Source organism: Dermacentor andersoni, chromosome 3 (assembly GCF_023375885.2).
Source record: "Dermacentor andersoni chromosome 3, qqDerAnde1_hic_scaffold, whole genome shotgun sequence".
NCBI lineage: Eukaryota > Metazoa > Arthropoda > Arachnida > Ixodida > Ixodidae > Dermacentor > Dermacentor andersoni.
This window is the reverse complement of record NC_092816.1, coordinates 125,676,808-125,820,986: the sequence shown is the minus strand read 5'-3', so window position 1 is coordinate 125,820,986 and position 144,179 is coordinate 125,676,808. Positions and strand designations below refer to the sequence as shown.

General features: G+C 46.2%; 1 protein-coding gene across 1 annotated transcript; it reads right to left on the bottom strand.

The window, feature by feature from the left end:
• Window positions 1-27,368: 27,368 nt before the first annotated feature.
• On the bottom strand, window positions 27,369-133,154 carry LOC129386479 (evasin P467-like). The gene is made up of 6 exons (XM_055074500.1): window positions 133,016-133,154; window positions 106,887-106,955; window positions 102,554-102,580; window positions 81,315-81,379; window positions 71,747-71,815; window positions 27,369-27,759 (listed from the first exon to the last, which is right to left on the bottom strand). Exons 2-6 carry the CDS (start codon window positions 106,939-106,941, stop codon window positions 27,625-27,627), a joined length of 351 nt encoding a protein of 116 aa, XP_054930475.1. The 5' UTR covers window positions 106,942-106,955; window positions 133,016-133,154; the 3' UTR covers window positions 27,369-27,624.
• Window positions 133,155-144,179: the final 11,025 nt, after the last annotated feature.

Here is a 144,179-nt window from a genome sequence, read left to right as displayed (position 1 = left end):
TAGTGAGTGAGGACGCGGACGCTACTTTGGAAACGTGCGTTGTGTACAATGGTTCGTTCGTTGTATATGTTATCGTCCTGGTGGAATTGTGCCGTCACTGTGACTGAGTATTCGCATCGTCTCTAGTTGAAATAACCTTTTCCTAAAGAAAGTACAGCTTGAAAAGGGGCTTTGTCTTTCAGTTTCCACGTAACAGATTTATGTTTCTCGTGTATTCGAATAACATTTCGAAGCTGCCATGTCTGCTGCTTGTGTGTAGGTCATACTTCGCGCATTTTCTGCCGGCGTTTACTATTAAGCATTGATGAATTTTGTAATGAACTTGCGCTTGGACTAGGGCCTCGAAGAATGAGGATGTGTGCTGCACATGGGAACAATTCGCTGGGCGCGTGACATGCGTCGCTTATGGTGGTGGTGCTTATGTAACGTCGTCATACTTCGGTTGCGCTTGCCTAACATCGGCAAGAGCCTCGCTGTACATCCGCTTTTACAGGATGGAATGGAGCCGGATTACTTATTGGCTCACGCAATGTATCTAATCATCAAAACGGGGAAAGTATTACATTAATAACAACCATAACTTATTTATGAATGACTCGGCGAAAAATCGTAAAGATACTAAGGAATGGAATATAGTGAGATATACAGTTGAACATAAAAAATTGCTTCTTCCGAGTCTTTAGGAATTGTTCAGTGCGCATTTCAGAAACAAAATAAACGAACGGCTGCTATGACACTGCATTTAATACACCTCACAGACGCCCATCAACCTCTCAATTCTTGGGAGGAGTCGCTCAAAAGTTTTATCTCCTAAAAAGCAGACGGAAACCGTAATTTCCTTCGATGACAACCTATCTCACAAGATCACAAAGGTGGCACCAGATTGAACGTTAATGTGTTTTTCACAGGTTCTAACAACGTTGGAGGCATTGCAGGCTTGTAAACCAGGAAAACCTCCCGCCGTTGCGGTATAGTGGCAGTAGCAGTGCGCTGCTATGCCTAGGTCACGGTATGGAGCCTTATTCACGGCGGCTGCCTTTCGATCGGGTCGAAACGCACAAACGCGCGAGTGCCGTTACAAAACTCCAACTCGTCAAAATTATTATGGACTCCCCCACTACCGCGTACCATAAAATCAGATGGAGTTCTTGTACCTAACACGGCTGAATTTATTTGTTAAAAATTGATCTTAACCAGGAAAACTCCAGCACTGTTTAGTCTAAAAGTCATACCCACATTAGTGTGAACGTCATATACAACGCTCCCTTTTCTTGTGGTCGCTTCATCATAGGACAGACCGGTAGATGTCTCCACAAAAGGCTGGGGGAGCATGCGTACAACGCACGGAACAGATATAGGGCAACGATGGCAATTCAGTGCATTCCCTGTGGGTGCATACATGATTCAAATAAAAGTGCACAATCCCAAACCCTTTTACTGTCCCGTACGCGCGTTTCGGGTTTGAAGCACACGATATGTCTGTAAAATACAGTAATCGTGTTCGCCGGCAAATAAGTGGTGCATAATTACGCCGCCTTTTGAGCAAAATACAGCCCTTAGTGCACCGGAAATAGAACCAGTAGAGACAGCGTCACCAAATAGCCAGGTAAACTGGATTACAGGCCCTAGGCACTAGCGCCTGTGCGAGCAACAATGACGCCTGAAAGCAGACACGGAGACTCCTTCGATGGCGGGGAAACCATTTTGACCAAGGCAACGAACACAAATCCATAGAGAGCGATTCGCATTACCGTCGAGGGCCGTCATCGCTCCGGGAGGCTGTGCGTTTCCACCTTGTAGGCACTCACAACATAAACGCGAAGAACAAAGATTTTTCGGGAGAGCTTGCGCGCAGCGCTAACGGCGGAAAACCGCTAGTGCCTTTGCGCACACATAGAGTGACCGTGACTCTGAGAGCTTATGATGACTCGCAAAATCATGCACCACAAGAAGTGCTAGAAACAATGCATTCTGAAAGATAAAATATTCATGCAAACTCAACTCAGTTGACAATTATTTGTGTAACTGTCATTTTGTGGATGCTTGTAGCAATAATTTCAGGTAGTTATTTATCAGTGTCACTAACGTTTTCCTACCAGCTTGGTTAACTGAGCAGTCTATTGTTTAATGGGCGGAGTAATGGGCTGGTGCGCTGATGAAACAGCGTTTCACACCAACCATCTGGCCAACCTTGGACAGTGGCTATGTGCGACTCGTGGAAGATCTCGTTGGCACAAATTTGGGCGACTGAGTATGTGCTAGTTTTCAATTAGAAAAAAGGTTGATCTTTTGCTGGGCTTCAGAATTTCGTGGCACTTCTATATAGCATTGCCTCCGTGCATACCAGCTTGCCAGCCCTTTGTGCGCCATCGGTCTAGCAGCGCTGAAGTGTCAAGAATCTGTCCGTCGTTATTTTCTCACAAGTGAACCCTGTCGTGTTGCGTGTAATTAATTCTGCCAGGCAAGGTTAGCTTAACATCTATATCTATAAAGTTTCCCGTGGCGGGTGAATTTCGTGGCGGTGCTAATTGACAGCGCAGTAAGTCTAAAGAAAATTGCGATAGAGGAGCGTGGGCTGCATAGGTACCGTGAACATGGGGAGTTTTTGTGTTGACAGTGTGGTGTATCACTACATGAAGGCTAAGCGCAATAACGTCGGTATTCGTCTTGAGGCCGGTTCATCCGGATTGTTTGTTTTGGACCCTTAGCTGAAAGTGTTAACGTCTGGTAGAGTTGAACTTCACGGAAAAATTATTCCTTTTTTTGTAATTCTCGGGATTTTATCTCGCGTGGCGGCAGAAATGTGGAGGTAAGCAAGCAGGCAGGTTTAACAGACATAAAGAATAAACGATAAACCGATAATCTGGTGAACTTTTGCTCTATAGATGGAGAGATAAAAATAACAATAAAGAGGTTATCGGGAAAACTTTCGCACTCCAAACTGAAATTCATCTCAAGGAGCCATTAACGCCTCCACTACTAATCATAGCTTTACGTAATCATGTGTGTTGATTGAGACCTCCAATATATATAACTACTTAAAGAAGCAAGCCAGTAGCAGCTACACCTTTCTATGCCCGGAAGTCGTTATTTTCACACAGCATATGCCGTATTCCAAGAAACTTCGCCATGACCGCACGCTGCTACCTAGTGGTGCCGAAAGCAGCTCTTGGAAATGCAAAATAAAGTAGGCACTACAAACGATACCAGAGTGGCTCACAATTCCTCAGTAGAGTAAGCGCTACGTATAGAACTTTGGCAAGCTCAAGTTTGCAAAGCAACGCCCTTGTGATCTCGACCACCAACATGTTTGGACGGTAACACAAGTGAAATATTTCGATGAAAACTTGGTAAAGGGAGGTGGCCCGTAGTGTGAGAATGTTCATAACTTACGCGTTCCCACCACAGAGCTACTTATGCAACCGAGATGGCTATTTCCTGCACTTTCCAAAAATGAGGAACCCGAATGTCAATTGTAAGAAAAAGTGCAATAGCAGGTGTCTAAAGAGGGCAAAATCAGGACGACATGGTTCTGAGCTGCGTACCTTCGAGTAGCTCTGGGTGCACAAATTGTAGTTTAGCTGGGAAAGGTAACAATAGCGTCCGCATCATGGTAGGGCTTACGCGTGAACAGTTATTCATTGATATGCTTGCACCGGAATCATGGATTGTTTTCCGATTGTGAGACATTTTACCATCGAGATATGGTTTCACGCAATATTCTTTCGTGGTACATAGTTGCAAGAGGTGGCGAGTGGGTAGCTCGCCAACTGAAGAGCCTGTTGATGAATGAGGAGTTCTAAGTCTACCAGCTGCAGGTCAGTCCTTGTTGCCACATGTAAAACTTAAAAGAAAGAATATCCTAGCAGTCTCTCCACCCAGCAGTAAAGATCAGAGCAGTGTGCTTTCAAGGTATAAATTTTTGAATCAGCATATCAGCCTTTGTACTTCGACATTCGGTGGACTTAGGATGAAACCAGAAAACTTAGGACAATCAACTCCACTGTAGTGTCAATTTTAATAGGGTTTTATAGTAGATAAGCCAAATGCATTAGTCAAATAAAAATTGGTTATGGAATATTGATATGTAGTTTCAATATATTACATATTGATATGTAATTATGCGTATTTAGTTTGAGCGCTACATCGGTACAGTGGTCGGTACATCGAGCTTGTCACCATGCCTCCCGGTGACGAGCCCGCCTCTGCAACGGCTTCGGTTGGCTCGACTGCTCCAATCGTCACGGTTGCCAAACATCGCAACCCTGGTGTGTTCTCTGGCCTGGAGGGACAGGACGTTGACGAATGGCTCAAGCTATATGAAAATATCAGCGCTAATAACAGGTGGAACCAAACCATTACGCTCGCCAATGTCATCTTTTATCTTGGCGGCACCCCATGCGTGTGGTACCAGACGCATGACAACGAGATAAGCAGTTGGGACTCTTTCAAAGAAAAGCTACGGGAACTGTTCAGCGACCCCGTTGGCCGCAAGGTTGCCGCGAGAAACGCTGTTGCGTCTCGTGTTCAGACATCTGCAGAGCCATACGTTTCATACATCTTCGACGTCTTGGCTCTATGCCGCAAAGCTGACGATGTTATGTCTGAATCAGACAAAGTGTCACATGTCCTAAAAGGCATCGCCGACGACGCTTTCAATTTCCTTGTTTTCGGAATGTCTCAACAATCGACGCCATCATTAAAGAATGCCGTCGCCTTGAACAAGCCAAGAGCCGCCGTATCACACACCACATCACGCGGCTACCCAACACTGCTGCTACATCGACATGTGAGGGTGGACCGCGTCAGACCACCACCTGTGACGACGCCACCCGTATTGTTCGCCGAGAACTCGAGGCCGCCTGTTCGCCAGCCTTCTCCACGACGCCTATCGAGCCGCCAGCAACCCCCATTGCGATGATTCAGGCTGTCGTCAGACAGGAATTTGAAAACATGGGTCTGAACACCGTGTGTTCCACGTCTCGGCCCAGCGTTCCCCAGTTATCTAGCGGCCCTCCTCGTCCCCGGCAGTCCTTTTCTGCCACATCTCGCCGCAACACGTCCGAATGGCGTACCCCTGATGACAGGCCGATCTGCTTCCGCTGCTATCGCATCGGCCACGTCGCTCGTCACTGCCGCAACCAATGGCCTCCGCCTCCTCGGACATACGCCGCCACTTATTCCCGCACCTTTGGACCTTCTGTTCCCTATGCCACCCGCCGTGAACCCACTGCCGCTGATGCTCCTGCTCCGAACCTTCGCTACAGCCGCTCGCCCTCACCTCGACGCCGTCAGTCTCGTTCGCCCAAACCCCGCCGCTTCTCTTCGCCGCCTATCGCCTCATCGGGCCCAGCCGGAAAACTAGGCACTGCAGCTTCTGGAGGTGAAGCTGCGTTGCCGACACTGCCCTAAAATCCTCTGCTCACTTTAAACACGAACCAAAACCTTCTTGACGTTGACGTTGATGGATATCCTGTCACGGCGCTCATTGATACAGGGGCACATCTTTCTATTATGAGTGCTGCCTTCCGACGACGACTAAATAAGCTCCTCACGCCAGCGTCGGCACGCGTCGTTCGCGTTGCGGATGGCGGTACTGTGCCTATCATCGGCATGTGTACGGCACGTGTTAGCATCGCCGGCCGCCACACTCCTGTCCTGTTCACCGTGATTGCTCATTGCCCCCACGACCTCATTATCGGCTTCGATTTTCTCTCCGCGCATTCTGCTCTTATTGACTGCTCGGCCAGCACCCTTCGCCTTGAGTTGCCGATTCTCGCAGAACCTTCTGACGCACCCCAGTGCCGCCTACGCCCCACCGGCTTTATTCGCCTGCCGCCAAACTCAATAGCCTATATTGAACTCTTGTCTTCCCCACCAGTCCCTGATGGCGAGTACCTCATCACTCCTGTGCCCGACATTCCACTACAGTATGACGTTACCGTGCCTCACAGTATACTTACTATTACTGCGAACCGCACTTTCATGCCTATCTTTAGCTTTGGATTGGCAAAGCAAATTCTACCGCAAGGTATTTGCCTTGCCAACGTTGATTGTCTCGGCGACCATCAGGTGGCAACTTTATCGACCGATCCTTCTTGCGAGCTTAGCAGGGCCCTTGTGCCAGCCTCGGCCGCCGATACCAAGATACAGAAAATGGTTGTGCGAGACCTGTCTTCTGCGCAGGCTGAAGACCTTTGTCAAGTATTATCGTCCTACAGAGATATTTTCGACTTCGAGGATCACCCTTTAGGCCAGACGCTCGCGGTCAAGCATCGGATTCTTACTGGCGATGCTACTCCTATTCACCGACGACCGTACCGAGTTTCTGCGTCCGAACGCCAAGTAATTCAAAGCGAAGTGAACAAAATGCTAGACAAAAACATCATTGAGCCTTCTTCGGGTCCCTGGGCGTCACCTGTAGTGTTAGTTAAGAAGAAGACTGGCACGCGACGCTTCTGTGTAGACTACCGTCATGTGAACAACATTACTAAGAAGGACGTCTACCCGCTCCCACGTATAGACGACGCCCTTGACTGCCTCCATGGTTCCACCTATTTCTCTTCCATTGATCTTCGTTCTGGATACTGGCAGATTGCTGTTGACGATATGGACAGAGAAAAAACCGCGTTCATCACACCTGATGGCCTATACCAATTTAAAGTAATGCCGTTTGGATTATGCAACGCCCCTGCCACCTTTGAGCCCATGATGGACACCTTGCTCCGAGGTTTCAAATGGTCCACATGCCTCTGCTACCTCGACGACGTCATCGTCTTCTCGGCCACGTTCGACATTCACCTTGAGCGTCTCACAGCTATACTTGATGTATTTCGAAAGGCGAAGCTGCAACTTAACTCGTCCAAATGCCGTTTCGGCCGGCGCCAAATTACTGTTCTGGGCCACCTCGTTGACGCTTCCGGAGTACAGCCTGATCCCGACAAAATTCGCGCTGTCCGAGACTTTCCGGTTCCGAAGACAGCCGCAGACGTTCGAAGTTTTGTAGGGTTATGCTCGTACATTCGTCGTTTTATTCAAGATTTTGCGGCAATTGCTAGACCCCTCACTAACCTTTTGAAGAAAGGCGTACAATTCTCGTGGGGTACTGCAGAAGTCGCCGCCTTCTCTCGTCTCGTTACTCTTCTCTCCTCACCACCCATTCTCGCCCACTTCGACCCTGATGCCCCTACAGAATTGCGTACAGATGCCAGCGGTCATGGCGTAGGTGCCGTCTTAGCCCAGCGTCAGCGTGGCCAGGATCGCGTTATTGCTTATGCGAGCCGCCTCCTCACACCATCGAAGAGCAACTGTTCCATTACGGAACGAGAATGCCTTGCTGTTGTCTGGGCGGTAGCGAAGTTCCGTCCTTACCTTTACGGTCGCCCTTTTTCCGTAGTCACTGACCATCATGCTCTCTGCTGGCTCTCATCGCTAAGAGATCCTACAGGCCGGCTTGGTCGATGGGCTTTGAGGCTACAAGAATTTTCATATTCCGTGGTGTACAAGTCTGGCCGCCTGCACCAAGACGCTGACAGCTTGTCGCGTTACCCTGTTGACGACCCTGACTCCTCCAATATTACTAGTGGTGCTTGCGTATTCTCTGTGTCGCAGGTGCTTCATTTCGCCGACGACCAATGTCGTGACGCCTACATCAGAGCACTCATCGACTGTTTTGAACACTCTCCGGCCGACGCCACACTACGCCTCTTCGTCCTCGGCGACGGTACTCTGTACCATCGTAACTTTCATCCGGACGGCTCTGAGCTCCTACTTGTCATACCTAAACACCTCCGCTCAACCGTTTTAGAAGAACTTCACGACGCGCCAACGGCAGGACACCTCGGCGTATCTCAAACCTATGACCGTGTAAGTCGCCGTTTTTTCTGGCCGGGCCTTGCCCGTTCCGTAGGACGTTACGTCGCCGCTTGTGAACTTTGCCAACGACGCAAGAAGCCTTCCCAGCTCCCCGCTGATTACCTGCAGCCGCTCGACATCCCTGCCGAGCCCATCCATCGTGTCGGCTTAGACCTTCTCGGCCCATTTCCGGAATCTACATTAGGAAACAAGTGGGTTGCAGTCGCGGCGGACTACACGACCCGCTATGCCTTAACCCGCGCTCTTCCGACCAGTTGCGCAACTGATGTTGCGAACTTCCTCCTGCATGATATCATTTTGATTCATGGTGCTCCACGTCAATTGTTAACGGACCGTGGCCGTACGTTCTTAGCCAAAGTCATTGACGACATCATGCGTGCCTGCTCAAATTTAATTTACCACCTCCTACCACCCTCAAACGAACGACCTCACTGAGCGTTTGAACTGCACCCTTACAGACATGCTATCCAAATACGTTTCAGACGACCACCGTGACTGGGACCAGGCTCTACCTTTCATCACCTTTGCGTATAACTCTTCTCGTCTCGACACTGCTGGCTTTTCTCCTTTTTACCTCTTGTATGGCCGGGAACCGACGCTACCGCTGGACACTGTGCTTTCGTCCACCACAGCATCAACTAGCGCTTTTGCCCGTGATGCTATCGCCCATGCTGACCATGCTCGCCAACTTGCGCGCACTCGTCTACAAGTCTCTCAAGACGAACAAAAGCAGCGTTACGACCTCCGTCAACGTGATGTCAATTTTGTGCCCGGCACCCTCGTGTTGCTTTGGTCACCATCGCGTAAAGTTGGCCTTTGTGAAAAACTGCTTTCCTGCTACACGGGCCCATATCGCGTGCTTCGCCAAGTGACAGATGTCACCTACGAAATCGTTCTAGCCAGCTACGTACGTCCTGTGCTGTGACAACCAGTCACGTCGCCCGACTCAAGCCCTACAACTCTCCACGTGCCTTGGATATTTAACAGCACCGTGACGGCTCTTTTGCCGCCGGGGGGTAGTATTACGATATTCTCGGCAGATACCCCAGAGACGAGCCGCCGTGAGAATGACGACGAAGTGGCTCGGTGCCCTTGCCGCGAGTGAATGTCGGCCTGGTGCTCTGGCTCCAGCCTAGTGTAAATAGTCTGCTTCGTTTGTGTCTTTCTACACGTAACAATATTGATCAATAAAATGTGCTACGAAGTGCATTACTGCTCCAAACAGCTCTCCAAATCCAGGCCCCAAGCAGTAAGACGTGATACTAACTTGAATGTCATCCCATCCTTTAACGTAATATGTTTAATCATACCTAACTAGTCGTGCTACTCTCAAAATTTATGCAGAAGAGACAGTACTTCACAAGCTCTTAGTTTCAATTTTGCAATGAAATTGTCTGTTAAATTAAATATAATGGAAAGATCATTAGCAGTTGTTGGTTATCTGCACAAGCACGTTGCGATTCCTGATGGAACTATGCTCCGCATTTTTTAACATCTACCTAATCAGGCCGAATTGAACTTTCTCGAATGTTATCTGTGGTTATATTACGCGGTCTGTTGCCACCAAACCTTGTGTAGCTGATTCTATGCGCGACGCGAATTATTTTGTACTTTCTGCACTTTCACATCCGATGACACATGTATAAAAGCCGACGCGATGGACCTGCTGAAGAGATTTCGACGATCGCCGACCGTTTTCGAAGTTATGACGGTGCGTTTAGTGTACCTTGCTTTTGTGGGCACGGATTCGCTCAATAAAATTTAGTTTAAAGGTATCAATTATGGAGTTTTCCGTGCGAGCACCACAACCTGATGATGAGGCACGGCGAAGTGGGGGACTCCGGCTATTTTGACCAACTGGGGTTCATTAAAGTGCACGTAAAACTAACAACACGGGTGTTTTCGCATTTTGTCCGCTACACTGGCGAAAGGAAAACAGGAATAAAACGATCGAAAAGACAGAAACAAGACGGAAAGAGGTGATCAATTCGTGCCCACACAGAGATGAGGCGGCCCAGCGCTGTGAATTTCGTTCGCAAAGGCCATTCTCCATTGAGAAGCACTAAACTTCCCACACTGTCCTGTGGATTGACGATCGAAGGAGGCAGCCCTCGACAAGCGCCTGTATGGGCAGCGGTCACCTCCAGTCTTCGTGTGCACTGGAGAGTGTGAGAGTGTCATTGTTATAAAATAGAGGACAGCGGCAGAATAAATGCTGGATACTCTCGTCGCAGTCACACACATCACACGCAGCACTATCGCCTGTTCTATTCAGCTTGTGTAACTGTTGGTGAACGCAACTCCTTACCATAGCCATCGCAGAAACGATGACTCACATCAGTAAAGTCCGGGTGGAGGTGGGAGTTACAGCGAAGCGTTCATTTAGTGTAGTCTGGTGCACCTTTTATCTATAGTGTTAATCTCTGGTACGAAAAGTGTGTGTGCTAGGTATCGCAGCTGGCTTGAGGCGCCTGCCCCGCAGAGTGCGATGAGAACCCTTTGGCTCTTTGATGCGGCAGTGGAGTAGCCTTCGTTGCGCAATCACTTCCATGATGTCAAATTTGTTGTCCAGGAAGCTCGTTCTCTTAGCCATCGTCGCTTGTAATACATCAGGTGTTGCGTTGAAGTGGGTAAATTCTCTCAATGTGCTGCATGTGCTGCGCACGTACTCGTCGGACCATGGAGTGGAGGTGCCCTGGTTCAGTGCAGAGATCCGAAAATGCACAATTTTTTTTTTACCTTGAGTATCTTGGTATATTGCTTGCATCACTGTAATCAAAAACACTTTTTAGTTCACTGAACATGTATAGTAGCATATATTATAAGTACTGAGAAAGCTGACCATGCCAAACTAGCACTTTCTGAAGCAGACATTAACTCACGTTTTTCCCTCTGTACAAAATATATATCATGAAGAAGAATAACTACAACCACGAATGCAACGACCTAACATTCATGCAGTGAATGCAGCGAATAAGCACCTTTGTTTGCGGCTTTTCATTGATTAGTAAAAACGCGTTTCCGATGAAAGATATAACTAGATTTCCTTACGCCGAAACCACATTTACAATAAATTGTAAGCTTCCCGATACATATCATTTTATTTCTTTTTATTGTTTCATCGATCGAAGCTTTTAAAAAACCACTTTGGTTCTCTCAAGAAACAAAAACCTCTCTGCACAATGTTCAGAAACTTGGTCGTCGCATTCGCTTCTGTTTTAAAAGCAGAACGCGATAGTATCAAAGGTTCTCTGAGAGACGCATGCACATGTGTTGGCACAGCTGCGCCGCCCTCGGTAGCAAAGCGATGGCCACACGACGGGCTCCACATTGCTCAAGGAGGATAGATGACGTCAACGATCATGGGGACCCTCATGTTCTCTGCGAGAAGCGAAAATTTTCCGCTCCTCCAGCTGCGCAAGGCGTAATGGGAGCACGTGGGGACCTGTTCGACACCATCTCCGTCGATTTGTACTTTCTATCAGCACTCTCCGCCAAAGGTGTTTACGTTCTCGTGAACAACACGTGTGCAAGTATCGAACCGATCACGTGAATCACACACCACAAAATCTAAGCCGCACCGAACCCGACATTCTACTCGACTGTTTAGGCTAATAGTTTGTGTCTCTACGTTTACAACACAAAGCAACTTACTTTGCCGGAACATTGGTCGTAAGTTCCCCCCCGCCCATTTTCCATGTTTAGTTATACTTCACATTGGTTACGGTAACAGCTCGCCCAGGGAAGTGGCGAAAATTCCGCATTTTTCTTAAAATGTGCCTATGACGCTCCAGAACACTTGCATGCGTCATTTACTCCAAAGGTTGTAAATAGTGCACAATCCTTCAACTTCGCCTACACATTACCGAGAAAATGTCCTTGTTTTGAATAAATACCAACAAGGTGCCTTCTATAGATCGGCGAGGACCCTGATGAAACCTAGTACGAAGCTCGGTAGAGCGCTACCAAGATTCAAAACAAGGATTCACAAATTGTTTATTTGACTTCCAGACGTGCTAGAAAACGCTATGGTTTCCGCACAGAGTGCATGTAATATGAGTCTGATTACGAAGAAATATAAACTTAGCGTAACGTAAAGCTATCTGCATACATTTACAAGCATACACTCTTAAAGGGAGTACTCTCATATTAAGGTTTAACAGCCTGCAAACTATTGAGGTGAGGTCGTTCCGGTAATGATACACGATACCATTGACGCTAGAGTTGCCGATCAATATTACAAATTCCATAACTCAAGAAACTACTTTTGAAGCCCTAGTGCTCCTAACGTCACAAATCCTGCACAAGCAAGAACGTCTGAATCCGTACTTATTTACTAACATTGCAAATGCCGTACAACCAGAAACTACCGTTAAAGGCGCAGTAACTCCCAAATTTGCTAAGGCCGTTCCACGAATGAAAACTTTTAAAGCCCGCAGATGCCTACCTACATTATTAATGCCGTAAAATGGTTAAACTGTGATATAAATCTAAGATGCAAGTTGACGGTCGGAACCGTAACTGGTGAACTAGTGCTCTCTCCTGTGATACAGCATGTCTGTAATGAAACCGGGGTGAATTTGTATGCTTGCTGTGCTGTACAGCAGCTTTCATGAATAGTGAAAACTTATTAATGTAATGCAACATAAATACATAGGAGAGGGATCGCAACACCAGCGATTTCTAAAGGTGCTCCTGTGTGCGACTCCTTGTCTTTTGTCTTGGGCAGCATTCCCCACTGTTGTAGCCACCTGTTAGCTAGCCTAATTAAAGTGATACTCGTGCAGTCAAGAGCTCATTAGGGAGAATAATGAATAAAACAACCTTTTTGCTCCTGAATGTTAATCAGTAGCTCAACTTTTATTGGTGAACTTTCTCTTTTTATATCTCACACCACGAAATGTTTTTATGCAGTAATATTTGACCCTCCATAAAGCTTACATGAATGCTGACTATAATGTAGGGAAGAAAACAAACACAACGATGTCAATTTTCAGTGTTACTGTGCTTAAACATGAGCAGCCTTCCTTGGCCCATCAAAAGAGCTTAAAATAAAGAGCAGGAAATGTGAGTCAGCGCCTGAAGTCAACCAAGCAATAATAAAGAAGACACAAAGAGCTCCATTTTTCTTGAATATCGCAATCTCTGTGCAAGCCGCTAGAGCCTTTGAGCTGCATGCTTTGTTTCTGTTGATTTGCTGGCATGTGCCCTCGTCTTCACACAGGCCAACAAGTTATCTGGAATGAATATGAGATAGGGAGGTGGCAAATACCTGAAAACTACCAACTGTAGCACACATCTTACTGCAAGTAGGTCGTCTATATTCGCCCTTGTTTACGTTAAGAAAGCAAGGTTATTAAGCAAGCTAATGTTTTCTATGGCAATACATAGCCGTACTCTATGTTAGTGCTGTGAAATGCCCACTATTTGCTTTGTTCAAGTAAGTTATAATTTTTCAAGCACCCCTCTTCGGGTGTTACTTGAGGAGTGCATTTGTGTTCAATGAAGAAAATGTTCTTCTATAGAGGCTTTGAAATGGTACTCAGTTTGATTGGCGAGATCATTCCAGTCTCTGGCCGTGTGAATGAAGGACTTCAGGTACAAAGAAGTACGTGACGGCGGCAGATAGATGATCTTCTTATGACGGATACGCAATGGCGAATAGGCGTTGTAAAAGCGAAATTGCAGAGTTAAGATAGGAAGAATTTGAAAAAAAAAAGTTGAAAACTTCTGTCTTATTTTTAAGTCGTGCAAGTTAGCCTCTAAGGACTCGCCACTCAGTTTTTACTAAAGATACCAGTTCTTCCTTACCATTAATGTCTATTAACATAGTATCTGTAATGCCGGCCATCACCTTCTCCGTAGATGGTATCTCCAAAGTAATTGATAATCCCGAACTCTCTTCATCCACCGGTATCGACGGTATTAACTCGAAACTGTTAAAGAATACTAAGTATATCTCAGCTGCGTGTTTGTGTCTCTTATTTTCTCAGTCACATTCAACAGGTTGCATCCCTTATGACTGGAAAGTAGGAAAGGTCACTCCTATCTACAAGGGAGGTAACAGGACTAACCCATTAAATTATCGCCCCAACTCCTTAGCAAATATTCCATGTAAGGTAATGGAGCACGTAATTTACTCACTCATCATGGACCATTTAGACGCGAACCACTTTTTTTCATCCTGCACAGCATGGATTTCGTAAGGGCTTTTCTTGCGAGACTCAACTAGCTCTTTTACTTCACGACCTTCATGTGAATCCTGACTGTAATCAAAAAACTGATGCTATCTTCCTCGACTATGAAAAAGCTTTTGACAAAGTCCCTCATCGTCACTTTTTACATAAATTTTCTCTCTTGAAATTATACATGGATGTATTAAAACGGCTTGAAACGTTCCTCAGTAACCGCGAGCAATTCGTTACTATCAACGACCAGTGCTCCGTCAACCTTCCGGTATGTTCAGGTGTCCCTCAGGGGTGTGTTCTTGGACAACTTCTCTTTTTAATCTACATCAATGACTTACCGCTTCGTGTACCTTGCAAAATTCGGATGTTCACTGACGACTGGGTTATTTATCATACCATTAACGATGGCACTGATGGAGATAATTTGCAACAAAATCTCAACCATGTACAGTCTTGGTTTGCCCATTGGCACTCTTAATCAAAAAAAAATGTAAACATATGTCATTTACTCGTCGTCGTACACCCTTCTTGCCTTCTTAAACAATAGCCAACAATCAGACTGAAGGAGTAAAATTATTCAAGTACTTAGGCGTCTTAATTTCCTGTAATCTTAACTGGGGCTCGCATGTCAACAGCATAGTATCATCGGCGAACAAAACACTCGGCTTTATGAGGCGCCACTTGCGTCATGCGCCTCATGCGCCTCAGTGACTTGTGGCGTACAAGTCACTTATCAGACCTAAAGTCGAATATGCGTCACCAATCTGGAACGCATATCAAAGATATCTCGTTAATGCACTGGAGCGCTTCCAAAATTGTGCAGTAAGATACATTCATTCATCCTACTCATATAACGTAAGCATATCATCCTTAAAAGAGAAACCTGAGTTAGAGTCACTCTCACACCACCGTAAGATAGCCAGCGTTGGTATTTTTTATATGTTTTTCTACAGTTCACTTAATCGTGTGCCATACATCATTCCACCCGCAAGAACATCACAACGCGCTCGTCATCCGCTCCAAGTTTTAAAACCACGCTCATACACAACTACCTTCTCTGCTTCTTTTTTTCTCGAACAGCAACTGATTGGAATACCCTTCTCCACTACGTTGCACATACAAATAATCACCTTGTGTTCATTGCTGAGGTTTCTTCAATTTTGTCAAATCAATTACCTTATTGTGCGAATTTATCATCTACCATACGTTTTCGATTGTATGCAATGTATCTACCTTTTTTTCAAATGTTCCACTGGTTACTGAAGTGAATCTTCCATCGCCACTGTTTTTTCTCTTCGGCCAAAATAATTGTTGCTTTTTTCTTGTAATTGACAATTTATCACGAGTATCTGCTTGTTTATACAGGGGATCTACCACTTTTCAAATGCTTCGTTTGTTATCACGTTGAATTGTTGCAAGATGTGCCCCACCCCTTATGTAACACCCCTGATAAAGGGGCCTTTAAGGAAATAAACTGACCTGACCTGATGTGACCTGACCTCGCCACTAAGCATAAAGGTAAGAGACATAACGAGAGCTGTTTAGGTAACAGAGCAAACGGTTATAGTCGATATTCAAATTGACATTAGGATGAAAAATTGAAACTGGGCAGGTCATGTAATGCGCAGGTTAGATGACCGGTGGACCATTAGGGTGGGTACTCACCTTCATCAGGCTAACACCCATGCCTGTGTAGCTACTCGAGCACTATAAAAAACACTCAAATTATACTTAAAACGTTTATAGCAGTTAACCGCACATTGTTCATGCAGAAATCTTCAATAAGAGTGCGTATATACATTATATCGCATCACATTAGTTCAAAGCAAAGGGTACAGCAATACCTGCAAAGTGCTTGGTCACGCAGCGTACAGCTAGCACAGGAACATGGGCAGGGTTAGTTCGTTGGTTATACAAGTCATTCCTTTCCATAAAGGGGAACTTGACTATAGTTGACGCTGGTATGAGAAAAACATGAATACGATTGTAGGAAGGAAAGTGTATGTTAGGTTTTAGAATTTTCAGGAAATGATACCGTAATATATATGCTTTATTTTTTATATATATCCTTTATTATTTGTTAAATACTAGTTACTTGTTTCCTATAAGCTGACAAATGCATATTCAGGAGCGTTCACCTTTACTGAGGGTGGCACATAATTCGCAGGTATATCCACTCCTACTCTCGGCTGTCGAGCACGATACCGGTGTGCGCGGCATAAACCACGTCCTGATTTAAATAATCCCCTCCCGTATAGAAGAGGGAAGTCTATTTATTCCTAACATATAAGTCCAAATTCGGCCCACTCCTGCACAAAGCTTTCAGCGTTGCGCCCAAGCAGACGCTAGTCGTGGTCGGCGATTTTAATGCGCCACACGCGGCTTTGCGATACAGCATAGAGAACGTTAAGTGCCGAAGCATATGGGCAGACGCTAAGCATGAAGCACTAATGGTCATAACTGACTATCAGGCACCAACCAGAATAGGAAAGCGTAACCAACGACACGACAGCAGGTCTCCCATTTATGAAGAATGTATCAGGTTCTCAGTGGACAAACATTCAGGAAAGCTTAGGTAGTGACCCGTACATCGTCGTCACAACGGTACAAGCAGGCCCAAGAAAAAGAGGGGTAGAGAACTGAAACTTGTAGAATGGGACTCTTTCCGCAAAATCCGACAAGAAAATGCAGAAGACACTATAACGGACGTTGAGAAATGGGCTGAGAAACTACAAGAAAGCATTAAACGAGCTACCAAATCTGTTCCAGAGAAGGCAGGGAAAGAGGAGATGGATAGCAGATTATTGCACGTGTGGGAAGGGAAAGGTAGTATTGCTGAAAGTATATGCTGAATAGATGGAAACAGGAAAAGCATAATGGGAAATTAAGCAAGAGAATTGTTGAATTAAACAAGGAAATCGAGATTATGGAAATAGGCTAAACCAACAAAAGCGGGAAGCCACGTGCGACTTGATGGAAAGGCAGATAGGAATGTCCAAGACCTGGAACATTCTCCGGTGCCTCTTGGACCCTGGCAGTACAAAAACCATAGGGGATGGTACAGAAGGTTATACACAGCTACGACGGTACAGAAGAAGAGCTCTTTCGAGAGCTCCGAAAAATGTACGTCGGAGATGCGGATAAAGAACGACTCCCGGATTACCTAGGTAACGAGAATCCAGATCTTCATGCCCGTATTACGGAGGCAGAAGTCAGATATGAACATACCAGGTGCAAACCGAAATCTGCACCAGGACCTGATGGGATAAGCAACACAACAATCAGGAACCTCGACGATGTATCCATCCGAGATCTCACGGACTACATGAATAACTGCTCGGAGCAAGGTCGCATTCCAAGTCAATGGAAATCAGCCCAAATCATTTTTACAGCGAAGCCCGGAAAGAAACCACAACTGACGAACTTAAGGCGCATATTGCTAACATCCTGCGTCGGTAAACTCTTGGAACAAGTATTTTTCACACGCCTCACGATATACATTGATGATGGAGGACTTCACCCGCATACCATGGTTTGATTTCCACCCAAGTTATCGACGCAGCATATTATGCTCAAACTAAAACATCTGATCATAGATGCGGGTGAGAAAACTGTAGACACCAAGGCAATACTAGGTCTCGATCTAACTAAGGCCATTGACACCATCGCGCAGAAGGCAATACTAGAAAATCTCCAAAAGCTGGATATAGGACGTAAAACATACGCGTACATCAACGACTTCTTGTCCGATCCTACCACAAAGATTTCAATTGGACAATGCAAATCGCAGGTGCTCGAACTCGGTAATACGGGTACTCCGAAGGGTTCAGTCCTATCGCCCTTTCGATTCAACGTGGCAATGATCGGTCTTCCTGCGAGACCCGAAAAGATAGAAGGACTCCGACACAGCCTATACGCGGACGACATCACCCTTTGGGCGGCGGGTGGAAGCGATGGGCATTGGAAGGGATCCTCCAAACAGCAGTAAACACGGTTGACGACTACATCAAAGACAAGGGACTGAGATTCTCCTCGCAGAAATTAGAACTTCTGCTCTATAGAGCCATATGCCGGGCTCAAAAAAGCATTAGGGTAAGGCCGGGCATGTGGTCACAGTAGAAGGCACTACGATACCGATAGGCGAGAGCCTGAGAATACTGGAAATCCGGTTATACCAAAACGGCCATAACGGAGAAACCATTAGACTACTTGACAAGAGTGGTCAAGAAACAATCAGACTAATAAAGCGGATATCCAACAGGTACTATGGCATGAAAGAGCACAAGCTCATCCGATTAATAGAAACATTCGAAATCAGTCGTATCGCATGTGTGGTCCCTTACCTCAAGCTGTACACTGCGGAGAAAGCCAATATAGAATGAATTATTAGAAGGGCGTATAAGGCAAACACGGCAAATACGTCAAACGAGAAATTTTCGGCGCTCAGAGTGCACAACAAGCTGGCCAAACTTATTGAGCTTCAGAGAGTAGCGCAGTATGAAAGGCTCACACAGAATTTGACGGGGAGGCACATCTTAGATGATATCGGAATAACCTACGAAGCAGAGCACTGAGTGCGGAGAGACATCCCATGGAAAATAAGGGAACATCTATTAATACCCCCAATCCCTAGAAACATGCACCCGGAGTTTCTTTAAGAGCGAAGAATCGCAAGAGCGAGAGTTCTCCACAAAAGCTTCCGTAGGGCCAGGGACGTACTCTATGTTGACGCGGCGGAGTATGCAAATAGACAAGTATGTCGATAGTTGGTACGAGTATAGAGGGTGACTGCAGAGTTTGTGGCACAGTAAAAACAGGGAAGGCGGAGGTGCCGGAGAACGCTGCCTTAGCACTGGCAATAGCCTCCACGGAGGCTAACATCGTAGTAGGCGACTCCAAGACAGCCGTCAAGAAATATGCAAAAGGAAGAATCTCGCCGGAAGCGCTCAGAATTTTAAAGAACTTTCATGACGATCGCGACATTCACATTATACGGGCACCTGCACACTCCTCCCTTCCCGGGAACGAAATTGCGCACAACTTGGCTCTTGAACTGACGGGCCGAGCAGGTGACACGTAACAAATACTGGGAACGGAGAGTGACCGGATGACCAGCTTTAACGATATCACCAAACACAATAAATTGGGAAGGGCCCATTCCCCCCCCCCCCCCCCCCCCACTCCTCGCTGCGTAAACGGCAACCGACGGCATGGCACCTCTTACAAACAGATACATATCTGAACACGGTGGCCTACCACCGCTACTACCCGGACCTTTACACGGACAGATTTAGATTCTGTCAAGGAAGGGCGGACCGACCCGCCGTGGTTGCTCAGTGCCTATGGTGTTAGGCTGCTGAGCACGAGGTCGCGGGATCAAATCCCGGCCACGGCGGCCGCATTTCGATGGGGGCGAAATGCGAAAACACCCGTGTACTTAGATTTAGGTGCACGTTAAAAAACCCCAGGTGGTCGAAATTTCCGGAGTCCTCCTCTACGGCGTGCCTCATAATCAGAAAGTGGTTTTGGCACGTAAAACCCCATAATTTAATTCATTTTAATTAAGGGCGGACCTACAACATATTGTTTGGGCTTGTCCTCGAACACCCGCACAGAATAAAATTAACAAGACCAGAGAGCAGTGGGAGACCGCGTTGCTCAGCTGTGCACAGGAAGACTAACTCAAGGCAAACCAGGAGGCCGAAGATGCCGCCTGAGCCCAAGGGCTCGAGGCCGTCATCTAGGTAGAGAGGCCTAGGTTTCAAATCTGCTGTGCACAAATAAAGTTTATTCCTCCTCCTCGCACTCTTTACTACCGGGTCACGGCGACTCACCCTCTCAGTAACAGATACTCATTCACATCCATGCCTGCAGCTTCTGGACAGCACCAAACATATTTTCCTGATGCTGAAGAACACTCAGTGACACTCACCATCACAGTGAATCAGCTTCCAGGCAGTTACACTACCACTCACTCTTGCATTCCTTCAGACACTTGATTCCCATTCATCTCCGCTCAGATTTTAATTCACATGCACGTGGTGTGTTCACTCACGTCACCTCGTTAACGGCTCTCAACTTTGAGCACTCTTTCCCATCACCGCGTCTACCTCACGCTGGCACCTTAACTTACTACCACTGGATCTCGACCCATATTTACTATAGTTGACAATCGTTCACACTTATGTCCACCCATGTATACTTAGTACTCACGTTCACATTCACAGGCGCCCAATCACATTATTAACTACATCCACTCTAGATTCTAAAGCGTACTAAGAGAGCACACACAAAAACGGACCGCGTAGAATACATAATGCAGAATGAGTTGGCTGGAAACAAAAATGAAACCCGAAAAAAAATCATTCCCAAGGGGACTTATTCAAAACCTTTTTGCATTGATTTGCCGTGAAAAGTTTATTAGCAGTTGAAATGAACACAAACATTTCTGGTTTTTTAATTTCACTCCCCGTTGTCGCTATCGCTACGTGTGCCTGTCATCGCAAATTCTAGTGTAATTTCGCGTAATTTGGCCACGTATGAACCCAAATGTGCCTAGTTTTACAGCCAAGCTGTTTATGCGTACCGTGTGCCGTCGATCTAGGACTTCGCTAGAAAGGAGCCGCGTGACATAGGGCGAGACCAAATGAAGAGCTCAACAGGTTTAAAGGGGCTAGGCTCGTGAACGGGCTCGTCGTTGTACACTCTAAACACAACGAGAGTTCCGGGCTCCCTCTTTGAGGGGGTATCTGCTTGTCCCATATTTCACTCTCTTTTCGAGAGTAGATCGACCTTCTTTGAGTTTTATTACTCCGCCGCAAAGCACTGCTAGTATACTTCCGCAGAGTGCTAATACTCTCCCAAGGGTAATAGTACTCCCCCAGACCAACGATGAGCCAAACCTCAACAAGGTGAATGCAGGAGCCAACGTTTCGACAAGTGGACTTGTCTTCTTGAAGCCTTGAAGAAGACAAGTCCACTTGTCGAAACGTTGGCTCCTGCATTCACCTTTTTCACCCTTTACTCATCGTCTTAAATTTCCATCTCCCGCATTCCCCGTCTTTCCCCCAGACCGAGTGTTTCTACTCCTCCAAACCGAGTACTTCTACTTCTCCAATACGAGCGTTTCTACGCCCCCAAATAGAGTGCTTGTACTCCTTCAGAACAGAGTGCTGGTACTCTTCTCAATAGTGTGAAAGCATGATGTAGAGCCATGGTCACGTTAGAAGGGATTCCCAATACTTACATGTGGGGAATATTTGATTCCTTCATAAGCAGCTCCTGAATATTATGCTTGGTGAATTGCATGTAATCTGTAGTCGCCGATTTACTCAAATGAAACATTTTCTCTCTTTAAATGTCAACATTTTTATTCATCAGTCACAAGACAAACTGAATAATAATTTGAAAAACATACTGACAAACACATAAAATAAGATTATAATCATGCCCATGAACTTCACAAAACATCTAGTAATAGAACCTAAGTATTTTCTCTACAATTTTATCAGTATTACAGTGTAGAACTATCCTGTACCTTCAATTGGCTCTACCTTCTCCAAACTAATGTATACAATGGTAAGTTAAACATAGAAAAAACGTGTACAACCTCCCAAAGTGTTGACATTACGATGAAAGAGAAATATGCGCCAAATTACTGGCCAGTAAATGCATTTATGGCGCAAAATGCATGCGCTTATACGGCAGACGTTACCAGATGAGCTGCCAAGCATTGGGCTGGTAACGTAGATAACTTGTGCAAGAAACGTGTGTTGTGTGCCATATTCTAAGACAGCAGCTCATTTGATAACGTCCTGTACAGCGTATGGATGTGCCTGACTGAGAGTACAGTGCATATAGAAATGTGTTGTATATTCTCTTGTAAGGCCGCAGGTCTAGCTACCTTTGCTTTTATTACACATAAAATTATTCATGTATGGGCTGCACCCTATTGTTTCTAAGAGTGTCTTGTGATTCTGCAGCAATATCCTGCCCGGTCTCAAAGTGGTACAGAGGCATATCCTATTTGCTATTCGGTTGGCCTCCTCACGAAAGTAGTTTCCTGGTGCTGTTAGGATTCTTCCGTTACACTTGTTCAAAAATAAAATTAAATTTACAATATTATCTAAAGTGTAGCAAATGAGTATAAAACTGCAAGGAGCATTGGCATTAAACTCTTGTGCATCACATTTCTTTTCATATATGGTAGCTTTTCATTCACATAGCGGTGAGTATGCTATACTTCTGAGGAGCAGCTTACATAATTCCATGATCAATTATTGTAACTATTTGAAAATTCATCTAACTAAAGCATAGAATGGCTTCAGATGTGAACCAAAATCAGGTGTCATGAATATGTTGCATCAAAGGCGACATAAGCATAAGTACAGGCAAGGAACTGCACGAAAAAGACAAACAAAGAAGCAAATCATAAATTGGGAAAGGCACTATTCTGTTACACCTATCCCTTCCATGCACATGGATTTTGCATGTGACAATCCATATACTTGCACAATGAACCAACTACCTGAAACCAAAAATGTTTTACTAGTGAATCGGCTAAAATGTACTAAAGAAAAATTATCGCGCTTCACACAATATTGTGTCCGTCCCAAAACAAGTCCATATGTGTCTAGGAAGATTAATACATTGCCTCACTGTGCCATGTGCAAAAATCCGGGTGTCCAGGACCGAGTGTCCTGCTATCGTGTTGACCTGGTCCGAGATCCGGCTCGTGGCTGAGCTCTCCTGTGCACCTGCGGCCTGCTTTTATAGCGGCCAGGTGCAGCGCTTCCTGCTGGCCACCTGGACGCCTGATCTACCTGTCTGACGACCGAGCCCGACGTTCTAGCGCCCGAGGCGTTGCAGGCCAGGCGTTACGCGCCAGTTACAGCAGTGGCCTGGTGTTCTGCCGGCCTGGTGTTTTCCTGCTTCCACGTCGCGAGGCGACAATGTGCGGCGTGAGGATGATGGCATAAGACGTGGCCATCGCAAGCAACACACCAGCTGTCTTCAAGCGTCCGACAACGCAGCGACGCACTACGCAACGACAACCATCATGGTCACTGCAACGACGACGCACACCGGTGAGTCGTGATGCATGAGTGCTAGGCATATCCTTCTATAGAAGGACAAGCGACTTCTGAATTCTTGTCCGCGTGTATGTAAATCGTCTGTATCGTGTTAGCGTGTCTGTATAAAGTCTGTGTTGCATGTAAAGAGCTCTCGTCTTCCGTGTCGTTATTAAAATATTCCTGAGCCTAACGGAAACAACAAGCTCGTTTCCATCACACTGATCCTCCTTTTACTAACATAAACAAGTCGCCTCGTTTACTTAATCGAAGATACTCGGAAAAACTAACATAAGCCGTGTAACCACATGAAAATACCAGCACATCCCGCTCCTTGTGGGAATCGATTTTATGCGAAGCAGTGTCCCGGGAGCCCACTAAATCAACGAAGAGACCACGAGAATACCAAGACGTAGGCGTCTGTTTCATGACTTACATGACACCTATGTCATGACATTCATGTCATGACCTATCATTTATGTACATGCTACGCTCTTGTCATACAGAGCGAGTTCATTCCTATCATACCTACCAACTTAAAGACACGACCATGAGAGTACCAAGACGTAAGCGGTTGCCTCAAGACCTACATGACGCACATATTGTGATATTTATGTCATGACTGATTATTTACGTTCGTCAGGCAGTCTTGTAATACTACGCCAATTTTTATACCTACCAAGTTAATGAAACGATCATGAGAGTACCAACACGTAGGCGGCTAGATATTGTCACAGTGGCAAATGTTCGCCAGGCAATGCTTCGCGTTTAAAATTACGCTTCAGTACTAACTTATAGTCCTGCTAAACAATCCAGAAAATTCAAGCACCCGCCGTGGTTGCTAAGTGCTATGGTGTTCGGCTGCAAAACACGAAGTGACGCCGGCCGCATCTTTCCCGGGCTATATGCGAAAACACCCACTTACTTTTATTTAGGTGCACGTTAAAGAACCACAGGTGGTTCAAATTATACCGGAGAAACTACGGCGTGCCTATGGCGTGTCACGTCGCGGTTTCGGCATGTAGAACCCGAAGTAATTTAAACTTGAAACTTTCGGAACCCGTTCTACTTAAAATAGACGAAACTAACACTGAATAAAAGCTTTCTCCAATTTGGAGTCCTTTTGGGATATTCCACGCCGCAGATAAGAGCCGCGTGATACTTTCAGACAGTTGAGCCAGTGAGGTAAAACTATTGGAGATTGCCAGTGATTTGGTTGAGATGGGACCAGCAGCACTCCAGCCTATGTGACGGTCTGCTGTTTTTGGACACGCGCAGCTTCCTCGGCGTGCGGGACAGCTCACAGTTGATCAACGAGGTCGTGGCTGAGCAGGGTCGCATTCCATCGCGCACCACGGTTGGAGTATGCTTTGTATACCCCATTCGTGGGAAACTTTCGATGCTTGCATGCCGGTGTAATCCCCCTGTATGTGCTACAGCGTTTCTCTAGCTCCGTACCTTTTACACGTGTCGGATGAATAAAGCTCTGGGTAGCAGAGGCAAAGAATATCCGGGCTCGGATACATGTCTGTCTGCCGTTGCCTCCCGGCAACCGCCTGTCTCTTGTTTAGTTTAGCGTGCGGTGATGGGTATTTGCATCTGTTCAATATGTGGTGTTGCGTGATGTGTCTAAAAGTTGTCCTGCGAGAACCCCACATCGATACCCACATCGCTGTCGCGGTGGGCGGGACGTCGGGATTTAAATCCTCGAGCCGCGGAATGGGCCGTCGCGTCGCCCGGGAGCGGAGGGTCCCTGTGGGCGGTGATCCGTACGAGGAAACTGGTTTTTGTGGCAGCAATTGCCACCGCGATAATGGAGCAGGTTGTGAGACCGGGCTAGTTGGTATTCCATTGCTGAAGTGACTAGCGCAATGAATCCCCATTGCGCTTGTCCTTGTCACCCTTTTGTGCCCCGTGTTTACTCTTGCGCTAGTCACGTCAGCGTTAATGGAGAATGCGGGCTACTTCTCGGGAGATCCGGCTGCTAGCGTAAATGCGTATCGCCACCTCCGAGTCACTTATCATCCCCTCGGCGTCCGTGGTGGCTAACGTGAGGGCCATCGCCGCTTCTTCGGCCGCATCTGTCTCTTCCATGCATGTCGTCATGCTCGTGACGCAAGTTTCTCCGCGGACCGTGATCGGGACCACAAAACCGCGTCACCGCTTGTAAAGGGCCACGTCTGTGTGAACCATTTCTTTACTGTTGTCGTATTTCTTTTCCAGGTATTCCGTAAGCCTGTTGTAGCGGCCCACGCGATGCGTCGGGTGCGAGTTCATAGGCAATGGCGGAACGCCGATGCGCTGGCGAATCGGTGTTGATACCCGACCTTGTAGCTGTGCTGAGTGGTAGTCATGTCCAGCGTCTCGAGGATGTGTCGTCTGGTTCTGTTTTTTGCCAAATGCCCGTGCTGCGCGACATTGTGTGCTTTGCTAATCTTGCCTAGCGTATTGTGCGACCCCAGCTCGAGCAATTTATCGGTGCTAGTATTGATTGATGACCCGATGACGCCTTTGTACGCATTGCGGATGAGGCGATCTAGGTTGGTTCGTTCGGTCGCCTGCTACTTGAGGTAGGAGGTGATGTATGTTATACGGCTGCTTACGAACGCCTGTACCAGGCGAATCGTATTGATTTCCTTCATTTTACTGTGCCTATTTGTGATGCGTTTCAGCAACCGCATCGTTCCATCGACCACGTGCTTTAGTGTGCATACGGTTCCTCTATTACCAGCTGTTCCTGTTGTCGCCCGAAAGAGCCAAAGTAACAGCAGCCTGCTCCGCTTTAGAAGAAGTGGTGCTAGCCACCGAGGCTGCCGAAATAGCATGGCGGCTGTGATCAATTGCCACTATAGCAAAGTGAGGCGAGTGGCCACATTGAGCCGCATCTACAAAACAGACCGCTTAGCCTTTGTACTTGATCTTCTTCTGGATCATAATCGCCCTGGCCCTACGCATTCCCCCCTTGTGCTGCGGGTGTGCCTTGGGAGAGATTGGCGCAACCTAAGTGCTTTCTCTTTGCTCGTCAGTGATTCGATGCCCTCCCTCTTCAGCGAGTAGTGGGTTAAGGCCCACGATGGCCCGAATTTTTCTGCTCGCCGAAGAGCAGAACATCCGAGCCAGTTGGGCCTATTCCTAGGCCCCGATAATCTCTTCCAATGAATTGTATACTCTCATTCGATAGAGTCGTTCTGTACTGGCGGTCATGGGGATGTTCAGTACCCTTTTCATACTTTTCTCAATGAGGACGTTCAACTTCTTTTTCTCAGAAGTGTGCCAATTGTGCATAGCTGCTACATAAATTATGTGAGTCATAAGGAAGGCGTGCAAGACGTGAGCGCATTGTCTTACTTCAAGCCTCCCCTTCTGTTAGAGACCCTGTTGATGAGCCTAACTATATTTTCCATTTTCGGGGTGATTCTAGCCAACGTGAGGTTGTTGGACCCAATGAATTCAAGGGCCGTGCCTAGTACACACGGATAGAGTCGACTCTTGGAATGAGGCTGCCATCACGTGTAACTAGATTGATGTCAACATCCGAGAGCGGCTTGCAACCCTTAGGCTCGGGGCCCTTTCTGATTGGCCTGTAAAGGAGTAGAGGAGTAAAGGTTCCTTGAATAATATTTTTTTTAATGCAAAGGATTTCATGGCGAACATTTGCCACTTTCACAGCACCTGTCTAGCCGCCTACGTCTTGTTGCTCTCATGGTCGCTTCGTTAACTTCATTGGCATCAGAATTGGCACATAATGGCAAGAGTGTATAACGAAAATAAATGATCGGTAATGAAATGAATATCTTGAAATGTGTGTCATGTAGGTCATGAAACAGCCGCCTACGTCTTGATGCATTCATGGCCGTATCGTTAATTTCCTACATACGAAAATCGACATAGTATGACAAGAGCGTATGACGAACACAAATGATAGGTCATGCCATGAATGTCATGACATGCGTGTCATCTATCCCAAGCAAAAGCCGCCTAGGTCTCGGGAATGTCATGGTCGTTTCGTTAAGCTGGCAGACTCCCCACACACTGGTTCGCATAACATCGATTCCCTCAGGAGATGGGGTCTGTCGTTTTTTTTCGTGTGTGAAGAAAAGAATAACGCGAAAACCAGTTTTGGCTCTATTTGAATGTTCAAGGTCGTCACTCACTTCCCAACGATTATCAAACACATTTTTTTTCTGTTACCATACGTCTTCATAAGTCTTACCATAAGTTACCATAAGCCAAATATTCACATCGCAAACAATATTTTATTTTCTCCACATGATAGACAACATGTCTACTGTCAACAAGTTGATTAGCCGGCTAAATGTATTTTGGAAATCAGTCCTATTCACACGAGCAGATCTCGGAACAACGATGTGACATCAGCTTTGTACTCGTGGTTTGTAAAGACAAACAGCATGCAGAAAGGATTGAAATAAAAATGGAATCCAAGAGCACGCGTGCTGTAAAGTTGAAACTTTAAACATTCAAATGATGTTTTATTGCTGCCAAACACTCTTATAGCAGGTTTCGTTCATTCCATTTGCAACGCAGGTCCCGTTCTGGCATTCTCCAAGTGGGCATGCGTATGCGAAATATGGCTGCATCCTCTCGAGTCCATCTTTTCCAATTGTCTGAAAAATGTCAGCATCAGGCGATTGAGTATTCGAAATTTCGAATATTAATCGAAGTGCTATTGCTATGCGATTCTTATAGGGTTCGAAAATTCAGTTATAAAGATTGTCAGCTATTCCTTTCTTTATGAATGTAAGGGACAACACTTCTCCAGCCTTGAGAGAGAGAGCCCCATGTAAGGTAGGTCTTTTCTCAAATAATATCCATATCGCAAAAACCAGCGTCTTCCAGTGTGGAACCAGCGCATTTCTTTTGGCACTGTATCGCACTGAGTACGCTGGCGCTCGCTGGGACTCATGTTGACACCGGTGAGAATGCTGGATAAGAGCTGGGGCGCACTGGTTTGCGCTGTACAGGCGCTGGTTCTCGCTGCAGTTTGCTGGTTCGCACTGGCAACTGCGCTGGCTGTGTTTGTGCTGCGCTGGTTTCAGTATGCAAGGACGAGCGCTGCTGAATATTAAATGCTTTATACAATTTCATTACTTGATGCTAGTCCCTTCCCTAGATAACGCTATATCTTGTGGTCATAAGACCCTATATCGTGCCGCAGCTTCGAATAAAGGTGCGTGAGCTGCCCTGTTTATTAATGGACATTTGACATTGAAGATCACTTTCGTTTTTTTTGTCATTTTCCCTTTTGACTGGGCGGATAGCTAAATTCTTCAACGAAACCGCGCAAACGCAGAGGACGCCTTGTTTTTTAGTAGTTCGCACGTAACATATGACTGGGAGTTGTTGTCGTTGTAGCAGTGTTGTAGAGTGGACATGAAATGCAGAAGTCGTTCAGACGCACGCGAACGGATCCCGAGTTCGACGCCTATCACTGACTGATATTATCGCACCGATAACAAAGCTGAGGTGATTCGTGCGCTTCCACTTTCCCAATAGTACTAAAAAACGTTGTGAGGCTCAAATACACACATTTTAGCTTTCGCCAGCTACCCGCGCCGAGATCGGTTGCGACCAAAGCTTAGGCCTGGCGTATCCGCCGAGTCCGTCTTCACGCTATCGGCGCGTCTAGGCTCAGGAATCAAGAAGTCTAACAAGGATGGATCAGTGTACATTTCAGCTTTTGCATCGGTGTTTCTAAATAAAGAATTTTTTCATGTCTACAGTGCCAGCACAAGAAGCGATGACCGCCGATGTGACGCGTCATAAACACAGGTATATGTGCTATCGCCGAAGGCTCCCAGCACTAGCCTGCGCTTCTCTGACGAAGATATATGACTAGACAGACGTGTTAACTGAAAGGCATCACTGAACTAAGAAAACGTTGCATATCAATCGCGTGAAGAACAAGAAACTGCTATCGAAATGGGCAGTAACAGCCCATACATCGTCCCGGGTCGGCGGTTCATTTAGGACGTTTTTCGAAGCTAAAATACCAATCGCAAGTGAAAATCGATGTTGTGGCGCTTCCGAGCGTGATGCTGAATACGGAGAGCAAATTTTTCTTTGTAGTACATGCGTGAGTTTTAGTTGTTTGGCGATAGCGCCTCTACCATGTGTGTGCCAGACGTAGCTCTGGGAAACTAAAACTTGCTTCTCGATTTTGACACGGTAAGTTATCCGTTTATGTTCGTCTGCTGGCGTGGCGTCGCGGTGAAGTGCCGGGCTTCTGATCTGTAGGATGGACGATCGAATCCTGGTCGGAGCAGTTTCACTTTTGTGCTTTTTATTACACTAAAACGCTGTTTGTTGCTTGCTGTATTGAAAAAATATATATACGGTGTCCAGGCACCACGCATTTAACGCGCTAGAGCTGTTTTTCGCAAGAGTAGCCAGCGCCTCTCAGTACGCCACGCCTGCCCAGTGCGGCAGTATCCAGCGCGCGGCACTGGACCCATAATCCGGCGCACTGGGTCATAGTGGCACTGGATTTCGCTATAGGGGCTTCATAAAAGCTGCAGCTGTTTGCATGAGGCAGAACTTCCTAAGCGAACGTACGGGACAGATAAATTCTGCAGAATATACTGCATTCATTCTACAAGGATGATTACTTTTAGCTGTAATATACACATTTTTTTAATCATGTAGACGAAGCGATGCATCAGATTCAGCAGTCTCGCCTTGTTTGCGTATGCACAAACATTATCCACTTGTCATATGTAAGTGCCGCGAGTCGCCCCTAGAAGATCGAAGCGGCCACCAAGCGCCGTGAACGACGAGGAAGACAACGGGTGCACGAGCACGGCAGCACGAGGACGCGCTCGCGGTGTTCGATCCAGGCGGGCAGCAGCTCCGAGCTCCTGGGCGGAACGAGGCGAGGGCTCCTGCCAGGCGAGACGTCCGTGGCAAGGTGCGGAGGACCGCGGAGCCGAGCGTGGACGTCCCAGGGCCCCTGCTGCCAGTACTCGAGACGCTGGCGGACCTGTGGGCCGCCGGTCCCTGAGCTGTCGCACCTGAGCTGTGCTGAGCAGCGTTTCAGTCTGGCACAGATGGTGCTGTGCTAGACGAGGTCCCCACGTGCGACCGCCGCACGTGGATTGCGAGCGGCGCACGAGCTGGGCACCGAGGTCGTGCTGGAAGTGCGACTGTAGCACATCGGTCGCGAGCGGCTTCCGAGCCGGACATCGAGGACGTGTGGAACAAGGCGTCCCCTGGCTGCTGCCGCGGCGGCTTCCGAGCGTGCCGCGCCCGAGAACCGTGCTGAACGGGGCCTGAGTGCGTGGTCGTCGCGGCCAGCTCCAACACGGGTGGCCGCACGGTGCGCTGACGACCGAACTGTGAGCCTCGCAACGCGGGACTGTTTCAGCCCGTGGACACACTGACTGCAGTTACGCTGTCATCAACTCTCTGTACATATTCATATTTTATAGGTTGCTCGGAGTTTTATAAACGCACATAAATGACTCTCTGTCTTTCTTCCGCATCACTGCGCACTAGCGAAAGTGCCGAACAGTCCTAATCACCACACCACTGTTATATTTGGTGTCCCTCGTAACTTTAGCTAAGCCATAAAGATATGCGAATGCAACGTAGCTGGACAGATCCAAGGTAATGTGGTTTGCCGTCGCTTGGGGATGCTCACATTATTTTTTCATGCAACATTATTACTTAATTTTTTTATTAACCAACTTAACAAATACTATAATTAGGTCAAAAGCGTCAGCGGGAAAATTGGAGAGCAACAGGAAAAACTACCTATACAGCTTTCTGTTGCTCAATACGTCCTACATTAAAGTGTTTTTCCGAGCCTGAAGGAATTCCGCAGATGCAAGCAAAATTACCGCATGACAGGCCACTCGAAGCGCTTTGCCTGTATTCGCGGGCTGCTTTCACGCTCGGAAAAGCACTTTTATGTAGCACGTATTGAGCAACAGATATCTGTATCGGGAGTTTTTGATGTCGCTCTATAGTTTACATTTTGACATTTTTTATGTAAATAAATTATTTGAGAAGATAATAAATAATTAGGACTAATTAGCTAATGAGGCTGAACGAAAAACAATTTGAGTATCTCCAAGCGACGACAAACAACATTACCTTTATTCAGTTCAGCCACGTGGCAGTTGCATATATTTAATGCATATATTTAATGTTCCAGCACGATCCCGTGCTGGAAAGAAGAGCAGCAACGCGGCGAACGCGACGCCAAGTACCTCGCAAGCGTCCGGCGGGGACGCCGCTACCGGCGGCAGCAAGGGACCCGCCACCAATACCGGCTCGATCAAGTTTCGCCTCACCGGCTCGATCACACCGGCTCGATCAAGTCAAGGCCTCAAGGATGCCCCAACTGCCCGAGGAGCATCGGAAGATTATAATCAGGCCACGAGGAGGACTAAATTTGAGCAAAGTAAGTACCACCGCTATTGGAACTGCAGTGGTCGAGGCTTCAGGCCTAACGGCAGAGCAAGCAAGTGAAGACATGGTGTGTCCCAACTTCACACAAAATATCGTCGTGGTGAGCACGCCTGAACCAGACCATGCGGCAATGTCCGTGAGAATCAAGTCCTTCAAAATCGTGGAAACGGAGTACGAAGTCAATGCGTACGAGACGGCTCCGCACGCCACGTGCAAAGGGGTGATTATACAAGTCGACATCAGGGACTCCCACTCCACTATCACAAGAAATATCGTGCATGAGCGCAACCCGCTCGCTTTGGCCGCCAAGCGCATCAAGACGTCGGGCTCAGCCATCGTCCTCTTCGACGGACTGAGAGTGCCAAACTTTGTGCGCTACGGGCCGACCTTGTTGAGATGTTATCTCTACAGGAAACAATTTGATGTGTGCTTTACTTGTGGTAGGGTAGGACACCGCTCGGACGTGTGCCCCACGCCGGACTCTGTTCAGTGTAGAGGGTGTGGAGCCCCCAACCCACGAGCGGACCACGTTTGCACGCCCAAGTGCAAGTTCTGTGGAGGAGACCATCCCACCGGAGAGAAGGCGTGCAAGCAGAGATTTCAAACACCCTATGTGGTAAGAGCTCGCCGAAGGGAACGCGCCCGGTCACGATCGGCCACGAGGGAGAGAAGCCGTTCCAAGTCGGAAGGGGCGCAGGTGCAAAGGGAACGCGCCCGGTCGCGATCGGCCGCGAGGGAGAGAAGCCGCTCCAAGTCGGGAGGAGCTCAGGCGCGCTTAGAAGATGGAACACCTGGTGCCAAGCCGACAGTCGGGACCGCCTGGGCGGAGAAAGCCAAAGGTACGGTGAGAATCGTCGGTGGCGCCATTACGCCGGCGGTGACTGAAAGCAATGATGCCAGAATAGAACAGCTCATTAGGGAGGTAAACTCTTTGCGTAAAGCTAATGAAGAGCTGGCCAAATAGGCAGCAGAACTGAAAAAGAAGGCACAGCCGAGCCCTGCCAGCATAGCAGTAGCCAGACCAGTAAGTCAAAGCAACGAACCAAGCGTGGTAGATAACTTCCCCGCCCCGAAAAAAAGAGCAGTAAGCCCCGAAACTGACTCGGTTTTCTCAGTCCTCAGCGAGCTGAATGAGGTAGTCAAAGAAATTAGAGAGACGACGGAAAGGACTAGCTTTAAAGTGGATAAATTATGGAAATGCAGGTTAACGGCCGAACAGTGATTCCAGAAACTCGAAACGAGATGCGACGACGACGAATTCTTGCCGTCAGAATCAGAAAGTGTAAAATCGCTCTCTGGAACGTCAGTGGGCGCTCCAAAGGGATCGATCGCAGGTAACAGCAAAATTAACCCATTCAATAATCATGGATAGCGCCCACAGTTTTAGTGTGTGGCAGTGGAATTGCCGCGGATTCCACAAAAAAAGGCATCGCTGCGCCAATTAATTAGATCGATGGGGGTCAAACCAATAGTAATTATGCTGCAGGAAACTTTAGCGGACGAAGAAAAGCTAACCGGGTACAAATCGGTATGTAGACATAAAGATTGCGGGAGGGGATTGGCCACCCTCGTTGACAAAAAGCTGCCCTTTATTGAACACGATATCCATCTCGGATTGAGTAAAATCGAGTATATCCTAGTAGAAGTCGTACTGAAAAGGCACAAGGGCAGGGCGCAGCGTATCGTCTGCCTAAACATTTATAGCAGTCCCACCTACAAGAAACAAAGCTTTAGGGCACTTTTCAACAAGGCACTCGCAGTCGCAAAGAGCTCCTCGCTCATCATCGCAGGGGACTTTACTGCCCCCTACCAAGCGTGGGGATTCGCTTGGAATACAAAGAAAGGTGAGGGTTTATAGGGACCTCGCCACGGACCTGGGACTGCGCCTGATCACTGATCCGGGTTTCCCCACCCGCTGTGGCACGTCCACGTGCAGGGACTCTACACCCGACATAACTTTTGTCAACAGCTCGAAACAAGCTAGTTGGGAAAACTCGGGCACCGATCTAGGCAGCGACCACTATATCATACACATAGGTATAGGTATGCCGAAACATGCGACTAGAACCTTTTGGTGCACGGACTGGGACCTTTTTAGGAAAGTTAGAGCGAAGAGACTACAATCGGAACCGATAGAAGCGGGCAGACAGTCCTTCCAGACCTGGATCAACCAGCTCAAAGAGGACCTCAGGGAGGCCACTAAAGAAATTAAGACCGAAGAAAACATAGAGAGCATAGACAGTAGGCTCGCGCATCTGATCGAGGCCAAACAATCCATCCTGCAAAGATGGAAAACGCAAAGACTGAACCGAAAGCTCAGGAAAAAGACAGCGTTGCTAAACAGACAGATCGAGGAGCATTCGAGAACGCTCGTGAAACAGCAGTGGGACGAAGTTTGCCACTTGGCAGGCCGCAGAATCAAACATGGAGGCAGTTGGAACATCCTCAAAGACCTATTGAACGAGAGCGACACTAAGTCAAACAAGAGAACTGCAATTGCAAAACTGGTACATCAAGTCAGCCAGTACACAACTCAGGAGGTAGTCAAGAGACACCTCGCGGACAAATATCTCCCGCTCAAACAACCGGGCGATAGCGACGAACGCGCAGAGTATATGGGAGGATCGTGCGAGGAAATGGACCTCGATTTCACCGAGGGTGAGGTACGGGCCGCCCTCCATGGTCTTTCTAGTAGATCGGCAGCCGGACCCGACGGTATTACCATAAACTCTTAATGAATCTAGACTATGAGTCGATCACTTTCTTGACGGATCATTTCACCGAGTTGTGGAGAAAGGGAGACTATCCAGAGGAATGCAAGATGGCCAACACCATCCTCATACCAAAACCGGGTGAACCGCTCCATCTGGATAACCTACGTCCAATCTCGCTTACATCGTGCATAGGTAAAGCTATGGAACACGTCATTCTTAACAGACTCACTAGATACGTCGAGCAAAATGACATACTCCCGTATAACATGATTGGTTTCCGCCCCGGACTATCGACTCAGGACGCCATGCTCCTGATCAAACACCAGCTCATACACGTTAGCCCGGTGCACGCGAGAGCGATTCTGGGATTAGACGTCGAAAACACTTTTGATCGCATAGAGCACAAGGCCATCCTCGAGGTCCTGTCCGAGCTGGGGTTGGGCGACAGGCTATACAGCGTAGTCAAGGCGTTTCTGGGCGGTAGGCAAGCGAGCCTCACGCTAGGAGAACTAAAATCGAAGGTGATGAACCTAGGAAACAGGGGCACCCCGCAAGGGGCCGTACTTTCGCCCATGTTATTTAATCTAGCAATGACCAGAGTCGCGAGTAAACTAGAGAGTATAGAAGGTATACACTTTGCAATATACGCAGATGACATAACCATATGGAGCGCCAACGGTAACGTAGGCCAAACGGAGACCAGACTGCAGGAGAGCATACACGCCGTGGAAAGCACGCTAGGCGAGATGGGACTCAACTATTCGGTGGCAAAGTCGGAGATTTTGGTCCTAAAACATCCGCGCAAGGGTCGAAGACCCAGGGGCTACGTCCCCGGGGAGGAACCCAAGATTATCTTACGCTGTCACGACGGATCCGCGATCAAGCAGGTGGGAAAGATTAGAGTTTTAGGCTTGAATATATCAGCGGGAGGTACCAACCTCAATGCCATTCAACACCTTTCAAATAAGACGGACCAAGTCAACAAGTTACTAAGGAGAATCAGCAACAGACACAGAGGCCTGGGTGAGGACAGCGCTCTAAGGCTAGTGCACTCCTTCGCTCTCTGTCACTTCACCTACGTGGCAGGTCTATTTAAATGGTCGCACGCCGAGCTGAACAAGCTAAACACTATGATCAGAAAGTTAGTGAAGGCTACCCTAGGTATACCCATCAGCACCTCGAACGTGAAGCTCATGAACCTAGGCGTGCACAATACAACAGAAGAGATGGCGGAAGCGCAACAGATGGCGCAGCAGGAAAGACTGACGAAAACGCGAGCGGGCAGGCTGATACTCAAAGCCATAGGGACAGACCCCAATAGATTGATGAACCCGAAGGAATCCGAGGTAGAATTGAGCGCGAACCTTAGAGACTCGATCAGAACCACCCCCCTCCCGAGAAATATGCACCCGGAACACAAGGTCAGCAGGAGAAAAGCGAGAGCGAAAGCTTTGTTGAAAGAAATTGAACAGCTAGGACAACAGGCAGCCCTTGTAGACGCTGCCTGGGTCAAAGGCAAAGAGGCCTACACCGCCGTGGTGGTCGACAGCCGGGGCGATGTACGGGACGCCATCACCATCTTCACTAAGGATTCCACGGTGGCGGAGCAAGCCGGGATTGCTCTAGCCATCAGGAACCGTAAGTGGTCTTTCATCTATAGCGATTCCAAAGCAGCAATTATGAGCTTTGACAAAGGCGATGTAGCTGGGACTGCGGCTAAAATTATCGACAAGGTCGAAGCTATCAAAACTGAAATCCGATGGTTTCCTGCACATATGGGACAAGTGGACGAGACCCGGCCCAACCTCAACGAGGTTACGAACGACCTGGCACGAGGACTTGCTTGCCGTGCCGGTCAGAACCCGAACCGGCGCCCACTACCATTCCGGGGAGCATAAAGATCACTTACTAACATACAACGACATTACTAAATATTACTACTTGAGGCGTAGGCAATTCCCACTGCCACACGTAAGATTGAACAGGGCTCAGGCAGTCACGCTACGTTTACTGCAAACCGGGACGTACCCCACTCCGCATTTCATAAATAAAATTCACCCCGAAGGAGAAATTAGGAAAGAATGTAACGTCTGCGATGGCAACTTTGACATCAGACACATGCTCGCGGGCTGTCCCGCGACTCTCGCCGACCCCGAAGAAAAATGGCTTTACTGGCACAAGATTATATCAAGGTCTTCTTATCAAGATCAACTACGGGCTGTCCCGAGGGTCCACGATGACGCCACAAGGCTCGGCCTGGCGGTGCCGACGTGGACGCAGCCCGCCTCGGTCTGAAAAGACCAGGCTTCAGGACACTAATAAAGTTTTGTGAATGAATGAATGAAGGTAAGTGGGGCAGCCCGCATATATGTATCAAGCTTCCTTCCTGCAAACAATGAGAAAAAACACATGCATTTCGCGATGTACTGCTTCTTTTTTCATTACTTTTATTCTTATGGTCACTGGGTAACTGCGAGCTGTTGTTCTCATTTACGAATTCCTCTTTTACGCCGACGTCCAGTTGCCATTTATCTTACATACATGAATGAAATGAACTATGTGTGTTTTCACCACTCTGCGTTCAATTATTTTTATCGCCTTCTTTTAGAAAACTGAAAATATTCGATTCATTATTCAGACTCGTTGCTTTCTTTTTCTATATTTTTACCAATATATACTATTCCAAAATTTTGCAATTCGAAGAACCTACTGCTGCACAAGATAATTTTTCCAACGGAAAACAACAACGCTTACTGTCGGGCGCAATTCTACATTTTTACCAAGTCATACAAACCAGATTCAAGAATCTTTTCTTTCAGTTATTTGCCAAGCAATACATTCGCAGAACTTCTCCAATCTGGCAATTAAACGGGCATATTTTCACAAGGTTCTTCTACTTTCGCCCTTCTCCTCATACTTATCTTTCCATCTACCGCCATGGTATTCATTAGAAGTGCTGCGTACATTGATCGACTCCGGTGTACCGTTGAAGCTCTCTCCAGTAGTGTCGAAGAAATAAGTCGCGCCGTTTTTTTTTTTTTTTGCTAGAGCTCCCGAAAAAATGTGTAACATTAGGGCCGGTACAAGCTTCTTTCCTGTCATGTTTTTACTTCATAATCGTTCTCGTTATGGCGCAGAAAACTAAGCATGAACCAACGTGCATAGCACAAGTAATTGACGTGGCATCTGTTTGGGCGTTAGCGTAGGAATGGAAAAGCTTGCCACAAATAAGTCCCTTCCATCGAGGACAAGAAATGGCCATCGTCAATGTGCAGCGGAATGCACTGTGGCTCAAGAATATAGTTCACCCACTACGGTGACATGTCCTACCGACGCCACAGCTTTTTCCTCACACCAAGAAAACCTAAAAAGATGTCTCTGTAAACCTGATCGCCTTGAATCAAGGAGACACTCCCTTCTAGTGCTGCGCAGTCACGAGAAGAGAGCGTTCTAAGTCGTCGCTGTCCGAGGTTCGCGTGTCGTATGCTGCGCGGTGATCCTCCCGTTAATGAAGGCGTCCTGATACTGTCGGGAGCCTGAACGATGCCCGTTTGGCACTAGGTGTAAAAGTGTAGCAGATTGAGTGAGTGTTCTCCGGGGTGAAACCGCGCAGGGATAACTTCGTTCTGGTTGAGCAGGGCAAAACCTGTAAACGGGGATTGCGTCCTTGTGCTCGGTAATGTCGAAGTTGAAGGCCTTGGGTGCGTAGTGAAACACGTAGTAAGGACTATTAATGAAGGTTGCAAGGGTTGTCGTACGAAGTCTCGGTGAACAAAACATTTAGCCCACGTCTGCCATTTCCGCGAGACATCTGACAAACTGTGTATTTGCGTGTGAGGAGCAGTTGGTGTAGGGCATCGACAAGATTGGAAGCTCAAAGAGGTGGTCTGCTGAGTCTGGGCTTCAAGGTAGGGTGGCAAATTATACGAACTTGCCGTCAAGGAGGAGGTGCGAGGCAATGATTAGTTCTATCAGTGTGCACTGCAAACTTTGTTTGAGCGTAGTCCCAAGTCTCCGCAAGGCAAGAGAAGGGAACGCGGCGCACTGCATGCTGTTTGGTTTGGCCTTGAGATAGATTTTCAAGGTGCGTTGTAATCGCTCTACCCTGCCATTAGCAATGGGGTGGTGGTGCACCGTCGTGCGAATTCGCAATGAGTCGAGGGGCATCGCGAGATTGGTGAAAAGTGACGACTCGAACTGACCTCTGCGATTGGTTGCGACGTTAGAATGGACATAGCACCGAGACACCCAGACTTCAGCGACATGCTTCATGCACAAGTGATAGGATCGCTTCGGCTGTCAGGTAGCATGCACGCTTCAGACGCCCGCGTGAAACGGGTACGTTTTGATGTTAGATGGAGGCCACGGTCCCAGGATATTCACGTGAATCCTGTCGAAACGCTAGCTGTGAAGCGGAATGCTGATAAGGTGGCGCAACATCACGGAGGACCCTGGACTGCTGGCAAGTGAGGCAGCTGCGCATCTAAGCACGTACGTACTTCTTTTTTCCTGGCCATGCGAAACGCTGAGTGACATGATACTGCATAGCACAAATTTCAAGGTGTGACAGGTCGTGTAGCAAGTTGAACACGACCAAGTGCAACAGCACAACCATCGCCTGAGAACATAATAAAATGTAATAGTGGTTCGAGTTCTCCTGTCCTGTTCTGTTCGCTGCTTCTTAATTCAACCGCCAATTCTGGCCTGCCACTCCCGATATAACCAACGTTCACCGCCATCCGAATAACATAAGGGCTTTCCCAAAACGTTAATAAAATTCGCTTGATTGGGGCTAAAATTTTAAACAGGCTTATATAATAGGCACCAAATTGACCGCAGGTCACTCTAGATTCAGCGTAATTTCAATGCTGCTTTCCGTATTACATCAAGGAACACTGCTAGGCCGTGAAAACAAAAATACCAACGTTCATCGCGAAAGTTGGTGGCAGGCAAAGCAGTGATCCCATTCCTATATTTGAGAAGATACATTGCCAGGCAGATTCATGTGAAACTGGTGGCGGTGTGCAGTAACAGTTGCCTAGCTTATCATACTCTTCTTGAATGTCTCACACAATTCCAGGGCAGTCGGTCATGCCAAGACGGCGGCGAACGGAGTGTTCGACCGTGATTTGATGGTGAAAGACAAGTTATTCTTTAAGTGGAAGCTCTAGCTCTTGTTGGCCGGCAAGCCACTGTTGAAGAAATGTGAAGCCGGCTAGCTTGTGTGCGTGCTCAGGTTAAACTGTCGCTCGAGTTACAGTGCTTAATCTTTGTTCCTTCGTGACAGTAATACGAACTGCTTGAAAGCCCCTGTATATATGAATGTAAAGATGGAAAGCGGACTGGAAAAACCCAGATATTCGAGCGAAAATGAAAGATGTATAGCATCTGTTATAATCGCTGTTCGAAATCTCCACGATCTTTTACCAGCACTATTACAAGAAGTTTACGCCAGACAGTTTATTTCTAATTAGTTGAAGTTATTACGAATACTACAAATCGTTTAAATCCTATCTTGCGATGCAATGTAAGTAAAGACACGCAGAAAAAAAAGGAAGTTAGTGTTCTTGAATTTCATGATTTTTACAAGGAATTGGAATGAAAGACACGGTGCTGAATGTCAGTAAAATGTGGCGCTCTTATTGTATATAAGCACTATGTGAGACTTTAGCCGTTCCCATGAAGCCAGTCAGTGTAATATACGCGAGTCATTGAGATTACAGGGGGCTCTTATTTGTTTGGTTCGTTTGGTAGGAACAGGATCAGTTTTCAAATGAAACTTCTCAGAAAGAATTTGCAGCCTTTCTCAATATAAACTTTGGTACAATCCAGTTTCGGCTGCGCATAGTACACTAGCTAACATGTAAGCCTGGTTACATTTCTTTTTTATATAGCTGTGCATTACCCCTTTTCATGCGATAACAATTAGATCTATGGGCACTCGAGGCGTATTACCTTTCTAACTGCGATGCTGTTTGAATTGCACACAGTGATGAATAGGCTGTCCTGAGCATTAAGCGTCCGACTAAGTCTGTCTAATCCTTTGAGTTAGCTCAGACAAACGCCGACAGTTTTCCTCCAGTCGCGTGTAGCGCACTATTCACGTGCGACACTTGCAACACCTGTGTCAATACTCAAGTTCAATCGAGCATGTTGTGAGGCACCTGATAGGTGCTAGTACGCTGCTTCTGCTGCGCGACAGCTGTTTCCTCCCCTGCGTTGTCGCGCCAACATGTCGCTCCCGCGATTCCTTAGAACACCATTTGAGGAGCTTAGACGCAGCGCCAAACCTAGGCATCGCGGATTCAGAGGCCAGCGAAGAAACTCCATATCCACGTGAACTCGGGAACGGGCGCTGAGGTTCAATGCTGTCGGTTCAGGGCCTGAACTCAAGGCTTTGGACCACATCGTGCCACCCTGCGCCCGCTGGCGTTCCTGATTCCGCAGTTGCTCTTCTGCGGATGCTACCTTTGCTCTTGTAATTTGTCGGGTGTTCATTCAGTGGCAATTCTCATATGTCTAATCCACTGGCCATAACAGTTCTTACCCGAAGTCCTTAATATGAGGGGTACATTGGTTACTTCGCCAAGTCGTTTGACCGGGGTCGTCGGGTGGCAGTCATGCACAGCCCGACAAATGCCTCATAGTCGCAAGGCCTTCAAAACGTGTGGACATGATTCCTGCTATGAACTTCCCGCCAGGACTGAGGTCTTTGTTATGGCCAGACCCCACATATGCTCTCCTCGCACAGGCCATCAATGCAGGTATTTTTGGAGATGGGCTCCCTTCGTCGGTCCTGCGACGCATTCTGTCGCTTATACAAGGTAATTTGAAGCCTGAATGGAGGCTTTGCAGTGGACCTTATGAATTATTTTTTGTGGATGTTACGCACTGTGAGAAAGACTATTGCGCAAAACATCGTTCAGGTATTGGACAATCTAGTATCTTCTGGTGTTCCGCAAATTGTTATGACTTTGATCAACACGTTCATGCAAGGCGGAGAATTGCGTGCACGATGTGAGCCGGTGGATGGTGATTGCCGCCAGGGCACTTCGAATATATTAGTAGGAAGGTGACTGTTAGGGTAGTACTGCTGCATTATTGTACTCCGCCGGAAGAATATTGCAACCTCGTATTGTGTTACCTAGGCCTATCCATGAGGCAGTAAAATCTTGCGCATCTTGATCATATAAAGTCTTACGTCCTGAGATGAAGCAGCTGCCTTTGGTGAGTCTTCAAACGCAACGCAGTGGAGTGATTTCCAGCGGTTGCCGACACGTCTGACTGAAGGATTGGAAGTGCATTTTCTGGGGGCGTCCAACCAGGAGTCCATCAGAGGGAAATGCTCTTTCATTCGCTTTGAAGCCGTAGCACTACAACTTGAGACAAGGAAGAGGCAATCATTAAAGGTGATAAGCTAGCTGAGTCATCTGGATCTTCATTTACCGTGATAAGTGTTGGGACTGCGTCCGCTAGTCAAATTAATGTGCACTGGTATTTGTTCACGATTAGGACATGGAATCAAAAGGCACCTTCTGATTAGTTTGCAACTATTTCCAGTTTGACCATTGGGCAGCGCATGAAGAACCAGAAATATGATTAGAAGATACTGATGGGATAGGTGATCAGTCTGCAATTTTTTGTCTTTGGCGTTCCCTTTCTTGTGGATCTAGATTATGTTGGCGTTCTTCAAAGATTCCGGTACTTTCGACATCATGAGGCATTGCGTATACAGGATGGCCAGTTTTTCTAGAACAATCTGCCCCCTATCCTCCCCAGCTGTCTTCCCCCTTTGCATAGCTCCTAAGGCTTTCTTTACTTCTTCCCGCGTTACTTGTCGGATGCCAAATTCCTCTAGCCTATTGCCTCTTCCATTGTCATCGTGGGTGCCACTGGCACTGTATAAATCTCTATAGAACTTCTCAGCCATTTGAACTACCTTATCTATATTAGTAATGATATTGCCAGATTTCTCTGTTAACGCAGACAGCTGATTCTTGTCTATTCCTTGTTTCTTCTCCACTCCTTTTAGGCTTCCTCCATTCCTGAGAACGTGCTCGATTCTATCCATATTATCCTTCCTTATGTCAGCTATCTTACGCTTGTTAATTAACTTGGAAAGGTCTGCCAGTTCTGTTCTAGCTGTAGGGTTAGAAGCTTTCATAGATTGGCGTTTCTTGATCAGATCTTTCGTCTCCTCCAATAGCTCCCCGGTATCCTGCCTAACGAAGTTAGCACCGACTTTTATTGCACAATCCTGAATGTTGGCCATATGATTGTTGTTCATTGCTTCAACACTAAAGTCCACTTCCTGAGCTAAATCCGAATACCTTTTCTGTAGATTGAACCGGAATTCCTCTATTTTCCCTCTTACTGCTAACTCATTGATCGGCTTCTTTTCTACCAGTTTCTTGTGTTGCTTCCTCAAGTCTAGGCTAATTCGGCATCTTACCATCCTATGGTCACTGCAGCGCACCTTGTCGAGTACGTCCACATCTTGTATGATGCCAGAGTTAGCGCAGAGTATGAGGTCTGTTTCATTTCTAGTCTCGCCATTCGGGCTCCTCCACGTCAACTTATGGTTATCCCGCTTGCGGAAGAAAGTATTCAATAGCCGCAAATTATTCCGCTCTGCGATCTCTACTAATATCTCCCCTGCTATACCTAGAGCCCATGCCCTATTCCCCCACTGATTTGTCTCCAGCGTGCTTCTTGCCTACCCTGGCATTCAGGTCGCCCATCAGTATAGTGCACTTTGTTTTGACTTTACCCATCGCCAATTCCACGTCTTCATAGAAGCTTTCTACTTTCTGGTCATCATGACTGGAGGTAGGCGCGTAGACCTGTACGACCTTCAATTTGTACCTCTGATTAGGTTTCACAAGACCTGCCACCCTCTCGTTAATGCTATAGAATTCCTGTACGTTACCAGCTATATCATTATTGATCAGCAATCCGACTCCTAGTTCTAGGCTCTCCGCTAAGCCCCGGTAGCACAGGACATGCGCAATTGTTAGCATTGTATATGCTTCATTTGTCCTCCTAACCTCACTGAGATATAAGATATCCCATTTACTGCCCGCGAATTCCTCCAATAGCAGTGCTAGACTCGCCTCATTAGATAACGTTTTAGCGTTAAACGTAGACAGGTTCCAATTCGAATGGCAGCCTGTCCGGATCTAGAGATTCTTAGCACCCTCTGCTGCCTCTCAGGTCTGGCCAACAGCCTGGTCAGTTGCTTCGCAGCTGCTGGGGTCTGAGGGCCGTGGCTTGATTGTTGTATTCATATAGGAGGTTGTGACAAAGTACTGCACCAGGGTGGCGAATCCTGCGGTGGTGAGGGAGTGCGTTACCGGTTCTGGTCACCACGATCAGGCTGCACTCCAGGCCTGTTTATGCTATTTTATCGACACGCGGTTTCTTTTTCTTTTCTTTAATCCGGTAGAAAATTGCGCGGCACCGGGATTCGAACCACGGTCCTCCTGAGCGCGAGGGGGATCGCCATCGATGCTGCCTGAGCCAGGATATTGAAGCAGCGCGCTTACATCTGACACGTGCACATACACATAGAAAGGACATACACAGGTGCTGGACTGCAACTACTGTTTTATTGTTCAAAGTCCCATCTTTTGTAGCGTCCCTTGATGAGCGCACGTGCTCTGATGGCAGAAAGTCGTGACGACAGCCAGAGTAAAACACACACGCAAGAAAGGTGAGGCTCTCGTCATGACTCTCTGCCATCAGAGTACGTGCGCTTTTCAAGGGACACTACAAAAGATGGGTCTTTGAACGATAAAAGAGTAGTTACAGTCCAGCGCCTGTGTATGTCCTTTCTATGTGTACGTGTACGTGCGAGATGTAAGTGCGCTGCTTCAATGTCAGAAATATGAAAACGTTGCGCTCCTGCTGAAGTCTAGGTCCTCAATAACTTATCGGCAGCACTGAGCCAGCTTCTTGCATTAAATTTCACCCTTTATGTATATAAATCCTAAGTGAAAACACTGGTGTACAAACTGGGCAACTATCACCAATGCATCAGACTCCTCCAGGGAACAGTAACAACTGCTCTGGATGAGTTAACAATACTGTAATTTGGGAGCACCCCCGGATTATTGGATGGGCTCAGGAAGCCAAGGCGGTTCCGAACGCTTCAACCATTGTGGGCAATGCATTGGAAAGCCACTACGTACTTAATAATCTACGGATGCCCAAGTTTTCCTGTGCTGCAGCTTCAGGTACATGGATAACTCATGATGAAAGCGCTGCCACCTTCAATCAATAGAACTACACATCTAAACTTAGGAACGTCTATTTCAGCCTGGCGAACAATGAAGAGCAGTTAAAATGGCATCACGAGTTATCACTTCGGAAGCTCGACACTTACACAAGGGGTGGTCCCCGTGAATGACCAAGTACGCGTTAACCCCCTACTGAAATCCCCACGACTTACGTCGAAAACAACCGCACCTGGTCAATCTTGCGTGTGCCGGGTTGACAAGGGAGAACAAAGGTCGACAATGTATTCAGGGGTGAAAAAAGAACTCCCTTTTCTATTCGAAGGAGCCCCATGAAGACAGTTGCTGAGTTTCCGAATCAGGCCGCTATAAGGAAGAAGGTGCTCAGGCATGTATTGACCATTCATTACCAACAAGTGAACAGTACAATGGACAGCGCTTCGCAGTTACTGGAAGCGACAGTGACGCCCTTCGTGAAACCGCTCTATGCGATGGAAGAGGTGCGTATGGTTTGAAGCGGACAACAGACTGCAGCTAGCTCAGCCGCAAATGTAATAAAAGATGACGTTCGCCAATCGCTCAGAGCCAGCACATGTCTCGATGGCACCGCTACTTTGCAGACACAACACTGCCGTGTGACTCACACACAGGTATTCAACACTTTTACTCCGACGCATTTAGTTCTGGCCGCGCCTCTGGAAGCATTTCAATGATCAAGCGTAAGCCATACTACCGCCCTCTTTGAGTGTGGGGAGTCGGATCCAGCCTGTCGCCATTGCCCGTGTCGATGCCGCGACCTGCTTCTTGCCAACGATTCCGGGAGATCGATTACTTCCTGGCTCCCGCAGCGCATGCCACTGCATACAGAGCAACAGGGATGGTCAACATGGCGAAGGTGGTCTTCAACGCCGCCCTAGCGTTATTCGAGCACATTGTGGGCGCGATCTCCAATTCACCGAATACTAGGTAGAGTGGCGTTCGAGGGCGAGACCAGTGCGATTGACGCGCAAAAGGTCAGGATCGACGTCAATTGCCACCGAACAGATTATTCTGTTGCCTTCACGCAGTGGCAGTGATAGACGGCTATACGGTTAGCGTTTTCTTAGACACTCAGGTGTTCTATTCTATATGAAGTGGAAAAGTGGCAAGGCTCCTGAAAACAGCCATCGTGTCTTATATGCGCGCTGATTCAAATTGCTAGCGGCACGTCGTCACTCCATTTGGTAGTTGCATGATTTCAGTTTAAATTCACGTGTACATGTTCGTAGCAAGCTGTTTGATACCTGACCTTGTCCCATCATAGTGTCCAGCCTCCATGTGCACATTTGTACACGTGAATTCCTTTTGATAATTGCACCCACCAGGGGCAAGAAAAAAAGAGCGTGGAAACCTAGCTGCGGGTCACTTTCTCCCTCTGCTTAACCAATATTACTCCAGTCATTGCAGAGTGCCAAAGTACCCCTGCAATATAGCAATTTAGTAAACTCACTGTCATGGATGTCGGGATGTTTAATGTGCCACGTTTTGTTATCGGCGGTAAAGTAGTAGTTTTTTGTTCCTTGTTATTACTGCAGTCAATAGTAATTTTGTACGTGCGCTTGGTGAGGTGACTCGAATATTTTTATGAAAAATAACCAAGCCTTCCCGTACGGGAAAAGAGGGGGTAAGCGAAGCTTGTCCTACGCGCACGTGACCTTCGTAATGGTTAATTAGTCCACAGGTAACGGTTATGGATTATTTCGGCCTCCCGCACCCTCAGCTCGCTACACTCTTCTCGCCGCTGTCAGATTGCCTGGGCTCGGGCGGCTCTAACGGCTGGATCAGCGCGCCGGCGGCGAGCACTTTCACGTCTAGTTCTCGCTGTCGCTCGTCGAAAGCTGCCTGTTTCTACGGGGAACGCTTATCCGTTTTCCGACGCTGAAATGAAAACAACGAAGCCGGCGGGGGCACAGCGCACGAAACCCTTTCCTGCCCTTTCCTTCCTAGGACTCACTCTCCGGTGCCGGCGCAGCCGTCATCTCATCAAACCTATTTTTACCGCAGCTATTCTGCCCTACGTGCTCTGGGTTTGTGCGTGACCAGACCGCCACCGAATCCTGTGAGCCGATACAAGCACCGCTTGAAAATCTGACATGGCTGACTTTTTCACTAAGGAGACATTTGTGTATAACGAAATATTCAGAACACCCTATAAAATGTAAAAGCCATCATCCTACCGTTCAGGCTCTCCTTTGACAAAGTATGCAGCGGGACGCGATTCATTACCGAAAGTGATAATGTGCGCGAATGTTGCCGTGACCTTATAGAGGGAGACATTCTGCAGTAACACGATGCCATAACTGACGTTCAAGACCCGCGAGTCAACTTTTTCGCAGAGCGAGCTATACATGAGAACCATGAAGGCAGCCGACACCGCAACGCGCTCGTATTTTTCCCGCACGCACCACGCTTCTCCTGCGGATCTGTGCCATTTTAGAAATTGCGTATTGTGAATTGCACGATTTTGAACATTTATTGGAAGCAAACTCTCTTATACTCTGCCGGAAAGCGTTTTTGTGCCTGGAAGTATGATTTATTTCGCGAGCGCCAATCTCAGATGCTACTTATAATCTTCAGCATTGGATATGCCACTTCCACTGGGATACTTGAATTAAATTCGCACAACAATTAGCCAATGCTAATCACACGGCACAAGCCTATGCCACACGACGTAGGTCCGAAATACCAGCAGGCCTACCGCGTGTCAACACAAACAGCACCAAGCGATTAGTACGCACGGAGAAGTGGTGCTCGACGAAGGCGTTATTCAACCTTGTAACAGCTATTGGTCACTGTATAATGTTCTAGAGAAAGCAAAATATGGAAAGCAACTCTTCTATGTTGATTTCAAAGAGCTGAACAACGTAATAAAAAGACGACTGCACGCATGCCATTGGAATGCTTACCAAGGCAGACTCGGTTGGTTGTCAAGAAGACACATTGTCGGATCTTTCATTCATGAAGCAGACTACTAGAAATTCTAGGGCGACATCAACATGCGGCAATCTACCAAACAGCAGCGTGAGGGTGCCGAGCTTCGACCAAGTCATTAAGCATCTAGTGGGCCACCGTGAGCTCGCACAAGTGAATATATCTCGTCTATTGGCGCTCTTCTGCCTAAGATAAAGCGTGCTATACAAGGCAACCACCCGTTTTGAGGAACGAGCCGAACTTTTAGTCGATCCAAAGGAATTGCGTTATAAAGTTGTCTCCTTTTTACCACTTATGGCGAGCTCACGGGTAGTTATCTAGGCCTAAAAATAGCCTGACCCATTGTTCTTTGAAGCCTCAAAAACGCCTTGGTGCGAGAATAGTAGCTCCCCGGAATGTACCACTAAAATAATTTTTGAGGACCTAGTACGAGTGTAGATAATAGTAACGCAGTATTAAACTTTCCCATTCGCTTAAACGCCCTCCATTCCGAAGGTGCGGTGTCGTGCTGGTGGTAGTGCAGCACATGCGGCGTTGCATCACCTTGCTTCAACGTTATGGTTCTTCATTCAGCACAAGTGAACGGTCGCTGCTAGCAACGCACAATTCCGATAACTTCTTTGCTAAAGTGCACTAGTTAGTTGCGCTTAGATAGGCGCGGTTGTTTTTTGTTACACCAAGTGGCTTCCCACTTGAAAAACACAAATGCAAATTTCAGTCTGTCGTATTTTGGGACGTTGTTTGTATTGTCTGACGTTCTGTTGTCGGTAGTGTGACGTCCTGTAGTCGAAAGTTCTGTAGTTGTTGATCATTATTTAATAAAATATTGACACAGACGTCTTTAAGGCTATGTAGATTTGTTAGTACAAAAAAGAAAAAAATGAAAGTTAAAAAAAAAGAAAGACACTTCCCCACCGGGAATTCAAATTGGCATCAGACGATTCCGAGCCGATTATCTTACCATACAGCACTACGCCGAACATATTGTTACGGGAAGGAAGAAGCGTTCGTCTATTTACAGGTGGCTTTTAATGGCTGAGCCAACAAACGTAGAGCATCGATACTGCTAAACACTTCCTCGTCGTCTCCAAGACCACCATCAGCGTCGTCTTCTTTCCACATTACTGACTGTCACATCACCCCCGTCGGAAAAAGCACCTGATTGGTGCGGCTCATCGGTCTGAGAAAGGCACGGCTTGAGACGGCTGACGTGGATGATGTCAGAGAGAGGTGAAGGCACCGTGGCACTCAGCGGAGCCACTTCATATGTGACAGGGGTCACCTGGCGAAGGATGCGGTAAGGGCCATAGAATCGCGAGAGGAATTTCTCGGAAAGACCAACATGCCGAGTTGGATACCAAACTAGCACAAGAGCACCTGGTTCGTAGTTCACGTCGTGATGGCGCTAGTCGTAACGGCACTTTTGGCGTGTCTGTGAAGCAGAAAGACGAATGCGGGCAATCTGGCGTGCTTGGGTCGCTGTGGCTATTACATCCCGAGTGTACTCTGTCGGCGAGTCGAGTGTGGTCGAAAGGAGAGTCTCGAAAGGCAAAGTCGGCTCACGGCCTAAGAGGAGATAGAAGGGGGAATAGCCAGCTGTGTCGTGGCGCGAGGAATTGTAGGCGAACGTGACAAATGGTAGAGCAATGTCCCAGTCGCGATAATCGGAGGAAACATACATTGCTAGCATGTCAGTTATTGTGCGGTTCACGCGTTCGGTAAGACCGTTAGTTTGAGGATGGTAAGCGGTAGTAAGTTTGTGTTTAGTAGCACATGATCGAAGTAGGTCGTCGATGACTTTGGCAAGAAAGTATCTGCCGCGATCGGTGAGAAGTTGACGAGGTGCACCGTGGTGCAAGATAACGTCGTGAAGCAAGAAATCAGCGACGTCTGTAGCGCAGCTGGTCGGTAGGGCTCTAGTAATGCATAGCGAGTTGTATGGTCCGTAGCGACGGCAATCCACCTATTTCCGTCCTTGGATATAGGGAATGGTCCGAGGAGATCAAGGCCAACGCGAAAAAAAGGGTCGGCCGGTATATCCAAAGGCTGCAGCAGTCCGGCAGGAGGCACAGCTGGTATTTTTCGGCGTTGACACGACTCACATGCGGCAACATAGCGCCGGACAGAGCGGTTTAGACGGGGCCAGAAAAACCGTCGCCGAATTCGGTAATAGGTCCGCGTGACGCCAAGGTGTCCAGCGGTGGGAACGTCGTGCAGTTGCTGCAGTACAATCTGTTGCAGATGAGACGGAATGACGGTTAGGACCTCGGGCCCGTCGGGGTGCATGTTGCGGCGATACAGGATGCCATTTTGTAGTACGAACATGTGAAGGGATTGGTCAGACGGAGCAGAGAGCAAGCGTTCGATAATGAGGCGTAACGACTCATCGCGTCGTTGTTCAGCGCCAATGTCTTGCAAGGCTGAGAGTGAAAGAACGCAGATCGGTGCGACATCCCCTAAACCGTCCGGTACATCGACGGGATGACGAGACAGGCAGTCGGCGTCCTGATGTAGACGACCCGACTTGTAGACCACAGTGTATGTGTATTCTTGCAGCCGTAGGGCCCAGCGACCGAGGCGTCCGGTGGGATCCTTGAGGGAGGAAAGCCAACAAAGGGCGTGGTGGTCGGTTGTAACTGTAAATGGTCGACCATTTATGTAGGGTCGGAACTTGCCCACCGCCCAAATGAGGGCGAGGCACTCGCGCTCAGTAATCGAGTAATTGCGCTCGGCGGGAGAGAGGAGGCGACTGGTGTAGGCGATAGCGCGGTCGTGCCCACATTGGCGTTGAGCTAAAACTGCGCCGATGCCGTAGCCACTGGCGTCAGTGCGGATTTCTGTCGGAGCGGAGGGGTCAAAATGGGCGAGAACAGGAGGTGTGGTAAGCAGCGTGATGAGCTGCGAGAAAGCAGACGCTTGTTCAGAGCCCCAAAAGAAAGGAACGTCTTTTTTCAGGAGGTCAGTAAGGGGATGGGCAACATGGGCGAAATTTTCCACAAACCTGCGGAAGTAAGAGCAAAGGCCTATAAAGCTGCGAACATCTTTGGCACTAGTTGGTACGGGGAAATTCTGCACAGCATGAACTTTAGCGGGGTCGGGGCGAATGCCTGACGAATCGACGAGGTGTCCGAGCATGGTTATTTGGCGGTGACCGAAGTGGCACTTGGATGAGTTGAGCTGTAAGCCAGCGGTGCGAAAAACAGAAAGAACAGATGAATGTCTTTCAAGATGAGTCGCAAAAGTTGAAGAGAATACGATGACGTCATCCAAGTAGCACAAACAGATGGACCATTTGAAACCACGCAAGAGCATGTCCATCATCCGTTCAAAGGTCGCCGGGGCACTGCACAAGCCAAATGGCATTATACGGAACTGATATAGGCCGTCTGGTGTGACGAATGCGGTCTTTTCACGGTCCATTTCATCCACGGCAATTTGCCAATATCCAGAGCGAAGGTCTATAGATGAAAAATAAGTGGCACCGTGGAGACCATCCAGAGCATCGTCAATGCGGGGAAGTGGATATACATCTTTCTTGGTGATCGTGTTTAGACGATGATAGTCAACGCAGAATCGCCAGCTGTTATCCTTCTTTTTGACGAGAACAACAGGGGACGCCCACGGGCTGGAAGAGTGTTCAATAATCCTTTTGGCAACCATCTTGTCAACCTCGCTCTGGATAATTTGTCGCTCAGAGGGCGACACCCGGTATGGGCGTCTGCGAGCAGCTGCTGCATCGCCGGTATTTATCCGATGCGTCACGACCGTAGTTTGACGCAAAGGGCGATCGTTCAGATCAAAAATGTCGGAGTAAGACTCGAGGAGGCCACGGAGCTGTGCGGCTTGTTGGGTTGAGAGGTCCGGTGCAATCATCTTTGTAAAGTCGTCGGTCGGGACTGACGCAGAAGGCGCAGAATGAGCAGTGGTCGAAGACGGCGCAACAGATAGAGCAGAAATATGGCACCCTTGCGTTGGTGACAACGTGGCAAGAGACATGCCTCGAGGGACTACTTGCGGGCACTGCCCGAAATTTAGGATCGGAAGACATGTCTGATAGTCCGCAACAGAAACGATGGTGTGTGGGAAGGAGACATTGTGAGAAAGCAGGACTGACGTCGCGGGAGTAAGGACATAGTCTCCGTCAGGTACAGGTGGGCTGGCTAAAACAGGGATGAAGGTTGCTGCAAGAGATGGCAGGCGTGTAAAATCCGCGGAACAAAGCTGAGCTGAAGCCTGAGCAGGAAGGTCAATGGGAACAGGTAGGGGTAAGTCAAGTTGTACAACACCGGCGGAACAGTCAATCAGAGCAGAATGGGCGGACAGAAGTCGAGTCCGAGGATCACATTGTGAGGGCAATGTTCAAGCACACTAAACAAAACGGACGTGCGGCGACCGGCGACACTGACACGAGCAGTACACATTCCAAGCACAGCCGGAATTCCACCATCGGCGACCTCGAGCAGTCGAGTCGGAGCGGGAGTAATTACTTTTTTTCAAGCGCGTTCGAAGCTCCGCACTTATGATGGAAATTTGGGCTCCATTGTCGATGAGTGCTGTAACGGGCAAACCATCCACGTCCACGTCCAGAAGGTTCCGATTAGTAGGCAGGGTCAGCAGAGGAATTTCAGGCCAGTGTTCTAGAGCAGCGTCACCTCCAGGAGCTGCCCCAGTTAGTTTCCCGTCGGAGAGCGGCGACGGTAAGCTGGGGATGGAGAGCGACGCAGCTGGGGCGAACGGGAGCGGCGACTATGTGGTGATGGCGATCGGCTGGTCGCGGTGGCTCGAGCGTTGTCAGGTGCGTCTTTAACCTCGGTGGAGAGTGATGGTGGGCGAAGATTCAGTGGGGAGCGGCGGTAGGCGGGAAAGCTTGGTCGAGAGTGGGCTGGCCAGGAATTTCGACAGTGGCGAGAGATGTGGCCCACACGTCCACAGTAAAAGCAGGTGGGTCTATCGTCATGGGTGCGCCATTCGGCCGGGTCGCGATAGCTCGGATATGGACCGTATTGGCTCCGGTGAACAGGGGCAGAGGCAGCAGACGAAGCAAAGTCAGGACGGCTGGCGGAGCAGATGGATGGAAGACCTACATTGGCAAGTTCTTGGTGAATGACCGACTGAATGAGGGACACAAGCGTCCGGGAATCGTCAAAACACTGCGTGACTGGCGTGGACGGAGACGCTGCTTCGATTTCTCGCCGAACGATACGTACGACGTTCTCGCAGGAGGTGGACTCACGCGGTGGACAAATGTCTTCGCACGTCGACGAAGCTGCGGTATTAGTTAGACGAGTAAACTGTCGAACTATGCGGCGACTCTTCGCGTCTTCAAAGCGGCGACATTCGTTAATGATCTCATTCACCGTTGTGATGTTCTTATAAACAAGCAGGTTAAACGCGTCGTCCGCGATGCCCTTTAAGACGTGGCTGACCTTGTCAGCCTCTGCCATATTGTTATCTACTTTGCGGCAAAGAGCGAGGACGTCCTGGATATACGCCACGTAAGATTCAGTGGACGTCTGTACACGAGTCCCAAGGTCCTTCTTCGCAGCACGTTGGCGGCCGACGGGTTTGCCGAACAAATCTCTAAGCTTCTGTTTACACTGGTCCCAACTCGTAATCTCTTCTTCATGTGTTTCGAACCAGACCCGTGCTGTTTTCTTCAGGTAGAATATTATATTAGCCAGCATAAGAGTGTTATCCCACCTGTTGTGTGCGCTGCCCCATTCATAATTCTGTAACCAGTCATCGACGTCAACGTTGTCAATCCCGGAAAACATATCCGGGGTCGCGAGGCTGGGCCAGGATGACCGTCGGTGGCGACGACGGGGCCGCGGTTGAACTCTCTCCTTGGGATGACATGGCGGCCAGGTTACGTCCGCTGCGGAGCTCCGTCTTGCTCAAGTGATTACCCCGCACGTCCACCAATGATGTTACGGGACGGAAGAAGCGTTCGTCTATTTACAGGTGGCTTTTAATGGCTGAGCTAACAAGCCTAGAGCATCGATACTGCTAAACACTTCCTCGTCGTCTTCAAGACCACTATCAGCGTCGTCTTCTTTCCACATTACCTACTGTGACAATATGTTCGTCTGTACATTTGTGCCACGTCAACAGTAAAAATATCTGTCTGCGTTGATGTTTACATTTGCATTTTAAAAGCCAAGATCTGCTATCACTCCACCACATCAACTGTCGCATCTCTAGAAGAGCAAAAGTGTTGTTACCATCGACAGGTACATCGTTGAGTGGTAGAACATCGATTTTGCTGTACGATAGCCATATTAAATAAGATATTCAGAAATAGACAACGGTGACCGGGGACACTGTTAGGGTCGTTACTGCTAATTTCGACAGTTGTTTCTCGCTCTTTACCCTTTTGAGCGCGCGTTTGTTCAATGCAAAATAGCTACATAAACATTCGTGGATGAGTGTTCATTCTGACAGCACACTGGCTTCTCACGGCAGCGCTGTACCATAATAATTACACCCGAGCGAGACAGCTTTTCACGCAAATTTGTGGAACAACCCAAAACTTATTTTTCGCTTCGAAAAAGCTTATGCAATATTTGTGGGAAATTAACTAATGTGTCAGTGTAACGGCACATGCAAGTCCACAGGCATGTGTGCCACATCTTACTAAATAAAACAAAACGGATACGCAGCCATTCCCGCAGATGGTATGATTTTCTTCAGCGGCCGAGTTTGAGGAGACCGGTAGGGCGTTGCTGGTGCCTCGTCGTCACGGTACAATTATAACAATTGGGCACGTCGACTTTAATACCGGTGTTGGTGATATCAGCATTGCCGGCTTCAGAAAAGTACAATTGAATACGCGCAAGGGAAACTACAGTGTACACCACCGATGCGAAACTGACATACAATTTTAAAACGTCGCGACGGATACCGCTTCTGTCGCGGCGTCAGAACTTATGTCGCTGCGACAGAAAGTGGCACATTTCTAACGCCACGATAGAAAATGTGTAATACCGACAGAGAGTTCCTGTTACGACGTCAGAAGCGCTGGTGCGATAGAAAGTTGTTGTTGCGACTTCATAAACTCTTGTTGTCGCGACAGAATGTTTCTGTGGCGACTTCAGAACTCTTGGCCGTCGCGACAGAATCTTTCTATTGCGATGACACAATTTCTGTCGTAACGTCAGAATCGCTGTCGCGATAGAAAGCTGTTGTTGTGACCATGGAACCCTTCCTGTCACCACAGAACTTTTCTGGTGCGACTTCAGAACTCTTTGTCGTAGCGACAGAATCTTTCTGTTGCGACGACAGATTTTCTGTCGTAACATCAGAATCGCTGTCACGATGGAAAGCTGTTGTCACGACTTCATAACCCTTGTCACGAGAGAACGTTTCTGTTGCGACTTCAGAACTCTTGGGCTTCGCGACAGAATGTTTCCATTGTGACATCCGAATTTCTGTCATAATGTCAGAAATGTCTGCCGCAACCACAGAAACATCAGGAACTTCTATCGTACAATAGAAATTTCTGTAGTTGCGACAGGAATTCCTGTTGTCTTCTTTAGCTGGGTTCAATAAGACATTTACTGTCGCACTTATTCCTAAGGCAATCGCAAAATGCCCAAGGCTCCAATGGAGCGTCATCTTTATGTTCGGTCGTGCTACTATGTCAGCAGTGGGCACATTGGCTCTGTGATAAAGGCCGCCTCTCAGTATTCACGTCGCAAATGTTGTTAACGTAACGAGGTACAACCATAATGGCGACGCACCTCAAAGGTGTGCAACACGCAGGCTGCCCCAACGAGTGCGCTTGCTTTCGAGACTTTCAGCAAAGCGTGGCTCTATTTTGTATCCATGGGTGACGTGGCATGGCTACTCGCCAGTCGAACTGCCCACATCGAATGGCAACAGGTTCTTGCCATTCGATGTGAGCTTTCGATGTGAGCTTCGATGTGATGAAGTTGTACGGCTGAGTGAAGCCATACATGAAAAAGAAAAATGCCTTACCAGCCCTAGACCAATGGACTTATGGCGCGATTAGAAAACACTCTCAGAGACTTAGCTTCCGCAGTGACCGACTGTCACGAATTTCAGCGCTCCAGAAGTGAACAGAAACACAATTCAAATATGTTAAAAATATTTAACCTAAAAAAAATAACGAATGAAAAACAAACAAACAGCAATGTACCCTGACACACTCTAAACACTATTCACAGATGACACTCCAAAATTAGCTATACATATAGAAAACAAACAAGCCCTCAAATACATATTGTTCCTCTGCTCTACTATAGTCGACACGACGTCTCGAGCAAACGAACATTCTGACCGTCGCCAGTCATGTCGGACTCCGGCCCAGCCTGGCAGGACGTTGGCCGACGCGGTCCCGATGCAGCGTGCGCGTCGACCTCAGTCGAGAGCGATCAGGTTGTAGTCATCTGCAGGAACTTGCGTGGCACAGGACGCGGTCTGGGCCAGTCGGCGGTTCTGCCGGTGACGTCACGACGTCAACGGCAGAAACGGCAGTGGGACCGGGGCCGCGGAACAGCCACGGCGACGCGATTGAGGCTCAGGAGCTGGCCCGAAGCTGTGGCCTCCCGTCTCCAGAGCAGAGCGAGAGATGCCACTGTCTTCCTTCTCGACCACGTCAGCAATGCCAGCTCATATCGACCTGCGTCTCCCTTTTATTAATTTCTTCTTCTTCTATCGCGCTTCACGCGCTTCACGTGCTTCTCGCGTGCGGGTCCCTTCTCCGTTTCGTCGACCGGCGTCTTCGTCTTTTTCACAATGTCATACAGGTCTTGCCGGTGACTCATGACATAGGCTGCCATTTCAAGAGTTTTTGCACAAAAAACTGCTCATCGCACGCTTGTCACACCAGGTTCGAAGTGAACGATCACAATGCCACTCCATATGTCCACTGTCCACACAACATCTCATGGCACCAAATGATTAATCACTTCACTACACTTAAACAGAACTCTCAGCACTGCAAAATACAATATACACTTTCTGTTGTCTTGCAAAATAACATCCAAACCTAACTAACTCTACTCAAAAAGTCTGCACACACGTTTTCTCTCCCTTTAATATATTTGACATGAAACAGTAGTGTTGCCAAAGCGAGGCTCCACCTCATTACCCTTCGGTTTGTGAATTGAGCCTTACTCAAAGAATTTTGTCCCCACTCGGCCTGTTGGTAATGTTCTTTGCGACAGATCACAAGACCTCACGTATCTCTTCACGTCACTCTGGATTCCGGGCCAAAAAAACTTTTCTGTAATCCTTGCTAGGATGTTTTTTACGCCCTGGTGACCAGCCATGGCGTTATCACGTCCTAATTTAATCGCTGTTTCCCTAAAGGCCTTAGGCAGAATTAGCTGCTAAGCTTCTCGGGCCGAGCTGAATACGCATCTTCTATACAAAAGACCATTGTGCATAACAAACCCAAACGTAGTGGGACTTCTTTTCCTTTTCACTAATTCTCCTATCTTCTTGCGGCACGATCTGACCGACTCGTCCTTGTCTTGTTCCTCGCTGAAATCAGCGGGCATGATTCTTAATCACTGAATTGCAGGTGCTTTCACGGCTGGCATGGCTGCCTTGATCTGGGTTTGGGCTCTGGATTTGGGCTCTGGTTCGTACAGCCGACGATATAACTGGACGGTATACCCCAGTTGCCGCTTCTCGTGAATTATTCATGTACAGCTGTTCCTTGCTCATTTCTTGACGTGGTTGTTCTGCACAGTCATTCATCTCTCTTACTGCGATAGCTGTTCTTCTCTTCCAGCTCCAATATGGATCATCTACTCTCCGTACTCCAGATATATTTTTCTAGAATTAGATCGTATAATGGCTCTTCGAGGCATTTTGCCTTAAGCCACCCGGTATAATATGGCGAGGAGGCTTGGATACAGGCTTCAGGTAGGTATGACACTGTATTGTCAGCCGAGGTAACTTACTTTAGCTCTCCTGCCAGATCTTCGTCACGTACCAAGGTCCTCGTTACCAAAACTGTATTTGTGCCGCTATCTCTTAGCACCGTTACCCGTTGTCCATGAACCTCTCCTTCTACGACAGGTAAAGCTTGTTCCTTTGGGTCTCCTTCCTACCGCTTGGCGGCGCGGTGCCCGGTACGATTACAGAGGAGACACATTAACTGGGGTGGACGCACGGTTTCCAAAGGCTCATATTTTGTCTCGTCTACTTTCTCACTGACTAGGTCCTTTTTCATTGGTGGTTCGTAGAAGAACTAAAAGAAGGTAGAATTACTCCTGCATTTAAAAAGGGTGATCGTGCCTTGATTACTAATTATAGACCGTAGCCATTCTACTCTTTTTTATCAAGGTTATTGAACGGCTAGTAGAACAGCGCCTAAGTACCTATCTAAATTAAGTATTCTTTCACCATTCCATTTCGGCTTCCGCAAGGGCTAATCAACCAAACTTGCTCTTATCGCCCTAACTGAACAATGAAAGATGGCAATCGATAAGGCAATGTATGCTGGATCGGTGTTAGTGGATCTAACTAACGCCTTTGATAAAATTAACCACCGGATTTTCTCCATTAAACTTGAGTCTATCGCAATAACAGGTCCTGCTTTAACATTGATACAAAATTAGTTAAAAATAGAACACAAAGAGATTGAATTAATGGTGTTCTTTCGGAATCAATTATAACAAACATTGGTGTACCTCACGGATCCATACTTGGCCCAATCTTGTTTTCAAAATATCTTAACGACCTGCCTAATTGCCTGTTTTCTTCTAACTACATTCCTTATGAAGATGAAACAACTATCCTTAACTCTGACATTTGTGCAGGCAACCAAGTTCCGAAACTTAATACCGACATAAACAACGTGTTAATTTGGTGCTATATTACCCACCTCAATATAAACTCCTCTAAAACTAAATTTGTTTTATTCACATCCCACCAACGCTCATCCGCATTCGTTCCTTCGCTCTATCTTGGTAACAATCTTATCGCGCGTAGTACTTGCTGTAACTACTTGGGTGTAAAACTTGATTCTAACGTACATTTCGCAACACATAGCCCACGCTAGGCAGAGGGCAACATATGGAATAAGGATACTTTTAAAAGCTCGGTAAGTATTTAACCAGAGAACACTACTCTACACTACTCATTTATCCGTTCACATATAAATTATTGCATTGCATGCTTAGACAATAGATATCGTACCCACTTACAATCATTACAAGTATTACAAAACCAGGCTGTTAGAATAATTAAGCGAAGTCCTAACCATTTCAAACAGTTATTACATAACTATAATATTCTTACTGTGGACAAACTTATTAACTTTAGTCGTGGTACGTTTTTATACCGTCAACTAGACAAAGCTCACCGCAGCCGTCTGATACCTCAATCTTGTGTAATGAATACTAATCTTACGCGATTGGCACTAAACAATAATTTTATTCTTCCCAATGCACGCACAAATTATGGAAACCAGAGTATCCATTTTTCGTCCATTCCTTCTGGAACACACTACCTCCTACTATACAGTCATGTAAATCATTTCAATTTAAACGAGAACTGAAAGACCACATTTTATCATCTGCAACCACTTAGTTATGTTTTTTGTTTCTTTTTCTCCCTTCCAAATGTACGTTTGGTCACGCGACACAAATAAACGCTCATTAGGTTATGTCTCAATATCCATTTGCTTTCCTAATAGCGTTATAGTTCTGTAATTAGTTGGATGTAATAATAATTATTATACGTTACTAGTATGTCTGCAGCTGATTCGTATTAGTACTGCGAAACCTAAACCAATACTACGTTTGCTATATTTCTTAATAATATACCCTATTTGTTCAACTGTTTATATTTTTACTTATACGCTGTACAGGAGGTCCCATTACAGTCCTTGACCTCGGGACCTCCTCCTGTATAACATTCCCTTGTGCTGTATCTTGTCTATTAATAATAAAACCTCCTTCATTCCTAGGTTTCTCAGAGCCTGTGCCTCCAAAAACTGATCAGCGTGTTCGGCTAGATCGTTAAGAGAATCCAACTTTTTCTCTGTTTTAGGAAGACACGCAGATTATGACTATAGCAAGCTAAGAATTGCTCGCTGACCATGCAATCACGAACCCCCGCATAAGCATTCGCGACATTGGCCATTTCCACCCACCGGTCAATGTAATTTTACAGGCGGAACGCAAATTACTTTCCGGTTTCTGCGTCTTCCGGCTTGCAGTTTCGAAATCGTTCGCCAAAACCTTCCGCTGTAAGTCGGAATATTTGTAGTAGTGCCATCTTAACCTTGTCATAATTTAAGGAGTCGGAGGTGGTCATCCTCCTAGAAACACTCAGTGCCTCACCTACGAGGCAAAGACTTAAGGCTGTGGCCCATTCAATCCGGTCACAGCCTTGTTCGAGGGCTAGCCTTTCGAACCGCTGCAAGTACGCGTCCAAGTCGTCACGCTTTTCATCGCATGGTGCCACTAGCTTAAGCGGACCGATTCTCTTGGTTTTTGGAGACCGCGAGCCGGAGGACACTAACGCCAAACTCTCGTAATTGCGGTCACCCTCTGTTGCTTGTGCCAATCTCATTCTGAGTTCTAAAATTTTCGTCTCCCTAGTATGCACTTCCCGCGCTTCTGCACGTTCGGCATCGCGCTGTCTTTGGAACACCTCTCTCTGTTTCTCAATAAATTTCCGAGCTTCGTCCGTCGACAAATCTAACTCTTTCACTAAGGCTAGAATCTTGTTCCAATGCATTTCAGAATCAGAAAAAATTCGTGACGGGGCTGGAGAAATCAAACCTGGCAGGCTCGCCAATTGTCACGAATTTCACCGCTCCAGAAATGGAAAGAGACACAATTTAAACATGTTAAAAACATTAATCTCAAAAGAACAATAACGAAGGAAAAAACAAACAAACAGCAAGCCACCCTGACACACTATAAACACTGTGCATACACGAGACGCTGCAAAAGCTAGCTATACACATAAAAAAGAAAAGCCCTACACTACATATTCTTCCTCCGCTCTACTACAATCAACGCGACGCCACGAGACCTTCGCCGGTCGTGTCGGACTCCGACCCAGTGTGGCAAAGGACGTTGGCCTGCGTGGTTTCAACGCAGTGTGGGCGTCGACCTCCGTCGAAAGCGATTATTTCATTTCATTTCATTTATTATCACCTTGAAGGTCCGAAGGCATTACACAAGGGGGGGGGGGGGCAATACAAACACGTGTAAGAGTGGTTTCTTGCAAAACAACGAAAAAAAGAAAAAAAAACACATTGCTGTTTTTGTACGACTTTAAACAATCAAAGAAAAAATTCGAATTAAAAGAAGTACAACGGCAATACATTCGCAATAAAAGAAACAAAAGAAAGGACTAGGTGGAAGGGTTCACAAGGGTAGACTATTCCGATTGGTTTATGACGGGTTCATGAACGATGTACACTGGGAAACGAAAGTTATTCAAAGTGATTTGTTAGGTATGCACGAAATTTTTTGCGGTCAGTACAGGTAACCAAGTTGTCAGGGAGCGCATTCCAATAAACAATTGCATCAGGAAAGAAGGAAGTGGTCATGGCAGATGAGCAGCCGGGTAAACGTTCCATGGCAAAGCTGTGACTTATGCGAGAGGAAGTTCGTAATGGTGGTTTAAGAAGGTAGTGCCTTGTGCGTGGACAGTAAAAAAAGAGTGCAGCAAGCAAAGCCGTGATATGATGCGGCGAGACTTCAGTGTTGGCAGACCTATTGTTTGCTTCAAAGAAGTGACACTAGTGTACCGTGAATAACGTGAAGTGATGAAGCGGGCGGCTCGGTTTTGTACGGATTCCAATGATGCGGCCACGTAGTCTTGAGATGGATGCCAGACAGCAGAAGCAAATTCGAGTTGTGCACGGACAAATGTCACGTACGCCAACTTCTTTACCTCTGGGGATGCCTTCTTTAGATTTCTTTGTAGATAGCCGAGTGAGCGCGCAGCTTTGCGACGTATTGTTTCGATATGTGTTATCCAAGAGAGTGATGACATCAAAATAAGACCTAGATACTTGTAAGATGAAGTGGCGCTGATGTTGACAGAGCTAATGCGATAAGTGGACTTGGTTGTAGGTTGTAGTTTTAGGCCGCAGAGACCCGCGTGGCACAGGACGCGTTATAGGCCAGCCGGCCGTTGTGCCGCTGAAATGGCCAGGGGCCTTCGTGGCACTGGACAGCAACCGGTTGTGGCAGCGTGAGGTTGGACCGGGGCCGCGAAACACCGCCACGGCGACGTAGTCGAGGCTCAGGAGCTGCAGTCGTCGCTGGCTAACTCACAAACATCCCCTCTCCGGTCTGTGGTCACCGAAGCTGCGGCCTCCCATCTCCAGAGCACAGCTGGAGATGCCACTGTCTTCCTTCTCGACCACGTCAGCAATGCCAGCACATCTCCGCCTGCGTCTCCTTTTCCTTAATTTCTTCTTTTTTCGCGCTTCACACGCTTCACGTGTTTCTCGCCTGCGGGTCCTTTCTCCGTTTCATTGACCGGCGTTTTCGTCTCTTTCGCATTGTCATAGAGGACTTGCCGGTGACTCGTGGAACCGACGACCAGCACAAAGCGTGGGATCAGGTCTTACCTTACGTGACCTTCGCATGGAGCACCGCTCCCCGTAGGAGACACAGAGCGCTTTAAACCATTTCATCTTCTCTACAGCCTTAATGTTTTGACAATGCAGAGGATAACGAGTTAGCGCGATTAGAGCGCTAAGAAAGCTTTTTGAGCTATTTGCGCCCCATTCCTGTTTCTTTCACTGCAGCTGAGCCTTGTCTTCATCACTGAACCACCATCAACAATGTCAGCGCCATCAGAGCCGTACAAAAGCGCATGCCTTGACCGCGGCGCCTTTAGTGGGCAGCAGATGTAAATTAATTCCTTCTGCTTTCTTTTACAGGTTAGTAAAGTTCTATCACACCACTGTAAGAAATTTAATTATGTTTTTCTGCAGCTTTTCCCATGCCCAACCGATTTGTGAGTAAATATATATGAGTAACTTCAGGTTGTTGGATTGCTCTTTATGTGCGTATTCATAGAACTCAATCCGGCCCCTGATGATGATATAAGCAATCTGCCTATGTGGATAACGTTGTAAAAGCTATTAACGCCCGCGTTGATGATCGCCGCTACGAGCTCATTCTGCTAACTGATCAAAGGTGTTAACTTTAGCTTTTACGGTTGCTAATCTGGTGCCAAATTCACGTGAGGTTTCCCCAAGTTATTCTTGGCTAGATCTCACGTCATCAAGCATTGTTCAAATGTTTGATGATATCAGATATAGCCACGAAAAACATGAGCAAAGAGCACGTAAGATTCCCGCCTAGCAACCTTCGAAGGCTGCGTTAACACCTTTGATCAGCGATCAAGCTTGGTCATACGAAAGACGATAGCCGACGCGGTCAGCACTGAAAATACCGAGTTGCGTCCGGTCTAGGCGGGAAAATCTAGTATTCTACGGCGTCACTGACTTTGCTACTGAAACATGGCGGCATTCACAAATAAAAGTTTGCGACGTACTGTCGTGTTTGCTTCGCGTCAACATACCTCATGAATGCTATCTCTAGAGCCCACATACTAGGCAGCTACATCACCAATAAGTGATTACCGATAATTGTGAAGGTTTGTCCCAATAAATTCAACGACGTTGTTCACACAACCAAGGAAATATGAATATATCAGAAGTAAGCATCAAGGAATATTTCTGTAAAGCGATTCGCCACTGACGCAAACAATCTCTCAAATAGGACAAACTAACAGGCCCGCAATATTTACTGTGGTATAACAAATTATGCGTAAACTACAACTGTTTTCTTGTATTTCCCGGGAACAGATAGCGTCTGTGAACTATGCGAAAGCAAATTGTACAGACAGAAACCTTGCACCACTCCCTATTATGCCGCTTAGAATCCTACATAGAACATCACAGCAATATCATGGAAAAAGTAACAGTCGCATTAAAAAAGGGTTCATTTAATTTTCGCCAACATTATGTTGTCAATATTGTCGCCCTATGTGAAACATGGTTCTAGAGCAAAGTCCGTGATCATGAGATTATTCAATGCGCAAAGGAACTTAATTTCTGCAAGTCTGTCCGAGAATCAAGACAAGGTGGGGGCATTTTAGTCGCTGTTAAGCGCACTTGTCCCCCTCCCCCCCCCCCTCATCGTCACACTAACGCGCACTTTGAAACTAGTGTTCGGATGTGTCCTCTTAGGCGAGAAAAACGTCATTTTATGTGCCTGTTACCGCGCGCCTAATTCATAATTAAGGTTTTGCGACGCGTTGCACGAAGCTTTACACCATATTTAAATGAGGTACCCTTCCTTTTTTGTCATTCTTCTTGGCGATTTCAATTTCCCACATAATTCCTGGAACAGAAACAGTGGCCCTTCCACGTCACATGCTTCCGAGGTAGCGCACGTTATAAGCTACTGCAACGATTTCAATTAAATGCACCTTGTGAAGCAGGCAACGCGTATCAATTCTTCTGCAGATCTGTAAGATTAAGTTTTAACAACTGAGCCTGACAGGCTTTCCCATATAATTCATCTGCCGGAGCTTAGCGATCACTATATTCTTTGGTTCACATGTAACATTATATGTGTACTGAATGGCCAATCTACTAAGGTAATTTTTGAACGCGAGAATGCTAACTTCGACTCAAAGCTGAAATGGAATACTTTTGTTATGAATTTGCATGCATCGTTTAACAGCGCTTAATTGAACAAATATGGTCAAACTTAAAAGACCAAGTTTATTACTAACACATATGCAATGTACCAAGGTGTTGTGTACGTTGTTCCCCTTTGCATACATCTGTGCTGAAACGCCCTCGCAAGAAAGAAGAGAGATTGTATAGGTGCGCGTCATATTATGGTAGCAGTGAAAGGAGGGCAGCGTACTGCAACACCGTGTTAGAGTATAAACAGGCCTTTATTGTAGCCAAAGATACTGTTTAACCTGTGCATTTCCATCTTTGTTACATTCCAATTCACAGAAGTTTAGGAGTATGGTTAGTGGGCCAAATAAGTAGGAGATGCAGCTATGCGATGCGCAAGGTGATATCACGCAAAGAAATGAGTACTGTGTTGTTCTGAAAAAAACATTTTGTTGCTTCATTTTCAAATGATGTATCAAGCATTGCCCTGATGTACTTACTTTACTCTGATGTATTCAATCTTGCATCAGCTCGACTTCAGGAAATTTTACTATTGTGAAGCCCACCTCATTCATTTGACTAACGACCTAGTAAATTCCCTTGATCATGGCTCTTTCATAGATTGCGTCTCCCTTGAATTTCAGAAACTATTTCAAACCATGTCTCACTGCCTTCTACAAATTAAAACCCTTAGCATCGAACATAATGTGGTTCAGAAGAGAGAGAGAGAACTAAACTTTTATTTTCTGAAACGGTAATCCGAGTCAGAACCCGGTTCACCCTAAGTTCTTTATTCCAAGAACCCTCTCGCTTGGGCTGCCTCCTTTGCCCGGGCGACGAGACTGCGTTGGTCGTCCAGGTCATAAGAGGAAAGCTTGGCCTGCCACGTTTAAGTTGTCGTATGGATCTGCGGTGAATTGGGGCGCTGTTCTTGTGATTCTGTGGGGCAGCCTTCTTTGAAGTCGCCTTGTGGAGCAGGTGAGGTAGCGTCTGCGGATGTGTCACGCAGTGGGCAATCCTGGACCATGTGTTGCAGGGTGCCTGGGACGTCGCAATGGGGGTATGTGTACGAGCACTGCGTAGCATACAGTCTGTGCATGATTATTCTGTGTACATAGGTGTTGGTCTGTAGACGGCGCAGGATGACTTCTTCCTCTTTGCTCAGATTATTGCGTGGTGTAGCGTACGTTCTTCTGCTGAGAGGGTGGTGTGGCAGAAGTTCCGAGTAGTTTAGGGCGATGTCATCAATGTTGGTGGCTGGCCTAGTGTGGTATGGCAGGAAAGCCTGGCTGGCATGCTCGCGGGCAGCGGCGTGTGCCACCTCATTTCCTGTCATGCCCTGATGGCCTGGAACCCAGCTGACCTTGTCCAAGTTTTGAGGCGTAGTTCTTGTTTGCTGTACTTGTAGTGATAAGGTTTTCTTCTTTTTGCATTTGTACTCGCACGTTGTCGTGGAATTCTTTTTGCAGTATTCCGCTGGATCTTCCGACTGCGTGAGTGACCTCGACGAATGACCATTTGGCGAGTTCAAGGCCAGCTTGTGGGCGGTGGACAATCTTGATGCCGTCCAAAGGTAGCGGTGGCATTCTGGATTTGCGCGGCGGCGGCGGCATGGCTGGCTGTTGTGCGGATTGTGTCGCTGCGAGGGCTTTGATGCACGTGATTTCCTTCTTACCTGTCCTTTCCCATGTCAGCCATTTGTCGTTGACGTCAATATTTCTGCCACTGTTTTTTTGTAGGTCCAAGATTGATCGACATCAGCTTCTTCCGCTGAGTCTTTATGCATTGCGCTTGTTTCTTCTTGTCGTTCGCTTGACGTCACGTCCGTCGCGGGTGTTTCTTGGCTCATCTCAAAGTATGAGTGTCAGCCGCAGCGCCTGCGAGCGCCGAGACGCCTCTTCGGCTCACAGTGCACGTGCAACGCACGTGCGGCAGCGAGCGCTGTCGGTCTCCTTTCACGCGCACCGTGTGCCTGTTGCACGTGCGACGGCGGCTCTCCCTGGCGGGCCAATGTGGTCTCGCGCGGCGTTAGGCTTAGCAAGGCGCGGTATGGTCGGTGAATATCAAGCTCGAAATCTTGACGAAAACACACTCACTTTTAATGTACTATCGACCAAAAAAGTAAACGGACCACGGCTTAGGTGGCCGGAGCGGCTGCGGGGCCACACCGGGGCGCTGCTGTCTCGCTACGCGCGCTGACGGCGAGAGTGCCCCGGGTGACGCCAGACTTCGCCCTCACTCTCGCGCGGTGCCTTGTCACGCTTGATAAATTTTTAGTGCGCCGTTCGGTTGCTCTACTGCTGGCAGTCGCGACGAAGGAAACCGTGCATCGCCAGTAGTCCAGCACATGGCGCTGTCGCACAGGGGCGGACGGCAGCCGGACAACAAACCAAGGCACTGAGAAGGAACGGAGACCCGTTCTGATTGTTGTTTTGTTTATATTCACCGTATCCTTTATATTAGTGCATGTCGCCGGCGTCCACCGCTGCTCGATTTTAGGCAACGTCGCGCAAGTAGCCGCAATGGCGGCTACGGTGACGCGCGCTCTTTCACGCCGGCGCGATAACTTAGAGAGTTGGAAGCGCAGCGTGGACCTCCGAAGCTATAGCGGCGGCGCTCTCGATGCCAAGGCGAGTAAGCCAAGTCATCGCGGTCGACGGCAACTTTTCATCGCACTGAGGATCCCTTCAAGCCACGGAATGTTTCCATGAATAAACTTTCATGACTGACTATAGTTATTCCTATTCGTCTTCCCAATTATCTCTTCCTGGCCGTGCTTTTGTAAAGTTTCATTACGGCCTACGCATTGTAGTATCTAATTCAAGCAGTGTGGAGAGGCGCACTGCTATAGTTAATAAACCCACTGCTGGAGACAATGCCGGAAAAGTAATATCGACAGAGAACCCGCGCCGGCAGTAAAGCTTGGCACCTGCAAGCGCGCGTCACCGTAGCCGCCGTTGCGGCTGCTTTCGTGGTGTTGTCTAAAATCGAGCGGCGGTGGACGCCAGAGAAATGCGCTAATATTAGAGGTATGGTGAATATAAGCAAAACAACATTAAGAACGAGTCTTCGTTCCTTCTCAGCGGCGCGGTTTGACGCCCCGCGGCCGTCCACTACTGTTCGACAGCGCCATGTGCTAAACTACCGGCGGTGCACGGTTTCCTTCGTCGCGACTGCCAGCAGTAGAGCAACCGAACGGCGCACTAGAAATTTATCAAGCGTGACAGGGCACCGCGCGAGAGTGAGGGCGAAGTCTGGCGTCACTCGGGGCACTCTCGCCGTCAGCGCGCGGAGCGAGACAGCAGCGCCCCGGCATGGCCCCGCAGCCGCTCCGGCCACCTAAGCCGTGGTCCGTTTACTTTTTTGGCCGATAGTACATACGTGGTATACGCTGGTTCTTTCGACCTTGCCGCTTCTGTCGGTGCAAAATGAAAGGGGTGAGTGGCGTTTCTGTCGAAATGAGCGCAAGACGCAGGAGCCCATGTTAGGCATGTCAGTACTGCACGGCCCCCTAGCAGAGAGCCCCTACTTCAGTGGATTAAATGTTTTTTTTTTTTACTATATGGCAAGCTGTACGTCAAGGCAAACAGCTGTGACTCTGCTAATATCACTGTCATCTCCAGTGTACCGCAGTTGACCGTTCTCGGGTCATTACTCGTCCTAATTTGTATTAATGACATTCCTAATCATGTTTTCTCATAAACTAGATATTTTGCTGACGATTTGCTAATAGAGCGGCAGATTACTAAAGGCGGCGACTCACTGGTGCTCCAAGCTGACCTTGATAACATCCAGGCATGGTATACATCGCCTTGCTGCCTTTTTGCGCTCTCCTTCTGCTATTTAGGGTAAGTAAAAGATTTGGCATGGTGTAGATATGCGTTGCTGTATTTTTTTTTTTTTGTATTTCAATGCTTTGAAAGTATAGGAAGATGGGAATGATGCCACGTTCTCGAGGATGGCAAAATACCGCCTAGTGTTTTGGGCAAAGTGCAAAAAAAGAAGCGATAAGTGGTCGGCACGCAGCTGCTCGGGGCCATGGACTGGGTCAATGCATCGGAAGAGCTGAGCCAGAGCTCGTAATCGCGTGCCGTCCCTGTGTCTCAAGCTGATTTATTACTACATTGTCTAGTGGCTTGATATGATTGTGACTAATAAAAAATGGACGCATTAGTTCCGATATTTTCTCGTTCACTATGTAGAGTAGACAAATGCGATGCCCCGCGAGGACTCTGAACCAACAGATGGCCCCCTAACAAATTCACCTTTCAGCCTGTCCAGTTTTGTACTTGCTTAAGCTATTACCGAGAATAGTGCAGTGTCTGTAAGTTTGGTGTGTCACCAGCTGCTACGCTTGGATGGCAGGCTGTAACACACCGAAGCCATGTTCTATAGTCTATTCATAAAGAAGCTGTCAGCTAATATAGTGTAAAGAAATCCAGCATTAGGACGCAAAAGGTGCGGAAGAAAAGTGGAGGAAAAAATTATCAGACCCATTGTGGGCTTATGGTCTAAGCCAAGCAATAATTTTGCTGTGTCCTACAAGCTGAAATGACAGATTTCTGTAATTATGTAACGTAATTTGCATAACGCCGCCAACAGCTGTGCAGTGCCGGCGATGAATTGACCTGGTCGTTAAAACGACGAAATTCACGGCTACTATTTTCCTACCTCTGTTAACATACTCATAATAACTATTTATTTTCTTCCCTATTGAATTACGCGTTTCTTCTATGGTCAACAACAACAGCTTCAAACATTAGAAAACGTTCCGTCTTGCAAAAAAGTGCTCTACGCCTAGCCTGTAAAGTCCCATATCGCTACCACAGTGCAGAATTGTTTAAGAAGCACCACAACATTCAGGTTCCATCAATGTATGATTACAAGCTATGCCGTTTATATAAACTCGGTATGATGAAAAATAATGACGCCATGACAAACCTAGCAAGGCTAGAGAAAAACATCCTTGCTTATAATGTGCGTGATCCTGAAGTGTGGTGCGTCGCCAAATGTAGAACCAATCACGGAAATCAAATGTTAAAATTTCAATGGCCTGCACTTCTAAACCACATAATAAAAGAAAATAAGATTGACATATCTAGTACATCACCAAAACAACTGCGTTTAATGTTTGTATAATGATGTGATACGACGATTTCCTATTTCTTTGACTACAGTATAATCCCCTTTTCAAGTGACGTTTTATAACTCCTGTAAGTGTTTTCCTCTTAGTAGGTTGTACTCCCTTAGCCACACGCTTTTATGCTTCCCCGTGTGATAGGTGGTCGGGGCTCCTCAAGCTGTTTTTACAGCTTTTACCTGTCCTCCTCGTAACTTTGTCTTGTTGCGGAATAAAATTCAAAAATTCAAAACTTAAATAACGACGTCGTAATGACGATGGCGGCATGGCTACGAGCGAATGACGGCTACAGTTGATCTGCAATGGAATGGAAGTGACGTCATGATGATGGAGAAGACAATGGCGACAACTGTGACGACGATGAGTGACTATGAAGCCTACGCGCCAAGGGCTGTATTAAAACAAGACTTCCAAGTAGGCTCTCGAAGCGTGGCGATTCTTGGCTTCTCCAATTTGTGCCCGCCTCCATTTTCGTGCTGCGTACAGTTACTCTTCGGGCTCTAGACGTAATCAGGCTGCGCTCCTAGAAATGATATGCCATTCATGGAAATCGAGGCAAGCAGAGAAAGTTATTCATTTAAACGCACTCTCTCTGGAGTTCGATACTGGTGAGGGCCCCCTCAGTAAACAAATACGACTGCTACTACAGTTGTCACTAATGAAATCTTGAAAGATTGACCTCGTTCACTTGCACACCCTTATTCCAACACATACCACACGGGACATTTCTATACCAATAAAATCACTACATCGCGTTACGAGGGAGACCACATATTTTTGTAAATATCATCCACATAATCCCTTGTTTATTTACATCAAAGGTGCCTCCGGCAACCCATCTATGGCGGAAAGAAGCTTTCATGGGGAATTGGAACTAGTTAAATCAATATCATCTCATTGCAGTCACTTTAAGCGAAAAGGACGTGGATATCGATCGCGTACCTCATTCAAAATTAATAGCCAAGCTTGAATCGATTGGCATTAATAGCAAAGTAATAGGATGGATTTCGGCTTACCTTACAAATCGTACCCAGTATGTAAATTTAGACAATGTAGATTCTGACTGCCTAAGTGTTTTGTCCGGTGTACCCCAAGGGTCTGTTTTAGGGCCAACATTGTTTCTTATATACGTTAAAGATATCTCTTCTTGTGCACAACCAGGTGTAACTTTGCGACTTTTCGCAGATGATTGTGTCATTTATACTGCAATTCGTAGTGCTGACGACCAACTAAAGCTTAATTCTTCTTTGCAAAACATTGCCCAATGGTGCAATACGTGGGGGATGGAAATAAATATCTCTAAAACAGCGTTCATCAGCCTAACCAAGAAAAAACGACCTTTATCATTTACGTACAATCTTAAAGGCTTGAATATTACACAAGTCGACAAAGTAAAATACTTGGGTGTCACATTCTCGCAAGACTTAAAATGGGATAAGCACATCACCGATACATGCGCCAAGGCATTCAAGCAATTAGGGTTTCTACGCAGAAGACTGAGTAACGCACCTCAGACCGTAAAATTAACTGCCTATAAAACTCTGGTCCGACCTATTTTAGAATACGGAAGCATAGTGTGGGACCCTCATCAAAAGTACCTTCGCGATAAACTTGAAAGATTACAGAATAGGGCTTTTAGGTTTATCTATTCAAAGTATTCTTGGCACGACAGTGTAACGGACATGCGCAATCAAGCGCATTTGGCAACTCTTTCCTGCCGGCGTCATGTTGCATCTATGAAGTTTTTTTATCTCCTCTTTAACGGACACATCGAAATCGTAAAAGACGACTATATTCATCCGCCTGGTCGTCGGTCTAGTAGGACAAACCACGATAAGTGCGTCCGGCCATTTAATACGCATTGCAATACGTTTAAGTTTTCCTACTTCCCTCGCGCTGTGAACGCTTGGAATGCGCTACCAAGCGAAGTTGTAAATAATCCAAACTTAGATCAGTTTTGTTCTCTAGTGGAGCAACTAATGGACCCTGTATAACTTTTTCCTGTTGTAAAACCCCAGAAAGTATCTTGTAGTGTTGTATTATTTTCGTGTGTACATTTTTCTCATGTATAGCATACGATACATAATGCTAAATTTTCTGTTTTCGTGTACGCGAGGCGTAACCATGTAGGTAATATAATATTGATGCACTTGTTGTTGAAGTGTTCTGATCTACCTCATGTTTTCCTGTTGTCTTCTTGAGAACTTGTTGTATCTTATTACATGCCTATGATGATGAAAGCCCGCTCCCTGTATGGGTCTGCAGAAGACCTACAGTATTGATAAATAAATAAATAAATAAATAAATATAAACATATGCGCTTTAATTTGTCGCGTGTCTGTAAAAATAAACCAAAAATTTTTCTAAATAAATTGCATTAAGCAAAACGCGTATAAAATGCGGCGTCCCTTTGAAAAACCGCACCGTAAATTATCATAATGGTGCCATTTGGAAAAGTTGCGTAGTACTTACTAAGCAGGGTACGCCGTTGGGTGCGATCTCGGTACCGTTGTTGCAGGTGTGGTTGCATTCAACCGTTGTCTGTGCAAACAAATTATTGTGATTAGAAACCATATGGCTTACAATGCAAAATGTTTCTCGATGCACCGCTATTTCTTTGCGGGTATAATGATCTTTGTGGCAGCTATAATAATGATCTCAGTGATTACATATTCCAGTGCAACCGAAGTGCTGGCTGTGTTGGCTAACATAGAGAGTTACCCCAATTGCTTCAAACGTTTCATTGAAATGTTCTTCACCAGTATCAGGTTCTTTTGAAAGTTTTTTTTTTTTTTTATCTAAGTCAGACACATTTTTATTTGCCTGTGACACGTACCACCTTTTCAGTTGCATTGCCTGAACAAGCGGAGATGACTTGCACCACAAAAAGCAATGTTCTGGTTACTAAATGAATAAAGAAAAATATTGAGAGAATACAATGTACATCTTTATTTGCACAATTTTATAAAATTGCACAGTAATTTCATGCGCCTTTCCCGCATGTCAATGCGCACTTGTGCTCGCGCACCCGTGCTGCTGCTGCAATACGACACGCGTGGCAATGGTCTCAAAGCGCTAGTTGGCGTTGACACAATGGAAGTGTACATGTGATTGTGGCCCTAATGGTGAGAACATTGTGCTGTACCGACTCTATTTCAGCATCGGCCACGCAATAATTTTCTTTAAGTATCAGCTACTGGACAAGACAGCAGCAGCATCCAATAGCGACGGTCAGGAAAGTCCAGCACGGTTCGAAAAGAAAGCATTATTTTGAAAATACTTTTTTTAGTTATGCAGTTAAGATACAAGTTGCAATTGCGAAACTGAAGGGAGCCGTACTAAAGTCGTGTTTTCACTTATTTTACTAAAATGTTTAACCTATCCTCAATTTCAAGATATCCGACTGTCATATGTGCTGCGAAATACACTGCTGCTGCAAACACTTCCCGGAGAAATGCGCGTCAAGCAACTCGTGGTGATCTTAACCGGAACGCCAACACAGCTTTTAGCCGATTTTGGGAAGACGTAACGCACAAATTGTGCTACTTTAAAGTATAAACCCCATGCAAGCGATCTTGCACGCGACAGCGACAAGCGACGCGATGGAGATGGCTGTCGCGTTCGCTCGTCGCCTACGAGTTGCACCCCATGCGAGCGAGGACTTCGAGCGACGTCTCCCCAGTGTTGCCGGTATGAGGGCAGCAATATAGGCGCCGAAACTAGCGTGACGCGTGCTTTATTAACTTAAGTTGATGTATTTTACTGTAAAAAGCAGCATAACTATTCCTGAAAGTCTTGCAGTAGGCTCTTATCCTTGCACGTATAAAAATTCAATCGTTTGCTCGTTCCGTGCGACAATCGGAAGTACTGGAGTTATGTACATCCAGTTCCGGCTTTGCGCTATTGGCTAGTCGCTCATAGCACTTCCGGGCGACGAGCGACGAATTCTAGATTTGCAAAACCGAGCGATCGCGCGACAAGACCGAGCGATCTGTTCAAGCGACGGCCCGATCCATCGCGCGAACCCATCGCTCGTCGCTGTCGCGCACAAAATCGCGCTAATGGGGTTTAGCCTTAATACGGTAAGGAACATTGCTACTAGTTTTTGGCTTCGCTTTCGCAGCTGAAGTAGTTGCCTTCAAGTGAGTAATAGAACATTTCATCTTAAACACTGTTATTAGCCATCTGGAAAATGCAATTTTTTGTACATGTCTGGCTCTTCACGTAAGACACAAGAACAGGCCCAGTATCCGTATGTTATTCATGTTTTTCTGAAACATTTATTTTTTCAACTAACAAAACACATTTTGTATGCTTTAGTATATTTAATAGAATATTAAGGTACTCGTTCACTCTAGGTACTCGCGATATGCAACTGCGTAACGTCAGCAGCTCCGAGATCCATGATGCGCAGGTATTACAATATATATGCATGACTTCTTTTACACATATAAACGAACATGCGAGCGTCAAAGAAAACGACACACAATTACCTTCGTATACGGTCAAGTTTGTCGCTTTGGTGTTATAAGCAAGGATATCGTTCACAATACTGCGTTCATTTCATAGCTTTGTGCAATTCAAATTGCACAATCAAATTGTGCAATTTGTTTAGATAAGCACAAGTGACCACTGAAACAAAATAGCCTTAAACTGAACGTGCGATGTGAGCATAGTGCATATTGCGGAGACCATTGATTGCCGTAGTGTGTGAAGAAACTGCACAACACTGACCGTCTTCTTTCGACAAGTAAAATGCAACATGTCTATAAGACACAGCCATCATGTTTGTAAGCAAGCTTCCGCAAAGACTTTCCCTTGCATCGTTTCATTGTCGGAATCCACCTGAGTGCGCGCTATTTAAAGAGAGCATGAAGCACCTTTCTAAGTATTTATAGAATCGACTCAGTACTGATGTAGGCTCCTTCACGAATCTCATGTGGCAAACATTTTTTCACATCCTTCAGGTATAAGCGGAGGTATCGCACAACCGTGCGGGTTTCCATTTTCTGACTTCTCCGTTCACTGCCCCAAATCAAGTAAATACTAGGGATAACAGCGACGAAACCAACGACGTTTCACTCTACACAAAACACAGTGCAGTTAACCCCACTGCTAGACGCCACAAAGTTCAGTTCACTGCACAAGCTCCTCCGTGTCACAGCATCGGTGCAGCGCTTTGTCTCCAACGTTATGTGCAAGATTAAAAAAGCGGGAGTTATGTCTGCTGAAGGAATATTGGCAGCTGAGAGATATTGGATCCGGCAAGTGCCAACTGAATCGTTTGCTGAGGAGAGAAGTTGGCTCCTGAAAATGCAAGATCCGTCCATTAATTCATGGGTAGCAAAACTACACCCATTTCTCGACGAGAACGGGCTTCTACGCGTCGGAGGAAGACTACAGAACCTCACAGACAGCCGAGACGTCAAGGATCCATTGCTACTTCCAAGTCGACATCATTTTACCCAGCTGGTATCTGTGGATGCCCATCGTCGAGTCATGCATGGAGGATTACGGCCATGATACACAACGTACGCGAACGATTCTGAGTCCCAAGAGCTCGACAAGCGGCAAAGAAGGCAATCAATTGATGCCTGCTATGCGTCCGTTTTCGTACGAAACCCACTGTGACGCCGTACCCGCCGTTCCCAGTCTGCGGGGTCGAAAGGACGAAACCTTTCAACACTACCGGACTTGATTTTGCCGGACCATTGTATGCGAAGTCATCCGAGAGCTCCGACAAGAAAATGTACATCGTACTTTTCACATGTACCGTAACAAGAGCATCGCATTTGGGACTGGTCTCAATTATGTCTTCACCTGCGTTCCTGCTGGCATTCCGGCGCTTCATAGGAAGAAGGGAACTCCCAAGTACTATTTACTCCGACAATGCCTTAACCTTTAAGACAACGTTGCGGGAGCTACAAAAAAATATGGAATGTGCTACGACAAGATGACTTGGAGGCTAACATTGCGAACCAAAGAATTCAGCGGAAGTTCATCGTCGAAGCGGCTCCATGGTGGGGAGGCTGGTGGGAACGTTTGGTCTGAACAGTAAAAATGGCACTCCGCAAAGTTTTAGGTTGAAGTTATCTGTGCGCAGAAGAACGCACTACTATTATTACTGAGGTTGAAGCAGTGCTCAATTCACGGCCTCTAACGTAGTCTGATTATCAGGCAGGCGAGCCTGTAGCCCTCACGCCAGCGCATTTCCTAGTAGGCCCGCAACTTACGTCGTTACCAGAAGGAAAGACATTGTCAGATCTAGTAACCAGCCACGATCGCAACGGCTATTAGCGACGCTTTCAACATCGACAAAAATGAATATTTTCATGAAATATTCATGAAACATGAATATTTCCTGCGACTACCATCGGATTATCACTCACCCACGCATCACTCAAGAAATTTAAAGGTCGATGACATCGTAATTGTCGACATTCCTAACACGCCCAAGTTATTTAGGCCACTAGACCGGGTTCAACAGGTACTCAGGCACCGACGGATTTGTGCGTGCCTGTTTAATCCGATTACAGAATGGCAAAGTCTCCAAGAGGCCAGTGCAGCAGCTATATCGTCTAGAACTAGATGTTAACACATTTGAGGCCTCGGAGGATGTCGGGGATTAGCAGACGACTAAGAAAAAGAATGGATCGTGGGCTGCTGCCTCTGCGCCTGGCGCCAAGAAGTGCGCGCACCTTTATCATCATTATGATACCTTTTGTGTTCGCCTCTCGCCATTAAAAGGCGTTGTTGGGGTCTCGCGGCTTCCTTATTTATGGCGACGCGACACTGTAAGTCGCCCGCGTTCCGCGACAATGGCAGCCAGAGAAGTGACAGAGCGGAACAATTAACTGTCCCCATTGATGGTCACATCTTTTGGCATGAAATCCGGCAGGAGTGGTCGTCGGCGATACCAGAAGACCGTTAAAATCACTTACCCAGCCGATGGCACTGAACGAAATATTTTTGTCACAGGCGAACCTCGATGTATCCACACGGTGCTCTGCTGCTGTGATTCCGGCGTGAAATGAAGTATCCACGTTTCATCGCCAGTAACAATGCGGTCGAAGAAACATTCACCCGCCTTGGTATACCGTTGCAGATAATTCAGTGAAGCAGCCATTCGCTTGCGCTTCATCATGTCGTCCAGCTGATCAGGAGCCCACCGATACGAGAAATTTCCGTACCTTAAGGCCCCATGAACGATGTCGTGAAGAGTGCCATACAAAATGGCAAGTTCCTGGGAAATGTCCTCCAAATGCACACGCCGATCCGCTTTCACCATTGCATCCACGCGGGAAATGTCAGTCAGCGATGCGCGCGGCTTAGCAAAACGTTCGCTCTCATGCAAGTCTTCACGGCCTTTCGCGCACTCACAACACCACCACGTCAAACTTCTCAAAGCGAGACACCTTTCCCCATACATGGGCGTCATTTACCTCTGGACTTCGATGGGCGTACGTCGCTTTCTCCACAGAAAACGAATCACACTTCGTTGCTCGTACGTCGTACAGCCCCAACCTTCAACAACTGACAGAAGCCCCGTGCCGCGCAGCTACCAGCAGATAAAGTTGGAGTGGTTCGAGAAAGGGCCACCGCTGGGAATGTATATACTGACTTCACATTTACAGCCATAGTTTGCCTGAAGAAAATTGAGGCAAAGACTTTCTGATTCGCCCTCGTAGTTTATTGGTGTTCTTAAAATCGCAAGCATTTTCTTTTTAATATATGTATCCGAGAAATAGCAATAATGGTAATATTGAGAATTCCGTTGCGATCGCTAATTCCTTCAATACGCCTTTAGCCAGCTTACATCCCTAATCGCTTGAATTTTTTTTCTCTTATACCAATACTTCAACACGCCACAAAAGAAACACAACAATAAATTGCCCGACGAATTCGATACTCCCTAATGCGAAATTTTGGTACAGCTCTATACGTGTTTTCATTTCTTCGTACATGAAGTTATCGCACTGATCACTGCACAGAATGGCACAGCCACTATACGCGCGGCGCTGTATAAACACTGGCCACACAGTTGTCGCTTCCCGGCCACTGCGGCTTATGCAGCCCTAATATTTACCCTGAAACGCTTGCGGGGAACGCTGTGCGCGAAGACGAGCTGTCTGGTTATATTTTTGTCTTCTTCCTGGACGGCCAGCGCCGCTGCTGCCGCGATGATGATTGTGATGATGATTTAATGGCACCTCTTTTGCAACGGGGCAGTAAGAAATAGTCAGCTAGCCTGCTTGATTGAAACAGGTATGCTATACATGTTTTTGGGTAGCATTTCTGTATACATCTCCTTGGTCTTTTCTTTTTCCTTCAAAATTTGCCATGTACTGTTAGCTATGGCTGTAGGACATCGGGTCGTATCAATCTTTCCTTTTTTCAACAATACTCTAAACTCCTCTCGCTTATCTCGACTGTTGACCGGTTGATGGTTCCCTCCACTTAGAACCCAAGAGCTTCTGGAAGATGTACGTTACCTACGGTTCTCACTAGGTGAATCCCTTCGGATTCCATTAGGATGTGCGGAATGGCCTCCGGATTTTTGTTGCAGCACAACCATGCCTAATGTAGTTTCGAATATTGGCTCCGGTATGTTTTGTCCTTAAACAACCTGCTCGAGCCACAAATAGCAAGGCACTGCTATTTGGGTTACCGTACAGTTTTTCGCTTCTAATTTCTTTCGTCTCACTCTTGTAAATCTTTATGTTCCATTTTGATCCCATTCTGTGGTTCCAAGTAATGGTCTATGTTTCTCTCACTCTCTTTCCGACGACCCCTGGGTATCCAGAGTTTCATTTACCCTGTATTTGGTTGCCAACTTTTTTGACCGCTTCCTTCATTTTGTGTGGACGCTTTTCAAGTAATGCACGGACTTGAGCGTCAGCTGGTGTTGCTTCAAAGTGGCCTCCTCCGCTTTGAATCTCGCGCTCTCTTCGCTATCACAATCTTCTGCTTTTTTCGTAAGCCTTTGGTCATACTCTCCTCTTCCGCTTTCCACTTCACGCTCATCGCTATCGCCTCCTTTCTTTCCCTGCGGCGCTTCGTGTTTGCTCGGTAGCACCTACTAGGCACGCGGACGCTCAACGCAGGAAGGCGCGCTAAGTGCTGCGCTCTAAAAGTTATGGAGAAGCAACACTGGAGTTGTCTAAGTATGCATAATACTTGTTCACTTGCTCATCGGCACGTAGCCCCGTTTCATTATCAATGTTATCAAACTTGTTCCGAACAGTATAAACACTTATCAGTCCTTATCAACCTTATTGGATTCCATTGAACTCTGTTCAACCATTATCGGGCGTTATGAAGCTTATGGCATTTGATCAGAACCTGATGAACCCTTATCGGTCCTTATCCACGTTATTGTACATCATCCGGACTTATAAACTTTCGTCGGTCTTAATCAACTTTATCGCACTTCAACTCATCTTTATCAAACCTTATCAATTCTTATCAAATTTATCAGAATTGCTCCAACCAAATTCGTCTGTTATGAGACTCATGTAACCCCTCATCACTCTCTCTTTATCTCCTCATTGACTGCTTATCTGTCCGTGTTGCGGCACGCGAACCGCATGAGCCCTAAAGATCGGTGACATTTCGGTCCGTGAAGGAACGCCCCTATGGAAGGCGCATCCTGCGACCACGGAAACGCAACCGGGATGTGGTGTGTTTCGCCTTGAATTATAGCTTAACGGGAATTTTCCTCATATCTACAAGGTTCTAAGTCGGCTCTAATTGTGGTTCTTTAGGTGCCTTTGATTCCCCTGTCAACAAATCTTGCAAGGAAGCCTTCATGAAAACTGTTCTCCTCTGAAATTTCATCTACAACCGCCAGTACAACACATTCATATGGTTGAGCCATATTCACCTGTTGGAAGCGTGAGTGTTTAGGCCCGTTCTGCATTTGCCTTTTGAGAAGGACGAACGTGTGATGTCTCGTTGCGTCCGGGCTGCTTCCGCAGACGCTGCTGGCCACGGTGACAGGTTTTCATCTGCACCCTCAGAGTAAAAGATTTTGCTGCCGACATTGCCATCGTGCGAGAGCATGAATCAGTGCGCATTTTTCACGGTAATTTGACAAGAAGACCGTATCGGCTGGAAGATTTTCGAGAACCATTGGAAAAAGGGGACATCATCAACAATATCGCGGGTATGGGAGCCTTTCAGATGAACCACATCGGGCTGGTGAAGTTGCACAGCAAGGCCATCAAAGATGCTTTAGTGAAAGTGGGTGGACTTGAATTCAGCGGTTGTTCATGCGCTGTCATTTACCCATGCAAAATGACGTCACTGTAAATGTGCAATGATTTGACTTTGTTGTCAAAAAAGAGAGCTTTCGGTGAGCGCAGATCCATTTTGGTGACGTCCTTGAGGCTTCCAATGACAACTGGGGCGTCGCTTGCTCTGAAGATGCGGCGTCCATAACGAAGGTGGTGCGAATGAAACTTAACGAAGGTGATGAGCTTACCGACCTAAGGCATCTTTTGAAGTTTCTTAATGACACCCTTCGTCTTGTGACTATGGGTCGGTCGCCTCTAGTTTAAGTACCGTGTGCAAGGACACATACGACGGACTACCAGGCGCCGCCTTGCGAGCTGTGCCGGGCATTCGGACGAAAAAAAAACAGGATTGTGCAAGAACTACGCTAGAATAGCTGAAATGGTTCTCCCGACAGGTCGGCATCCAAAAGAGCGTAATGTACGCCGATGAAGCCAAGAAGACTACTCCCAACGGCAACACCAAGTATGCAAAGGCGAGGCCGAGGAGACGGACGCAGTGAAAGTGGGAGGGACAATGCCTGACAGCCACGTCTTGACGAAGGCAACTGAGGAATGTGCCGAAATAGGCTGCGCGCAGGAGCCAGCACTCCCATGTCAAGCAAGTGAAGAGAAAAACACGAGCGAATGTAGCGAGACCACTGCTGCAGAAAAGAAAGCAGAAGCTACGAGTGCGACCGCAGCAAGCATCCCAGAACGAGCATTCCGAAGTCGACAGAGGAGAGTACCGAAGGCAACATTAAATGCCTGGAGTGTGAGTGGCATCGGCTTGCTGGCGCCGAGGGTCACACTGCAGGGTAGAGTCATGGTAAGGGTTCTACTGTTGGTTCGCGCTTATAACCAGCATGATTAGTATACCTGCACCATTATGCGTCGGTACGTTGAATATACGCTGTCTAGGGTTTAGTCGCCAGCAATATCAGGTCAAAGGCATCTTGTGAGAAAGACACCTAGAGCTCCTCACGGTCCAGGAGACTAAGGCTAGCCGGGAGTAAAAATCCTGCTTCATATAACCGTGTCTTCAGAACGCTGTCTCAGTGCCAACACTAAAACAAGCTATGCTTCACGGGGCAGTGGCTGTGATCGCGTATTGAGGTGGACGAAACACATAACGTGTTTCACCGAGCTCAAAAGTATTTAGCAGATTACAAGCCGTGCGAAATAACTTATCAGGTATAAAAAAAGGTCAACGTAAGGTGGTCGTTTTTTAAAGAAGATCGCCCGCTTGTTGCTGAAAGTGTTTTCTGCAAATACCAGTACGCGAATGCGCCTAGCCAACAATGATCTATAGTTGGCGCTATATAAGGCTGTCGTGGATGTAGGTAAAAATATTTATTTGTTACCTTAGTTTTGCCGCTACCCATATTGTTCATTTCGTTAGCTATGTGATTCAAGATCGTTGCTGCATTCACTAAATAATTTTTGTTTTTTTGTTTAAGTCTGATGGTTGAAAGTAAAGGGCTGATTGAGCTGTATAGATGGAGATAATAATGATGTCTTTAGAAGGAAAATTTATTGAACCACCAACAATGTTCTTTAGTAAAAAGAATTGAATAAAAAATAATGCAGCGAAAGGGAGAAAACCAATGCAAGAAGCGCGATACCTTACAATACGTATGGCAAAGAATGACATATGACTACACACCATTGACACTTGATATAAGGAAACATAGCTTTTGCTGCCAAGGTCTACGAATATTGTAGTAACTTATTACGTTGGTCTGTACTATTCTAGATTGTATACTCACTCCAAATCCACTTTTATTCACAGCAACTAAGAATGGACATCCGACTGAGCCGTAGTCCGAGTCATCTGAAACAAAGAAAAATCGGTATGCAGAAACCAATAATAGAAACTGCTGAAATATTTATTGCAAAATACCTACTACTTGCAAAATACATAATATACTAAAAATCAATAATGTCAAAGATAATAAGATGGTGCATAAGAATCTAAACTTTCTGACTCCGAGATGCATATTTGGGAATATGCGAGACTAGATTTCTTTTTCCAGAGAAGAGTAATTTTTTTGCGTTATATTGCAGCAATGGGAGGACTTTATATATAATGAAACCGGCAATAAGAAAACATTCGAAATGTTTACTGTGGGCAGCCTAAAATGCTACAAATTGACATTGTCAAAGATTATCAGATGGCATATGAGAATTAAGACTTTCTGACTCCTAATTATGACCTCCTGGGAATATACAAGAATGAATCTCTTTTTCCACAGAGAATTTGTCTTTTTGCGTTGCATTTCAGCAATGGGATGAGTTCAGTTATATTCAAATTGGCAAAAGAAAGCATTCGAAATATTTACTGTGCACAGCAGCATCGATGAACTATCGAATACTACAACGCAATAATATAAATGCTTTTTACATAGCGCAACAGGCTCATAACGTCATGCCTCTGACATACATCCTTGGATAAATACACTCGTGTTTAGGCGGATAATTCATTTTTCAACAGACACATCAAGTCTCTACGCCGTTATTAAGATGTAAAGAAATGTTTTTTTTTATTCATACGTGTGGTAACGAGCAGCAATGCGATTTTGTAATACTGTTCATTAGAAACAGAGTTCTTACTCTTCAAGGTCCAACGTTGTACCAAAAGCTACACTGAGCAGGACTGCGGAGCTTTTACATTTATACTAGCACGATTCCAGCGTTATACTGATCCAGAGTGCTTGCAAATGACTCAATGTCTACAGTTTCTTCAATGCTATTTATTGTATGCTGATATATTTTCTTTTCTTCTGAGGACACAATGCAAAGAATATGCACGCAAATCTAAATTTCATGCGATCGCTTACTGCTTCGCAAAAAATGTGTTAAGAAAAAAATTGTTTCCAGGTGAAACAATTTAAGACAATTCAATTTGAGACACTGATACATCCAAGATGGCAAAGATGCAAAAGGGACTTCTGACACTTTTGCCGTCTGCCATTTTCACAAAGACCTTAGTCATGCGGCCACTGCGGGGCTCCCACGTAGGCTGGTTGGATGGATGGATGGATGGATGGATGGATGGATGGATGGATGGATGGATGTTATGAGCGTCTCCTTGGGAACGGGGTGGTGGGTTGCCCACGAAGCTCTTGCTATTATACTGCCTAATGTTCTACCTAGCTTAAACAATAAAAAAGGGGAAAAAACACTATGAACTACCACACCCAAATTTTCTGCTCCACTATTGAGAACTCTGCTTTTGCACGACTCCGTTTTTTGTCGCTTTCCTGCTTTTATTCCACCATTCCTCCAATCGCCTCTTACTAATGCCTATTGCGGACATGTTTATTTTTCCACTGCTCCCGCTGAACCCAAGGGCTTCAAGGAGGCCAGTGGCGCCTAAATCGACCGCTGGGTAGACGTCTTCACATTCTAATAAAACATGCTCCATTATTTCCCTAGCTTTACCGCAGCAAGCACATGCTTCTTCTTCCGTCTTATATCTCGCTTTATAGGTGCGTGTTCTTAGGCATCCCAATGTCGCTTCGAAAAGTAATGAGCTTCCCTTTGAGTTATCATAGAGTGTTTCTTTCCTGATTTCGTTTTTTCCTCTTAAGTAGTTACTTATGGCTGGTTTATTTTCCATTGCCGCCACCCATGAGATTATTTCAGCCTCTCTGACTTTCCGCTTGACCTTCTTTGTTGCTCTGTTGCCCACCCTGCAGGCCGCATACTTGCTGGTAAGTGTCCTAGTTCTTTTCCTCCACTGTGAATCAATGTTTTTCCTGTACAAATACCTGAACACTCTCCCAGCCCATTTACTTTCTTCCATATTCCTCAGCCGTTCTTCATACTCAATTTTACTGCGAGCTTCCCCCACATCAAAACTAGTGCAGCCCATATCACCCTGCACAGCTTCATGAGCGCCCAATGCGAAGCGACCCACTGACCTTTGTTTTTCATCGACTCCTGATTGTAGCCCTGATTTAAAGCAAACAACCGCATTTCCAAAAGTAAGTCCGGGAACCATTACACCTTTCCACATACCTCGGAGGACCTCGTACCTATTGTATCCCCATAGCGCTCTGTGCTTCATTATGGCTGCATTTCTTTTCCCCTTCACTGCTATTGTTTTTTCTGTGTTTCCGCATCTCTATTGTCTTCGTTTATCCATGTACCAAGGTATTTATATTCTGTTACCCGAGGTATTTCCTGCCCGTATACCCACTGTCTGTTCACTGTTTTCATTGAATAACATAACACCTGATTTTCTAACAGTAAATTTCAAACCAAAATTGTTGCCTTCCTGCCCACAGATATTAGCCAGACGTTGCAAATCACTTTGCTTGTTAGCTACCAACACAATGTCGTCCGCATAAAATAAACCTGGGAGCTGCTACTCTATTTCTGTACCCGCCTGTTTGTATGAGAGAGTAAACCCGATATTACTTCCTTCTAGCGCCCTCTCCATCCTCACCATGTACATCATAAACAGCAGCGGGGATAAAATGCACCCCTGCCTCAGTCCCTTGTTGATATGAACTTTCTCCTCGCTCCTCCTAACTTCCCATTCAACGAAAACGATAATTTCTAGGTAAATCAAGCCCAAAAGCTGTAGACAATCGTCACCTAAGCCTTCCCCTTCAAGAATATCCCACAAAATGTTGCGGTCTACGTTGTCGAAGGCTCCTGTAATGCCTAAAAAGGCCAGATATACTGGTCTTCTTTCTACTTCTGATATTTAAATAAACTGAGTAAGAACAAATAAGTTATTATCTAAACGCCTGCCTATTCTGAAGCCATTCTGAAGTTCTCCCAAAATGCCATTATTGTCTGCCCATGCTTGAAGCTTTAATTTAATTGCCTACATTGCTACTCTGTATATTACCGTTGTAATGGTCAACGGTCTATACGAGTGAATTCCATCTTTCTCCCCCTTACCTTTATGAATTAAATTCATTCTACTTAGTCGCCAACTGTCTGGTATTCGTCTATGTTTTAGAGTTTTTTTTCCACTGCTTTCACCACAGCTTCCTTATTTTTCGGTCTTAGTTCATTAATTAGCCTAACGGGAACCTCGTTAGGCTGATTAACGGGAACCGTGGCTCCGCGCTTAGGAAATTTCTCTTCCGTTTTCTTCCAGTTGAAATTTGCGAGCACCAGCTCCTTTTCCACTTGGGTCTCTTTCATGATCTTTTTTTCTTCAAATACAACCCCGTCATTGGCTTGGAAAGATTCGGCTGTTATTTTTCGGATATTTTTATTGCCGCTTCTCCTTCCAGTCTGTTTTCATCTTCGTCTAGGATATGGTGTTGTATTGTTGTTGACTTCCTGCCTAATAGTTTTATGTGGTTCCAAAATATTCTAGGTGCGGCCTTCTTTTATCTCACGTATTTCTGACAAACAACGTTCACTTTCACCTTTTAATTTTGCTTGCACCAGCATTTGAACCACAGACTTTTTCTCCCAATATATTTCCCATTTGCTGGCTACTTTATCCTGCGGCAACTGCACCTTCTTTGCCTGCCTGTGCTCTCGGGATGCTTTCAGTCGTTCGGCGATCGCTTCTGGTATCTCCCTGTTCCACCAGCTATTCAGTTTCTTTTTTTCCTTTCCAACGAACATGTAGTATCGCTTTCCGTATTTCTGTCGTTAATATACTTAGAAGCTCACCATATTCCCACTCTTTACTTGGCCTTTTGCCAAGTTCTTCCTCTACTCTAGCCACTATATTTGCTATTTTTTCAGTGTTCAAATTAGGACTGGACATTTTGCACTCCTTGCTCTCATTCCCAATTACATATCCCATTTTCAAAATGGTGCGTCTATGGTCACTCCCTATGCTGCTATACCGTTCCTCATCACTGACCATTTCTCTCAACTTATCATGAATTCCTTCTGTCATCAGACAGTAATCAATGGTTGATTGCCGGCGACATTGCTGGACAGCGCCAGCAGTTTTCACTGCCGTGGCTCTAAAAGCTCCTTATTAGCCTCCAATGTGGAGCGGTAAAATGCGTATTGAACGGCGACATCTACGGATTACTGGCAAGAAAAATTGCGCAAGCATGAGAGGGAGAGAGAGAGAGAGAGAACATTTCATTCTTGTGATGTGGGGAGACTTCCTCGTAGGGTGGAGCCCTTAGTTCCGGGTGCCATTGGCTCGCGCCATTCTGCGTACCCGCCGAATCAGCCATCGTTGCTCTTGCGGGTCTAAGCTGGTCAGAGCAGTCTCCCAGCAGCAAGGTGCAGGCGAAGACTAAAGGAGTAACCCGGAGGGTGCTGGCACTCCCAGGTGCGATGATATACTGTGGCCGTTGCTGCACAGTATATATTGCACAGTATATTTTGTGGGATGGAAATGGTGCAGGTAAAAGAGACAGGGACATGAATTGTTATGAAGCTGTCAAAACACGACGGCTTCTTCTCGGGTAATGCAATGAAGTGGTGGGGTGAAGTGTCTCCTGTTAAATCTGTAATGTTGTAGAGTTTAAGTGTAGTTCAGTGGTTCTGTCGGTGCGTTATGCGGGTTTCACAGCTCTTCAAATGGCTCCGGTTAGCCATCTCTCAGGCTACCTCATTAGCGCGTTCATTACCAGGGAGAGAGGCGTGTCCAGGTATCCACGCGGTATGCGCCCTGTGTAACGCTGAAGGTTGTAATGATGTAAGGATGTGTCTGTGTAGAATGTCACCTTCTGTTGTGCCAAAGTCCTGCAGGCGATCTGCGAATCAGAGACCACTGTGGTGGGCTCATTTGGTGCCGGTATGTTTGAAGCGTGTACGATTGCTAGGGCGATAACAGCCTCTTCAGCGGTTCCGCTGTCCACAGTGTTGAGCGTGGCCGAAGCCCTCAGAAGGTATCTACTATCTAGCACTAGACACAGGGCAAGTCTCTGTGGCTATAGGGGCAGGTCGGTGTATAGAACCGGTGTGTCCGATGTGTCATGACCAAAGAGTCGAGCCAGGGCTTGTTCTCTTGCCTGTTTGCGGCCCTTATGATGTTGAGGGTGCATATTCCGGGGAATTGGAGCCACGTGAAAGAAGTGTGTGGACTCCCTGTTGTGGTTTTCTTTGGTGTTTACTATCATAGCAAGAATAGAATGAGGCCCCCAGCAATGTTGGTTGGAAACGTTGCAATTCGCTTTTAAGGCGACTTTCGACTATTTCGAGGATGGCGTTGTGCAACCAAAGTCGTAGTAGGAGCTGCGTGGTCGCATGTTGGGGCAGTCCCAGCGCAAGCAAGATTTTAAGGCGAAAACGTCAAGTGGCTTGTCGCAATAGCTCATATCGGAAAACAACGGCGTCTAGTCCAGTGATTCAAAAATGTCGTCATCAGGAATGACTCATACACGCGTAAGCAAACAAAAAATGCAATGGCTGAATATTAATGAAGGAACGAATGAAAGGACAAACGAAAAAACGAAAAAAAATACAAAGTCCAAAGAAAGAAACACTGAAAGAAAAAGAAAACGAAATAAAGTTTGAAATAACCTTTACGTAGTGCATTAGGTGCTCGCATGTGACGTTGAGCAGGCCAACCTACATACGTTTACTTCCCACTGTGGCTCCTTATGTCTTCCAAGAAGTCCGACACCTTCGAACGTACTAACAGGTGTGCAGCAGCCTTTCGCCTCCACGAGTTACAGGAGTGTATCATGGTGCCCAACGTTATTTATCGTTTATTAACATTAGCCTTTTTTTAATCAAAAAGAAGTCAGTAATAAAGAATTTTTAGTGACTGCTTTCGCACACGTTGTGCGGCAGCTCCACGGAATGAGTTGTCATCGCCGCATGTGCGCAAACTCGTGGTCTGAATTCCGACGCGAAACGTGTATAACTCGACGTGAGAAAGAAAAATACCCAAGCACAGGGTAAACAACAAGCACGTGTAAGTGGAACTCAATTCGAATGAGGATACGCACGTTGACTGTTACATATAATCATTGAGGGTTACCTTTGAAAGCAAAATCGGTGTTCTGACATATGTGGTGTTGAATTTACGTTTCATATCTACCACTTTGTCAAATGCCGAGCTACACCACCACGCGAAAACCAATGTGGAACTCCCCATAATGCATTCGCTTAAACACTTTGACACTTCGTGAAAGTAGAAGTCGAGGACGCATATCAGCTGTGTTCTCGCAAATAGCTTGGGAATATTTAGTATGAGTCCTATGCGAACACTGGGTCATCCGTCGTTTTTTTTCTCTAGTGTCGTTAAAGGATGCGGATGAGTGAGTGACAGGACAGCTAAGAAATTAGGCATGCAGAAACTTCAAGAATCCGTGCAGGAAAAATATGTACTGCTTCAATGTGCTTGTTCGATTATTCCAATTGTTACTCTTCTACCTCGTGAATAAGATATACTGTTTAAAGTGGCATAAAACTACGTATCCTTATTAACACTTTTAATTTCCTATACTTACCTAGGATGACACATAATGTAGGAGCTTGAAAAATTTATTCCAGTGCCGAAAACCTCGTAATTGATAATTAAGGAGACAAAGCGTGCAAAGTCCAAGAATCACCTTCTGAACTATTCCGCACTTTTATATTGTAGTATGTAAATTTCCAAACGGAGCGATGTATATTGAAATGTTTCAATATTATTACTCACTTCTAAGAGAAATAGGATTTTCAATATCTCAGATCTGTTATGAAATAGAGGCGATAAGCATCCCTGGCTGAAAAATTTTTATGACATCTCAAAAACGTTTCACGTATCCGACTATAACTATTGCGCCATTCCCAAGGAAAAATTCTTGAAGCAAGCATGAAATTCGTGCTTCTCTTCTTGACTGCTTACACCTAGTGCTCGAAGTTTTCGGCTTCATCAGAAAGAACAAAATAAGCGGCCTTTCTTTATGGTTGGAAAGCACCTATACTACGCCTCCTTTTAAGCTACAGCATAAGCTTGTGCCTACGCCCAAAGTGTGTCGCTAGATAACATACATGTCGCTAAATCGGTTGGTGTTCTCAAACATACCAGCGATAAGGACACGTCGCTTTCTGGCCAAGATAAAAGTACTTTCACCGATACGTGTAAGCAGTCATTGCATAAATGTTAATCGCAGCGCTCGCAAGCTCCTGAGCGAAATCTAGCAAAGGCAAACATGGAAATATTGGATTGAAAGTGAAGTATTACCCCTAACTGACGTCTATGTGCAGTATGAAATTTCGTCTTGTTTAACGTACGATTACGCTTTCTGTATCGCAAGTGAGCGTTCCTTAACGGCTGCTATCATATCGCTCTGCCGTGGACTACTAGTAACACAATATTCCACGCAATCTCATGCTTGTGAGAATTTATACTGCACATTCTTGTTACTTGCAACTAAAGAGTGCTTGGACAAATCGTTTAGGAGAACTATACCGAGCGTAATAGCGGGAACAATGTTCTATCGCCTTTTAGTTCATAATTTTAAAATAATGTGATGACGGATCGCGTTTACTTACAAGGTGAAGAATGCAAAGGTATCGCTCAGCGAAAGCAGTTGACAGCGCAGCACGCGAGCCAGCACGACCTCGTTCTCCTTTTAGCCAAACTCCGCTCGCACGTTTCACTTCCCCGTTCGCAGACGATGTCCGCTGGGTGAGTCGTTCAGAAGATCGGTTGTATAATGGCTTAAGGCGCGCTACATATGTCAGCTGTGTCTTTCTAGAGTGGCCACCATTGCTTGTGACACTGGAGATTACATACGTGACGTAACTGGGGCGGTCGACAATGACGAATGGACCAGAGCAGCGGGCCAGGAACTTCCGACACAGACCACGTTGGCAGACCGGTGTACACAACCACACAAGGTCACCTTTAGTAGAAGACACGCACCGATAGAGGGCGTCGTAAGGGATCTTTGAACGCTGTTGCTACAATCCCTTTCAAACGGGGTAAGGCGAATACCGTCCGTGAGCATACGTGACTCGACCGTACATATAACCGCCCTTAACTGTGTTCTTCCGCCAGTAAGGGATAAAAGGCAGTGAGGCACAAACATGTTTACTTTCACAGTAGGTAAAGCCAACGGCTCAAACGCCAAATGTACCTTTATCAGGTTGGTTGTCGTCGTATCAACTAGCAAGCTGGGGGAGACCTACCCGGCAGAACAGAAGCTTTTACTACAACGAAGCGGTCGCTTTGACAGGGAGGCTGCTGGGCAAGAGCTGACAACAGGACTTGGCCTGAACCGCAGTCCACAGTCGCACAACACTTGCAAAGAGTCGACGCCAAGGATAAACTGGCGTGCGGGATGAGCAAGTACAGCAAATTCTGCCTTGAACGCCTTCCCTGCGATACAAATAGACGCGATACATACAACGACTGAACACAAAGACACTACACTCACTGTCCGAAAGGTAGTATCTTTGTTCCAATAAAACATAACTTTACGGCCAAGTCATTCCTTGAAAACTAAACTCATCACAGAAACAGTTGCCCTGGTGTCTATTAGAGCCATTGTCGGAACATCATCTAAAAGCGCATGAACCTTGTTAGGAAGCATCGAAAGTGGTGGAGGCATACTTGTGTGCAATGCTGTACATCCAGCGACTTCACCTCCATCGGCTACGCAGGCTAGTTTCCCTGTGGCGGAGATGAACGCGCCAGCCGGAGCTGTGGAGGTAGTGACCGTCGCTACCGCATAGTAGGCGGCGTCAAGCTTCGCACAGAGGCGGGAGAGTCACTATGGACGTTCTGCCGCTACACGGGCTGCTGGGCATTCGGATACAAAGGCCAGTAGGTGTGATTGGGCCGTTGGCTTCGCCTTAAGGATGCCGCACATCTCTCGAAAATATCGTAGGTGGGCGACGTCGCATGGGGCAGAACTGGGTGGTGTGTCCGCGAACACCACACTGGTACCACACAGGGCGTTCACGTGGCATACCCAATGCCGCGGTGTTGTGAGGGTACTCGGCACACTGTCCGCACTGTGGAACAAAAAAAAAAAGCGGCCGTGGCTTAGCTTGGTTAAGCCTGGTGATTGCGAAGCAATAGTTCGGCGCGACAACGAAACGTGCGCCTGAGCAAGCGGAACGAACCAAAGAACTCGGTGTCTCGGAGCCCCGGGGAAACGATGCACGCCAGCCAAACGTCGTGATCGGCACGGGCAGAAAGATAGACAGATAGTGATCTAAAGAATGGAAGGACGCTTGATTCTGGAACTCGTGAGGGAACAAGGAGAAACGTCGTCAGGGGAGAGGAGTCCGGGACGCGACGCGCCTCGCACCTGCCCCGCACAACCCCAATGCGCGCGTGGCGCGCCACCTGTCGGGGCAGCGCCGTATATTGAGAGGAGGGGGTCTTCTGTGTTTGCCGCAAGATGGCTCTGCGTGTGCGGAAAGCGCTGAAGAAATGTAGCGGAAATGCACTTCGCTACTCGTGTAACTGCGACTTATGTAAGTTACATGTTCATAATTACCGATATACACCGCAGTATAACTTTCTACGGCTAGTTTCTAAGGCAACACCACATTCACTAGAGGCGCTTTTGCACCGCTTTGAAGCATCGAACTTGTGGCTGAGTGGTAACGTCTCCTTCCACACTCCGGAGTCCCTTCGATTCCCACCCAGCCCATATTGCAAGTTGTTTTTTACACAGCTGGTGTGACGTCACACCGACCGTAGCGCCCCTGGTGAGAGGAGCGGGAGTTAGGCCGCCGTTGGTGGCTACCGCCTCGCCTCGTGACGGCGTGAGATGGGGCCCCGTTTTTACACAGCTGGTGTGACGTCACTCTACGTCACGTGGTGGGACGTCACGCAGCAAGGTCACGCTAAAGGTCAATGGTGCCTACCACCGCCTCGCCATGGAACGGGCTGAAGTGCGACCTAGAGTAGTATTGCTTCGCAATAAAAGAGACGGTCGGCTGTTGTAGCTGTGACGGTCACGGGGCGTATAAGCCGGCTGAACGTTAGTGGTCCTTGGTAGTGGAGCCCTCAGCCGAGGCTCGCCGTTGGAGTAGCTGCGCTTGTCGCAGCTTGCAGCAATCATAGTTGTGGATGTATGTCCCTCTGCGTGTTTCTAGCTTGTATAGGAACGGGGAGGCATGCTCGCGTACAATCAGAAGCATCGTGTGGAAAGGTCGGCTAGTAGTTATTCAAGGCATACATCGACGGTGGCGACCGTCGTGAAGTTGGCCATACGTCTAAACTTCGAAGTGATGCTACGTATTTTAAGGGCCCCGAAGGTTCTACCGTGATTAGTCACGTCAGTCACTGATTGAGATTCCTCTTGCCAATGAGCAAGTGATAAACACCATCGGCAATACCTTTGAGATTATGGCCCACCTTGTCTTCTTCCACCATGTGGGCATCCACGGGCTTACACAGTTTCAATGCCTCTTTAATATACGTTCTGCTAGTCTCCCCAGTGACTTGAGCACTCTGCGAGGTCTGCTCCGCACGTTCCTTCTTTGTTGCTGGGTTCCCAAAGTATTTGTTAATTTCCACCACAAATAGATCCCAGGTAGTCAGTGTATTCATCGTTCTGAAACTGTACCAATGCAGGTAAACCAACGAACAACCGCACGTTAGACAGCCGCCTAGCGGCATTCCAACCATTGGATCGGCTAAGCCGCTGATAGGGATGTAGCCACTCATCCACGTCGTTGCCATGATTTCCTGCGAAAGAACTCGGCTCCCTGTAGTGGTAAGGAGATGCTCTCGCGGACAGTTGCTGATTATCTCCGTTCGAGCTCATTTCTTGCGGTAGTGGTGCCAAGCCCGCATGTCGATGGCTCCGGCGAACCTCGTACTGTTGTGCTTCCGTCGTTGGCAGAGTGTGTCCCTCAGGTAGCACTAGGCAGTAGCTGGCTTACCCCGCCGCTCCATCACAAATGTGACGTTTGCTCGCGTTTATTTACAAGAAGAAGCATCTAAAGGTATCGCTCAGCGAAAGCAGTTCGCAGCGCCGCACGCAAGCCAGGCCAGCTTCATTCTCTTCTTCATCCAAACTTCGCTTGCACCTTTGATTATTACAAATGTAATCTGTTCGCAAAGTTTTTTTCCGGTGTTTCTACGATAAAATGAGCGCGATAAGCTTGCACAAGCAGCTTAGACACTTCCATGCTCCCTACAGGCTCGGCGTGTCACTTTCTGTTGATCGTAGAGGCACAGGACCTTAAACTATGACAAAGCACAAAAGGAACATTGGTAAAAATGCTTTCTACAAAAAGTGTTGGTAATACCCCTAATATCGCTGTATTTAATATGATGGTAATGTACTATGAATAACTAATACTGAAAACCTTGGTTACAATGCTACGATGACACATTAGGTACTCAGGGTCTCCATATAATTTTTGGCTGTTAAATCCTATGCTTTATGTAAACAGTATGAAACGTAAATAGAAAAGTTGTTGACATCAACACATCATTCTTCGTTGCAGTATTACATCAAATACAAACACATAAAAAGGGAGAACACTGATTGCAGCCATCTGTCGTATATACCGTCGTTCTTTTTTCTCAGTTTACATGTGCCAACCGGACTTTTGGCTGGTTAACATCCCTGCCTTCCTTTTATCTCCATCTCTCTCCTCTCTCTTGTATGTGCCTTAACACTGCTACAAAGAATGAATCAGCAATTAGCCAAGATCAAATATTTAGCGATTAGGCAAGCCATTCTTTAAAACGTGCACCCGAGTAATACAGCACAATATCATCTGGAGAGTAAAAGATGAATTTCACTTCTACTCATTGCACTAATATAAAGGAATTAGATGATCAATAATGCCCAATGGGATACCATTGGAAATCAATGTCGTCAATTTCGGGCCATCACGATTAGCGCCATACGCAGTAGTCGCACACACGGTTTCGCCTCTATGACTTGCACCTCTTAGAGAAATTACATAAAGCACACACAAATAACAAAGTTTCCCTTATAGTCTGTACTCCTGCACAGATCAGCTGTCTGCTGCTGCATCTGAAAGAATATGGCTTCATGGAGACACACTGTAAACGAAATTTCGTCGGAGACCTTACACCTACTACTTTACCATTGATGAACCTCGTAGAAGCATGCACACTTCATCGTCATTATCATCCTCATGAGCCTATTTATATCCGTTGGATGACGAAGGTCTCCCTGCGATCCCCGATTACCCCGTGCTAGGCCCACCGATTCCAATTTGCGCGTACAAATTTCCTGACCTCATCACCTTGTCTAGTTTCCTGCCGACCTCGACAGCGCGACTCATGGCGCCCATTCGGTAACTAATGGTCTCCCAGTTATCCATCCTACGCATTGCATGGCCTGCCCAGCTCAATTTTTTTTCTCCTAATGTCAATTAGAATAACGCGGCTATCCCGGCTTTCTCGCTGATCGACAGCGCCATCTTCCTGTCACGTAATATTACACCTAATATTTTTCGTGTCATTGCTCTTTGCGTGGTCGTTAACTTGTTCTTGAGCTTCCTTGTCAAATTCTATGTCTCTGCCCGATATGTTGGCACCGGTATACTGCAGTCATTGTACACCTTTCGTTTCAATGATTGTGGTAAGCTCCCAGTTAGGATATGGCAATACCTGCGGTTTGCACTCCAGCCTATTTTTAGTCTTCTGTAAACTTCCTTCGCATGATCAGGGCCCCTTGTGAATAAATGACTTAAATAAACGTACTCCTTCGCAGACTCTAGAGGCTGATCGCTGCTCCTGAACCCTTGTTCCTTTGAAAGGCTATTGAACATTATCTTTCTTTTCTGCATACTATTATTTAACCCCACTCTTACAATTTCTCTGCTAACGCCCTCAATCATTATTTGTAATTCGCCCCAGGGTTGCTGAACAGGATAACGTCATATGTAGACCGAAGGTCGCTGAGGTATTTGCCTTTGATGCTTACTCCTAAGCATTCCCAGCTCAATAGCTTCAATACTTCTTCCAAACATACAGTGAATAGCACTGGAGAGGTTGTGTCTCCTTGCCTGACCCCTTTTTTGATACGTAACTTTCTGTTTTTCTTGTGGAGAGCCAGGGTATCCGTAGAAGATTTCTAGATATTCACCAAGACATTAACGTATGCCTCCTGTACTCTTTGATTATGTAATGCGTCTATGAATGCTCATATTTCTACTGAATTAAATGCCTTTTCATAATCTATGAAAGCCATATAGAGGGGTTTATATTACTCTACAGATTTGTAGATTACCTGATTGATGACATGGATATAATGCAGTGTAGATGTTCGATCTGCATATTGGTACACCCTAATTGCATCGCCATTTTTCTACATATCCCTATTTCTTGATCATGTGACATGTATAAAGTACAATTTGGGTAATTCAGATCTCCAGTAAAATTTGTCATTCATTGCCTAGAGCGGTGCGATGCTCTGCGTAGAACAAGAATGGACATCGCGCGTGTACATCATTCACTGTATAGTAGTTACCACTATCACCTGCGCTCTCTCATTTTTTCCCTTTCTTCTTTGTCCTACCTACAGTAGTAGGCCTAAAAAGAAGCTTGCCCGGCCGGCATATTTCTTTATAGCATTTAAAAATTGCTCTGTCGCTCTTTTCAGGCGCGCTGCACATAAAAATGTTTCATGCAAACCACAGGAGGTGAACATTTTCACACCCCTGATAAGCTCTAGTACTGAACCTTGGACATCTCTTGTAACGATGAGCTGAATAGTCACTGAGAAATTTTGTCTGTTCATGGGTGGCACTTTTCATAAGGAATATAATTTTTGCGTGATAAACGAGGGCATCCAAAGATTACGCGTAAATAAATTTTTTCTATTTGTGGATGTACGTTCTTGTGTGTCATAATGACGCACTACGGGCATATATAGTTGCAGGCATAACCTAGTGCATTTACGAGGCTAACTTTGTGTCATGTAAGCGCTCATTATCGTAAAAGAAATCCACGTTCACAACATACTATCCGATGAGTCTACATCCAGCAGTTCTGCAACATCAAAATATATGGGCAATATTTGAGGTGAGAGAAGTAGAATTATACATATACTACACCGCAGTCGTGCAAGATTCTGGGGAAGAGGAGCCCTTCCGTATGCTGAAAGAGTGCGAACATGCCGATCCTTTCTAATAAACTTGATTTCAAATGGCAGAGGGTGCAGATGAGGCGGATGTGTTCTGTAGTATTTGTGTGCTAAGGTTGTGACTGCGATCACTAGACCGCCTAGAACTTAACACAGGAGACCGTCTAGAACTGTTGCAGGAAACAAAAGGTTGTCGCAGGGGAGTCAATCTTTTCTCTTCGCGTGCTCTTTGAATATAACTATTTAGTAAAACAGCGGCAGAGAGAACAGCGTATCGCGTGCTCACTGTGCTTTCTTTGTTAGCCATTGTGAACGGAGAGCCGTAGCTAAGCGGTGGCAATGGTGCTTCCGCCGGCTGTTTGGTGAGCGCTACTAAGCGGCCTTTTGGAAGAAAGTGCTTTGATTTGTCGCGTCCGTACGTGATCGTATTAAACAGCACGAGGAAACTTTCTAATCATTCTAGTGTGCTGCAGACGTTCCCCTATTAGCTTTATTCGAAAATACATCTTGATTGTGGCTTCTGTTACTTTGCTACCTTGCTTTCACGGCTAGTATTTCTTTAACGATTGAACTACAGGAGTAACTCATCACCATGAAAGCGCCTGCAATACATGCGTAAATCACACTCATCATTGCAAACCATCATACCTTAGGTAGACGACAGCTGATGAGAATGCAGGTACTAACGCTTAACTTATCTTTTTGACGCCACGATGATTAGCTTGCCCTCTTCTTGCCACCAGACAGCACGCCACAGTCCCTGTCTGTTTCGAAAGACAGAATTTTATATACCAAGCATATACAGGCAGCCGTTTCCAGGTGGACATTCGAGCTCACGCTTTATCTCGGCACAGCCGACGCTGCTGAGTGCCCATTTGACGTCTAGATCCTTCGTGAGGTGTCGGCAGTGCCATTTTCACAAATCGGTTGCTCTTCCTAAACCACCTCACGGCAAATCACTATACGTCAGAGGTCTAACTAAGCGAAATAGCAATCTGTGATGCAAACAATGGTTGCTGTCCGACTCTCATCACACTGTCTTGAACGCTGTCAGAAAAAGAAACGGACAGGAATGACGACTGGGCCGAAAACGCTGCCGCTCGCATCCTGCTATTCGCGCAACCTACGAAGAATTAGAGCCTAGACAGAAAACCTGAAGACGTTAACCACTTCGGCCATTTAAGTCACATCATTCTGCGAAATGTGCACGCGCAATGTGCCTACAGTTGCGCGCCGGAAAATGTGGAGTTCAGGAACAATGCCCATCCACGCCATTACACATCACTTCCATTGACGTAAATGGCCCTTGACAGACGCATCCAACCTATTTGCCAGCACTGTCCGACACGAAGTGCCTGGCCAAAATGACCATGCACCGTTGGGGAGGGAAATGTTTCCGGAAATCTTCAAAATCGTGGGTTGGCGAGACGGAAGGTGGCGATTGTTTTCACTTTCCCAGATTGGCAGCCTTTACAATCCTTGGCCTCGTAATCTGCTCTTTGTACGGTGCAATACAAGACTTGTTAGAAAGAGTGCTAAGCATTATGGTGAGGCAATATTTGCACCTTTGTAATATTCGAAGCTTCAATGTGTGTGGCACTTATAAACTCATTCAAGTATGCGCAAGTAAGCAGGAAATTTGAGTGGGTGCCGTGATTAGGAAGTGATAGGAAGTGATACATAGGAAGTGATACCGCTGTCATACCTCACACAGAATTTACTACACAATAAATTAACCAGCGCTTAAACATCTTAAAAGTGACAAAGCGACTATATTGGCGCAAGCAAGGTGTGCTGCACATAATGAGTAAATATAATTGTAGCTTACGTAAAACCCGTTGAATCATATCTCATATCTATCATCACCCTGTTTCTGACTTCGACGATCGTGTTCCTCACTACTCGCAGTGAACTAGCGTCGTTATTCCATTTCTCGCTTTTAATTTTAATGCTGTTCAGATGATAGCGATTTATAGCGGTTTAATCAGGTTAATAAACTAATCACACTTTACAACATCTATTGCAGCCTAGCATTTTGATGATATGTACTTTATAATGTTTCTGCTCATTTGATACTTCTACTTCTATATTGTATCGTCAACTATGCCTTTAAGAAAACTGTCTCCATCTCCTCCCTTCTCTTTTTTTTTCCCTGAATACCCTCAACACCTCCTGTGTATCTCGACTGCTGACCATTAAGCGCTTAAATCAGCTTTAAGCATCAGTGTTTATGGAATGTGCGCTTCCCATGGCTTCTGGTTGGGTCAGCATGTTGAGATTCTATGTTCCTTCTATGTTTTTCTCTTCAGGAAGCCAGCTCTGACCTTAAATTACAATGCACTGCCCTGTTTTGTAAAGTGCAGATTTTCTCTCCTCTTTTCTTTCTTGCCTTATTTGTACATATTCACCAACATTTTCTTTTAATTCTTTACAGATAATTTAACATCAGTTCTTCTATCACTTTCTTTTCGACGACTCCGTTTGGTCAATATGCACTTTCTGTCACCCTGTACTTTGTTGCCGGCTTTGTTGACCGGTTCCTCCATTCCGTGTCAGCGCTTTTGAGGCACAAATATTATTCTCTTTACCCACACATTAATTTTATCCATGTTCCTAATTATTTCTCAAAACTAATCTTGTCATGCGCTTCTCTCATTTCAAACTAGGTGCAACCTATGTGATTTGTGGTCTTACCGAGGACCCCTAAGGCCAATCGGCCTATCAACCTTTGGGTAAGATCAAACCTTACGAGACATCTGATTAAAAGCACCTATTGGACTGTCTGAACGTTATCGCTGGCACTATTATCATTTTCAAAATTTCTCGGATCGATTCTTAACTGTAGCCCCAAAACGTTGGATGTGTCCAAGTTTCAGAAAATATTAAACTGGCCAGACGGCGAGAGTTTTACTTTTAAAATAGTCGCCACAATGCATTATAAACTGTTGTTTACGACAGAGCCTCCGTTGGCCAATATTTTCTTCAAAAAACAACTAGTCCATCTTCCCTCTCTTCGCTCGCGCATCGCGCATCTGCGCCGAGCCTGGACTGGGCAAGCAACAGTTAGCCGTGGTAAGGAAGGAGCTGTGTAACAACGGCTACCCATAACAGCTATAGAAGATTCAAGAGCTGCGGTCTTCAATTGCTAACCACGCAAGAGTACAAAAAAAGAGAAGCATAAGCGGGCGGCTGTACCCTACGCGGAAAGTGTCAGTGAGGCACTGGCTAGAGTTTTTGGCACATATGTGTGTAAAACTCGTACACGTGCCAACAAACAAAGACATAAGCTTGTACGAGTGAAAAACCCTTTGTAAAAGTCAAGGTTGCCTGAAGTAGTATGAAAGATCCCGTGCCAAATTTGTAACGCATTCTACATAGGTAAAACTGGGACTATTAAAGTAAGGATACAGCTGTACCCGAACGATGTACCCGAATGCAAGTTTGAACGCCTTGGAGGGTCATCATATGACTGACTACTAACCACATAAACAATGGGCATGCTGTGTGCATAACCGTGACAGAGAAGCGCGTATCTTCAAGAATACCGTTGGAATCTTTACTTATTCAAACGACTAGAAACGCGATTAACGGGACACGGGCTAATCACCTCGGGATATAAACGCGCACTGCGAGCCATCTAACACGTAAATAATTGTCCCTCTTGTGCTCATATTAATTATGAACAAGGGAATGAGGCACGTGCCCAGGGTTCTCTTTTTCTTTTGGGGGGGGGGGGGGGGAGGCAACTCAATGTAACTATTTCTATGCCAATGAGGAGGGAGGTAGCGTTACTAGTACAAATGTGCATAATGCCCACCATTCGCCATGAAGACGCGTAAACCCGCAAAAGAGAACTGAAATGAAGTGGATCTCACGGGTACGCCTGTGATATACGCCTCTCCTTTACTTGGCAAATAAGGAACCACATTAAATGGAGTCGCGCATGACAGAAACGCAGGAAGAACGCTGCCAAGAACAAGTAAACAAGCGAAATTACAAAATAAAGATTTTTAGTACCTTTTTTTTTAGTTAGCGCAGGAAGACTTATAGAGAAATACATACGATTGCGGAACAATCACAGTTCTTTTGAATTCTTAATTTAGTGCTCTACCACTTTCGTTGCCAAGCGGACTGGTGTTGTTATTTTGGAAGTTGCGTAACGATGCGTGGTCACCAGTCCCGTACAGCCACGTAGAGCGCAGTACGCTGCAGAAGTTTAGAAAAACACTCACATTATCACAGCAGAGAAGTCGGGTCGACAGATAGGCGGGTCGACAGATAACTGTAGAAGCGTGATTAAAAACACACGGAATTATTTTCCACTTATGGCGGCGTTTTCTCTACTTCGTTTCTAAATGAAGAGATGTTGATTCATAAATATTTTCCAAAATACGGGTAAATTTGTTAATTTTCACTGGTCTTTCCTATTTGGCTGTTGCCTTGGCTCTCTCACTCCTTGCAACTCCATGCAACACTTCTGTCCAGTTGCCAATTTTGTACGAAAAGTGTTGTACAATTAGTGAAAAGCCAGACGACGTAACGATTGATTGCTTACGGTTTTAACGGTTATTGCAGGGTCTGATGCTGGGCGCTGTTTCGCATTATTTTATTTTCCACCTTATCTAACCCATATCACGGGTGTATGCTTCCGAGGATCTGCCAGCGTCATGGCGAGCCGTCACTCGAGGAAATAATGAAGCAAAATGAAAAGTTTCATGCAACTGGCGATTTCTCCGACCGCCACTGGTTCTACGAGCATACAGACCAGCTGACTACGAACCGAATCCCTTTCCTGGTCCCTGGATCAGTCTAAACAAAGAAGGTTGAACTAACAAAGCAGCAGCTATGCGCGTGGTCGTGAAATAGATGGTGACAACTGGACTCTTCTCCAGTTAATCACGCCGGCACCGAATCGATGAGAAAACTGGCCTTCACACCCAAGGAGATGCCGGTAACTACCGCTATCCAAAACCATTCCATTCTGTGAAGGCGGAATAGACGCGAGAGCTGACGACACTGAAAGCTCCTAAACAAAAAGGAAAGTGATGCACCTCCGCCGCGGGTCAGCCTCACGGTAGTGCAATGCTGGGCAGACCGGCGGCGGAGGTGAAGCAGGCATTAAGCACTCCCCATACTTGTGCCGATACTGAAGATAGTGGAATACCAGGCCCACCTGCGGCGACGGTGAAGCAGGCGTTGAACACTCCGCATAGGTGGGTCCGTTCAAAGGTAGTGCAATGCCGAGCCGACCCGTGGCGGAGGTGAAGCAGGCGTTAAGCACTCCCCATACGTGAGCCATTCTATACCTATACCACGTTGTCTTTAGCGCCGCCTTGTCAATGTATATTGCTGTGTCCAGAAAGTATATGCGCTCAGTTGACGATTAGATATGAATTTTATTGTCGGATGAAAAGAGTTTGGAAATACTACATATTCATGTAGACTTCTTGACCACGTCCCCATATTATGAATATGTTGTCTATATGTCGTCTATATGTCGTCGAAAAGATTTTTCCCTGCCTACTACTCACTTTATTATACTCTTGCGTGTTTAACGTTTATATCACACGGTAGGAACCCCTTTTTCCATGTACCCATGCCCCCGCCCGCTTCTGCGCACGTCACCCTCCTATTTGTTATTCCGGTTTCGGTTCCCCCTCTCATTTCTTTTTATGTCTGTTTTCATTACATTGTTTTTGAAACACCCTCACCAATACATTCCAAAGCCGCAGACGTCAGTATAGCTTTTTCGGCGCCTCAGCCACACATGGTATCGCAATTTCTGTATACCGCTGTAACAACGCCTACGTTGGGCAACTGCGGATAACGTCCCTTGAAAGACCATGTCGCTACGTTCCAGTTACCCCATGCATTGCGCCCCAGACTCTTTGTCGCCATCTTAAATCCTCCAAAATTACTCGGCGCATTGCTGCCATGCTACTAAAGTCACTCTTTCAACTCATGTTTTTTGGTGTCTTTTCGGTTACTCGCGCCCTGACCGCCTGGCCGGCCCTTCTAAAGCCACAAAAATATGCCGCCAACGACACTCCTGGATACTCTCTAACCATCCCATGACCGCCTCTTTTATTTCTTGTTCTTTATTTTTTTTCTTGGTTTCCCTCCCTTTTTTTCTCTCCTTTTCTTTCTTTTGTTTTCACCCCGCCTTCCCACCAATCTCCCGCTCTTGTCCCCTCGTCTTGGGAGCCATGCTCACAGACGTCAGGCGACAGCGCTCATTATCTTTGAAGTCTCTTCCTTTATAACCAACCGCCACCGACAACAACCGCACGTGACGTCACTGCACTAACCCTTTAAAACTAACACGCCGAGGATGACGAGGCCGCCTTTGACAAAGATAGGTCCTCCTATGGACATGTTGGCCAGCCTTTCTGAGGCACTTTATCCCTGTTTACAAAAATTAAACTACTATTTGGGTAATTCGCCTCCAATAAAAATTAGTCGTTTCCTAGAGCGTTGCCATGCTGTGCGCAGGACATGCATGTTCATATCACACGTGTACATCATTCACTGCATACTAGCTACCACTATCATCTGCACTCTCTCTTTTTTTTCCCTTCTCTGTTTCTTCTACGCCCAGTAGTGCGCAAGAAAAGAAGCTTTCCTGGCCGACATATTTCTTTCTAGCATATAAAAATTTACCTGCTGCTCTTTTCAGGCATGCTGTACATAAAAATTTCTCATGCAAGCCACAGGAGGTGAACATTTGTTAATCCAAACCCCTGATATGTTTCCATAATAAACCTTGGATATTTCTTGCAAACATATGCTGTATAGTCACTAAGAAATTGTTTCTGTTCGCGGGTGACACCTTCTTAAAGAAATATAATTTTTTTTCAAGTGAGAAATTAGGGTAGCCAAGGATTTCGCGTAGATATGTTTCATTAGGCGTAGATTTATGTTCTTGTGTGTCATGAAGACGTAATACGAGCCGGCATACCCTGGTGTAATTGTATGGCTACATTACTGGCCTGTAAGGGCTCAGTGTGGAAAAGATATCCAAGTTCTCAGCTTACCCTCCGTCGTGTCTCCAGCCTCCGGCTCTGGAATATGAAAATTTTTCGCAATATAATATTTACGGCGAAAAAAGTGGAAATATATTTATGCGAAGCTGTTATCGTGCAAGATTCTGGGGCAGAAGAGCCCTCCTGTGTGCTCTGCGGATATCGAACGTGCCAATTCTTTGTAGTAAACTTGGTTTGAAATGGCAGCGGGGGTAGATGGGGCGGGTTTTCTCTGTGGGGTTTTAACGTGGCGACTGCAGCCACTACACCGTCTAGGACTGTTGCATGAAAGAATGTTTGTCGTATTGGAGACATTTTTTTCTCTTCGCATGTTCTTTGAATATAATGAAATAGTAAAAGAAAGCGGGTAATAGGAAAGCGTATTGTGCGCTCATTGTGTTTTTTCTTTTGTTTGCTAGCCAAAGTGAGCGGAGAGGCGTAGCCAAACGGTGGCACTAGTGCTTCCTCCAGCTTTTTAGTGAATGCTGCTCAGCGGCCTTTTGGAGGAAAGTTCTTTGATCGGTTGCATCTGTACGTGATGGCAATAAACAGCTTGATCAAACTTTCTAAACACCAGAAGCGGCCTCCAAATCTTTAAACATTACTTCTAGCTGAAAATCGTTAAAGTGACTTCTCTTAATTTGCTACATTTTATTTCCAGCGAATATTTTTCTAACATATGAGCTAAAGGATGACTCATTACCATGAAAGCGCCTCCAAAGCACGGGTAAATGACTCTCAGCGTCGCAATATATCTTACCTTAGCTTGACGACTACAGTTGAGAACACAAATAGCAATGCTTAATCCATCCTTTTGACAGCGTGATGACTAGGCCGCCGTATTCTTGCCATCTGACACCATGCCACAGTCACTATCTGCTTCAAAATCAACGACTTTATATACTAAGCATTTACTGGCAGCCATTTCGAGGAGGACATTTGAGCTCCCGTTTTAGCTTGGCAGAGCCGATTATGTAGATGCTAAATCCAGATCCTTGAGAGGAGTTGGGAGCTCTGTCTTAATACATTGGTTGGTCCTCCTAAATCAGCTCACGACAAATCACTACACGACAGAGATCTGATAAAGTCAATTAGAAGCAATTTGACATGCACGCAACCGTTGCTCTCCGAATCTCACCACGCTGTCTTGAACGTTGCTAGAAAAAGAAAGGGACAGGAAGGGCGGTGTGACCTAAAACATTGCCTACTGGCGACATGCCATTTGCGCAGCATTCGAAAAAGAATTAGAGCAATGACAAAAAAGCTGAAGACATTAACCAGTTCGGCCACTTACGTCACGTCATTCTGCGGAACGTGCACGGGCAAAGTTGCAACACCTGTGGGCCGGACAGTGTGGAGTTAACAAGCACACAAGAAAGTCCATCCCGCCGTCATACACAAGAACCATTGGCATAACTGCAGCATGGTGACGCATTCCGCCTATTTGCCTACACTATAGTCACTATAGCCACGAAGCCTTCAAGGCGGATATGTTCCCGGGAGCCTTCAAAATTGTGGGTAGGCAAGATGGAAGGTAGACGCTGTGTTTACTTTCGCCGCGCAGCCTTTAAAACCCCTGACCTTGTATTCTGCCATTTGTACAGTGAAATACGAGACATGTTAGAGACATTGTTAAGCCCTATGGTGAGGCAATATTTGCACCATTGTAACTTTAGAAATATCAAAGTCAGTTGTTTTTATTGCCTCCTTCTAGTACACGCACGAGCGCACACAATTTGAGTGGAATATCTGACTAACATAAGAAGTGATACCGGTGTCCCAACGTCCACAGAACTTTCTGCACGAAAAAAATTTACCAGAGCTGAACTTTTAAAAAAGTGACAAAACGAGTGCATTGCCGCACACAAGGTGTGCTGAACAGACTTAGTAAATATACATGAAGATTACGCGAAAGGTGTTTAATAATTTCGTCTATCTGTCATTACCGTTCTGACTTCGATGTTCATGTTCCTCACACTGCTCAGAGTAAACTCGCGTAGTTGTTCCATTTCTCGCTTCTAATGTCAATTATGTTCCAAGGATCAAAGTGATTTACACCAGCATAATCAGGTTAATAAGCTAATCACGCTTTACTAAATCTATTGCTGCCTAACATTTCGCTTCATTCTACTTGAAACTGTTTCTCCTAATTTACAAATTGCACCTCTATATTGTGAAGTCAGTTAACTATGCATTTAGCTACTATTGCTCCATCTCTCGCCTTCTTTTTTTTCCACCAATACCCCCCCCCCTCCCCAGATTTCCTGTTTATCTCGACTGCTGACCATTTAGCGCTCAAATCTGCCTTGAGCACCAGTGATTTTGGAATGTGATCGTTCTCGTCCGTCCTGGCTAGGTCAACATGTTAATAATCAATTACAAAGAGCTAAGTTCTTTCCCCAGCTTTTTCTATAACAGACGTATGCCTCAAACTGCTACGAAAAGATTTCCTTTTTATGCTTTTCTTTTCAGGCCGCCTGGCTCTGTTCATCTCCGTTCTGATATAACAAGGCATTGCTTTTTTTGTATAATGCAGATTTTCTCTCCTCATTTTGTTCTTGCCTTTCTTGCACATTTCCTTCAACACTTTGTTTTCATTCTTTCCACACAATTCAACATCTGTTATCCTGCTATATTATTTTTAATGACTGCGGTTGCTATATGTGCACTTGCAATCATCATGTGCTTGGTTGCCTACTTTGTTCCCCACTTGCACTATTCCATGTCCACGTTTTTGAGGTACCAATACTGGTGCGCTTTAGCCACCCGTTAATTTGTATCCATGTTTCTGATTCTAGTTGGAAACCAATTTTGTCATGCGCTTCTCTTACTTCAAACTAGGTGCAACCTACGTGAGCCTGCGATTCTTTATTTATGGCTTTAACGAGCAGCCGGAAAGCCCGTTCGCGCACTAGCCTTTAGGTAAATGCAATCCCGTCGAGATCTCTGATTAAAAACACCTATTGGCATTTGCGAACGATACCGCTGATACAGCCATCTTTTCCAGGTTTCTCAGATCAGCTCCTAATATTGTAACTCCAACGCCTTCCATGTGTTCAGGTTGCAGAAAATTTCAAATTGCCCTGACGACGAGAGTTTCACACTGGAAACTCTTTGCATAATAAGTTTTGCGTTTGCGGAAACGACAGCGCCTTCGTTGGGTCATCATTTCTACAAAAAGCTGGTCCTCTATAATCTCTGCTTCAAGAAATACACGTTGAAACGTGTATTTGTTTATATTTCTAGTGAGACCACTCTTCCCCAGCTAACAAGTGTTGAACGTTACCGATCAGCTCAGGAAGGATCTGCATGTATCGCAAATTTCTCGAAGGTTATCGATGAACCTATCCACTCTTTGTTGTCACCGCACCTTGTGCACTCTGTTTGCATGTAGGCGTGACACGAAATGTGTATTACTTTCGGAAGACACGCGGGCAGCAGCGATTTCTCTGGAATCTTCAATGACTCATGTTTAAAAGCCACGCGCTTAATCCGCAGATTGCATTCTGACGAACACCGACTGTGTTCGCCGCTATCATTGTGCTTTGAGCGTAACTTCCTTTTCTGTGCAGAGTGGCGCCCAGTAAAAATGTGGCTTCGGCGTTCACAACTTCAGTAATGTGTGTATATATATATATATATATATATATATATATATATATATATATATACTGAAAGCGTACTTTTTTTTATCTTGTTCGGGTGACCACCTTTCGCCGTCTACGAAATGTTATCGTGTAGCGCGGGACGCGCCCGCATGGGTCACAAGTTTCTCTTATGTTATCGACGGTTCTTTCTGCTGTTGTCACCGAAGTTTCCGTAATCTGATTACATGTGCGACGCGAATTGTGTAGAACTTTATGGAAAACATTCGGGCAGCAGCGATTACTCTGGAACCTTCGATTACTCGTGCAGAAAAGTTGACGCGCTAGAGCGGCGGGTCACATTTTTCCAGGATCGCCTACTGTGTTCGTCGGTATCGTTGTTGAGTGTAGCCTGATTTTGACGGCATAGGTTCACCCAACAAAACGCTAGTTTCGCCAATCATAGTTTTGCTGCCTCCTTAACCGTCAGTACTACGTGACAATACATATATATACACACACATATATATCTGCGCCTATATATATATATATATATATATATATATATATATATATATATATATATATATATATATATATATATATATATATATATATATATATATATATATATATATATATATATATATATATATATATATATATATATATATATATATTTATATATACATATATATGTATATATATATATGTTGGTAATAAAGAAAAATTGAGTTCTCATGGAACATAAAGTTACTTACCGCAAGCCACCCAAAGTGCGAAACTTATCGCGACGGCGTAGATAAACGTGTTCATGGTCTTAATAAAACCTGTCAAAAGAAGTTAATTTGTATGAATTGCGATATGCGCTTTCCTCAGGTGCATTCTGTTTTAACAATATCTATTGCATGAACAAAAACACAAGCTTTTCTCAAAAGGTGTTCGTTGCTTTAGCGATTCCATACCCGAGCTACAATTAGCGTTAAGAAATCAAAGTGGACACTAAGTGAAGTTGCAGTAGATCCAGACATCAGCGTCTACAGCTGTGACACCATACACAAAGCAGCGAACAAATAATACATGTGTTCATTCGAAACGCTAGCGGCAAAATAGAATAGTTTCGCCCGAAAGAAGAGCATTGCTAGTGAGAGCAAATTATTAAACGTCAATATGAAGTAGTGGCCATTCTCTTACTACGTTGACAAGCAGTGCGTCACTCGGGCATAAGCAAGCATGAAGACATCTCACTCGATGACCGCCGACACTCCCTATCGAAACGCTGGCGTGAGGAAGCACAGCAGCAGCAGTGAGCGAATTGATATTCGGGCTGCTTCTCGCCTCCGCTCAGACGAAGCGATGAGAACACAGCGCGCACGAAGGTATCATCCCTCGGCGCACTCTGTTCCCATCGCAAATCGCATCCATGGCTGAGGCCGCATCGCTGTGCTCAGCCGCGCCATGGGCAGGTGCCGCCAAAGTAGAAGCCCCTCCTCCCGCTGCCTTGTGCGCAATGGAAGACGTTTTGCTTCCTGCTCCCTTCCTCCCTTGCGCGCACAAGATGCAGCCACCATCCTCGTCGCACTGTGACACGCTTTCACTCGCACACAATGACTACAGCGTGCGGCCACGACGTTATTCACTTTTACTTCATACGGAACATCAAGGCGACAACGACGCCGATGATGGCCATCACTGCAGTGTCCACACAATTGCTATCGCAATAATACTAGCACTCCCTCGTATATTCTACACCGTAGGGGGTTTGTTTAGTGGTTTGGCTTATCATACCGTAGGACTAGTGTAGCAGGAAAGCGGAAACATCTTTTTTTTTTCATGCATAGAGAGCAGCGACAAACATGTAAATTTAACAGGGTCAGAACCTAGGCTAAATTGATAGGTGATATTGTATGTTGCGATCGCTGAGATGCAGTGTATTGGCGGCAATCTAAATGATGAAGCAAAAGGCACCGCCACGTGACAATAAGGTGTTGATGTCAGTGGCTGTTCGGTCGCATGACGTTCCGCGCATGACCAAGCAAGTGTGTCCTTGTATTCACAAGCCATCATCACGAAAAGCCAGCGGGTGGACTCTTTCGGCCCATTGCGGCAAGTGCGCGTGCGTGATGTGCGACCCTCACCGGGACACATGTGGGTGGGCGAGCAGATAGTGGGAAATCGGCGCGAGAGGAGACCTTTGCAATGTACTTTTGATCATTTCTTTCTTTGGTGCAATTCAATCGGTTTAGTTTTTCGTCTAGCTAGCATTCTTTGCACCAACGGCTTCATCGGCTGCTTCTTCTTCGTGAGGGCTAGCTCGGACGCTGCAAAGAAGCTAGGTCGCCACATCTTACGATGCTCGCACCTTCCAGGTCACAAGCAAAACAGCGATTACGACAATCTCTGAGGCGTGTTTTGTGTAGATGTGCCTTTGTTTGTGTGCTATGCCTGGTGCGCTTTTGCAAATTTCTCACTTATAATGAATACTACGAACATACACTCTCTTGCAACACCTCATTATAAGCCAGTCAAAATCACCTTAGCTCATGATTCTTGGATAAGGGTTGATTTCCCCTTACTCAATTAGATGAGTAGGAGCTTCCTGACAACATATATACCAGAATATTTTGAACAGATAAATTTATCTGCTTCTTTGGCCTGCTTTCATGATAGGCGGCAGTGATTGGTTGATGGTCCGACTACGTTGCTAAGGCGCCGATTAAAAGGGCGCCTGCTTTCGCACAGTTCTGTTTCCTGGACCGGGGAGGGAAAGGGGGCACTGTTGTCTGAGAGCATTCGTCCGTTCGTTCGTTTGTTTGTTTGGGCTACTAGCTTACATTGACAGTCCTCGTCAGTGGTTTCCGCGCAACCTTATGCTCTCTGTACACCCACTCCGAAAGCATGGTCAGTGTATCTTATTCCAAATTTTCGGGACTAACACGTGTCCGTGGTATCAGAAACTATTTCCCTCGTGACTATGGCGTTTCTATATTGTTCCAGCACGCGTAATATGCGGTAGCTTCTAATGGTTGAAAAATAAAACGCTGCGAAACCGCGTACTTTCACTTAAGCCATTAAAGAGGAAAAATTGGCAATAGATCTTATGTATCTTTTAGGCACAAGTGAGTTTCTTGATATTGTCATTCCTATTCTTCTTGATACTTCTCCAAGCATAGTTTGCCAGCGTTCTGGAGGAAAGTCATTCCTACTACTTTTCCTGCCAATTTTCCATCTGTTCACCAGAAATAGAATACCCATGAAATTTTACCTTCAGCATAACTAGTTTTCGTCTAGAGTTGCATGGAAACAGTTGTATACAGACGACCACGTGGTCAAAGGATGCAATGTGCTCGAGGCAGCCGAACGTGCCCATCACCACACTCGCCTTCAGAACAACAGTGACATTTGGAGAGCTTACTTCGAAAGCTCGATGGTTTCTTCATATCCCCCTGACGAGTAAGCACAGTAATGTGGTGTAGTGATTTCTTCAAGTACCACCTGATATCTAAGTACTAGTTCTGCTCTCCGCATTCCGAAGAGCCCTAACAAAATATTGTTATTCATATATAACGTACATAATGAAACAAAATAAAAGCGAAGCTTTCTTGAACTCACTGAATAACGGCTATAAAACCATTGATCTTCAGCACCACATATTGTTGCATAGCGGTTCCATGCCTGCCCGGCAAGGCGCAAGACGCTAAAATTCCCTTGCTGCGCGACGCTTGTTACAGGCGCGGCCACGTCGTAGAGGTGCAATGGGACTCCACCCAATATGAAAAATAAAACAGAACAGACCGTTGCTCGCTGCTGCTGTATTTATTCAAATATTTGCCGATAGATTTTTTTAACATAAGGAACTGCTAGAACGCGTCAGATTAGAAATGCCATCATGCGCCGTCGCAATTGAAAAAAAGAAACAATACACACTGTTAACGCCATAACCAAACCATTATTCCTTGTTGAATACATGCAATGCGGGCACATTCATTGTTTTTTTCAAAGCTCACTAATAGTTATATGCTGGTATCAAGCGCACGATGTCATCTTAGTGGTGCCTACAGTGAGTGACCCGGGGCAAATTCGTAGTTTGCGCTTTCGTAGTTTGGGCACTGGTAACAAGTGTGACTTGCTTTTCGTCGCTGTTGTCATCACACTTGCATACGAGGATTTTATAGCGACCTTCCGAAATCGCTTGCTCGTCTTAGAACCCAGGCTATTTTATATTGGAGAAAAAACAGCAAGTTTATTCACAGCAGACCATTCATTTATTTAGGGTACGTGCCCGCAAGCACAAATATTTGCGCACCTCAGTTACATTGCGCATTTAATTTCCTCAATGGCTGCTGAGCGGCTTGAGCTGTTCAGAATCAACTCCTCCGTCTCGACAATAATGTATGGTAAAAACACTAGTGTGCCGAAAGCTTCGAGAATTCCAGCATGGCTTCTTGCAGCTACTTAAAAACCATATCTACTTCCTGCCGCATGTAATTGAACACTCTGCTTTTAATGCATCACTCTGTTCGCCGTCTGCTTCAGCCATCGGAAAATGCTTTCTGAAAGCGCCCAAGAATTAATCGCCCGCCGAACAGTCGTGCCACAAAGTGAGACATTTGATCCGTGTGGTCTCTATCAAGAAACGCAAACATCAGCACAAGCACTTGAGTTTTTGTGAAATCATCCGATACCACGTTCATGCATGCAACGTTACTTGTCAAAGCAGCGAAACTAGAACTTAAAGTGAGCATAGCTTCGAAGATTTCACAAGCGCTATCTAGCGCTCTGGCCGATCTCAGAGGCTGTTGGGTGCTCTGGCCTGGTCATCAGTTGCGCTGAGAGCGAAAGTGTACTACAGGCATTTCTAGGAGTGTAGACAAGTACTGTTTAGTAAATTTCTTTTTGGATACAACTGAACAAAGAATCGCGCAATTTTATATGATTAAGGTGGCGAGACATCAAGGCAAATAGAACACTGCAAAAGAGGTGCGCGCCTCGCTTCACCGTCAATAATTTAAGGTTAAAAGTAATGTCTGTATTAGTAAACACATAAATCAGCTCCCACAAAGGTAAATATTGCATCGAACCCAGCCTTGCTACCGCACACATTTCGCACAAAGGTAACATGAGGAATCACCGAATTTTTTCTGAGATGACCTGCATATATTTTTTATCCGTAGCCACTGATATGGTCATTATGAATGAGGCTCCATTCAATACACGCAATGTCTAGGGAAGGATGGATGGGTCGAAGAAGCAAAAGAGCGGCCGACAGTGTTGCAAAACCAAGGGTAGGATAGTTCTTTTTACCATTTGAATGTAACATATTAATACATCCACAATGAAGCTTTTTGAAGATATAGACTATAAAATGTGAGCAGAAAGCCTATGTGCTGTTCCACAATAAATTTTGCAGTACAAGGAGCGTGATTCCCTTGTGTATTGCTCGTGCACTTTAATTTTGGCGCGGCAACTGTCCGTTCTTCCTAGTGGAGACTTTCACTCTCAGCTCTAAGCTCCAATTTTTTGGTGCCAAATCACGAAATTTCCCAACTGTCAAACCTGGTTGGCGCACGCAACAGGAGCGCCTCTCGAATAAACCCCGTAATTGATTTGCATCAGTCACTATGAGGGTCCTCATTTTTCTCAGTTGAATAAATTGGCATACGCACCATGATCTTAGCGAGGAAGTCGGTTACTTGTTGTGAACTCAATATTTCTTGCTCCAATTGCTATTTGCAAAATTTTTATCCGAATTGGCTAATTTTCTTTGGTCTACTTCTCACCATTTATCTGCCAAATATCGCGTCTGCCAGCGCATCTCTCGGTGGCAGCTAAATAGAAATATTCGAATAAGTTACCACGGGCTGATTGTTTATTGCAACACATTCGATTTCATAGGACCTCAAACGTGTTGCGCAGAACTTTTCAAGCAGCAATATTAACCCATGTGTTAAATTATTTCTGTGCACCAATTCGCCAAAGACGAGAGCAGGGCAAAGGATGAAACTTGGCGTAGGAACGAGGCAAAGTAGAGCAAGATAATAAATACTTATTCCAGCAGCTCAAACGCCACATCTATCTGAAGAATTTTTACGCGTATGTATTCTTAAACATTATCACTCAAATAAGTGGGCCATCTGGCAAAAGAGTTATGTCTCAACATTGGCCAAATTCGTAGTCAGTGTTCAGTTCGACACAACGGTAGAGCGGAACGGGTGTCTAAACAAACGTGTATTTTGAGGTTTTTAAGCACCTGTAGCACACAACGTCTTCACCTGCAGTGACCGTTCATCAATTCGTTCCTTGGAATCCTTGAATCCTTGGAAATGAAGTTTACCGCGCCGTTTGGGTCATTGCCCTTTGCTCCACTGCACCGTGCATCTACGTGGTGGTCATTGCCCCCTGCTTGCCTGACGGGGGTGCCACCAAACCAGTCGCGAAACCTACTTTTCCTTTTGAATAAAGCCAGTCGACTCTCTGCTCTTAACCTGTCAAGACGTGCATTACTTGCCTCCACTTAATCGAGCTCCCAACGCATTTTTGAATGTACTGAAATCACTCTACAAGGATGTGGTAATGCAGATGAGAACATCGGGTTATGTTTTGTTGTGACGCAAATACTGTTGACTTAGCAGCTAACTGCTGACCAAACACATGCCATTTGATCGTTGAACAACGAGACTAAACAAGCTGATGCAAGCGCAGCCAAATGCTACTCGATAGAAATGCGTACTTGTTCTTCAAGATCTTTTCAACATTGGTCATCATGTCAATAAATTTTGAAAACGGCATCGTATATGTATGCGACGCCATTATACGAGGCGCGTGCTATCTCCGTCGGAAGCATGGTTTTTTACATATTTTCTCACTCTTGCGACACTGTGTATTCCTAATATATCTGTATTGTTTGGGACGTTTTAAGCTTGATTTGTTTATGGGGATATTTCCTGCGTTTAAGGTTTATCGAATGATTATTTTATATTTACTTGTGTCATTTGCCGACTTAAATATTGTTCTCTTTTGGAAAGCAGTTAAGAGCTAATCTGTTGATGTCGACCAAAAAATCTAGGATTTCATTACCTGCCTGCGAGACGAACTAGGCTAATGAATATTTGTCACTGCCTAATGTTCTCTTAGTTTTATGGTTTTCTGTTTTGTTAGATCGCACCATGAAATCATCAAATCCCTGCCGCCACGGTCGCATTTACACAGGGGCTGAAATACAAAAACTTCGGTGTGCCGTGCATTGGATGGACGTTAAAGAATTCAAGATAGTCATAATGTGTCTGCTGTTCCTCACTATTGCGTGCCTCAGAGTCATATCGTAAATTTGGCCCTTAAAACCCTAGACTCTTTGTTTTTTATTGTTCCGCAGGCAATTTGCTCAAGCCAGGTCCTTGTTTCGTGATAGACATTTTCCTCCGTATTGTCGGAGAATTGGAGCGCGTAAACAAAAGTTCTAATACATTTAATTTTCAGTGCATTCCTTTTATTTTATATATTCTCTGCCCATTAAAAAGTGGAAAGAATGTCAATGCTTACAGCCTGAAAGTGACGACTTTTAACTAGCGTCGTCCTTTGTGGGCAGCGGATTGGCGCCTCAGCGTTACCATTAACACAAATCCGGCCCGACGTGTTATTGCGCTTAATGGTGCCAGAGGGTTAAGATCACCCACGTGTGTCGCATCGCGTATAGTAGCACGCACGTGTAGACCATTTATCGGCGAGGAGGAAGGTAGCCTCGAGCAAGCGCGCCGCGCCTATTTCCTCCTCACATTGGAATGCACGGATGGCCATTTCTCCCAGCGTAATGCTAGCACCTGCAGAAAATTTTCATGGATTTAGCAATTTTAGCCAATGTAGGATGGGTCCAAATAGGAAAAGAGGCAAATAGGAAAATGGGTCCAAATCTAGCAAAATTTGGCAAAGGTAAAACTTCTGATGAGACGGCACGTTTTCACTTCAGTCGTATGCGAACTATCTTCGCATTGGCATGTGAAGCAGTACTTTTGATCGAACAGCAGCGCTGTGGATGCATCCCGCCCAGTAAATCACACTGTGTGGTTGCCCCAGCTGCTGTAACGAAGTACTGCTACAAAAATTTTCCCATTCGTACCGCTATAACTGGGCTGTTGATGTCCGTGCACTCTCAATAATATATTTATGTGTTACCGGCGAAACAAGCGCATTCTGTAACACCAATGAAAGCAGCAAGGGCGATGCGGGGCGTAAGCGGACACAAATATCCAGCGCCAAGCGCGACACAACGACACGCCGCTAAACAGCAGACAACGCGCGCGTATATTAAGATTGCATGGGAACTGCCCTTGACAGGGTAGCAGCGTTCATGTTCTTGGGCGAGTTTTGCTTTGGAGGATAGATAGAGATTGGCCGAGTAAGTTCGTGATCCGGTGGAAATGACGTGTACCTGCTTAAGTGTGGCGGTGCTGCGTCCGTACATGGAATTAAAAGAAACGTCACACCTTTTCCACGTGTGTCGTGAAGTGGCGCATTGTTGTGACACTGTTACTTCTGTACGGTGAACATACTCCTTTACAATTAGAATAGGGTTCTGTGTGATCTTGGCACTTCGGTCTAGCTGCAAAACAACCATGAAGATCAACAAACCACATACATGCGGACGTCTTCATCTAATAATATGGCTTCAAGCAAGAGGATGTGTTGTGGGCATAACAATTTATTCTGCGGCATGTTGCAAATGGGTCGCAAGCCCTAAGGGTAGCGTTGGCCTGGCGGCCTGGGGCACAGCTGGAAGCATCCGAAGGTCCTGGCAAAGGATGAGTCGACTGCTAACTGCACAACTTGTTTATTCAAGCATCGCAAAAGAGCGGCCGGTCAGGTCGACCGAAGGGGAGAAACGGGAGACCACGTTACTCGACTGAATAAATCGAAGCTTGTCTCTTGGCGTCCGGGGGCACCTGCTTTTATACTCTCGGAGTCGAGGGCAAGAAGGAACGGCTCGGAAGAGGCGCACGTCATGGCGGCGCACGGACACTTTTAGACAAGAAGTGACGTATCCGCCGGGCAGGCGCCGGTCAGACCTCCTCGCTTCACAGTTGGGGAGATCCTCTCCACGTCTGCCGCGCTTTGACAAGCGTGGGCACCAACATGCACACACACACACACGCACGCACACGAAGACACGTGGTATTGAAACATGCCTGGACGCGCTTGGCAGGAGGCGTTAGGGCAGCGCTGAGCTGGCCAAAATGTCCGCCGCTGTTAACGAAGCCCCGGCGTCCGTTGCATCCGCGCTGGCTATACCGCACGTCGGAGGCGAAACGTAACAGGCATCATTTCGACTTGAGACCCACGACTATGTTATTCGAATATTTCAAAACCCGCTCAAACATTACCCCTTAATCTTAAAATATAAAATAAATTTACCCTGCAAAATGTACAGTGAACTTGCATGGCAGAAAGGAAGGAGACCAACGAAACTTAATTTGCAGAAAAGACTTCGTTGCTCGTAAAGCGGTGCAACGGCGCGGGGTCGATCCCCCCTTCTAAGCCCCCCCCCCCCGGCACCCGTCTTACTTTCTGCTCTCCGGACCAGCCTGACCTAGTCCCCGAGGGCAGCGCTGGATAGCAATGCCTGCCACCTCACTCTCATGTCATTCTCGTAATCTTCGATGTGAGCCGTACATTGCCATGCGACATGGCCGAGTGTCGGTGCGCTCCCACACCACAGGTATATATGTCTCTGTAGGCTGTTGGGTAGTACATGTGCAATCTATGGAGGTTTGTATATGTGTCCGTTTGGAGCATACGTAACGTCACAAAGTGCGCGTATGAAAGGTTCCTGCGCGATGTCGGGTAGAGTCTTCTCAATTCACAGTAGTATTGCAAGGTTGCTTTGTAACTGGGACTGATGGATGTCGGGTCCTCCACGATGTTACCTCGGGCAGCTCGGCAATTAAAACAACTTCGAGCTGCTTCTTATGAATGGAGGTTCCAAGTAACACCCTCGTGTCTCGGAGCCCCTGTTATTGTTTGGGAATCTGTGGCTTTGCGTTTTATGGTGATATCGGTAAGTATCCGCTTGGCCTAGGCGCCAATTTTCTCTCTCTTATAGTTCCTACATTCGGCCTGAAAATTTGTGATTATCATCAGTGGAGCGTTGTGCGCGATGCCTACTCTTATAGCTAAGGTAATGGCTATCTCCTCTGCTTCTATAATAGTTGCTTTGGAAACCGAAGCACAGGCCATGATTTTACCTTTCCGGTTTACGACAACCGCCACTATAGTCTTTGCATTGGCCCGATACGGTGAAGCATCCGTGAATCTTGCCCTGTCTAAGTACTTAATTGTTTTGTCTATTTATTCTGCTCCAGCCATTATTCTTCCTGCATGTAATGTCCCATACAAATCTCTGATCTGGCAGGGTAGTCCTTTGGTGTTATGGTGCGAGTGTGTGCTTTCTCCAAGGCCGACTCTTTGAAGAAGAGCTCTGCCGGCTGTCGTATGCGCCAATCGATTCCTCTGCGGTAAGATTTGGGCCTCATCCAGCTCATCAAAAGTATTGTGGAGGCTGAGGACCAGAAGCTTCTTATTTCAAGTTTTGCGTGGCAGCCTCAGGGCTGCCTTACATGCCGTACTTATTATTTTATCAGCCTTTTATTATTATTCTTTCCCATTCTTGGCATGGTAAGGTAGGCCGTACATTAGTCTAACATGGACCAGGGGTGTTATCAGTGACATTCAGCCCGCAGAATCCATGGAAGAGTATCTTTATCCAGGTGAAATATCAATAGCAGGTACTGATATAAATCAGGAAGCTTATACAAACGTTTCATGGGTTAGACAGCACATGGAAGGCATTACCGAATCGTGATCGCCACGTTACCGATATCCTTGAAAAATGTTTAGAATCACTGCATTCTACCAGTTATGCAATATGTGACATAAACCGGGACGTTAGCGAAGAAACTTGAGAAGTCGAGGACTGTGCAGAAAGCGAAGTAACAAATATTGTTGGAGATAGCGTTAAGGCAGGAAGACAGTGACGTAGTAAACTATGGCAACTGATATGCTAGTTGAGATTAAGAAAAAAAATTGGAATCGGCAGGCAGGCCATGCACGTCTTCGATCAATTGTTGCCAATTCATAACAGGTGATTACATAAGCGTGACAAAATGGATTTCAAGGACGGAGAACTGCAGCCGAGGATGGTAGAAAATTGCGTAATTGGACAAAAATAAGATGCTTGTAGGCATAGGATGAAATCAGCTCGCACGAGACGGGATTGTAGGGAGAGGCATTTGTTTTGCAGTGAAGAAAAATAGGCGTGTGGTGCTGACAGTAGAGACTCGTGAAGGTGCGAGGACACCTCAGCTGCTGGCACACTAATCAACATGACAATTTGCTCTGAAAAAGACAACCCCAGTTGTGAAAAATAAAGGAACGTTGTCCCGACACATTGTTTTATCATGCATACACTAAAGGCTTCCACAGTTAAGGGCACTTAGTACCAATAGTGCAACGAGCATTTTTCTTTGTATATGATGGTTTACATGCGGTTGATTCCTTCCAACAATCCAGTTTTTTTTTGCAGCTAAAGATTCTGCTGCTGGAGGCACTCAACCGCCTGGTGGCAGTAGGCGAGCGCCAGGCGCGTGCTCTTGAGAGCGTGGCAAGGTCAAGAGGGCTGCTTTGCAACAGTAGTATCGGTGCCCTCACTGCTCTCCAGTCGAGTCCCCAGAAGACACCTTATAAAGGAGCTTTCAGTCTATAATTTTGTTTAGTATTAAAGAGCATGAATAAAATTATTGCAGTAAACATTGTGCTCTACATATTAGGACACTTGTAACATGCACTTGGTGTCTCTTCAAAATGGGCAGAAACGTAAGACAACCTGTGCCACTCTTGGACCATGTAAATGAAAAATACACTGAGGCAGCATACACGTCATTGTGCTGTTTGTTATTACTATGTGCAAGAATACAGTGCGTTTTGATTAGCCACAAGATGAACGGTGTGTGTAATTCACAATGAAAAGACCGGAAACAGCAGGAGCTTAATAATGCTATCACCTATAGACTGTGCATATGAATGCAACACTCCCCGATTCAAACGTGCCATTAATGCATGTTCGATACCAGTTATTCTTTAGCAATGTAATAGATTTGCATGTACTAATTTTATACAGCTTAAGCCCTTGCATAGCTCACTTGTGATGTATCCATATCATAGGCCAAATAATTGCACACTTTGTCCTTTCGTGTTGTATGAAAAGCGGCATCCTCTAGTCGGATACAACTTCAGAAGACAGGACAGGCCTCGCCCAGATGACCAAAGCGCAGCAGCCGATTGCCTCCACGTTTAAAGAAATAGTCCCTCTCCAACGAGCGGGTATTAGTGTGTCCGACGGCACGATATCAGTCTAGAGTGTGTGCCCATCGGTGCAGGCTTGTGTGCACCTGCCTTTCAAGTGCAGATTCTGCAGCCTCCTAAAGTTGTATCCGACTATAGAATTACATAATGCCTTGCACTGGTTGCATAGACTTTAGTAACTTGATAGCACACAATGATCAGGAAGAGAAATCTATAAAGGCATCCAAGCAAAATTGGCTGGCCACACTTCCATTATGAGGACCTGTAAAAAGGTCTCGCCAAATATTCCCATGATATTCTTGAAAAAGAGGTGGTGTTTGGCACTTCTTTAGAATGAAAAACAGATTACCGTGAATGGTTTGTACCACGTTAAAACAAAGTGAGCTTGGTTATCTGCACAGCATGTAACGGAAGCTTGTGCTTCACATAGGAAACAAACTGCTCTGTCCAGTACAATTGTCGAGTCTGGTGTGGCACCTATTATGTCATTAGTGTCAATATACAAATTACACTTTTCAAAAGCCATTCATTTCACCATTATTTTGTATGACGGTTCTTTCAATCAGTGCTTGTATTACATGAGCAGGTGGATTTGAAAGCAAAGCTTTGTTTGCAAACCTTCAGATTTCCATAATTGTGTGGCAAGGCACTGTCATGTTGTCTAATAGCTCACATTTCCTCGGTCCTGCACCAAAGAAGCCCAATGCTCTATTTGAAGTTGGATCGCGCAACAATTGGACGGCACACAAAGAACAGTAACACACACAGCAGTGCGTTCTGCTGTGTGTACTTCTCTTATTTTTGTCCCGTCGAATTGTTGTGCAATTAAACTTCATGCTTCTATCTAACCTCACCAATGATCTAGTTATTAGGCCACAATGGCGCACATCTTTGAAATGTCCCAACACGAAATAGCTATCCACCACAAGCGTAAAATTTTGCAATACAGCTGTATGCACGTGCCATATTCTTTACCACCAAACTCGCAGGAATCAAAGGGGCAAGCATTAACCAGACTTACTGCTGCCGTTACCGTCATCATCAAGAGACCAATGGAAAGACAGTGCCACGTTTTAGTAAAGGGAGTGCCGGAGGGAAAGCCGTGACAGCGAGGCTTAAAATAAACATAGCAGTTACAAGACTTGTTCAATGCCAAAATATGCTGCATGTCGCTCATCCTACTTTGTCACTGCGGCAAGCTTTTCCACGTTTGAGCATATCACGTTTTGTGTAATCATTGCTCTAAAGCTGTACAAAATGTCTATTCGCTTTTAACGCGACAGTTTTTAACGCGACAGCGTTAAGGAGCTCGTGTCGCAGAAAAGCCGGTGTCGTCGGTGTCGGCGTCCGCGGCGGTGGCCGTGAGCGATAAATCCTGGCAGGCACTTCATGAATAAAAAAGAACTTGCAAGATGGGCTGGGTGGAAATCGAACCAGGGTCTCCGGAGTGTGAGACGGAGACGTTACCACTCAGCCAGGAGTTTTTTTTTTTCTTTATTGCCGGCTTTGACATACACAAACAATACAGAAAAAGGAAAAAAACATGTCAACAAGGATCTTGCTGGCACGACATATCAAAATTTTTTCAATGCTGCAAGTTTATCTAGCATGTCAATCCATGTTGGTTGTTCAGGGAGTGCCCGATGGACATCCCTGAACCGTACTACAGATTCAATGAAGTGATCACGTGTAGGTCGCGAATTGACATCAGCATTGTTGAATTGAGTTCTAGCTTTCCACAAACTGTGGAGGCCCAGGAGCATTATAGCGTCATACGGAAAAGCCTCCGTTTCTACCGGTAAGAATCTTATTCCATGTGGATCTAAAGGTAACTCTTTCTTTAAAGTCCTTTGCAGCACATCCCAGAAAAAGATGGGATCCCAGCAATCTAGAAAAGCATGCTCTATCGTTTCAGGTTTCTTGCATAAGAAGCAGTTAATGGACCACGGGACAAAAATACCCCTGTTATGCATCCATGTTTTAACGACGTTTCTCCTTGCTCCCTCACGGGTTGCAGAATCAAGCGTTCTTCCATTCTTTAGATCACTATCTGTCTATCTCTCTGCCAGTGCCGATCACGACGTTTGGCTGGCGTGCATCGTTTCCCCGGGGCTCCGAGACACCGAGTTCTTTGGTTCGTTCCGCTTGCTCAGGCGCACGTTTCGTTGCCGCGCCGAACGCTCCTTTGCTCGACGCTCACCGCATCCGATGCGGGGCGCCTCGTAAGTGATCGCTGCGCCGTAGCCCATTGTCTTACACCCCTTGGCGGGTCGACGGGAACGCTGTCGCGTTCCACTCTTGAAGGCGAAGCTTAAGCGTCCTCCAATTTTTGTTATATTGGCTGCCCGTTGCAGTCTCCTATTTCCCTCCCAAATTGTCCTTTGTTATCCATATTGTTATATCACCGCGTATAGGGAATGACAGATATCGGGACTTTCTTGGAGTTCTTTCGCTAGCCCAACCCTGGGTTGCAGATTGCAGCGATGGCGTAGAGGTAGAGCATTCGCCTGGCGTCCATAAGGAGCGTGGTTCAAATCCCGGTGTCGCGCAATTTTCCACCGGATTAAAAAAAATCCGTGTGCTAAAACAATTCTATAAACAGGCCTGGAGTGCGGCCTGACCCTGGTTACCAGAACGTAACGCACTCAGGAGTGGCAGGACGCAGGTAACGCACTCCGTCACCAGAGCAGGACTGCCCACCCTGGTGCAGTATTTCGCTACAAACTCCTATATGAATACAACAATCAAACCCACAACCATCAGTTCCCAGAAGCTGCGAACCAACTGACCACGGCGACGGTCAGAACTGTGATGCTGCAAAGGGTGCTAAGAATCGCTGGATCCGGACAGGTCGTCACTGGAATCTGAGCCTGGCAACGTTTAACGCTAGAACGTTATACTGAGGCGAGTCTAGCAGTGCTATTGGAAGAATTCGCGGCATTAAATGGGATATAATAGGGCTCAGTGAGGTTTGGAGGACAAATGAAGCATATACAGTGCTTAATAGTGGGCACGTCCTGTGCTACCGAAGCTTAGCAGAGAGACGAGTACAAAGAGTCGGATTCCTGATTAATAAGGATATAGCTTGTAAAATACAGGAATTCTATAGCATTAACGAGAGGGTGGTAGATTTTGTTGTGAAACTTAATAAGAGGTACAAATTGAAGGTCGTACAGGTCTACGCGCCAACATCCAGTCATGATGACCAGCAAGTCGAATGCTTCTATGAAGAAGTGGAATCGGCGATGGGTAAAGTCAAAAGAAAATATTCTGTACTGATGGGCGAGTTCAATGCCAAAGTAGGCCAGAAGCAGGCTGGAGACAAGTCCGTGGGGGAATATGGTATAGGTTATAGGAATAGCAGGGGAGAGGTATTAGTAGAGTTTGAAGAACGGAATAATTTGCGGATAATGAATACTTTCTTCAGCAAGCGCGATAACTGAAAGTGGACATGCATGAGCCCGAATTGCCAGACTAGAAATGCTACAGACTTCATACTCTGTGCTAACCCTGGCATCGTACAAGATGTGGACGTGCTCGGCAAGGTGCGCTGCAGTGACCTTGGGATGGTAAGATTTTGAATTACCCTAGACTTTAGGAAGCAACGGAAGAAAGTGGTACATAAGAAGCCGAACAATGAGTTAGCGGTAAGAGGGAAAATAGAGGAATTCCGTGTCAAGCTACAGAACAGGTATTCGGCTTTAACTCAGGAAGAGGACCTTAGTGTTGAAGCAATGAACGACAATACGGTCATCATTAAGGAGTGTGCAATAGAAGTCGGTGGTAACTTCGTTAGACAGGATACCGCTAAGCTATCGCAGGAGACAAAAGATCTGATTAAGAATCGCCAATGTATGAAAGACTCTAACCCTACAGCTAGAATAAAAGTGGCAGAACTTTGCAAGTTAATCAACAAGCGAAATATAGCTGACCTAAGGCAGTATAATATGGATAGAATAAGCATGCTAAAGGAACGGAGGAAGCCTAAAAGCCGTCAAGAAGAAACTAGGAATAGGCAAGAATAAGATGTTTGCGTTAAGAGACAAAGCCGGTAATATCTTTGCTAATGTAGATAAGATAGTTCAAGTGACTGAGTAGTTCCATAGAGATTTATACAGTACCAGTGGCACCCACGATCATAATGGAAGTGGGAATAATATACAGGAATTTCACATTCCACAAGTAACGCCGGAAGAAGTAAAGGAAGCCTAGGGAGCTATGCAAGTGCGAAGACAGCTTTGGAGGATCAGGTAACAGCAGATTTGTTGAAGGATGGTGGGCAGATTGTTCTAGTAAAACTGGCCACCCTGTATACGCAATGCCTCATGACCTCAAGCGTACCGTAATCATGGAAGAACGCCAACATTATCATAATCCATAAGAAAGGGGACGCCAAAGACTTGAAAAATTATAGACTGATCAGCTTACTGTCCGTTGCCTATAAAGCATTTACTAAGGTAATCGCGAATAGAATCAGCAACACATCAGACTTCTGTCAACCAAAGGACCAGGCAGGATTTCGTAACGGCTACTCAACAATAGACCATATTCACAATATCAACCAGGTGAGAGAGAAGTGCGCGAAATATACCCAGCGCATATAAATAGCTTTCATTGATTACGAGAAAGCGTTTGAGTCAGTCGAAACGTCAGCAGTCATGCAAGCGTTACGGATTCAGGGCGTAGACGAGCCATATGTAAATGTACTGAAAGATATCAATTGCGGCTTCACAGCTACCGTAGTCCTCCATAAAGAAAGCAACAAAATCCCAATAAGGAAGGGCGTCAGGCAGGGAGATAGGATCTCTTCAATGCTATTCACAGCGTGTTTACAGGAGGTATTCAGAGACGTGGATTGGGAAGAATTGGGGATAAGAGTTAGTGGGGAATACCTTAGTAAAATGCGAATCGCTGATGATATTGCCTTGCTTGGTAACTGAGGGGACTAATTGCAATGCATGCTCACTGAGCTGGACAGGCAAAACAGATGGGTACGTACAAACACTAATTTGCAGAAAACTAAAGTAATGTTTAAAAGTATCGGAAGAGAACACCAGTTTACGTTAGGTAGCGAGGCACTGGACGTGGTAAGGGAATATATTGTCGCGTGGTGGTGACGTTGAAGAACATAGTAGCAATACTGTGAACGACAAAACTAACATTTATTGCTTGAACCTGTGCCCACAAAACAGGCTACAATTATAGCACAACGATAGCGGTGAGCACGGTCGGCGATCGTCGAAAATCTGATGAGCGGGTCAAGCGCGTCGGCTTTATACATCAGTCGTCGGATGTTCCAGAGTAATCGCTGGGACCCGCGTGCCTTTCACAAAGTTCTACATCATTTGCGACGCGCACACATGCAATCAGATTACACAAGGTTCGGTCACAGACAGCGGATGGAACCATCGATATCATTCCAGAAACATCCGACATATGCACGCGCGTCCTGCGCCTGTTAGGCGGTGAAACGTATCACGCGATAAAGACAAGTACACGTGTCAATATCTTCTTAGGGCAGATAGTGACAGCGGATCTGGATCATCAGACTGAAATAATCAGATTAAGACTGGGCTGGGGTGCGTTTGGCAGGCATTCTCAGGACACGAACAGTAGGTTACCGTTATCCGTCAAGATAAAAGTGTATAAAAGCTGTGTCTTACCAGTACTAGCCTACGGGGCAGAAACGTGGAGGTTTACGAAAAGGGTTCTACATGAATGGAGGACGACACGACGAGCTATGGAAAGAAGAATGATGGGTGTAACGTTAAGGGATAAGGAGAGAGCAGATTTGACGAGGGCAAAATGCGATTTAATGACATGTTAGTTGAAATCAAGAAAAGAAAATGGGCATGGGCAGGGCATGTAATGAGGAGGCTGTAAAGCCGATGGTCATTGATGCTCATAGACTGGATTCCAAAAGAAGGGAAGCGTAGCAGGGGGCGGCAGAAGGTTAGGTGGGCGGATGAGATTAAGAAGTTTGCAGGGACAACATAGCCACAATTAGCACATGACTGGGATAGTTAGAGAAGTATGGGAGAGCGTAGTGGGCGTAGTCAGGCTGATGATGATGAATCATGGGTATGCTGAAGAGTGTAGGCGAGATTACCGCCCCCTGTGGCGTGCCTTTGTTAGGAGGATGAATGACTCCAGATTCCCAATCCCCTACTTTGATAACTGCTGTTTTCTGCTTGAGGAAGCTTCGGATTTACTGATACGTTCTTTGACCACTGTTGGTCTCTGTTAGTCCATTCTGTACCCCTTTGTGAGTTATGTTGTCAAAGGCCCCTTTTATGTCGAAAGTCATGACAATGTGTTCTCCGGCATTGGGGACGTTGGTTAATACTTCCTCTTTTAAAAGCAGGGGAATGTCCTATGTTGAAAAATGTGTTCGGAAGCCAAACGTGGTGTCAGCCGTTAAGTTGTTTTCTTGACGTTGGAGTGTAGCGTGTGCTCATCTCTCGAACACTTTTCTAGGCATGTTGTAAGAGAGATGGGTTATGTAAGTCTTTGTGAAGTCAATTTCTTTCCTGGTTTTCCGATTCGATTATACAGCGTGTTTCCTCTACTGCGGTATCGTTTCTTCGACCCAGTGGTAATTTTTAATGCTCGTGAGGGCTGTTATGACTTTATCATTCATGTTTCGAATCATGCCCTTTCACATTTGGCCCGCCACTGCTGCTGTGTTCCGTTTGGGACATGCAATTGCTGCTCTAACTTCTGCTTCCGTGAAGAGTTCATTCATTCCTCGGTGTGGTATCCACTGCAATCAGCTTGGTAGGGGGATCCGGGGCTTTGTCACCACAGCATTTGCTGTGGACTGCTTAATGGATTTCTCATTTTGTGCCTGGGTACGAGTATGGGCACGTTGCAAGTGCTAGGCGGCGCCCTGTCTTTCCGACCCCTAGCGCCATCTGACGAATAGTTGCGCGAATGTGGTAGGATTACTCACGGCGTCAGCAGCCCGCGCTGCGTGTTTGGCGTCCTGTCAAACGGCAGCGATGGCGCGAAACAGCGTGCCGATATTAATTTTAACCGGGTTTCGGGAATTACAAGATCTTCATAGCTTTTTTAGGGAAAAGAATTTAGAGAAAGGAAGTCGTCTATTTGAAGTGGGGCATGTTTACGGCGTGAGCGAAGTGCTGAAATCGCACTGATCGGAAGTGACTGCTAGGTTTATTCCGCAAACGAAAAATAATGCACCAGCGAGATGCGTGAAGCTCAGCTTAAGTTACTTCGTTATCTATGGTGTTGGCGCATGAAATTATAGGCGACATTAATTCTTGAAGATCGGCGACAGCAGACAAATCCTAGCGGGGAGCTGCGATTGCCGTGCTGGTATCGCAGGGAAGTGCAACGACGCCGCGGTAGTTTCCCTGTACATACAGGACGGCAAATACGAATCCAAAACATCTCGTCCAAGAACGTGGGGCGTACGAACGACTCGTAAGACCTACCAGAGGTATTCTAACGTTGCTCTCCCCAAATACAAAAAAAGGGGATGAACGTACCAGTTGTTAGACTATGCTGGGAAAATATTTTCGCCCAAGTTACTGGAAGTGCGATACTTTATGTTGCGATTTTTCAGTGCGTGCAAAGGAGGTTCCAATAAACCACGTTGTCAAAAATTTTGGTGATCTCATCTGCCCCTTCATTGATATGCTGGGCGCAGAAGGGTGTATGCCAGCTCAGCCGGCTGCAACCCCTCCTTAAATCTCTCAGCAAGCCCTAGCGCTGTTTGAATGGGAGAGGATTGGGAAAGAGTTCCACAGCTTTGCTGCGGTATAGTGCGGGAACAAACTACTTTGTTTGCTGCATATCCCGGTACGCACTGCAGGCAGTGACGTAGCAAGGGGGGGAGGGGGGGCGTGGGCTCCGGGTGCGAGGGGCCAGTGGGGGGGGGGGGGGTGTCATATACGTCTGGAGACACGCGGAAATTGTTGATATCCTCGCCTTCCTCGAATAAACCCGGGGGAGGGGGGGGACAGAAGACCTATGGGCCCCGGGTGCCAGAGGACCTAGCTACGCCACTGACTGCAGGTGTCCCGTTGCTGCCATCATTGCTGTAAAAGCAAAGAATTCAGCGTTATAACGCACTTGGCATAACGCCGGAACATAAAACAGCTTATGCCGTCGGACGAGCGCTATCCAGTGTTGACACCGCTCTGGTTCATATGGTCGGCTTGTAAACCTGTAAAACTTTGTTCCTCGTGAGTTGGTGTACGTGCTGTTGCAGCCCACTACTCAATAGCTCGGGCTGCACTTCGGCATTGCTCAGAAAAGGCAACAGCTACGCGCGAAACAGTGCACATACAGGCTTTCCGAACGCAAGCGAGCCGGTCGTATCCTGCCGGTTCCGCGCTCGCCGCCGCGAGGGGCGCCCTAGTAGGCGCGGGAACTACGTGCGCAACCTGCCTATAGCAATCTCTGTGCGATTTCCTATGTCCTTCGCGTCCGGATTTGAGTGCGTGAATCATTCCTCTGCGGATGTTCGATGTTTCTGCTGTCTTCACATTTGGCTGTTGCAAGTTGATTAGCGTATTCCTCGGCATGCTGTGTTATTTGTTTGATTTTCATTTTGAGCTTGCGGTTGCATTTCTCTCGCTCCCATTTTCTGGTTGGGCTTCTTCTTGCGTGAAACAGGTGCAGTAGGTGAGGGTCCACCTGAGGTGTTTTTTTCCATCCTGGGGACGGTTTTGTTTTGTTTGTGCTTCATATTTCATATGTCTTGGCACCACTTATGTAAATCATTTGTGCCAGTGGTTTATTCTTTGAGCGACTCTCTATATGCCCGCGAGTCTTAGTTTAGCTGTTCCTATTTGTTTTCGGTTATGGCCCGTCCAGATTTTGGTGCTTATAATATGACGGCCACTTCCTATATTTTCGAGGGTTTGCACAACTCCGCATTTGAACAATTTTTCGTTATGGCTAGGTCGGCACTTGTGTCCGCGCAGATATCATTTCCTGTCCTTGTTAGGATTGCAGAGCGTTAGATGTGTAGTTCCCAGTGCTGCCATACGCCCTGTGGTATTCTTGGCGGTATTTTCCTCGACTGAAAACCCCAACCTGAGTGCCTAGAGTTAAAATACCCAACTATCCTAGAGAACTCCCCTTCGCCCTTTTTGCTGCCTCTTGTAACAATTTCCAGAATGTTGCTCCTTTATGACTCGGGAGCTGTAGATTTTATTTATGAAGGCGCTCCTTCCTCTGCTGCTTTTATATGGGATTACTGCTATTATATGCGGAATGTCCATTCCTTCTGTGGATTTGTGACGTATTGCTGTAACTTTCTTCTCCACCAATGTTGGAACCTTCCAGTTTTCATCTTCGGTATTGAAGGTGTATCCCTTTAATTTTTTGTTTGTTCCGGCTTCCTGTAACAGTATGATTGATTGTGGCCTTTATTGTGTCATCACCAGCTGCGACAGTTGTCCCATTTTACGCCGGAACCCGCGACAGTTGCACTGCTATATTTCGCACCCTTCTGATGCAAACATTGACTGCAAACTTTTTTTAGGCGTTGCATACCGCCGCATGGATCATGACCAACTGGCATGGTCTGTTGCATACATTCTATGCTTCTTTTTCTTATGTTAATGCCTGTGGCATGAATTTCCAACGCTTTGTGAATTCTACTTGCTGTGCATGGATTTTCTTGTCCAGAGCTTCTAGTTTTCTATCTACCTGGTTCATCACCCGCTCTATGAGTGTGGTAATAACTTTAATTGTTTCTTTCAATATAGACAAGGTATTAACGGTGCCGCCTCCTAAAATCGGTAGTTTTTACCCTTTCTGTCCTTTCTGTGCTGGTTTTGGTCCTTATTGTGGTAGCTGCGTTTGTTGCTTTTTGAATTGCTTATTTTCTCTTTCTAGGTCTACTATTCTGATTAGCTCTAGTTCCCGTTGTACGAGCGTCAATTGTTGTTTGGCGTGCGGGCTGAGGGCGATTGCTGCCCAGCTTACCTTGTGTTGCCTTCCTTGTTCTGTGTCTTCTTGCTCTTTTGTTGTTGTTGTTTTGTTGTTTGGCACCTCTTTCGGCCACTATCCTTGGAGTTCGAGCTCTCTCGGGAAATGTACCTACCGGTACTTGGGTCGGGACTTCCATTGGGACCTGGAACGAGTGCCGTCTGGCTATGCCAAGTCCTCGTGGTCCAAGCTGAACCAGCGTTTCTTGAGGATCCTTTTGGTTAATGGTCGGCCTAGTGATGTTACATTTGCAGCCTGCCTCTTTGGGGCAGCGGCTTGAGTTTCTTGGTGTATTCCGATGCCGCCACGGGATTATACCCCCCCTCGCGCATAGGGCACACTCTGTTTCACATGTGCAGTCCTCAGGAGGGTCCCTCAGCCGAAAATCGCTGCCCACCTTTGTCGGTGGCGTTGTGAAAACGTCCCTTCTATGTCCCTCGCTTTTGCACAGTTCCCAGTATTGTCGCGTGGGCTGATAAGGCACACATGACGTTTCGCCATCGTAGTAGTAGACGAAGCGTGGCACTATTGGTCCATTCAACGTGATCATTGCGCTTTCCGACTTGCCGAACATCCGGACTTGGACGATTTTAACTCTTTGCGTGCGCACTCCTAGATGAGTTATGTTTTCAACTTCTGCGGTTTCACATTCCAGCAAGTGTACGACTGTTTTAAGACATCCTTCAGGGCCGATTATGCAGGTGTTGACCGGATGTTTAGTGGTGTTAAGCTGCAGTGTTTTGATCTTCTCAATTTTCTGCGCCATTTGTTCGTAAGGTGTACTTGCAGTGATTATGTTTGCCCCGTCGTGGAGGCGAAGCTGCAATTTATCGCTCTCGCAGGTCCGCGTCGTCGCTTGCACGTGCTTTGGCTCGCGCAACTGCGTAGGTTTTAAGTGCTTTCACAACAAGCCCTTCCTTAGGTCGCATATAATTTCCGTCTCTGGGCAGCGGCGCCACGAACGTTCGCCGGCGATTACTTATAGACGCTCCATCGCGTTTAGCTCGCTCTCCCGCAGGCGTTCTGACGCTGCAGCTGCCCTTACCGCCGCCTCAACCTCCGCTGTCATCAGAGGCTGCTCGCACTTGTTTTCTTAAGCCTTTTCGTTCTCGCAACGATAGAGCAAGTTGCCACTGACCATTCTTGGATTCATCGTCTTCTATTGCCGTGTCTCTCCCCTCGTTCCCGTCGTCGTCACTGGTCGTTTTCCCCTGTATCACCTCGTCAAGCGAGAGGAAGTTCGGCGTCCGCCGTAGATCCCGCTTTCATTTCGATCTATTGGTCATCCCTGTCCATGGTGTGTTGGGCTAGCCCCGGGTCAATGTCCCTTAGGATTTGGACCGGGAGGTGGCTGCCGGGTTTCCGCAACCCACTACACCGTTAGGCTTAGAGTTGCGGGAGAGCAGGCTCGGGTGGTGGTCTTATAATTTTAGAGAAATCTGATTACGCTTTCAAAAACGTTGTATCAGCCTGTTTCTTGTGTCTCGCTGCACAAATCCTGCAAATGAGGTGGTGGTCACATGACTTACACGTCTGTTAGGCAGTGTAATAGACGGAGGCGATGCGAACACGTTTGCAGTCCTTGAAACCACCTGGAGTTCCGCCGCCAGAAATGAATTTTTTTCATTACAGAAACTGGATTAGGAAGCTGCGCAACGCCATTTTACATATATGTGGAGAACTCTCGGGAGATATTTATACGCAGTTCAGGGGAAAATTGATTTTGGGGATTCGCAGCGTTGTGCCTGCAGTGGTTTGGAACGGTAGCAGTGTGGTGACGGGATATTGCGATTCTAACGTTTTGTGTCGACGATTCCGGTGATGCAAGACTATTCAAGGTCAACGGGCTACGACCTGTACCGTATTTGGTAAAAAATAACTTGAAAAGTAAATGTAAAGCACCCCTTCAGCCGTGGCGATTCCGCGGGCTCCGACACTACTGTTGATGGCGAGTACGGCGCTGGTTCGCCAGCACAAATAGATAGGAGTTGACACCATTAGCTTCCTGGCATGTATCCATGAATGTTAATGTTGCCAGTGAGCGCACGGTGAAGAAATGGGCACCTGTAGTCACACTGCGATACGAACGAAAGGTGCGTATTTGAGTCAGTCAGCTATTACGAATGAATGAAGCCAACTATTTCTTCGTGGACGCACATTAAAGTTATTCTGTTCAAATGTGTTCTTAGATATTCATGCTTAGCAACCAATATTCTGGTGGAAGTTAACCAGGGATATGACATTGAGACAGTACTTGAAGACGAAGAAAATGAAACTGCATTCTTTTTCGTTCTGTAACCAAATCCATGCCCACCGTGTGCTGGCCGCCCCCTTGTACACATGGGCGCTCCCGTACTTCCAAATATCGGCGGCGACCTTTCCGACAGACCCCAGGCATGTCGCATAGCACGCTGTATTAGGAAAATAAAGCTGCTTCTGCAGAGCCTAGTTCACTGCACAGGCGCCACTCGAGACCCAAGAGCGTGCATATTCCCTGGACGCGTCAGGTGCGTCTGGTTGATCGTGGAACATTCGTGGCCAGTGTTCACCGGGCGTTTCATCAGGTATACCGTAGTAACGGACCTACCGGTGGAGCTATCTTACATTGTTTTTTTTTTATTTTCCAAAGCTTGATGCCCGGGTGCCATGTGAACAATGCTTAGAAAATCATACCACAAAAATTTGAAGAGCGTGAAAGCTAGTCAAACGTGTTTCCTCGGACCTTTATCAGTTACTTGGATTAGAGTATGTTCGCCGGTGGGACTCAACATATGGCACGCGCAGACAGCTTTGATAGTTGTAACCTTAGTGATACATTATTAGTGTTCAAGGCTACAGGTAGGATAAAAACACGTTGCTCATTGGTACGTGTCGACAATGTTCAGACTTGAGTCGCCTGCTATATCAATCGCGGACAAAGCTGGGGCAGTGCCTCTAGGCACATCGCCAATCAATATTGCGGCTCTATTGAAGCTCAAATATTCGCAAGGACACGCTCAGAAGCTTCCCAATTAAAAAAAAGAACGTGCTGAGTCCCTTAAAGAAAACGTGAAAACATGCCACTCGTCATAAGCAAAGTGTTCGCTGAGCGCCCTTCAGCGCAATTCGACGTACCAGCATGGCGTCCGACGATAGACGGCACTGGGATCGCAAGATATCTTGCGCTCTCGATAAAACGGCCTATAGTAACAGCAACATGAGAGGAGATCAATGACGACACTAAATCTTGATATCGCTGTCACAACGGCTTCTTTTCCTTAACAATCTACGAAATAAACTGTACGCCACCAGCATATTCGTTACGAATAGTTACTATAAATGGTTTTAGCCAAAATTTTCTGACGCGACAATTCTTGATTAGGGCTCCTTCTACTTGCATAACCACGTGGAGACGGTGGAATGGGACATGAGAGGGAAAAAAATTAACGTCAGGTAATGTAAACCGCGCAAGGAAGTTGCCTAATAAAGTGAAACTTACGCAAATCAGCTTTTATTTTTGAACTTCTGATAATTGCGTTTCGAATTCGGGGCCAGGATGCTCGCTCAGTTTCTTACTGCTCTTTGAGATTTGATACAGAACAGACTGCCGCACTCGCGACGCGTTCATCACCACCGCACGAAAGTCGCTTTGAACTCCAACAAACATCTTCACTCTCAAATTGCTTAATAATATGCGCGCCCCTCAGGACAAGACCACAAGTCTAGGATGGTGTTCAGAGATGAAATTCTTTGAGACCACGTACACAATGGCTACCGTTTTCGTACTTCTCCGGGAACATACGACGGCATGAGCAGGAAGTTAAGTTACTTACCGAGTACTCAAGCTCACTTGTTAAACTGTGAGCTTGCAGTCTCCATTTACGCCCTCAGGGGCTACACATGTCGGTCGCCTAAAAGGTTGCTTTTATATTTAGAAGAATGACGTCTGAATGTTGTTTTCTTGAGAGACCTAAATGACGACTGTATTATATCTGCGTCATGGATGGTGCCTTGTGTGTAGAAAAGACAACTTACGATGAAATATCAGAACATTTTTGTCGTGTTGGTACCTGCGCATTGCCCGTCTGTTGCTCGCGTGTCGTCAGAACAGATCCTATAGGTCTTGTTCTGTTACTACTAAGCGCTTGACTTGTAGCTTATTGCAGCAGCCTCTCGAAGCTTCGCACAACGCATAATAAATGTTTGCGAATTCGGATTCATCGATAGTGCTAAAGCACCCCTTCGATAAAGTGAAACTTACGCAAATCAGCTTTTATTTTTGAACTTCTGATAATTGCGTTTCGAATTCGGGGCCAGGATGCTCGCTCAGTTTCTTACTGCTCTTTGAGATTTGATACAGAACAGGCTGCCGCACTCACGCCGCGTTCATCACCACCACACGAAAGTCGCTTTGAACTCTAATAAACATATTTATTCTAAATTTAGTTAATGATAGCCGCGCCCTTGAGGACATGAACAGAATTCTTGGAAGGCGTTCAGACATGGAATTCGTTTAGACCACGTACACCAAGGCTTCCGTTTACGCACTTCTCCGGAAACATATGTTGCATGAGCAGAAAGTGAAGTTACTTACCGGGTAGTCAAGTTCACTTGTCGCCAAAATATGAGCTTGCAGTCTCCTTTTACACTTTCAGAGACTACCCGTGTCGGTCACCTCGAAGGTTGCATTTATATTTACGAGAATGACGTCTGAATGTTGTTTTCTTGAGAGGCATAAATGAGGACTGTATTCTATCTGCGTCACGGTTGGTGCCTTGTGCAGAGAAAGGACAACTCATAGTGAAATATCAGAACATTTTTGTCGTTTTGGTACCTGCGCATTACCCGTCTGTTGCTCGTGTGTGGTCTAAAAAGATCCTGTAGGTCTTGTTCTGCTACGACTTCGCGCTTGATCTTAGCTTATCGCAGCAGCCTCTCGAAGCTTCTCACCACGCATAACAAATCTTTCCGAATCCGGCTTCATCGATAGTGCCGTACTGTACTCCAGATAAGCATGCGACGAATGAGCAGCTTCCGCAAAACAAAATACGGTGGGAAGGCGAACAACCAACGTACTTAAAATATACAAAAATAGTAGAAGCAATTATGTTTTATTTGACAGTTTTTTATTCTTTTTGATGAATATATGTTTTGTGGCAAGCCCATCCAATCAAAAATTGAACGAAAGTGTTCGCAATTCTAGCGGCTGAATAAGTAACGTAATCATTATCAGCTTCCACTGTATAATTATAGCGGGCGCTTTTGCACACCGTCGTTTCAATAAGTCTATTCATTTCAAAAATAACATATGTCTCTCAAGAACCTATTCTTGTAATTTATTTGTGGTGCCTTATTTTTATTGTTCCGCTCTAGGCCCTAATAAATAAATGATAACCCTTATGCAGAAATTTCAAGCAGTGACTAACAGCAATATTTTAATGGAATGCCTTCAACGAAACACGGCTACTAAACTATAAACGTTAGGTTATTTTGACGTACAATTATTGAAGCATGAAGCAATAATAATTGAATATGCTTTTGTGAATAGTAGGGTTCTTATTATTGTCAGTTTTTTATTAGGATCAGTAGCGAGCACTCTCCCTCCGTAATGACACGTGTGCATAGTTTATATTTTTCCGCTGACCTTTTATCACCGACAAATAGCTGTCACACGTTATTGCTTGGCGCAAGACGCACCTTCATCTATTGCAACTTTCTCGTTTGTTGTCGGCAATTCTACACAGAATTTTTCGTAATCGTTCTGTAATCAGATCTCATGCGCGACGCGAATTATTGTGTACATTCTAGAAATTTCGCGCATACCAGCGATTACTCAGGAATGCACAATTACTCATGTGAACCAATAGCCGTCCCGCTTCACCCGAAGATAAATTTTCGATGATGGCATACTTTACCCGCTATCCTTGTGCTTTGAATGTAGCTTGTTTTTATGGGGGCAAGTTTGTCCAATAGCAACTTAGTTTCGTGCCTCAAAGTTTTTTTCTACTGTCTGGTTCTTCACAGTCACTACCACGTCACATCTTGCTGAAGTGCTTCGCTGTGTACTGACAACTCCCTGCAAGCCCAAACTGCGTAGACAACGTCATCGTCGTCACGTACTAAGAAAATTGCTTCCGGAGTATGGACTTCTATACGAGCAGGCCAGGAAGCTCATGGTCTAGTCTTCAACCACAATGGTGGACCAAGCACTGCCTGCAGCCATCACACTGCAACAACCGACTGGGCCGCTTAGCTGCCTTGCAACATCCTCGAATGCAACCGAGACCTCGCTAGAGGCTTTTGAAAAAGCGTCATCCTACGACACTGAATCTGTGAGGACAAGTTAGCGCGTGATTTTGGCACCCTTCTCGTGACATTCATGAACGGCTATTAACAGAATGCACTGATGCTCGTCTCCACGCCACATAAAAACTTCTGAATAAAAGTGTGAAGATGTTCATGGAAGAAATGGGAGGTAGGAAATGAACATCTATCTTTTTATATCTCGATGCGCTTTGTTAAGCAAGAATTATCGTCAGAATGACATGAAACCTGCAAAAAACTGTGAAACAGCTTCTTCGTGAAGCCGCCACCATCAAGCACACGCCCGAAATGAAGGACAGACAATTTAACCACCGTACGTTTACCACAAAGAACGCCAAAGCTCAAGCATTAGGCACCGACCTCTTCCGCGAGACCATCTTAGAGGTCGTACGCGAGTAGTTGCCCAAGTTGTTCCCTTCATCGTAACAAGAGGCTTCGATTGCTAGCGTTCTCCGCCAAGCAATGCAGTGGTCATTGGGAGTCCCTGAAGCGTAGGCCAAACCTCTCGAACACTATCCGGAAGGAATTACATACACCGCCATCGCCCGCTGTTAGGGTCTGCCTCCACGCCGGCGCCGACGGCGACACCGCCACAACGACCACTCATCGCCCAATGCAACCAGCATTCGGAACGCTGCCCTTTCTTCGATCACTGCGAAGAAGCGGGTCATGTCTGCCACCGTTAACCATACCGAGGGATGGACCTACGAGGTTTCGCCGTCAACGTTTCGCGTCTAGAAGGCGAACGGTCTCGCGAGATCGCTGATTACCTTGCTGTAGATGCGTGGAGACCCAGGCGAGCTTCTAGTTCGCCGTCACCAGGTTGCTAACTTTAACCGCAGCGCCAGCAGTACATTGGCGCAACGCGTTCCCGGTCTGTGTCTCCATATCTAGAAATCTGAAAGCACCAGTCGATGAAGGTGCGCTTATACCAAAGAATCTCCGCTGGCGAGAATGATGTTGCAAGAAGCATCACGACAACGCAGAAGTCACTCGCCGCTATCCAGACAAAGCCTCGAAATAATGAAACCGCCGGTTATGGATGACCTAACAACGCGATGAATCAAGAGCGGGCCAATACAATGTCATCGCAATCCAACTCCATGACCTATCTGCATTTGAGTACCGACGACTACCGGCCTCGACGCCCTTCTCGATGGCCACACAGTCACCACTTTAGTGGGCACCGAAGCCGATTTCTCCATCATGAATGGGGTTTCCGCCACGAAGTTTAAGAAAGTTAACGCGGCAAGAGACGGGTCCCAAGTCGGAACAGCTCGAGGGTCACTTAATAACGCCGAGTGGTATCTGCATGCTAACAATGACAGTTCAAGACCGGATTTCTCCAGCGATCTTCGTTATCATGCTTCAGTGTTCATGGCATGTAATTTACGGCATGTACTTCCTAAGGCAACGCGGCGCAATCATCGATTAACATGCAAGTTGAGAACACGGCCTGCTGACCAAACAGTAACGCCGTGTAGGCGCCTAGTTCACCGTGCATTGAATGTGCAGTCAAAAGCTTTATGGCAGTGAACACGCGAGCGCGTGCCACACCCAAACTAAGACAGCGTGCCAGACTCTCGCTAGAGCGCTCTGCTCGTACTGTGCGGCAGGAGCTCCCGTGTTTACGGTCAAGAAAGTTTTGGTTGTGCTTCACGACTGTTTCAGTATTCTACCTCGTTCTAGCACCATGATTTCCGTAGGTGTGGAAGCAATCAGAAACATGGATACCATCCTTAAGAACGGCCAACACGTGCTACTCGACCGTGAATCCGGCGTCCCAAGGGGAATCCTTCAACGCGCAAGTGTAGGTGAGAAACTTCAGCCAGAAATATAACACTTAAAGAGGGGCACGAAAATCGCATACCTGGGGTGCTATGCAGGATGCGCCGAGTTTGGCGAAACTCGGGATCTTCACGAGCTCTGGCGACACCCCAAGATGAAAGCACAAATGGTACCGAGACACAGTTTCTCTTTCGACAGGCCTCCAGTTTCATTGGTTTATCTAGATTCACTCTGGGTGGCTATCATTCCTTGGGCGTTGCCTTCTGGGCGGTCGACAAACTGGGGCTCACGTGATCATACCGTCGGTGCATGGTCGTGCCTCCTTTCACTTGTTTGTCGTTCCACCGAGTGCATTACATAATGCATTTAGTACAATATTATTAGTTAGTTTAACGTGGTTTAAAAGCATTTTAAAGCTTACAAGATGTACACTGAATGAGTATTCGACTTATTTGTAATTTAGTATGCTTCGCATTATACCACGAGGGAACGCTGTGGTAGCGTAATCACATACATTCATCGGGCGAGCATGGCGGCTAAACATCGAATAGGCCCAGTGTAAACAAACTCATACAACGAGCTTGCAGTGCGCGAGGTAGTGATCAGGCTCGACGATGACCACTAATTCTTGGATAGTTCTGTTCCTCCGTGAGCAATCTTTCCGTGCGTCCCGAAAGACTGCCAATAGCTTCAGCGATTTTACAGATCGCAACGCGCACCTACTGTTCACAGCACAATCCTGAACAAATAACTTATCCGGTGCTGCTTCTGTGAGTGCGCTGAGTTCCTCCACTCTACGTGACTGCAAACGTCACGAATATTCCATAGTGTGTGCAAAAGGAAGACGGCCTATATAGCTGCGATGCGACATGGAGGTGGTGCCGACGATGGATCTCGCAACCAACACAGTGAAGGAGACATCCACAAACTGCAGATAAGTATATTTCTGCTGTTTCATATTTAGCATAATAATAGTGCACAGATTAAGTCACTTTCGTAGTAACGAACTGAATGTCCAGCAGTTTAAAAAAGGCATTGAGAACCAATGAGTGTTTGTGCTTTTACATGCACGTGGGCCCGCGAAAATATGGAAAAGATAAAGGCAACCTTCACTAACTTGGTGAGATAACAGAAATTCATCAGTGACATTCAGCCCACAGAATCTATGGAAGAGTACCTTTATCCAGGTGAAATATCAATAGCAGGTACTGATATAAAGCAGGAAACTTGTACAAAAATTTCATGGGTTGAACAGCACATGGGAGGCCTTACCGAATCGCGATCGCCACGTTACCGATATCCTTGAAAAATGTTTAGAACCATTGCATTCTACCGGTTATGCAATATGGGACATAAACCTGGAGGTCGACAGAGAAACTTGAGAAGTCGAGGACTGTGCAGAAAGCGAAGTAACAAAAATTGTTGGAGATAGCATTAAGGCAGGAAGACAGTGGCGTAGTAAACCGTGGCAACTGATATGCTACTTGAGATTAAGAAAAAAAAATGAAATCGGCGGGCAGGCCATGCACGTCTTCAACCACTTGTTGCCAATTCATAACAGGTGATTACATAAGCGAGACAGAATGGATGTCAAGGTGAGAGAACTGCAGCCGAGGATGGTAAAAAATTACGTAATGGGAGACAAATATGATGTTTGTAGGCATAGGATGCAATCAGCTTGCATAAGACGGGATTGTAGGGAGCGGCATTTGTTTTGCAGTGAACAAAAACAGGTTAGTGGTGCTGACAGTAGAGACTCGTGAAGGTGTGAGGACACCTCAGCTGCTCGCACACTAATAAACTTTACAATTGGCTCTGAAAAAAACGACCCGTTATGAAAAATAAAGCAACGTTGTCCCGACAAATTGTTTTATTATGCATACACTAAAGGCTTCCACAGTTAAGGGCATTTAGTACCAATAGTGCAATGAGCATTTCTATTTGTAGATAATGGTTTATATGAGGTTGATTCATTTAACAATTCACTTTTTTTGCAGCAAAACATTCTGCTGCTGGAGGCACTCAACCGCCTGGTGGCAGTAGTCGAGCGCCAGGCATGTGCTCTTGAAAGTGTGGCAGAGGTCCAGAGGGCTGCTCTGCAATAGGTAGCATCGGTGCCCTCACTGCTCTCCAGTCGAGCCCCCAGAACACACCTTATAAAGGAACTTTCAGTTTATTATTTTGTTTATTTATCAAGAGCATGAATAAAATTATTGCAGTAAACATTGTGCTGTGCATATTGGGACACTTGTAACGTGCACTTGATGTCTCTTCAAAATGGGCAAAAACCTAAGACAACCTGTGCCACTCTTGGACCGTGTAAACGAAAAAGACACTAATGCAGCATATACGTCATTGTGCTGTTTGTTCTATGTGCAAGAATACAGTGGGTGTTGATTAGCCACAAGATGAACGGTGTGTGTATTTCACAATGAAAAGACAGGAAACGGCATGAGCTTAATAATGCTATCACCTATAGACTGTGCATATGAATGCAACACTCCTCGATTCAAACGTGCCATTACATGCATGTTCACTACCACATATTCTTTAACCATGTCATATATGTGCATGTACTAATTTTCACACAGCTTAAGGCCATGCATAACTCACTTGTGATGTATCCATTTCATAGGCCAAATAATTGTACACTTTGTCCTTTTGTGTCGTATGAAAAGTGGCATCCTCTAGTCGGATACAACTTCAGAAGACAGGAGAGGCCCCGCCCAGATGACCAAAGCGCAGCAGCACATTGCCTCCACGTCTAAAGAGATAGTCCCTCTCCAATGAGCACGTATTAGTGTGTCCAGCGGCCCGGCGTCAGTGTAGAGTGTGTGCCCATTGGTGCAGGCTTGCGTTCACCTGCTGTTGAAGTGTAGATTCTGCGGCCTCCTAAAGTTGTATCCGACTATAGAATCACGTAATGCCTTACACTCGTTGCATAGACTTTAGCAACTTGATAGCACACAATGATCAGGAACAGAAATCTATTAAGGCACCCAAGCAAAGCTGGCTGGCCACACTTCCATTATGAGGGGCTGTAAAAAGATCTCGCCAAATATTCCCATGACATCCTTGAAAAAGAGGCGGTGTTTGGCACTTCTTTAGAATCAAAAACAGATTACAGTGAATGCTGTGTACCACGCCAAAACAAGCTTAGCTTGGTTATCTGCAAAACATGTAATGGAAGCTTGTGCTTCACATGGGAAACAAACTGCTCTGTCCAGTACAATTTTGAGGCCAGTATGGCACCTATTATGTCAACAGAGTCAATATACAAATTACACTTTTCAACGGCCATTCATTTCACCATTATTTTTGTATGACGGTTCTTTCAATCAGTGCTTGTATTACATGAGCAGGTGGATTTGAAAGCAAAGCTTTGTTTGCAAACCTTCAGACTTCCATAATTGTGTGGCAAGGCACTGGCAAGGCGTCGAAGAACTCAGACTTCCTCGTTCCTGCATCAAAGAGGCCCAATACTCTATGTGAAGTTGGATCGCGCAACAATTCGACAGCACACACAGAAGAGTAACACACACAGCAGAGCGTTCTGCTGTGTGTATTTCTCTTCTTTGTGTCCCATCGAATCGTTGTGCAATTCAACTTCAAGCTTCTATACCAATACAACCAGTCTTCAACCTCACCAATGCTCTAGTTATTAAGCCACAATGGCGCACATCCTGAAATGTCCCAACACAAATTAGCTCTCCAACAAATCACCACAAGCGTAGAATTTTGCTGCACAGGTGTATGCACGTGCTATATTCTGTACCACTAAACTCGCAGGAATCAAAGGGGCAAGCATTAACCAGCCTTACTGCTGCTGTTACCATCATCATCATGACACCAATAGTAAGACAGTGCTGCATTTCAGTAAAGGAAGTGCCGGAGAGAAAGGCGTAACAGCCAGGCTTACAATAAAAATACCAGTCAGAAGACATGTTCATTGCCAAAATATGCTGCATATCGCTCATCCTACTTTGACATTGCGGCAAGCTTATACACGTTTTAGCATGTCACAGTTGGTGTAATCATTGCTCTAAAGCTGTTCAAAAGGTCTGTTCGCTCTGGAATCTTTATTTTTATCATGGCGGGTTAAAGACTCACTTTTCATTAGCATCTGCACCACATTTCTCCCGATATGTAATTTTGCCTTGGTGGTTCATGACATCTTCACGCACACCGAGTTATGCAGAGCATTGGATCTGCATTGTTCTACTGCTGAAGAATTAGAGCCCCATTATGAGACGAAAATATACAATTTGTCCATACAGAATAACGCCCCCCCCCAAGGAAAATACACTGAACCACTGGCACATGCACCAACAGTGAACACAGCAAACACTCTGAAGTATTTTCTTCATGCAAGCCAGCACACTAAAATTCTCAATGCATTCTTGAGTAATGTATATGACGTGCAATATTATGTGTGTACGGTATACATGTGTATATTTGAATCAAAGAATGTGATGCTGCCTCTGCCCAAATGAGGGATGGGGGACTTGTCAAGCTGTTCAATGGACAGCTTTTTTTCCTCCACCCCCCCATCTGTATCTTACAAGATGGAAATAAACTTTCATTTCATTTCATTTTCATTTCGCCATAAATGCATAGGCACAACCTGCTCGGCGCGACATCCGCATCCCGCACTGCAACGAATTGTGCAATGCCTTGCTGTTTCATAGTGCGGCCAATAGATGACGCATGACCAAAATTCAGCATTATGCATACTAAGTAACTTGTACCAAGTACTAAGTAATCTCCTAAAAAACCCCAAGTTCTTTGTGAGATTAGCATTCACAGGGTACTTCACACAATTTGTGATATCTATTTATACTTCATTAACCTCTTTCCCCAAAAAGTGAGCCACTTGGAAGGCACCCTGATAGGCAAGTAGAACAATCGGTAAAAAGTCAACAACCAGCGAAAAAGTCTCTATCATAGGCTGCCGCATGTGTGATGTCGGTAACCCAAAATTTAAGTCGGCTACACAGAAGTGACAAATTTGGCAATATGGTGCGTCTTGACAGTGCTTCAATGCTAATCACAGTAACGCTGACATTGAAGGCACCTTAATTCATACGTACGTTCCATCGACACACCCGATTACGTTCGTAATGTTTCCGCGAAGTAAGAAGCGTTCTTTTATAAATGCCCGCTCAGCCGCAGTCTTCGGGAAAGCCAGCCACCGCTTTCGCACTGCCGCATCAATAGAGGCTCACAGTAGTTTGATGACGTCCAATGTAACGCTCGGCGCCAACGCTTCCCTGAAAACTCCCAGTCCCGTAGAAACGGAGGGCGCAGAGGACTTGCTCTTCGACGGTGAGCGAATGAAGCCCGCCACGCTGTCTCCACAGACGAGAGTCTTCGCCTAGCTCGTCACACAGCCAGCGCACTGATGCCTTCGACAAGCGAAAATGACGCTGAAACTCCACGGCGGTCATGTAGGTGAATGGGTCCAGACGGTCATACTGACGCTTGCTGCCGCTGGATGCAATAACACAGGCTGCTGCTGCCGCCGCCATGCTCCCGAGTTGAACTCGGAGGGGGTTTCGCGATGTACGAGTTTAGCACGAGTTCGCCTGTCAATCAAAGCCAGAGGTCACGCCCCGCGCGAGGCATGTAACTTGTGCGCGCACCCACCCCGGTTGGGCCACGCCCAACTTATCTTTCGGCAACAGCAACGCGGTGCCGAGCTGAGAGGCGTCAACAATATTCACCACCGACATAAAACACGCACAACGCACTGTCATCGGTGATGTACTGCGCACTACTATCAAAAACAAAGCGTTAACTGTCGCTGGCTTATTCATATATGTTCTCGGGCTGGGAGATCGCCCCACAGCACGGTTTCATTACCTGCATTGTGGCGACGTAGCGCACAGTAAATCAATATCGGCACGTCACTGTGGCTGCTTGCAAGGCGTCGATGCGCTGAGGGGGATGACGATGCTGAGGAGTGCGTATCGCAGGAGTCGTTTGAGATGGCTGCTCTGTCATCGGTGATATATCGGAGCCACAACGTCGTAAACACGATCATCGTCCGTGAATCGCTCGCTCTTCTAGACACAGTGCAATGGCATTTCTTCATCACAAGCACTGCGCACTCAACAGTTCCAACACCTTCCTCAGTTCGAAGTCTCATTTTATAACCGCACACAAGAGCCCTCACCTGCCAAAATGCGATTGCTTGGGTGTCGTTACGATATCCTTCTGCGATCGCTGCTGGCTCCACCATAAGTAATCCGCAAGCACCTTGGTGTGCACAAAACACTCAAATACTGCGAACATGCGCTCAGAGGCACTTTCACTGGGCAAGCGATGACGAGCGATGAATTGTGTCGCTGGGAAGCACGCACTTCTTCGCAATGCATCGCCGAGGCTTCGCGCACAACGATAAACTGGTACATTTTCACTGAACTGCGTCACTACGGGCACTACGGACCGCCATTTTGCAGCGACAGCCGTTGCTCCCGTATGTGTCGTTTTCAGTTGGTAAAGCGGGGGCCTGTGATGAACAGCCGTACCGCGGCGCTGCGTTTGTATTCCCCTAATAGAGAAAGAGCGGTGAATACTGACTTTATTGAGAATAGCACTGTAGCGCCCCTAGGGGACTTCTCACCGTATGAACTGCATCGTGCGTGCGATCCGGTTCAATGTATCCGCTTCTAAGCTTTCGCCTCACTGTCGCCACTCGCGGCAAGAAGTGCAAAATATAATAATTTGCTCGACCTCCGTTTGTCATCAGAAATTTCTAGCATTCAAAACGAAAAGCAGATACTTAAAGAAATAAAAATATTTGTTATTTTATTTGTTGTATTTTAACGCATTCGATTGAGCGAAAGTGTAGGTGCAAGAATGCGCTGCATGCACCCCGTTCGCGTTCGACGGAGGATATAAAGATAGTTGCCGAACGAGGAGGCACGCCCTTGACGCGCCCGTTAAAGGCGTGGCAAGCGGCTCACGGCAAGTGTGCAGACAGACAGCGGGACAGTCACGGTATTGCTAAGTTGCGATAATCCGTTGATAACAATACGCGACGCTGGCGCGTTTCGTTGTGCAGCCGTCTGCGCTTGAAACGTGGAAGCAGCGTGCCGCGCAGGGTGCGCTCATGTTGCCATACGCGGCTTTTTGTCTGCGTATTTTCTTGCCTGCAGCCTTTGCACGTTTCACGCTATCTCCGTTCACTGACTGCCGTCCAGCAAACTCGGGTAAATCTCGGGTGAACGAGAAACTCGGCGCATCCTGCATAGCACCCCTGGAAGAGGTCGTAGCAGTTACCATTGCGTTCGTCCTCTCAAGTTCTCTCAAATAAACCATGACGGTCCTGTAGTTCCTGCAGTAGCTATTGATATTATCTCAACTCTTCTCAGGTTACCAGGAACAGCTGAAAGCTCAATACTAAGCTCAATACTGAATACAACAGCTGCAATACTAAGAGTGATTTTAATCGTCAAGAAAATTCGTCGAACACCAGTTGATAACCATCGTATACTAGATAAACACGCTCTACCGCTCCTTCATTGTCTGTACTCAATTTAGACATAAGAACGAGAGCTTATAAAGCAACAAGTCGATGAAATGTTCATGACGAAATTATCTAGCCGTATAACTGTGCGTGCGAATCTCCAGTAGACTTGAGT

Excerpts from the sequence above, each read along its gene's own strand:
- LOC129386479 (XM_055074500.1), bottom strand. The coding sequence starts at position 106,941 with ATGAACACGTTTATCTACGCCGTCGCGATAAGTTTCGCACTTTGGGTG. Across the intron at positions 102,581-106,886 it reads CGCACTTTGGGTGGCTTGCG|AGCCGGAGGCTGGAGACACG; the intron begins GTAAGTAACTTT and ends TTCATATTCCAG. Across the intron at positions 81,380-102,553 it reads GGCTGGAGACACGACGGAGG|ATGACTCGGACTACGGCTCA; the intron begins GTAAGCTGAGAA and ends TCTTTGTTTCAG.